At 39.9% G+C, this 144,179-nt stretch overlaps 1 protein-coding gene across 1 annotated transcript; it reads left to right on the top strand.

Annotated features, from left to right (window-relative positions):
- Positions 1-55,719: 55,719 nt before the first annotated feature.
- Positions 55,720-123,671, top strand: LOC122789824 (trace amine-associated receptor 4-like). Its single transcript, XM_044057263.1, has 3 exons — positions 55,720-55,723; positions 120,782-120,819; positions 122,670-123,671. The coding sequence occupies exons 1-3, from the start codon at positions 55,720-55,722 to the stop codon at positions 123,669-123,671; spliced, it is 1,044 nt and encodes a 347-aa protein (XP_043913198.1).
- The last annotated feature ends 20,508 nt before the right edge of the window (positions 123,672-144,179 follow it).

Genomic DNA, 144,179 nt, shown 5'->3' with positions numbered 1-144,179 from the left:
GTGCGTGTGTGCGTGTGTGTGTGTGTGTGTGTATGTGTGTGTGTGTTTGTGTGTTTGTGTACAACAAATGGGAAAAATATCACTAAGGTGGAGTACAGCTAATACTACAGCAACAACATTCACTGAGATGGACATAAAGAAATTTGCAAAAGGAGCTGAGCAATAAAGCATGTCACAAAAGCAGAACTGATGGGGTGTTACGACAATATGTGACTGTAGAATAATGTGAATTCTAGACAAGACAGGTGGGATATAATAAGGTAACAATGTACCAACTTGCATCAGTCCCGATGACCTGTACTATAATGATACTGTCGTTATAAATAGAAAATATATCCACCGAGAAGTCCTACTATAAATTCAATCCACTAGGCAGTATCTCCATAATTACTTAGCAAAGGGAGCCACTGCAGCAGTCAGAAGTAAATATGCGCATAACACACATCTCATGAAAATGTGCCATGTGTGCAGAATGTTTATAGATGCCCATCAAAACTGCTGTCTGCTATCTATTGCGCAATGTGCAACAGTAGATATATAATTTCTTATTTTTGTAAGTCATTTGCTGACATGTTTGCCTTTTATGACTATATTATGCATTGGAAATGGCAATACAGAACAGGGAATGCAAAGGGAAGTAAGCAGAGGACAAAACACATGGTGAGCTAGTAAGGAGTGATCAGGATGGAGAAGGGATAGGAATGCATATTTCTCAACTTCTTAGCTCAACAACTGTAGGTGAATCCATAACAAAATTTTGATTAGAAAGTTGACAAGTTTCCTGAGATAATTTACAATATGATGGTAAGAAAGCTTCACTTTAAAACTTCAGCTTGGCAAGCTAAGAACTTGGTTATATTCAACTGGACGTATAAGAGAATTTAAGTACCTTTTTATGCACTTTTTTTTTTAAAAATACAGTATTTAAATTGATTTAAACTGTGTATGAAGGAGTGTTGAAGGAATTTTAACTGGTTATTCTGCTCTTCAGTAACTTGAACTAAAAGCTAGTGTTGGCTGAATTTTGTTATTTGCTAGTAATTACAGGTGTGGGGGTAGCCACATTCATTGATTTCCTGTCCTTGCATATTTAAACTGGTGCATGTGAAATAATTCCTGCTTTAAAACTTCAGCTTGGCAAGCTAAGAACTTGGTTATATTCAACTGGACGTATAAGAGAATTTAAGTACCTTTTTATGCACTTTTTTTTAAAAAAAAATACAGTATTTAAATTGATTTAAACTGTGTATGAAGGAGTGTTGAAGGAATTTTTAACTGGTTATTCTGCTCTTCAGTAACTTGAACTAAAAGCTAGTGTTGGCTGAATTTTGTTATTTGCTAGTAATTACAGGTGTGGGGTAGCCACATTCATTGATTTCCTGTCCTTGCATATTTAAACTGGTGCATGTGAAATAATTCCTGCTTTAAAACTTCAGCTTGGCAAGCTAAGAACTTGGTTATATTCAACTGGACGTATAAGAGAATTTAAGTACCTTTTATGCACTTTTTTTAAAAATACAGTATTTAAATTGATTTAAACTGTGTATGAAGGAGTGTTGAAGGAATTTTTAACTGGTTATTCTGCTCTTCAGTAACTTGAACTAAAAGCTAGTGTTGGCTGAATTTTGTTATTTGCTAGTAATTACAGGTGTGGGGGTAGCCACATTCATTGATTTCCTGTCCTTGCATATTTAAACTGGTGCATGTGAAATAATTCCTGCTTTAAAACTTCAGCTTGGCAAGCTAAGAACTTGGTTATATTCAACTGGACGTATAAGAGAATTTAAGTACCTTTTATGCACTTTTTTTTAAAAAATACAGTATTTAAATTGATTTAAACTGTGTATGAAGGAGTGTTGAAGGAATTTTTAACTGGTTATTCTGCTCTTCAGTAACTTGAACTAAAAGCTAGTGTTGGCTGAATTTTGTTATTTGCTAGTAATTACAGGTGTGGGGTAGCCACATTCATTGATTTCCTGTCCTTGCATATTTAAACTGGTGCATGTGAAATAATTCCTGCTTTAAAACTTCAGCTTGGCAAGCTAAGAACTTGGTTATATTCAACTGGACGTATAAGAGAATTTAAGTACCTTTTTATGCACTTTTTTTAAAAAATACAGTATTTAAATTGATTTAAACTGTGTATGAAGGAGTGTTGAAGGAATTTTAACTGGTTATTCTGCTCTTCAGTAACTTGAACTAAAAGCTAGTGTTGGCTGAATTTTGTTATTTGCTAGTAATTACAGGTGTGGGGGTAGCCACATTCATTGATTTCCTGTCCTTGCATATTTAAACTGGTGCATGTGAAATAATTCCTGCTTTAAAACTTCAGCTTGGCAAGCTAAGAACTTGGTTATATTCAACTGGACGTATAAGAGAATTTAAGTACCTTTTATGCACTTTTTTTTTAAAAATACAGTATTTAAATTGATTTAAACTGTGTATGAAGGAGTGTTGAAGGAATTTTAACTGGTTATTCTGCTCTTCAGTAACTTGAACTAAAAGCTAGTGTTGGCTGAATTTTGTTATTTGCTAGTAATTACAGGTGTGGGGTAGCCACATTCATTGATTTCCTGTCCTTGCATATTTAAACTGGTGCATGTGAAATAATTCCTGCTTTAAAACTTCAGCTTGGCAAGCTAAGAACTTGGTTATATTCAACTGGACGCATAAGAGAATTTAAGTACCTTTTATGCACTTTTTTAAAAAATACAGTATTTAAATTGATTTAAACTGTGTATGAAGGAGTGTTGAAGGAATTTTTAACTGGTTATTCTGCTCTTCAGTAACTTGAACTAAAAGCTAGTGTTGGCTGAATTTTGTTATTTGCTAGTAATTACAGGTGTGGGGTAGCCACATTCATTGATTTCCTGTCCTTGCATATTTAAACTGGTGCATGTGAAATAATTCCTGCTTTAAAACTTCAGCTTGGCAAGCTAAGAACTTGGTTATATTCAACTGGACGTATAAGAGAATTTAAGTACCTTTTATGCACTTTTTTTAAAAATACAGTATTTAAATTGATTTAAACTGTGTATGAAGGAGTGTTGAAGGAATTTTTAACTGGTTATTCTGCTCTTCAGTAACTTGAACTAAAAGCTAGTGTTGGCTGAATTTTGTTATTTGCTAGTAATTACAGGTGTGGGGTAGCCACATTCATTGATTTCCTGTCCTTGCATATTTAAACTGGTGCATGTGAAATAATTCCTGCTTTAAAACTTCAGCTTGGCAAGCTAAGAACTTGGTTATATTCAACTGGACGTATAAGAGAATTTAAGTACCTTTTATGCACTTTTTTTTTAAAAATACAGTATTTAAATTGATTTAAACTGTGTATGAAGGAGTGTTGAAGGAATTTTTAACTGGTTATTCTGCTCTTCAGTAACTTGAACTAAAAGCTAGTGTTGGCTGAATTTTGTTATTTGCTAGTAATTACAGGTGTGGGGTAGCCACATTCATTGATTTCCTGTCCTTGCATATTTAAACTGGTGCATGTGAAATAATTCCTGCTTTAAAACTTCAGCTTGGCAAGCTAAGAACTTGGTTATATTCAACTGGACGTATAAGAGAATTTAAGTACCTTTTATGCACTTTTTTTTAAAAATACAGTATTTAAATTGATTTAAACTGTGTATGAAGGAGTGTTGAAGGAATTTTTAACTGGTTATTCTGCTCTTCAGTTATTCCCACCCACCCGCCCTGTTTTTGTTTTGGTGTTAATCTTAGTGGCATTGAAACTGCCCGCCTCAGCCTGCCTCTGGGCCCATCTCATTTGCTCACTCAACTGAGTGCAGTGAGATCATATTCTGATTTCAGGCACTCCTACTGTGTACAAAGAGAGCATCTGGGAAATAGAAAAAAAAAAAAATTAAGCTTATTTCCTGCCTTTCTTGTTAAGTGGTACAGACTATTTGTAGGCTTCTGAGCCCGCAAGCCCTTCTGTGTTTGAGGGAAGCCTTCTAGCTTGTTTTTTTTTTTTCTTGTAACTAGCCAGTTTTCTAGTTTCAGCACTCAAATCTGTTTCTTTGATCTCAGCACTTGTTCAGAAAAAAAAAAAAAAAAAATTTCATCTGCTTTTACTGTACTTGTGTTTTACCTACTTCTTTTTACTTTTGCATCATCTTAAAATACTCAATTGTATTTATTACTGCTTGGTGTAACTCATTCTAAGCCTTTTGGTTTAAACACTTGGGCTTCAGACCAGTTAGTTGTTTTGCACTGAGAGGTTTGTGGTCTGCACTGTTGTGGCAGAACAGGTAGCTTACATCCTTCTAGGTTGAGAACTGCTGATTGAGGGCTCAGTGTCTGTTATTCTAAAAGTGTATTAATTCTGGTTTAAGCACTTGGGCTTTCAAGCCAGTTATTTTACATTAAGAGGGTTCGTGGTCTGCACTCTTGTGGGAGGAGAGGCTGGACTCTGCCCTTCTGAGCTGGGAATTTCTGGTTAAAGGCTTATAGTGCATGCATATCTGAACTGTTTCTTACTGAAGTTGGTGCGCCTTGTTTGCTGTGGCATACACTGGATTCGGGCCTGCTGGATCTAGCTTTGTTTGTGTAACTTGAGCACTAATCCAGACATTCTCTAAAGTATTCAATGGTATTTATTACTGCTTGGTTGTAACTTGATTAAAGTGTAGCTATCATTCAAGTCTTTTGGATTAAGCACTTGGGCTTCAGACCAGTTGTTTTACATTAGGAAGGTTTGTGGCAAGCACTGTGGTGGCAGGACAGGTAGCTTTCATCCTTCTAAGTTGGGAACTGCTGATTGAGAGCCCAGTGTCCAAGTGTATTAGTTCTGGTTTAGGCACTTGGGCTTCAGGCCAGTTATTTTACATTAAGAAGGTTCGTGGTCTGCACTCTTGTGGGAGAAGAGGCTGGACTCTGCCCTTCTGAGCTGGGAATTTTCTGGTTAAAGGTTTATAGTGCCTGAATATTTGAACTGTATCTTACTGAAATTGGTTCACCTTGTTTGCTCTAGCATAGACTAGATCCAGGCCTACTGAATCTAGCTTTGTTTATATACTTGTTGTTTGTTTGCTTGTTATTTCCTGGAAGCTAATTCACCTAATACGCAACTTCTCAGCTTCTGTGGATCACTAGTGATATCTGCATTGCTTACTGTACTTATTTCCTTGTTTCACTTGAAAGAAAGTTACTGTTTGTCGTTTTTGCATTTAGTTACTTGTATCACATTGCACTCAAGTTACCTGGCACTTGCTAACTAAAGCAATTATATAAGTCAGCACTAAAAATTAAAAGCACTACACCCTCACTCCCCACTGGCCCTTGTTTTCAATTAAGGATTTCCCAATATTATTCTAGCATGTCCAAAGGTCAGTTGTCAATCTCCTCTCCGGTCCAGCTGGTGAATCTGGGAATCTTGAGGCAATGTTATAACTGCCTCATGTACACAGACAACCCTCTCCTCCTCCCACATAACACAAATACTTGAGAGATGCAGCTATTTAGCCAAACTGGAGGCTGAGCTCTCTCAACTCAGGACTGGCAAGACCAGACAGGAGGAGAAGGCAACTACACACACCACAAAACCAGCCTCACATAATGCTACCACTCCACTGAATCAAACACATAAACACACAAAGACATACTCGGAGGCTCTGAGTAAAATTTACCTAAACAGCAGAGGCCTCCAAAGCAGACACCCAAACAACTGCTACCTCAAGACACCCCACAAGCAACACATAAACCACAAAAGCAGTGTGCAAAGCAGTCACAGCCCTTAAGGCCAAATACAACACCAAACATACTTGTCATAGGTGACTCCATAGTCAGACACACTGACGTCCCACTCACCAGGCTGAACAAGGAGAGGGTCACAGTAAGCTGCCTATCGGGCGCTAGAATCTGCCACATAACACAAGCACTGGTCACTCCACAGCAAGTACAAATATGACACAGTCATTGTCCATGCTGGTGTGAACGACCTGAGACGTACCTGGACTGCATGAAAAGAGACATAGAGGAGCTCTCTGATTATGTAGCCCAGGCAGGTATGACCCTAACCCTGAGCAGTATCCTTCCTTCACCAAGAATGATGCCACAATATAGAGACAAGATGATCAGCTTTAACAATTGGCTTAATGTCTGGTGTCATTCAAAGGGGATCCAGTGTCTGTCTGCCTGGGATGACATGCTTGACAAGCCACGCTGCTTCGCAAGGGACGGCTTGCACCTGTCACCTGGGATTCCGGATATTGGCTAAGGCTCTTGCCACCCCATAGTGCCTTTTAGGCAAGGCTCAAATTCTAAACCTACCACCCTAGAAAACAAAATGGGAAGAAATTGAGGGTAATGCTGCTCAATGCCAGAAGTCTAAATCTCAAAATGCACGCACTCGAGGCCCTTCTCAGTATGGAGAACATCGATGTCTGTGCTGTAACTGAAACCTGGTTCAAGGCTCCTGAGAGCACCCGGCACTATTAGGTTTTACCTCATATCATGCGTTCCGGCCCCAAAACCCGGACCACTCCACAAAAGGAGGTGTATCCATATTCATAAAGGATACTCACACCTCCAGGTTGGTGGCAATGCATGAAGCTCGAAACCATCCAGGTGCAACTAACAACAGGCAAAACTGCTCTACAAATTGTAGCATGCTACAGGCCACCCTCTCAAACTCAGGAACCCCACACAGCCTTCCTGAAGACACTGGAGGGTATAAATGTATCTCCAAACACCATCATATTGGGTGACTTCAACTACCCGAATATAGACTGGGAACATTACTCAAGCCCTAACTTTCTAGCCCAACGGTTCCTGGAGTTCATAAATTCAAATGCCATGGAACAGCTAGTCACTGTTCCCACGAGAGGAGAAAATATACTAGATCTCATTGTCACAAACATGGGGACAAAATGCTCCACACGGAAGTATATCCCTCATTGGTGAGATCTGATCATAAACTAATCTCACTGGAAATCCACATCCCGCCCCCACCCCAAACAAAAAGACCATAGTGAAGAACTTCTCTAAAGCAAACTTCACACTACTCAAGACTGGTGTGGTATCCTTCAAGGCCCCTGAGTCAGAGGAAACCACAACCCAAGCTGGAAGCCCTTACAAATGCCTTCTATGAACACCTCCAGGACTGCATGGATCAGGCAATCCCAAATAAAACCAAGACTCTTTCCACAAAGGGCAAACGTCCAGTCTGGTGGACCCCAGCCATTAACAAACTTTACAATAAGAGGAGAAAGCTATTACATGATAGAACAAAATCCATAAAGGGAAGTCACCCCTGATCATTATTAGTAAAAAATACGAGCACTCATAAAATCAACTAAGGCCAATTTTGAGAGAAAAATTGCCATGGATTCAAAGGACAATCATAAGGCCTTTTTCAGCTATGTTAGGAACCTGGGTGGAAACTCACAGATATGCTCAGAATTAGTCCAAAATGATACAAAAATCACTGAACCCACAGACATTGCCAACATACTGGCAGACAGGTTCAGTGCAAACTTCACCCCCTAAAGGAGAGATAACTATCCCAGCCGAGTGTAGCCTCCCGGACATCTCAAATGCGCAGGTGAAAGCTGCTCTCTCTAAAGCTAAAAACACAGCATCAATGGGACCGGATGGTGTCCCCGGCTGTGTGCTACACGAGCTAAATGAGGAATTAAACCCGCACATAAGGCAGCTGTTTAATCTCAGCCTTACCACAGGATACGTGCCCAAGGAGTGGCGTCGGCAACTGTGGTCCCACTCCACAAAGGTGGCGCCTCACGGACCCTGGTAATTACCGCCCATAAGCTTAACAAGTCTAGTCTGCAAAGCTATGGAGAGGATCATAATGGAGCTCATAAACAAAGATATAGGGGACTTGCAGACATTGGACCCGACCCAGTTTGGCTTTGTCAAGGGAAGATCATGCCTTTTGAACTTGGTCGACTTCTTGAAATAGTCACCAAGGCCATTGATGAGGGAAAGGCAGTCCATACAGCCTACCTTGACCTTGCAAGGCTTTCGACACAATACCCCACTCGGTATTGTAGAAAAACTTACCAGCTTAAATGTAAACCCATATGTCACAAGATGGGTTGCAAACTGGCTTAAGGACAGAACCCACAGGGTTAGAGTTGCTGGCGCTGTGTCAGACTCCAAGCCGGTCACAAGTGGTGTCCCACAGGGCTCGGTCCTTGGCCCCTATTGTTTGGCATCTACTTCTCAGAAGTACAGGCCAACATGGGAGGACTTTGGCTGACAAAGTTTGCAGATGACTGCAAACTGGGCCATAGTGGAAAGTGCATCGGACACGGATATCCTTCAGAAGGGACTCACGGAAACAGATAGCTGGTGCCAGAGCCATGGCCTGAAGTTAAACGCCAAAAATGTATAGTCATACCCTTCGGGAAAAACAAGGTAACCCCAAGCTACCATATAGGTGGCAATCCACTAAGCACAGAAGAGGTTATCAGGGACCTGGGGACCCAGGTTGACAGTGGCCTTTCTTTTGACACTCACATTGCTAAAGTGGTTAGAAAGACCTTCTACATTGCCCACCTGATCATGAAGGGATTCACATCCAGATCTAGTGAGGTCATTGTTCCCCTGTACTCTTCACTTATCAGACCAATGATCGAGTACAATGCCCCATTCGGGATGTATCTCACCCGACATCTGCAGCAATTGGAGAGACCCCAAAGTTCCTCACCAAAAGGATAAAGGGACTCCAAAATCTGTCATATGCTGCCAGATTTAAGAAACTCCAGCTCTATTCAGTCGCATACCGTCTGCTCAGAGGTGACATGTGCCTGACATACAAGGCCATGTCCAACCCGGAATTAATGGACATGCTCCACCTCAAAAAATCCAAATCCACCAAAACTACTAGAGCAAGCGACTTAAACCTTAGCACGGATATAAATAGGACGTGCTGGAGGGATAGATTTATCACTCAGAGACTCCCTATGCTGTGGAATAAAATCCCGGTCCATGTGAGGCAGAGCACCTCGCTGACTCTGTTCAAGAGAAATCTAGACCTGTGGATGGGAGATCGTAGGTTTACCCCGGGAATCATCTCTGGGTCACTGCTGGACAGAGGCACAACAAACTAATGGGCACAGTATTTTTTCATATAAGGGGTGGCGTAAGCCACAATAATTTGGGCTAGGCTTATAAATGCCTTAGGGCAGATAGCCTAGTATAAACCTATGAACCTATGAACCTATGAACCTATTCCAGGGAATCAGAACACAGGAAAACACGAAAATGGAACTAAATCTGAATATATTTGAACTCATGCCTTTGTAGCTTATAATCACTGTGTCAGAGCATTAACCAGTCTTGTCACAAAGATTGCTTGTCATATTGAGAACCTTCTCCCCTCTGTTCTGTCTCAGAAAGTGGAGAATATGCAGAGGTGCAGCTCAAAGAGACAGTGGAGCATGGTCTACATGTGGGCATCCAACATCCTGCCTGTTATTTCTCTGAAAACCCGAATCATCTCCTGACAGGTGACAAAATGTCACCTTCATTTGCACTGTTAGCAGCGGGTATCATTGTTCCACCCTCCAGCACAGGGTTACCTGACATAAGGGGTACAGGTAGGGTAAAAAGTATGGAGGCAACTGTGTCATGCTGGGATCCAGATGTGTTGGGTGCCTCTGGCGGGGTTGATGGTGTTACTGCTGCCACCTATGGAAAAGACAGGCCTTGCCAGTGGGTGAGGTGCAGGTCGCTGTGCTGTGTGCTGTGGTGTAGAATAGTAACAAAAATGGAGAGAAACCAAAAAAATAAACATAAACATATAAACAAACAAAAAAATAAATAAATAAATAAAAGAGAAATGTTAACAACGCAGAGGGTGGAGAAGGGAAATATAAAAACAATAACTATTGCATCCTTAACTGTGTTGATACTGATACACTATAGCATAACGGCATTACCATCAGAACTTACACAGAGATGTCTTCAGACTATTTGATCGATTGTAACATATGCAGTCTGACATAAGAGAATAGTAAATTCAGAAACTGTTTATAAAGCCATGTGCTTCTGGGCATTGATGATACATTAGTGTTAACAATAACAAAGCTACATGTTTTTATATTTAAAAAGTTGATCATATAATAAATAAGCCCAGATGAGGGGACAGGCAAGTGACAGATACTTTTACTATATACTGTAAAATAAGCAGCTAAGTACTATGCCCCTTTCACCAGGCTAAGTAAGGAGAAAGTTACGGTCAGTTGCTTATCAGGGACTACAATCTGCCACATTACACATGCACTCAGGTCATTGGACCACAAATACCAGTATGACTCAGTCATAGTCCATGTGGGAGTAAATGATCTGGGACGTACCTCCCTAGACTATATGAAGAGAGACATCATAGAGCTTTCAGAATATGTGTCTCAGGCTGGTATGAGCCTAGCATTGAGCAGCATTTTACCTTCTCCAATGACGATGCCAAAATACGAACAAAAGATGATTGACTTTAATAACTGGCTTAGTTTCTGGGCTCTAAGGGGGTGCAATATTTGTCAGCATGGAAGGAGATTGCCAACAGACCACGCGGCTTTGCCAAGGATGGTCTGCACCTCTCCCCCTAGGCTTTCAAATATTAGCTAAAACATTATCTTCCCCATAGTGCCTTTTTTAGCCAATGCCAAACTGAATATGTCCGACAAAGCAAATCAAAACCAAGGAAATCTAAGGGTATTACTACTCAATGCTAGGAGCCTAAACAAAAAAAAATCCACTCCCTGGAAGCTCTCTTTACCCTAGAGAATGCTGATGTCTGTGCAGTCTCAGAGACGTGGTTTAAAGCCACAGACAGCACACCAACAGTGCAGGGTTATAATGCCTTCCACACATTTAGACCAGCTACTTCACAGGCCGGGACTAAAGGTGGAGGTGCCTCTATTTACATCAAAAATAAATATACTTTAAGGCTGGTCAAACAGGACAATGCACTTGAGCTGCTCCATGTTCAAATCAGCATAGGTAAAATCCAATACCACTTCCTTGCAAGCTATAGGTCTCCCTCTATGACCCAGGAAACCCATACCATGTATTTACACTTATTAGAAACACTAACCATCCAACCTAATACCATATTCATGGGTGACTTTAATTACCCCACTATTAAACAGAAATCCTATACAACATTAAACTTACATGCATAGAGATTCCTGGATTTTGTAAACTCAAACTTCCTGGACCAGATAGTCAATACACCAACCAGGGGTGCAACCATACTGGATCTAGTCCTCACTAATATGGGAGACTGCTGCTCATCCCCTCTTGTAATGCCTTCCATGGTAAGGTCAGACCACAAAATGGTCTCCTTTGAAGTAAAAATAAAACCTGGACCCCCAGTTAAATGGGAAATATTCAGGAACTATTCTAAGGCTAACCACCTGCTAATAAGTGAGAACTTGGCAAAATGTCAAGCTCCTATAAACCCTGAGAACAGTTCTGCATAGGCAGAACTGTTCACAGAAACTCTGTACAAGCATGTTAATAGCTGCATAGAGACAGCTGTACCCACCAGGAAGAAGTACAAAACTAACTCAAAAAATAAGCCACCCTTGTGGAATCACAATATCAGTTGGATGTATAACAGGAGGAAGAAAATCATGGCAAAAATTAGGAGATGCAGCACCCAGCAGGATAAAAGCACTCTCATTAAACTAAACAAACAACTCAGAGAACAAATAAAGTCTACCAATGCCAAATTTGAGGTAAGTTTGTCCTCCCAGGCAAGGACATAACACAAAGTATTTTTAGCTATGTCCACACCCTCAAAGGCAATACACAATTGTGCGCAGAGCTCATTGTAAATTGAGCCACCTATACTGAGCCAAAAAATATAGCAAACCTCCTGGCTGATAAATTTAGCTCCAACTTTACTCCTCTCTCCTCCTCAACCTTCCCTCAACAAATATCAACAAATATAACTTCCCCTACTTTCACTAGGGAACAGGTCCTTAATGGTCTCTCTATTACCAAGAACACTGTATCAATGGGCCCAGACAATATCCCAGAATGCCTTCTAAATAGCATGAAACATGACCTACCAGGGTTTCTGGAATTACTATTTAACTGTAGCCTCCAAACAGGCTTTGTGCCTCACGAATGGAGAAAGGCAACAGTCATCCCTTGGACAAAGGTGGGCTGTCTACAGACCCTGGAAACTACAGACCCATAAGTCTCTCTAGTCTTATATGTAAAGCCATGGAATGAATTATCATGGAGATGATCACTAGAGATATAGTAAACCTCCAGACACTGGATCCAATCCAGTTTGGTTTTGTAAAGGGCAGATGATGCCTACTCAACCTGGTGGACATCTTTGAGAAGGTTACCAAAGCAATGTATGAGGGCAAAATCATTCACACTGCTTACCTTGACCTGGCAAATGCATTTGACACAATATCCCACTCAGGTATTGTTGACAAACTCAAGAGGTTAGGTACAAATCCATATGTCACCAGGTGGATATCCAACTGGCTCACAGAAAGAACCCAGGAAGTTAGAATTAAGGAGTCCACCTCTACAAAGAGGACAGTCACAAGTGGAGTCCCTCAGGGATCAGTCCTTGGACTGCTGCTTTGTGCATTTTCTTCTCAGAAGTCAAGGCCAATGTCAGTTTTCTCTGGCTGACTAAATTTGCAGATGATTGCAAATTAAGAGCTGTCATTGAATCTCACACTGACACAAATGTTCTCCAGGAGGGGCTGGCACAGACAAAGAAAGCGATGAGCATGATTATCCGGATTTTCCAGCAGCTAAACAACTGGAGGAACATGAATACTGTTTTTGGAAGGAAGGGGACAATGATAGAGAGCAATTTAATCAGAAAAGAAGCCATAATGGCTTTTACACCAATGGAAATGGTTTTGGACAACATACAACACCAGCATCATGGCATTTTAACTACAAAAGAGACAGGTGGCAATGACTTTGTTAGTGTTAATTGTAATATGGTTGTGAATCTTTTTGGATGTATGTTGTCAGACGAACAATATGCTGTTATGAATTTGGGACTAAAATATGTCCCTACAGTGCTACCTAAGAAACATGTTTTAAGCCAGGAAGTTTTCTGTTTTGTCCATAATTGCACCTTAAGGTTTTTTATGCCAATTGTGATGTTAACTCATCATGTACTGATGTTTCCATGGAAGGAAGTTTTCATTCTTGTTTTTCAGATTTCAATGTGTCTACAAAACATGTGGGGAATAATGCTTATTGTTCCATTGATACTTCTGTTGTGCCTATGAAAAGTAGATTTATTCCTCCCCTCCTGCTGGCTCCTCCTCTGACTCCTTGACAGTCTTAGCCTCCACTGCCTGTGTTGCTCTGCACTGTTGTCCTTGCAAGAGGCCATCTTGCTGTAACTATTTCCTAAGTGTACTATTATGCAATAGAGCACATAGAGCAAATACTTTGGCACATGTGGCAGGTTCATACTGCAGGTTGCAGGGCAACAGCAGGTTATCCAAACAGTAAAAATGTGAATTCAGCAGCACAAACAGATACCCTATAATATTTCTAGTTTGTGATATGGCAAAGTTGTAACAATGGTCAATCTGATTATGTGGCTTTCCAATTGGTGTCATAAGCCAGGGTTCCTTGGCATTCCAGCATCATGCACAAGATGCACCTGTGATATGTCACCCTCCATAATGGTTGGCAAGGATCCCTTTTGTGCCATATGTGCGAATTGTGAAAACTACCTGGGTGGCATGCACAGACATTGTAGATGATACCTGACAGTTAATGGAGTAATACCATATGTAGTTCATATGCCTCTTTCCCATTCACCAGGTGGGGCCTTCATTTCAATATGAGTACAGTGTATGGCTTCCAGTAGTTCAGTGTAACAGGGTATAGCACAGAAGTCACACACGGTGTTGGTTCACCCACTTGGATACATGGGAAACACATGTACAGTTCCCCACTGAAATGTCAACACTCAAAATGCTGAGTTCCTAAACTCAAAAAAAAAAAAAACAGAAAATGCAGGAATAGATCAAATCATGAACATTGCTCTTCTCCATTAACCTTCTTTTTTGCAGGGGGTCAAGCCGGCCACCCTGAACTTATATACACTAACTCTGAGATTGCTATACCTTAGGAAAAAGGAAATATCCAGATAAATGGCCACCTCAGACTTAATATATATATATATATATATATATATATATATATATGTATATATATATATATATATATATATATATATATATATATACATATTAGCCTGTTTTTTCTGCCATTCAGCCTACATTATTTGAGACTTGTTCTAGCGGGTCCCAACATTTCAAATGGTAGCTCACATATACTTCTCCACATGCTGAAAATTGGCATTAAGAAACTCATGGAATATTTTTTAAGCCAGGTGTCTCAGATGCCTCCACTTTGTACTCAGTAGGTCACTGAATGGCCCCTGTAGCTAATATACATAAAGCCATACATATCTTCATATCCACTTGGATAGGTACTCCACATCTTCCATGGGGCTGCAGACAGGTAGCACATGTCAACAGTTATGGTGTCCTTGTGTAAAATGGTCTACTATGCCATTGTCATGGAGGTTATAAAATGTTAAGTGAAGTTGGATGACTCAGCACCTCTGAGTATGGTGACACTGCACTGTCAAGCAAAACAGTTGCAGTAAAAGCCTTTTGCAGATATACCTTCACAGTAACTGCAGCAACCCCTAACTCTACCTGAACACCACCACAATGCCATGTACAAATCTAAAGCTGGCACAGCATCACTGTGCAACACCTAAAAATCTATGAATTGCTCTGCTATGTTTAACCTCATTACAATAAGCGATTGTCATTATGCTGTGTTTAGCATTTTTGTATTGCAGAACATATTACTTCAGCTGTCTGTGTCATGGTGCTTGGTTTTCTGACTCACACACACCCTGCGCTTTGCCACTCATCATGCAAATTGACATCACTCTGAGGCAAAGTTTTCTGAAGCCATGTGATTACATACTCAACAAGGTACAGAATTGGCTGAGAAAGTATCTTATTTAAACAGCATGAAAAATGATTAGAGTACTTAGACAGTATGTTTAATGAGGGGTTAAACACCTCTTGAGGGGCATGCTAAGTAATATATGCTACCCCAATAAAAATGGGGTGTGTTATCCAGAACATACAGAATGGTCCATGCTAAACATGATGTGTGAGTTAAACTGAAGTGACTTGTAGGTGCCACGCATTCAGTCTTCAACACTTCCCCATACATTTTAGATTTGTGCTCTTCTGTGACCATTAAGAACTTTGACTTATATCTTTCAGTACCTGAAATTGAGAAACCCTGGAGGAAATGGAAATTACTTAGGAATCCATGAAATACTGCTTTACTGCATAAATTATGGAACATTCTTATTAGTTACCATTAACATCTTTGAAATAAAGTTTGTTATTTGGTGAATAAGGATCTAGTGATAATAGCTAAAAAGGAATATTCTGTGTTACTGCTAATTATATGCATGACTGGACTTACACCTAGGTGAGCTGGAAGGTCAATGTGGATATAGCAGGAATGCATAAAGATAGTTATTGTGTGTACACTCTTTGGGTAGACAATTCACTTTGCTTACATACAAATCTGATGCATTAGAGAGGGAGACATCTGAGCTTCCAACGGTTCATTAGAAAAAGTAGGGCTACACTAAGTTGCCTTTTTGACCATTTTTTTATTCTCTCTTTTTATGTGTAAATGATTGCTAAGCCAAGCTTAGTCTTAGAAAACACCTCAAGAGCTTTCTCTTTAATGATCTTGGTTACATTTTACTGAAAATACACATGCTGAATATTTGAAATAACTATATTTGAGTTGTTTTAGTATTGATCTGAATACTGATGAGTCTTCTTTGTTGATGTTTTTATTGTGAAAGGTGTCTATAAATAAATGCTGATTGTCTGACCGATATGATATCTGTGTTATGTACCAGAGGCTCTCATCAAGAAATTATAGGCATTCTCACATTTTGTAAGATAGTAAGGTGTCCACAAGTGGTAGAAGCTTTCATCAGTCACCAACCCCAGATAGATCATAAGTGAAGTATAGCTGTTTGCATATGGTAGACATAATGAGTAAAGACTCATCCATGACTCACACTTGAGAGACTGTCAAATTCTGGAGATTTATAGGTGTGAAAACTGCCAGGACCATCATCTCCTGGTCCATCATATCCTGCAACATGTACTGGACTTGCCCTGAGTGCAGGAGGAACAGCTTGAGATAAATATCTCTCCTGGTGGCTAAGATATTCGGCATACCCAGCATGTCCCTATGATGTCTGCAAAATGTAGTTTGGCTGATGCTCCTCCTGGAGGGCAGAAGTTGTAATATTTCCTTGTGTGTTGTGTTCATACAACTCTGTATGCCTATGAATGGGGTTGGGGTCCAAAGATTGACTGTTCTCTTCCCCTGAGTGGTATCTCACACTATGTTACACCTTAAGCATGGTGTCCACATCCTTGTATTACACTGCTACAACAACTGTCTGCTGACTTCCTCATGCATCACTAGTATATTTTTCCTGCAGCTCTCTTCTTTTTATTATACAGATAATCATCTATACTGAAGCAAGTCTTGCTCTTTTGGGATGGTGTATAGTATAAAATCTGTCCAGGTTACCCAGTGCCTTTACCTCCTTGCTGCTGTCACTTGGACAGCCACCCAACATTACTGTTGTTCTGCATACACTGAGGGTGAATAACCATCTTTTGTAATCCATGGATGTGCAAAACAACTGCTGTATGCTGCCCCTCCTAATCACCCTCTTCACCTTAAAAGGGTTATGAACTGTGTTCTCTTCCCATATCTCCAGCATGCCTCCCTATGTGCACTTCCCATTCTGTATGACCATATTTGCCCAATCAGCTGTGGCATTCTTTCATTCAATCCTGTTCTTCATCTCCCTGGTCATGGTAACATCATGTCATTTTTTATATGACTTGGCCTTTTGGATGTCCTGCGTTCACCAAGAATGCTCAAACTAGTTAAGCGGAGCTAAGCACTGCTAAGCATTGCTCAATTTTCATTTTAGAAAATATTTCAGAATTGCAAATTAATCATTACTGACATATTATTAAGTGTATATAGTTTACTTTACATGAAGTCCCCTATGTGTTTTCATTACATTACCTTGGGGTGTGACTATATACTGCGGTGGTGGTGCTGCGGTAGCATTATCACCTCACAGTAAGACGTTGTCTTGTTCGGTTCTCAGCTAAAAGTGTCTTCTGTGTGGAGACATGCATGAATGGGTGTACTTTTGTTGAAGGGTGTGCATCAGAGCTGACAACTCTGCACGTAAAAATCTACTGCCAAACATTAGCGGACCGGAGTTCCGCTGTGGTGACCCCTAACCGGGAAAAGCCGAAAGACACAACAACAACAACATCCTTGGGGTGTGACTATACTGTATGGGACACTTGTGTTTACATGGGTGATTTCATATGTTATATCCACTGATACTTCAATTTTGAACCAGCTACACCACCTTGGTTAAGAAATATCAATTACTACATCTTTTAAAAAAAAAATTAACAATGCTTTCCCATGTAAAAATGAAGAGCCTGTCTTGGTACTCAAGCCGTGAGCTGCTGCATGCAAATCTGGAACTCTAACCACTACGCTATCGCACCATTGAAGATTTTAGCTATACATTTGTATTTAGCTCCTATAAGATGTTAAAGCAATGCTGAGAAGTGCCATGATGTGCAAGCCTGCTCAGCTACGCATAAACTTCACTTATAATGGAAACAAAAATAATTTAATACAACCACTTTAATTACATATATTAATACTAATACTGATTCATATTTGGTAATACTCTAATGTCATTCTATCAACTTTCTAAGTCTGTATGATCAATATTTTTTAAATTTGCCCTATTTTTGGGACCTTTGTCCCATGTTTATTTCATGGCTTTATCCAGATTTCTTGGTGAAAGAGGTTGAGGTTTGTGCATACCTCTCAACTGTCCAGATTTTCACAGACTGTCCAGATGTTTGGCTCATATTTTTCTTTTCCTCACAAAATTCATGGTTTTCTGCAAATCATTAAGATGATCTCAGGATTGAAGTCACTAAATAATGGCATACATTTGAGTTTCAGACTTCTAATCCTTCAGAAAATGTATGTTAAAACAAACCCTGTTACTCTATCAACTTTTTAAGTTTATAAGAGCACTTAAAGTATGTCCCTATTTTTGGACCTTTTCCCCATTTTATTGGCCTTTGTCCAGATTTTTGGCACTAAGAGGTTGACAGGTATGGCTGTGTGTCTGAAGACACAATTGTACTGTAAAGTGCCATACTGCACTTTGATAATGCAGGGGGTATATCACTGTACCTGTCACTCCCCCGCATTACATTCATTGTAATTCATTGATTTCAGTGTCCACGTACACTGTTTTCATTCGTAAAGTGCTGTACGGCACTTTCATAATGCAGGGTGTGTGTGACAGTACCTGTCACACATGCCCTGCATTTATTTCTTCTCATATTACCTAATTCAGTGTCCGCGGACACTGTTTTTATTTGTAAAGTGCCATACGGCACTTTCACAATGTAGGGGGTGTGTGACAGTACCTGTCACACACCCCCACCCTACATTTACTTCAAGTCCTAATACCTATTTTAGTGTCCGCAGACACTTTTTTACTATTATCAGTTGCTTTCAATGTCCGTGGACACTGAAAGCATTTAAAAATTGCCGTATGGCACTTTGACAGTGCAGGTGTCATGTTGGATCTGCGAGTACTACTGCAACACACCCCTGCACTCATTCAGTGTTCATGTCCACAGATCCGCCTCAAGTAGCATGTCTTCATTAATATGAAAAGCTCGCTGCTGAGAAGGGGATGCGGACACGATCACCATTCACTCCGTGTAGGGATAACATTATTCCTACACAGAGTTTATTGAATCCTGGGGACTGTTTTTCACATGTGCATAGAGAGAAGTCTGCCTTGTTTGGTTTGCATATTAGGCAACTACTGTCTCCTCAAAATACCTGGACAAATCCGATGTTGTGTGCTAATAGACTGCTGGCTTTATACTAACTCTTTTGTTGCTGGTCTGTGCTAAATTTATTTTTAAAACTGTGCTTAAATCTGTGTTTAGATCCAGCTACAATCTCCATATAATATCATACCTGAAACCTTCTTTAGTAATTCATGTTCATGTGTGAAGTACCTGTAGTTTGGTGAATAATAAGCATCTCACCTTTTACCACTTGTGTTATACAAGCATTCCTTTCAGCTCTGGTTATGATTTTTGTGTTTCTTTTTTTTTTTAAACAAGACAGGCTGCAGAAACAAAGGGAAAAGAATTTGAAATGATGCTTCTCTAACTGTATTCTCAATGCAGGTTGGTTGCACATCCTAGCTGTGCTGTTGCCATGAAACAACATTTCTATGCATGCCTTTTGCTGATGAGTAAAAGTAACCTAGTCTGAGCCTTTCAATTAGTATTTTAAACATAAATACAGAAATATATGCACTCTTTATTTTTTTTGTGTGTAAGATATGTGGATGTATTGTGTGTATGTGTATTTATATGGATTCCCTTCAAAATTTCGAAATTCCGAAACATCAAATTTCATATAATCGAGACCATATGATCGATGTTTCAAAATTCTGAAACAAATCAAAAAAAAAAACAACAATTTAAATGTTTCTGCAGGCCTGCACCCCCCACACCCCCGCTGCTTAAATATTCCAACTCCGAGATCGCACTACAGGGAGGAAAAGGGAAGTCTCTCATTCCGCACTGTATGCAGATCTCCGTTCACAATGTCAGGATTCCGAAAGTTCAGTCATATGGTCTCGGCCATATGAAATTGGATCTGTCAAGATTTTGGCATTGTGAAATGTTCCCATATATTCACATAGTAACTTTGCTTTACTATAGTCTGCATATATAGTTGGGCTATAAAAACATTAACCTCAATAAATATCCTGCTAAATTTAACCTTACTATTGTAGAGTTACTAAGAAAATTGCCACAGTTACATATTTCCATTGTGTATATGCAGCCTCTTAATATTCTTCTCAGTACAGGTGAAGGTTTTAAAAATGGACACATCTATGTAAACCTACTCTACATTCTCTATATACTTATTCAGAAATGTACATATCTTTTTTCTACTCTTCAAACAACAACAACAACAGTCTATCATCTATGGTGGTTGCTTTTAGGATAGCAGTCATTTTGTTAGGCTGAACTTGTACAAAGTATACTATAGTTCATTTTTCTTCTGACATTTTTTGACTCTGTATAATTTATTTAGTTATTTACCTCTTCATTTATTCATTCATTTATTCATTCATTCATTCAGCTCATTAACCAAGATAGTCTGACTGGGCCACACAAGACCCTTTTAAGCAGTTTCCAGAGGAGAAACATTCCAATGAATTTAACATTAGTTAATTACAATGAATACAATAATTTTAACAGAATTGTCCTGTGTGTTAAACACTTTACTGACAATACATATGTAAGCATTAAAAATAGTTAGTCATAATTAAGTGAGAAAGGAATTAATAAGAATGGAGTTTTCAAGAGGTAGAAGAATATGGATACCGAAAGGAAGGAATAAAGATAATAGAGAAGGGAAGGTTAACACTAGTTAGATAAAAGAAAGATATAAGAGTTGGGGAAAGAAGTATGAGGGAGTATTTAGTTATGGAGAAAGAAGAATTGTTGGGTGGAATGGTTATGGTGTTAATGGTATCGAAAAGAAGCAACAAGGAAGAGAAAGTAAGGATGGAGAGGTAGAGAGAAAGAAATAACTGTGTAGTAAACCTTAGACAGGTAACCAGAGGCAAGAGCAGATAAACATTTGTGTGCAGGGAGACTTTTACAATGTTCATAGATAGACAAAAGGATGTTATTTATCTTAGATTAGGAGGAAGGGAACTCGATTTTTTTGTGATGAAAGTAGAATAAAGGGAGTCACTAAAACAAACATTTGTTAACAATAAGTTGCAATATGTTTCAGGATCAGAGGGGTTTAGTAGTAGAGCATCATTTAAGGGAAGGACATTTGTCTGGTGGAGTTTATTTTATTTTACATTTGTTGACCGGTATAGTCCGACTGGATGCATGTCCATTTTCAGTGGAGGCCTGGGGAGAAAACCTCCAAGTTAAACAGAAAAAATAAAACGTTACAAATATAATATTGACAAAGATTACATAAGCAAACAAGAATAAACATGTTCCACAGGTTAGAGTTAATCCCTGGTGAAAGTCAGATTTTACACATTCTAGAAGAGAGTTAGTCAGGCTTGATACAATGACATAGCCAGTTTAGTGCCAGATGTTGTTTGAGTCTAGTTTTAAATTGACCTAGGGAGGAGAGTAAAGCAATATCAGCTGGAAGTGAGTTCCAGGATCTGCCTACAGACTTTGCAAAGAGAGAGTCACCAGCTGCGTTGTTAATTTTGCTTGTATGAATTAGTAGTCTGTTAGAGGATCGAAGCAGTCGTAGATTGTTATAGGGAGTGATAAGAGTTTTAAGTGCAGGAGCATTATCCATATTATAAAGGATTTTATAAGCCATGATCAGTTGGTTATACTGGATTAGACTGGGTAGTTCAAGCCACCCAAGCTGGTTAAGATTAATGCAATGGTGTATCCTAAAAGGCAGCCCAGTGGCAAACCTGACAATGTGGTTGTAGCAGGTTGAGAGTTTGTAAAGTACAGTCTTGTTTAGATTAGAGAGTAGAGGGGATGCATACAGAAGTGTTGAAAGAAGGTGAGTGAGCTATGGCAATTTTGGCTGAAGGGGTTAGGAAGGCTTTTATTCTGTAAAGTGACCCTATTTTTTTATTGATGGTTTTGATCAACTGGTTTACATGTAGGTCAAATTTTAGATTGTTATCTATAATGACACCTAATAGTTTTGTAGAGGGGTCAGGGGAGATTATTGTGCCATCATTTGCATTTATGGTAAAGGTAAAAGCAGTAGACCTTTGTATTGGTGAGAATAACAGCATTTTCGTTTTTTTGGGATTTAGTATCAAACAAAGTTCAGAAAGCCAGTTTTCTATAGTGTTAAAGGTGGACTGGGTAGCAGACCATAAGTCTGTTGGAGATGTGGCCGAGCAGATCAGGGTAGAGTCATCAGCGTATTGCATACAGCTGACGTTTGGGATGGCAGTATATAGGTCGTTAATGAAGATGGAAAACAGCAGGAGCCCTAGTATAGAGCCTTGTGGTACTCCAAGGGTGTTAGGTAGTAAGTTAGAGAGTTTGTTCTGCCAAAGAACAGCCTGCTGTCTCCCATTCCGGTAGGATTTAAACCATTGAAGGGCTTTAGTATCTAGAAAGAATGTTTGCAGGGTGTGTATTAAATTTTGGTGATCAACCATGTCGAATGCCTTGGAAAGATCCAAGAAGAGGGAGGAGGATATGTGATTGTTGTTGCGATTATGGTTTATGGTATTGGTAAAAGCTAGTAGGGATGAAGTAGTGTTGTGGTGTGGACAGAAGCCATGTTGGGTATCTGCCATGATGTGATTCTGGATTAGGTGGTGCATGAGTTGTCTGTGAATACATTTTTCCATAATTTTTGCAAGTGGAGAGAGTATAGCTATTGGTCTATAATTGGAGAATTCAGTAGAGCTGTCTCCTTTATGAAGTGGGATTATGTAGGATATTTTCCAGATGGTGGGAATTCTAGCTTCTGCTATGGTTCAGTTAATTAGTATTGATACTGGGTAGGCAATAGCATCAGCTGATTTTTGAAGGTACTTGGCGGGGAGTTGATCAGCAGAGAGTGTGGTGGGTTTTAATTTTTTGATCAAGGTACGGATAACTGACGTGAACACTGATTGGAAGCTGAATGAGAGTAGGTTTCTAGGGGTGGTACTTTCAGGGCCAGGGGAGCTAGGAGGTAAATGGCTAGCTAGGGCTTGAATTGTCTCAGTAAAGAATCATTTAAAACTATCTAAAACATTCTCGGGGGGGTTATAAATAGTAGCAGCGGGGATAGGGGTAGACGTTTGTCCAGAATGAAGTAGATTATTCAAACCTGCCCAAAACTTCTGGGGGTTGTTTTGATTTACTGTCTGTAAATTACAGTAGTATTGTTTTTTGCCTTGTTTTGTTTCATTCCTAGATTGCATGTATTTAATTTTATCTTGGGGGTCTTTAGTAGAATGCCATAAAGCCCATAATTTGCTTCTACGGGTAATTTTGAGTTTAGACTCTAGAAAGCTATGGTACAGTTTTTGCTTTTGCTCTCTTTGAACAAGCAGGTGCATACAAATCAAGGATCTCAAGAAATTTGTTATTAAAATATACAACTGCCTCCTCTAAGGGGGGGTGTTTTAGAATAGACCGGTTACGAGTTAAGTTCCTGTCAGAATTTGGCAGGGTCAAAGTCTTTTTTGTTTCTAACTTTTCTGAGTAAGGGTTGTTGGGGATTAATGGCTTTGTGTTTAATTATATAAGTGAGAAGGTATTCGCTTAGGTCATCAGTGAGAGTACCAGCGGTGTATAGTTGGGGGGTGACTATTTATGAGTACCCAGTTTAGTATGCTTTCTTTTTGGTTGGGTTTACCTAACCTGGTAGGGGTGGATATAATTTGTGTAAATGCACTCAGGTTAATATGGGTAGATGGGGATTCTGAGGAAAAGGTGCCCCAGTCTATGTTAAAATCTCTGAGTAGTAGGGTTTCTTGGGAGTAATGACATAATAGACAGTGCAGGGTGTCTTCAAGGGTACCTATATTGTTACCTGGGGGAGATATGCATGCAGATGATGTCAATGCATTTACTTTTGTTAAGTTGCAATCTAGTGGCAAGAATTTCAGAGTTATTAATCTGAGGTGGTTGTTACATCCATGGTCACATTCAACTCAGATTTGTAGAGTATAGCTACCCCACCCCCTTCCTGGAAACATGATCCAGCCTGTGTATGTTATACCCAGGTGGTAACACTTCATTGTTTGTAGTGTTAGGTTTTAACCAGGTTTCAGATAGACAGAGCATCTCAGGGGAGTGGACAGCCAGGAGTGCATGCAGTTCATGTACCTTGTTATTAATGCTTCTAATATTAAGATGACAGGCTAAGAGAGAATTAGTTGATCTACTGATTGTAGGTTTTTAGCTTAGGTTACAATTAGAGGGGGTGGATATATCAGAAGTGGATGGGCCAGGGTTGGGGTGAATATCACCACCAAGTATTAGGCTAGGTCTATACTTAGTGATAAACTTCAGGAATTTATTTATAAGTTTGTAGTAGTGTCTGGATCTAGGGTTAATGTGCCAGGGGATGGTGTGTTGATAGAGTGAATAAGATGTTGAGCAGGACCCAGTATTATAAGTATGGTTGAAGTTGGGATGATTTACAGCTGGGGTGATAGCATGGCCCTTTGAATTCCCATGAGAAACTGGTTTTCATACAAGGTAAAGAGGTATGGGACCAGCAGGAGTGGTAGTAGAGGGGAGTATATCATTGTTATGGATACAGCTAGTGCATTAAGGAAATGTTTTTCCTGGTGATACAACACCAGAAGAAAGGGTGGAGGTAACTGTGCTGGAAGGGGGTGGGAGAATGCCATATAAAAGTTGATAGGTGCTAGGAAACTGTAGACAGAGGAATAGGGGTGGGATGAAATAACCCAGATGAATGCTAATATGATCTAGTAAGTGACGGAGTGGCTATTTCATTATAAATGTAGAGGTATTGGGGGTGGATGGGAATTGGGGGCAGGGAGGGGAGTGAATGGAGCAGGGTTATTGCAGTTAACAAGGTTTCCTAGGGCTTCCTAGAGCTGTAAGATAAGTATTTTAGCTCTTAAATTACACCAGTTTTTAGCACTTCATTTTGCTAGCTATAGATTTGCTATTTTTAATACAATTTTTAGTGAATAGGTTTGCTGTTTTGTAATACAATTTTTAGTAAATGTGCTATAGTTGATGTAAATCTAGGGTTATTTTAAGGTTAGGAATACAATAGTTGGAGGCAGCAGGGGTAAACTACACTTTAGTTAGATTTGGGAGTTAGCCAATTTGTAATAGGGACAAACTTATAGGTGCTTTAGACCCCAGTCTCCAGCTTACAGTTTAAAATGGTGAACGGTAATAAGTTTCCACCTCTGCACTTTGCAGTGGGCTGACTTCAGAGTACTGCATTCAGCAGGGTAGCATCCTTATTGGGCAGACAGCACTGTTTTGGGAGTTTATATCAGGGGAGCTATCTGTAAATTAGAGCAGAGCAGGTTAATTAAATAGTTAGGTCAGAGGCAATTCAGCATTATAATTACAGTCCAAGGAAGAATAATAATCAAGCTTATTGGATGTCAGGGACAGGGGACTGCTAGTGAAACATAAGCAGACATTAGTGTATTCAGCACTCGGTTAGTAGTGAAGTATATTATATGCAGTTTTAGCTGTGAGAAATAAAGTTTGTTAGGGAGTTCCATCCAATTTAACCTTTAGTGCAACAGTGAGAAGAACTGGGCATTTTGGTAAAAAAGTGGCAATTTTTATTATAGCATTGTTTTCATTACTTCATCAAGTTGCAGGTTTATACTTCAAAATTCATATCTCCAAGTAATTTATTTTATATCTTACAAGTATTCCAATATAATTCCATTTATATTGTATTAAAAGACCAGACAGTGTGTTCTATGCCTACATGCTGTTAAACTGTTTTTACTATCAACTCAAACCTGATACTTCTGTGACAAAGTACTTTTTAAAATAGCAGTAAAGATGCCATTTATTTTGCACCTTCTTGGTAAACTCAAATGTATAGCATACCATCTTTTCAGTGAGTGACAAAGTGAGGTAGCATCTCAGTGCAACAAGAAGAAGTTGTTTGATATCTCTGTAGATTTTTGTTTAGTGTTGATGCATTATGTGAGTTCAGTTTCCATTTATTCATTAAAGCAATGGGTGTAAGGATGACCCAGTGTGACAGCTGAGCTCTTGTTAGCTATACCAGTAATAGTTTTGTAATACAAAAACAAATAAACTTGTAGTGTTTTCATGAAGAAGGCATTAACACATTTTATTGCATATTAAACAGCATCTAACATATCAAGCTAGATTTATATTAATTTAGGATTTGCAGGGCTAATGTGATTTTTCTATTGCACGTCTGAATATTTCAGTGTGACTACATTTTATGAGAAACAAAGGATGCAATATATCTATTATGTGGCCATTTTTTATTTTAGTCAGATGTCTGAGATGTATATAGTCAGCAAAGTGGCTATAACTTCTTGATGTGAGTGGGAGATGTCTGACCATGAAAGTGTTTTAATTATTGTCATCTACTTATTGGGTTTGCAGAACTAATAAGCATGTGTGTGAAATTAGACTGGAACACTTAAATGTAGCTATACTGTGAGACAGTTTGAAATAAACTTGAAGTTCAATGCTGTGACCATTCTTTTTATCACATTCATACATCTAATGTGTGATCTGTTAACAAAATGCTACAAATGATGGGTGGGTGTGGGGACTGTCTGTAGATGAAAGTAACTTAGCTTGTGGTCATCCGCTCATTTTAAACAGTCTTTATTCTGGCCTTTCAGGACTAGTGTGCATTTCTGGGATATAAGGGATATAAGTTGGAATACTTTACTGTGGCTATTGTATGTTTGTGTCAAACAAACTTGAAATGCATTAATGCTGCATTTTTTTCATCAGAGTCTGTTGACTGGGGTGCACACAGTTAACAAAGGGCCTATAATGGCTGTGTGGGGGTGGGAGTTATCTGTGGAAAAAGTTAACTTTCCTTTTTGTCATCTGCTAATTTTAATAGTCATCAAACTGGCTTTGCAAGATAAGTTTTCATTTGTGTACAGTATTATGTAAAATTTAACTGTCGTTGCTATATGTTAGTATGAATCATACATGAAATATGTTACTGTGCCCATTATTATTTTTTCCATTTTCAGACATCTAAGATACACACAGTCAACAATGTGACAATATCTGTAGGGTATGGTAGCTGTCAGTAGAAGAAAATGACTGACCCTATTGGCATGATCAAGATAAACACTTAGTAGTCTGGTTTCATAGAACTTGTGCTCACTTATAGTAAAGCAGATTGGAATACTTTACTGTGATTATTTTTATTACAATCAGACATGTGATGTGCACATAGCCAAAGCAGTTGTAAATGCACATTTGTAATAAAGCCATTTGGAATACTTTACTTTGGCCATTTTTTTATCACAATCAAATATGTTAGGTGCACATTGTCAAAGTGGCTGTAATTGATGAGTACAAACATTGGTATATTAAAATGAAAGCAGCTTGTGTGGTCTTTTATGGTAGAAATATTCCAAAAAGGTATGGTTATTTTGTAGTTATTAGTAAGTACATTGTTTTACTTCTTGCTGGAAAATGTTTTAAATTACAAATTTAAAAACAGGAACAAACTTTGCTTTTTAAAATGAATTGTTTATTAAACAATAAATAATATAGTGGGTAGGTAAGTTTACAAAAATCAGGTAAATACAAAAGAATATGTGCAGTTATGCATCTTCCTACTAATAAATAAAAAAGTGTGTAAGGCCCATGGTTTGAAATCTGCTAATGCATGAAGTTTTCACATTTTGTTGTCCTTTATGTTTATACCACTTTTGTGTGTGAATAGTGTCTAAAAGGCATACCTTTTACATCAACCTTTTTTGAGGGTTATAAAACCAATAAATAATAATTATATACATTGTGCAATTTTAATTAGTGATTTAATAACCAACCAACATGGTCATGTTTAACTATTACATCCCATTCCTTCTATGTAACTTCCAAAACTTTTCCTACAATCTGCATTTTGAACTTTAGATTAGCAAACTGTATTAAACTACACCATTTTTTCTTCTTATGCTTTAACTGCTATCATGCATTTGTTTATAGTATTGTATAACTTGGCAACTACTGAATGAGATTTGTAACTCACTGAATGTCTCTATAGCAATTTTGTATGTTTTGGAACTTTTCTCCATGGGCCTTCGCTGAAAAAAGGCTTTGGCTCAGTCAGACACTCCCGGTCAACAAATGTAAAATACATAAATAAATAAAATAATAAATAATTACTTCTGCAGATATGAAAATGTTCATTACTGAACAGCTTATATTTTATTGACATTAAAGGTAAGCACATTCTTCTGCACCTGGTTTTAATTTCTGTCAGTCAGTGGCAAAAATCAGCTCCTTGTAATACTACCGTTTTGTGGTCTATACACACAAAATTGTTTTAATGAATATGAATACACTCATAGGCTAGTTTTCCTAGATTTGAGCCTTAATTTGCACAGATTTGATTTTGGTGATTAACAGGGTGTGGATAATTCTGAGAAAGATGTAGCACAACTAGCCAAAGGTCAAAATAGTATGGTTTGTAGTATATGCTAATGAGTACATAATGACATACAAACAAAGAACTCCATACAAATAAGCCAGATGCACAATGGAACTGAATGCCCTCCCAAATGGTGGACTGATGCTGAAACATATCAAGTGGCAGTGGTGCACAATGGCACAAACATGTTGTCAATTCCTAGATTTATGCTGTACCATGGCAGCCATGCTAGGACGACAGCGATAGTACAACAGTATGTGTTTGGAGCTGGTATCATAGCCAGTGCCTACAGTTTTGTATACTATGGCAATCTGCACCACTTGAGAAGGTACAAACAGTTCCTAATACAGTATCAACTCACAGACTGTAGACCATTTTAATTTGGCAGTGTGCTATAATGGACCTAGGCAAACTTTGCCCACCTCAAAATTAATCAGGGGTGCTGTTTGTTATGCCTATTCCTGTAGACACAAAGGTATATGTAGTCTTAGCTGGTTTAGCTACAGGAACCGTCTACTGATCTACATGGGACAAAGCAGGAATATCGCAGATGTCAGTTCTCCTAAATCAGCTCCTTGATGTTATACCTCAGCATGTGGAGAAGCAAATCTGCCTACACAGGACAGCAGAGGAGGGAAGCCATCAGCATGAGCCATTTTGTGACATAGCCGATTTCTCTGAGATCCTGGGAGCTGTACACATCTTACTTTGAAGGCTCCACCTGTTTCAGATGGGCAGTGATAAATTAATAGGATAGGCTTCTACTCACTGAACTGATAGGTCTGTAATAATACCTTGAGCAATATTTATAATGTTTATGTGTGCCATCTATGCAGTTTATAGACATACCTTCTTGAACTACATGAAGAGAGACATGATGGAGCTCTCAAACTATGTGTCAGATGGTAGTATGAGCATAGCATTGAGCAGCTCCAAGGATGATGTCAAAATATGAACAGAAAGTGGCCTAGAGTATGGTCTCATTTGAATGGGATACCATATTTGTCAACCTGGGAGTATATTGTCGACAGTCCATGCTGCTTTGCCAGGTATGGTCTGTACCTGTTCTGCTCAGATTTTGAAAACTGGCTAATACCTTGTTCATCGTATACTGCTTGTATTAGGCATTGCCTACCAGATAAACGTACTGACAAAGTTAAACCAGTCCAAGAAAATCTGAAGTTGTTACTGCTGAATGCCAGGAGTCTAAACAACAAACTTCAGTCCTTGTAATCTCTTCTTTTTCTGGAGAATGTAGATGCCTGTGCAGTTACTGAGTTATGGTTAAAATCCATGGAGAGCACCACAAAAGTGCAGGCCTAGAATGTCTTCCAAACATTTAGACCAACTACTGCACAGGAAGGGGCAAAAGGTGGAGATGTTTCTATTTACATTAAAAACAAACATACTTCAAGGGTGGTCCATCAGTATGATGTGCAAGTGGCCACATCTGAATTGTCTTAGACAAAGCCCCATGCCATATCCTTGCAAGCTATACATCCCCTTCTATGAACAAGGAAAACCATAATACATTTTAAAATGTACTGGAGATGCTCACCATTCAACCTAACCCCATAGTAATGGACTACATTAACTACCCTAATATAAATCTGGGTCTCATACATGAACCCCTAATATCTAGGTCCAATAGATTCCCGGACTTCATAAATGCAAACACCTTGGATCAGTTAGTCTGTACACCCATTAGGGGGACCAAGCATCCTTGACCTGGTGAACCATTGCAGCCTCCCTAATTTAATGTATTTTCTAGTCAGGTCAGACATTTACAAGTAAACACAGAACAAGGGGCACCAGCTAACCCTGGAACTAGGCATTATTCTAGGGCCAACTTCCTAGTCCCAAGTGACACCATATCAACATTTTAAGCCCCCTGATACTTTGAGAACACCACTGCTTATGCATAGTCATTAAAACAAACCCTGTATAATTGTATTAACAGCAGTATAGAGACAGCTGTACCTACCCTGATTAAGAATAGCATCAACTCAGAAAAAATGCTGCCTGGTGGAATCCCAGCATCAATAGGGTGTATAACAAAAGGAAGAATTTCCTGGCAAAAAATAGGAGGTGCTATGTCAAGTATGGTAAAAAAAAATCCCTAATTAAATTAAGCAAGCAACCAAGGGGTTAATAAAATCCATCAAAGCTACATTTGAGGTAAAATTAGTCTTCCAGGGCAGGAACAGTCACAAAGCTTTCTTCAGGTATGTCAGCAACTCAGAGACAATACACAGCACTGTACCAAATTAATTGTAAATGTTCCCACCTTTATGAAGCCAGAAAATATAGCAAATCTCCTAGTTGACAAACTTAAATCCTGTTTTACCCCATTATCCAAGTCTGGTGCCCCTCAGAAAATACTCAGATCCATAACTCCTCCAAATATCAATAGAGATCAGGTTCATAGGTACATAGGTGTGTACTAGGCTAAATGCCCTGGGGCCTTTACAAGCCTAGCCATAGGATTACCCTGGCATAGTGCCACCCAACCTTAATTCCCAGTTGCTCTGTCAAGTAGAGACACTGGAATTATCCCCGGGGGGAATTTTCTGTTTCCCATCCACTCATCAAGATTTCTCTTGAAGAGGGTCAGTGAGGTGTTCTGCTTGACATGTATGGAAACTCTGTTCCATAGCATGGGAAGTCTCTGGGTTATGAACCTGTTTCTCCAGCATGTTTTGTTAATTGTGGTAATGAGGTTGAGATCTCTGGAGCATGTGGTGTGGAACGATTGGGATTTCCTTAGATGTAGCAGTAACAGAGCAGATGAAGATGCAACAGAGCTGGGTCAGACATGGCTTTGTAAGTCAAGCAGAGTTCACCTCTAAGTAGGCGATATGATACAGAGAATAGTTGGAGTTTTTTGAGTCTGTCCATATAGGACAAGTGTTTAAGGACTAGGATCCTCTTTGTGAGGTTCTTTTGTGGCCTCTCCAGTTGTTGCAGGTGTCTTCTAGTGAGGTACATGCCAAATGGAGCATTGTACTTGATGACTGGCCTAATGAGGGAAGAGTAGAGGGAGACAATGACCTCTTTTTTCCTGGATGAAAAACCCTTAGTAATGAGATGTGTCACATAGAAGGACTTTCTGACCACAGTGGAAATGTGGTGATCAAAAGAACGGTTGCAGTCAACCTGTGTTCCCAGATCTCTTATAACGCCTTCTGTGTTCAGTGGACTACCATCAATGTGGTAATTCATGGAAACTGGGTTTTTCCCAAAGGGGATGACAGCACATTTTTTGTCATTGAGCTTAATGCCATGGTTCTGACACCAGTCGTTGGTGTCAGTGAGGCCTTTCTGTGGGATGTCAACATCACGTGGGGAGTTAATAATAGCTCCCAACTTGCAATTGTCTATGAACTTTGTCAGCCAGAGTCCCTTTGTGTTGGCCTGGACTTCAGAGAAGTAGATACCAAACAGGAGAGGACTCAGGATTGAACCCTGTGGGACTCCATTCGTAACTAGTCAGAAGTCTGACTTGGAGTCAGCTACTTTCACACTGTGGGTTCTATCTGTGAGCCAGTTTGCAACCCACCTATTGATATAGGGGTTGATGCCAAGCTTAGTGAGTTTTTCTATGATTCCTGAGTGGAGAATGGTATCAAAAGCCTTGGTCAGATCAAGGCAGGCTATATGAACCACCTTGCCTTCATCCACAGCTCTGGTGACTGACTCAAAGAAGTCGACCAAGTTGAGCAGGCATGATCTACCCTTCACAAAACCAAACTGTGCAGGATCCAGAGTTTGGAGATTCCCTATATCCTTGTTTCTTAGGTTCTTGATGATGAATTCCATAGCTTTGCATATCAGACTCTTCAGGCTAATAGGGCGATAGTTCACAAGGTCTGTAGTCACTCCTCCTTTGTGGAGAGGGATGATTGTAGCAGTGCGCCATTCAGTAGGGACAAAGCCTGAGGTGAGGCTGTGATTGAACAGGGCACACAGGTGAGGTGCCAATTCACTCTGTAGTACATGTAGAACACAACCAGGAATATTGTCAGGTCCCATAGAAGCTGTATTCTTGGCCATGGATAGTGCTGTTTTTAACCTGTGCAATAACCTGTGCAATAATACTGGGTGCCTAGCAATCTACTAGTATTGTGATTGGTCCTTTGGGGGGGTAAAGTATGCACTGAATCTGTCGGCCAGTATACTGGCAATATCTGTTGGCTTGGTATAGGAGATATCATTGTGCAGTAGCTCAAAGCATATCTGGGTATTGCCATGGAGATTCTTTACATAACCGTCATAACTATAGAAGGCCTTGTAGTTTAGTATCTGCTGCAATTCTGTTTTCATAGCTATCTTTAGACGATTTGATGAGGGATCTCAACTTTTTGTTGAGGCTGATAAGGGAGTTTTTCCAGTCATGGAACTTCACCTTATTACTCATCAGTTTCCTCCTTCTGTTGTAGAGTTTGTTTATGGCAGGGGACCACCAGATTGGCTTCCTTTTTTTGGAGGAGAGTGTCTTAATTCTATTGGGTATGGTGAGATATATGCATTTGTGTACGTGTTCATACAGTGCATTGGTGTATGATTCTGCAGTCACACAACTATTCTCCATTTGCATCAGTGCCGTGAAGTTAGCCACCTCTGTTTTTAAGAGCCCAACGTTAGCTTTGGGGAAGTTTTTCATGGTGGTTACCTTTGCAGGGGGGGTGAGATTTCCAAGGTGATTAGATTAGGTTGTGGTCAGATCTAACCAGGGAGGAGATGAGTATTGGTGTAGAGCAACGGTTGCCCATGTTAGTAATGACCAGGTCAAGGATGTTACTACCTCTATTGGGGGTAAGAATGAGCTTGTCCAGGGCATTGGAGTTAATGAAATCCAGGCAACGTTGGGCAAGTGTATTGGTACATGAGTAGTTTACCCAGTTAATGGAGAGGTAGTTGAAGTCGCCTAGTAAGAGAGTTTTAGGTTGGACCCTACTATTCTCCAGGGTGTTTAGGAATGTGGAGTGTGAGTCTTGGGACATGGTTAGGGACCTATAGCAGGCTATGACCTGAATCGCTGTCTTACCCAATATTAGCTGCACTTGAAGTATCTCTGATGCATTATGTTGGGCTGCCAGTCTGGAGGTGTGCTCATCCTTTATGAATATGGAAACACCACTGCCTTTGGAGCTTTGGCCCAAGTTCTGGGACCAAAAGGTGTGGAATGAGTTATAGCTTGGTAGTGCAGGGGTCCTTTCAGTTGCCTTGAACCAGGTTTCTGTTACAGCACAAATGTCAATGTTCTCCATTTTATGGAGTGCTTCGAGCGAATGCATTTTGAGATTAGACTTCTAGCATTGAGCAACATGACCCTCAGATTGCATTTGTTTGTAGCTGTTACAGTGGTAATTTGGTCTTTGGAACACCGCCTAAAACAGTCACTATAGAGGTGGCAAGAGCCTTGGCCAGTATCTGGAAGCCCAGGGGTGACAGATGCAGGCCATCTCCGGCAAAGCATCGAGGTCTGTCAATCATGTCTTCCAAGACAGACAGATACTTGGTCTCCTTAGAATGACACCAGAAACTTAGCCAGTTGTTGAAATCAAAATATTTCTGTTTGTACTGTGGTATCATTCTGGGTGATGGTAGGATGCTGTTCAGGGCTAGGGTCATACCCACCTGGGCTACATAATCCACAAGCTCCTCCATGTCTCTTTTCATGTAGTCCAGGGAGGTATGTTTCAGGTCATTCACACCCACATGTACAACGACAGAGCCACAAACAGTATCTAGCAATGAAAAATACAGTTAAAACAGTATAAAACAGTGCAAAAATGCAGTGAAACAGTAAAAAAGCTTTATAACAGTGCAAAATGTAGTAGATTAACTGTATAGCACAATTATAAGCATTATAGAAGTGCAATTCAATGAAATAAGTGTGAGAAATACTTATTCTGCTCTTGGAATATTAGGGAATTTCTGCTTAGTTCCAGTAATGAATCGACATCCACATCGTAGTAAATACATACACAGCCCTTTGCAGACACAGGGTTTATATAACAGAAAGGATGAAAGAATCAATAAGCTCGAATTACTACTCTGTCCTACAAGCCCCTGCTGTTACACAACCACTTGTGTTACAGAAGGTCAGAAAACCCTGTTACTCTCAATAATAATGAAGACAACACTCTATCAGCAGAAAATGGCTGCCAGAAACACAAGAAACTCAACAAACAAAACTACCAGGCCTGGACAACAGCAGACCGTTATCAAGATTATGCTGATTAGAACACAGAAACCTCATGATAAATGCACAGAAAGAGCACTCACAAACAGAAAATACAAGTCTTAGTATGAAAAAGCAGTTTACAGTTTAGTAATTCAATAAAAATGCAATTATAATAATGCACACTATTACAGCTATTAGCTGTGGCCACTAAATGAAAGTTTTAAACAGATAAAGGAGCAAGGAGACTCTAGAGAATGTTTTTAACTGCAAACAAATCAGTTATATGATACCTGACTACAACACAGAAACGTCAAAAAAATGCACAACAAAGCATGGAAAGAGCACTCACAATGAGAAAATACAACTGTCAGTATGAAAAAGCAGTTTACAGTTAAGCAATTCAGTAAACATGCAATTAAACAGTATCTAGCAATGAAAAATACAGTTAAAATAGTATAAAACAGTACATAAATGCAATGAAACAGTTAAAAAAAGCTTTATAACAGTGCAAAATGTAGTAGATTAACTGTATAGCACAATTGTAAGCATTACAAAAGTGTAATTCAATGAAATAAGTGTGAGAAATACTTATTCTGCTCTTGGAATCTTAGGGAATTTCTGCTTAGTCCCAGTAATGAATCAACATCCACAGCTTCAAGATGCTCCCCAAGGCTAGTAACACTGCATTGATGGGTCACAATAATTATCCCAGGATGCATTTTTAATAGCATGAAATATGAACAATCAGGACCATTAAAAACACTGCTTGAATGGAGGACTGCAACAGCTATCCCACAGCACAAGGGCAGGCCATCCACAGACCTGGAGTGTTAACTTATCATAAGCCTGACTAACCTGATATGTAAAGCTATGGAGAGAATCATCATAGATATAGTAAATGACCTACAAACATTGGACCCAAATCAGTTCTGGTTTGTCAAGGGAAATTCTTACCTACTCAACCTGGTGGACTTCTTCAAGTAGGTCACCAAAGTGATGGATGAAGGCAGAATAGTGCATATTGCCTAACTCAACCTGGCTAAGGTATCTGACAACACCTCACTCAAACATTGTAGAAAACTTCACTAAACTAGGTATAACCCCCCTAGACTACCAGATGGATAGTCAGCTGGCTTACAGACAGGACCCAGACAGGACCTAGGAAGTTAGACTAAGGGAGTCTTCCTCCAAAAAAGACCAATTACTAGTGGGGTGCCTCAGGGCTCAATGCTGGGTCTGGTCCTATTTAGTAACTACTTCTCAGAGGTCAGGGCTAATGTCAAGGGCATCTGGCTGACCAAGTTGCAGATGAAACAATTATCCACCAAGAATGTCTCAAACAGACTAATAACTGGTGCTAGAATTACAGTCTAAAACTCAATGCCAAAAAATGCATCATAGTATTTTTTGAAAAGATGGACACCTGAGCAAATGATTACATTGACAAAACAACCCTAAGAGTAGACTCTGTAGTCAGGGATTCAGGAACTCAGATAGATAGTATTTGAGATTTGACCATCATGTGTTTAGTAAAGTTAGGAAATCATTCTATGTTGCACAATCTATAAGCAGGTGTACAGCATATAGATCCAAACACGTTCATTGTTCCATTGTACTCTGCTTTCATAAGACCAATCATTCAGTTTGGTGTCTCCTTCCATATATACCTGGCCAGTCATATGTAACAACTGAAGCATTCTCAGAGACTCCTCAGAAAATAATGCATTGCATGGGAAACAAGTCCTCTGTGGACCTCCTCAAAGCATTGTCCTTATATTCGGTCTCCTACAAACTGCTGAGAGGCAGTGTATGACTGGCCAACAAAGCATCCTCTGATCCAGGTTTAATGGACATATTGCACATCCATAAAACAAATATTTATTTATTTACTTAGTTATTTAGTTATTGGCATTTGTTTACTGGGAAAGTCCACTGGGCCAAAAAGAGCCCATTTTCAGTGGAGGCACAGGGAGAAAAACTCCAAAAAAGTAGTTAGTATGAATGTGCATAGTATTCAGAACAGTTAGTGAAACAAAATGTCTTGTTCAAAAACACAAGGCATTATAAAAAAAAAAATAGTACAGAGACATGCAGTACGTGGATTGGACACTTTAAATTGGCCCTAGGTGTGAGTGTGTGCATGTGTGTGCCTTCTGTGGAAGGTTGGGCAACTCAACACCGTAAAACTCCACTGCCAATCATAAGCGGACAGATGATCCGCTGTGGTGACCCCTAACCGGGAAAAACCGAAAGAAAAAGAAGTACAGAGAAATACAATACAAGACACAGATAATTTCATCCAGTCCAATTACAATACAATTCAAGGCACACTTAGAAGTATGAGCCAGTGCATTCACATGACAAATACAAAGAAAACACATATAGTAACACATATAGCAAATATAGTACTACAAGACACGTATACTGATCATATATGTTAGCAAGTGAAGTTGGATACAGGTAAGGTAAGTTAGCAGAAGAAGAAAAGGGTCTACAAAATATAGAGTAAAGGAGAGAATAATAGGTTAATAGATGAGGAGGGTGAAGTGCTGCTATATTAAAATAGCAGTACTGGGGTTATAGAATAGGTAAGGAAATATAATAGAGGGGTTGGGATAGAGCTTATTAGTTGTATTAGGTAAGGAGAGCGAGGGGAGTTTAGCAGTAAATCAGTCCATTTGAGATGAAGTGTGTACAAGTTTGTAGAGAAGTATGTGTTAAAGAGAAATTAAGAATGGATAGGCACACTCTTGGAATTGGATAATAGCTAGCAGAAGTATGGGAGAGTTATATATCAGTAAAACAACATGGTGAATACCCAATCCAGGGAGTTAAACCTTACTTGCAACATAAATAGTACATGCTGGAGGGACAGGTATATGTCGTAGAGGCTTCCCTTTTCTGAAACAGGCATCCCATCCATGTGAAGCAGAGTTTATCCTTGCAGTTATTTAGGCAAAATCTGGATCAGTGAATGGGGAGCTGAAAATATACCACTGGTTTGGTTGGTCTGGCACCTATGTCTCTATTAGAGAGAAGAAGCTTGTAAATGCTCAGCCACCCATGCCCAAATGTATATAACCCCTACAAAACCCTAGGGAACCAATACATATCAAATTTTATTGGAGAGCATGGTTATGCTTAAGGAGGCCCCATTGGCCGATAGCCTAATATTCTACTATGATACATAATTCTCATATATGATGCACTTCTGAGCTATATAAATGCTTCCTGAAAGCTGACTTCACATTAGGTAAACTGAATAGTAGGTACACACATGTGCTAGTTGAACAGACCTCTGAAGACAAGTGCTATGCCTGCAGGTAACAGACAGGCTACATTTAATATGCCATTTGCATTGCATTAAAGGTGATCCTGCATATGCCTTATAGTCATACCTCTCAACCTCTTAGTGCAAGAAATCTGGACAAAGTCTAAAACAATTGGGAGGAGGCCCAAAATAGGCACAACTTTTAAATATTGCTTTTATAAACTTAGAAAGTTGTTAGAATAACAAATTTTGTGTTAGCAAGCATTTTCTGAAACTCAAATGTGTGTCATTATTTAGTGGCTTCGATCATCGGTGATTTACCAGAAAATAACAAATGTTATGAGCAGCATGGCAAAAATGAGACAAAAGCCTGGACATTCTGCAAAAATCTGGACAGTTAAGAAATATAGAGTCATTCCTGATGATTGTAATAAGCAACCCCTGACTATGCCGGAAATGCTGTATAACACAAACCATGCAAAAAATGTGAAACCTAGTACAGACGATATTCAGGTACTGATGGGATGCTTTTGATGTCTAGACACCTTAAAGTGGCAGTGCAATAATGTTCAGACATATGCAGTAAGATATTTATTGTATGTGTCATGCCCCACAATGTGCCATTATAGAAATGAAGGAGCAGGTGAATGTCATAGCTGGGTATTCCATACTTGTCAGGGTAGCAGCAGTAGGACAAAGTAAAGAGTCAGCACTTACAATGTGCTAAGTAGATCACATTTCATCAAAATATAGGCAATCAATTAGCTCACCTTGCAGATATTGTTGTCCCCCCATTGTTCTGAAATATTCCCATGGTGTAAATATGGTGAAAGATATAGTTACTAGGAACTGGCATATTTTGCAGACTGACAGCAAATGTTCCGATATATTAGCAGATGGCTCTAGATCTGTATACAAGAACCATAGTAATCTAAGGCAACAGTTATGTTTTCCAAGACATGTTATGTCTAGATCTCAGTTTTTGATGGGTACATCTAAATGCCATAAATGTCATTTTTGTCAGTTATAGATGAGTCCAGGTTCTTCAGGCACCCTGTCATGGGCTACCTGTGGAAGTTGAGGGCATCTGCTGATTGTTTAACTAGAAATGTGGTCTACTTAGCACATTGTGAGTGCTGTTATAAGTTCTACATCGGTAAGATGAACAGGAGCTTAAAAGAAAGAATTAGGGACCACGTGTATTGCATTAAGAAGCAATATGATTTTAGTGCCTTAGTGAAACATGTTTTATCTACTGGCCCTGAACACAACTTTGTTTTCTAGGTATTATGTGTGATTAGTCCAGGTCGGCGAGGTGGTGATATAGTGACTCGTACTGGGGTAGTTGAGTTAGAGTGGATCTTGAGGTTGGGGGCACACCTGGTCATGGGGTTGAATGATCATTTCCCCATTAAGCCTGTATTAAGGAATAAATGGCTATAGGGTGCTTTGTTTATTCTGCTTACTTATTTATGAATATTCTTTATGTTTTATTTATTTGTGTTTATGTTTTTACTAGATTTAATTTTAGTAAATATTGTCTACATCACATGCTTTTATGCTGAGAGTGTAGTTATATGCATGTTTGTTTTATTGGCTGATGAACTGTTTGAGATGATGTCATATGCATATAAGTTACTCTGTCACTATTCATGTTTATCTGAAGAAGTGGTATGGCATTACCGTGAAGGTGCTAACTTTCTTTCTCTGCAATAAAGTTTGATGGTATGATTATTTGCTGGTTTAACAAGTTTTTGGATACAACTGCATATTGAGCTGTTTTCTGCCTGTTTGGGGAATTTTACAGTTTTGTTTGGTTGCCGCTGTTGGGTTTGCTTTTATTTTTGTAGGAATGTTGCCGATTTAGTTTTTAGCCATTTTTTCCAATTTTCGTCTCTTTCTTTCATGAGAGATAGGGTGTTTTTGGTGACCCATGATGAGTAGTTGGCTTTGATTCTCACATTTCTAACAGGAGCTAAAGAGTCAAGTATATCAAGAAAAATGCGATTAAAGTTTAGAACGGCTTCATTAAGAGGGAGTTACTTAAGGAAGCCCCAGTTTATGGAAGTGAGCCTGTTATTGAAGGTTTCAGAATTGAAAGAAGAAAGCTTGCAACATTCTCTAAAATGGTGGAATTTAGGTATTTGGGAAGACTAACACTGGACTTGGGTACGGAGGAGGTCACTTAGGGAGTTGGGCAGGGTTCTGGGGTCATGATATAGGGTGGGGTCAGAGGTAAGAATCCAGTCTAAGGTGGTATCTTGGGTATTGATGTTGAAGTGGGTAGGAGTTGTGATAAGTTGATGGAAGCTGTGTAGGTTGATTTGAATAGAGGGAGAGGATAGTTTTTGCCTGTCGATATTTATGTCACCAATAGTAAGGTCTCATAAGGGATATTAATAGAAATCCATGCTAGAACAGATTCAAAGTTGGGAATGTTGTTTCTAGGTGGGTTATAGATAGAGGCAATGGCAAATTTCTTATTTATTTATTTTTATTTACTTATTTTACATTTGTTAACCGGGCTAGTCCAGCTGGATGTATGTCCATTTTCAGTGGAGGCCCGGGGAGATAAGCTCCATTTGTGAACACAGAAACACAGTAAAGACATCATAATATCATACAAAAATTTTTTTTTCATCTGATCATATCACACATATATATCCTGCAACAATAATACAAGGAAAGGATGTTATAATGCTAAGTATCAGCTAATTCTTGAGGAAAGAATATATTTCTTTCCAATGATTATACAGAAATAGGAAAGGTCATTTTACAGAATGTTATTTGAGAAAAAATATACAGAATGATTGAAACATAACATTCATGACAAGACTTATGAAAATTACTTGAGATATTCACTACTTAAAAGGGCTATAGCATAATAGTTTAGTGAGAGAATGCAGTATAGTGGTAGAGTAGAGGAAATCAGAGGATTAGTCAGGGTTGGAACAGAGGCATAACCAGTGTGTCTTAAGGTGTTTCTTGAGCCTTTGTTTAAAAAGCATCAGCGAGGGAAGTATAGTTAGCTCTTGTGGCAGCATATTCTTCCAGTTTTTCCAGCGGTATTGTTGAATAACAAGTTGCCTGCCAGGTTATTAGACTTGCTTGTGTTAGCAAAACGTTTCCTGGAAGATCATAAGGAGTTGAGATTTCTGTAAAGGATAATGAGGTTGGAAAGTATAGGGGTGTTGTTTGGTTGGTAAAATATTTTATGAACTATGGTAAGTTGTGAAAATATCAAAATGTTTTTTTAGTTCTAACCATTCAAGTTGCTGTAAGTTCAGACAATGGTGAGTTCTATAATGGTTCCCAGTGGAAAATCTGGCTATATTGTTATAGGAGTTGGCTAGTTTGACAAGATTAGTTTTTTTTTAGGTTAGTGTATATGGGTGAAGCATACAGAAGAGATGAGATTAAATGGGAGTGGATGTTGGGGTTAAGAAAGGCTTTATTCTATATAAGGAGCCTAATTTTCTGTTTACTGATTTAATGGTATTGTTAATATGGTTATCAAAGGTGAGATTGTTATCAATTGTGATGCCTAGCAGTTTGGTAGAGGATTCTGGGGATATAAGGGTGCCATTATGGATTTTATTGAGAAATTAATGGGGGGGGCTTAGTGTTAGGTGAAAAGAGCAACAGCTTGGTCTTTTTTAGCATTCAACAGGAGGCAGCATTTCAAGAACCAAGCTTCTACTGTGTTGAAGACTTTCTGGGTTAGGGTTTGAAGTTCAGATGAAGTATTGGCAGTATATATGAGCGTAGAATCGTCCGCATATTTTATAGTGGTTGCTTGAGTGATTACAGTATGGAGGTCATTGATGAACAAGGAGAAAAGGAGAGGATCTAGAATGGAGCCCTGAGGGACTCGAAGGGAGATGGGCAGGTGGGAGGATAGCTTATTCTCACAGAGAACTGCCTGTTGCCTATTATTAAGGTGGGATTTAAACCAGAGGATAGCCTTGTTGTCTAGAGAAAGGGATTCAAGGATCTTTATAAGCAGGGAGTGGTTAACCATATCAAAAGCTTTAGATATGTCAATAAAAACTGCTGAGGAAAGGCTATTGCTATTATGGTTATGGTTGATGGAGTCGGTGAAAGAAAGGAGAGCTGTAGTGGTGCTGTGGTAGGGTCTGAAGCCATGTTGGCAGTTTACTAAGATATTGTGTTGGGTTAAGTGGTTTATTAGCTGGTGATAAATGCATTTTTCCATAACCTTAGCTAGGGGTGATAAGAGAGCTATAGGCCTATAATTGGAATAATCATTAGAGTTACCACCTTTATGTAAAGGGATTATATGGGAGATTTTCCAAATGTCTTGGATGTTTCCTTCATTGATGGTTCTATTTATAAGGATAGATATAGGGTAGGCTACTGATTTAGCAGCTCTTTGCAGATATTCTGATGGTAACAGTAGGAGAGCCAAAAACGGACAAAAAGACCAATAAATGTAGTTCCAACTCGACCAAGCACAAATAAATCTCAGCTCCAAAGATAAAAAATGCTTTAATGTGCACAGTTGCGACCACTCCACCACAAGCCAGAAACTGTGAAATACAAACAAGAACACTAAATACAATAACGTATCCAATGAAACGTTTTCGTCGCCAACTTCCTCAGTTGTATCAGCCATGTTTTGAATTTAGTGTTTTTATATGCCATTTGAATTTCATCACAATTCCATTGACCAATCATTTTGTCCACATTATTATACATAATTATAAAACAAAATATAAAACCTTTTCAGTTTTAAAATTGAACTTTCCCATTGAAATAAAATAAACCATTCAATGTTTCCCACCATATGTTATATAAGATCTTTAAAACTTTTTTTTAAAAACTTTATAAGAACTTTAAAAACATTTTAATGCAGCTCATAAAATTCTCTGCTTTTACCCTAAATGATTACTTGTAGGTCTAAGATTTGATCACAGCACCATCTTGTGGTCCTAATGTAAATTACAAAACACAAACTCAATATAATAAAAGTGCAGGTTTTATATTGTTATATGAAATAAACTGAAATAAATAAACACCATTAAAAACCACTTAAAATTAAAGCTTTGCAGCTCTCATCTTCAATACTGGAGCCAATGATATCATATCATTGAGTCCATAGTTACGATTCGCATCTAAAAAGTTGCCAGTATAATTCTTTGTATTCTATGAGTGTTTCCCACATCCCACCTCTGGGGTTAGTGGGAACAACTTCCAAAATGAAAAATGAGTATCCTGTAATGTCACATTTTATAGAGTGCTTGCTAAGTGCATTTTTCTCATTTTTTACTCTGACATCATATAAGTGCTCGTATATTCTTTGTCTAAACTTTCTTTCACTCTTTCCAACATAGAAAGAGGGACATTTCTTACAAACAGCTATATATATGATGCCTTTAGTATCACAATTGGCAAATGTGTTCAAACCCAATGTCATATTTCTTGCTTTTAAAAACAAGGTCTCCCCACAATTCAGATGTGAACAATAATTACATCTCCCACATCTATGCAAGCCTTTCTTGGGTTTGTTGGTGTTATTGCACATGTTGGCATTCTTCCCTCCCTCAAGGTAATTTTTAATGCTTTTACCTTTACGGTAAACATGAGTAAGTTCTTTGTCAAAGATGTGTTCAAGGTCCAAAAACTTTGAAAAACTATACCATTCTCTTGAAAAAATGTTCCTAATATATGCGGATTGTTCACTAAAAGTAGTGATTAACCCTGTCTCTTTATCTTTAAACTTGTGTACTTGTTCTTGGTTGTGAATCAAGTTTTCTTCTTTGCCAAGAATAGGTGCAAAAGTATCTGCTCTTTTGATATTAACTTCTTCAAGCACTCTATTAAACAAATCCAAGGGGTACCCTCTCTGAACAAAAAGATTCCTTAAAAAATTGGTTTCTTCCAAACAGACATTGTTGTCGGAAGTCATCCTACTGGACCTGACCAATTGTCCTTTCACTACCCCCTTCTTTTGGTGGGGTGGCAACTGGTATAATGCAAATAAGAATTAGAGAAGGTTTCTTTCCTGAAGATTCTTGATGTAAAATTCCCTTCTTTTTTCTCTATATGGACATCAAGATATCTCAATTCTTGCTCATCAAAGTAACTGGTAAATTTTAAAAAAGTAGAGGTACTATTTAAGTAAGCCAGGAGATTGTTAAAATTTTCCTTGCTACCCTTCCAAAAGAAACACAAATCATCTAAAAACCTAGTATACAGGGAACAATCTTTTAACAAGGGAGAATTTAATAAAAACTTTTCTTCCCAAAAGGCCATGATAATGTTAGCATATGCTGGTGCGCAATGTGCCCCCATTGCAACGCCTTTTTCTTGTTTAAAGTATTCCCCTTGGAAATAGATAAAATTGTTTTTTAGTATTATTTCCATCAGGGTTAAATTATTTCTAAAATCAATGTGTGTCAATTTTTTACTTAAAATAAGTTTTTCTTCGAACCAAGATAGGCCTAAATCATGTGGTATACAACCAAAGAGATCTATGACATCCATGGTCCCAAAAGTAGTGTTTTCAGTGTATAAAGAGGGTTTGATTCTTCTCAACAAATCCCAGGAATCTTGTAGAATATTGTCACACCCATCAAGAACATGTTTGATCTTGTGATCAACAAATTTTGCTAAGGGGGCTGTTATTGACCCTTCTGCTGACACAATTGGTCTGAGGGGGATCACAGGATTCTTATGAACTTTAGGTATCCCAAAATGCAAGGAATTTTGGTTTATCAACTATCAAAACTTATAGGTATTTTGATCAATAGACCCTTGCATTAACATATCATAAAGTAAAACCTGAATCTTTCTATATGCAATATTGACCTCATTAATGGACACTCTGGTATATTTGTCAGAGTCATTTAATAGGTCTAACATTTTGCCTTCATATTGAATTGTTTCCATAACAACAACCCCACCCCCCTTATCCGGTTTCATAACTCTCAAATTGTGATTGTCACTTATAGCTCTTAGGGTATTCTTTTCTTCCTGTGTTAAATTGGAATGAAAAGACCTTGTTGTCAGGTGGGTTCTGATTTCATTTTCCACCTTTAATTCAAAATTCTTGAGCTGGGGGTGTGGTGGATTAAATATACTTTTCGCTTAAGAAATTGTGCATCCTTCCCAGGTGTTTTATCTTTGAAAAAAAGTTCCAAATTCTTTTTACGAATAAACAACTTAATGTCTATCAGAAGTTTAAAGATGTCAGTTTGTTGTGTAGGAACAAAAGTAAAACCTTTTGAAAACAAATCAAACCAACTTTTATCTATACTAACACTGGAGTAATTGTATATATTGAACCCATTGAAAGTCCAGGTATTTAAATTGTTTGTAATACCATCAGCTAGTTCCAACCCTGACGTGTATTCTGAAGAGACCTCCCCCCCTCCCCCTGTAATTTTTTGAATTATAATACACTTTTTCTTGTTGCATCAATCTCTCTGATCTCCTAAGGGGGGGGGGGTATTCTTCTATTTCTTGGGGTAATTCTTGTTGTTCTTCCATTTCAGTTTCTCCCCATTCACTTCCATAAGTTTCTTGTCTCCCAATTCCCATAACCATTCCTATAAGTAGTTTTGGGTCTTGGATAATGCGTTTTATTTTTGTATTCTTCCTGGTCTCTTTTGATTTTCCCTATTTTCCTAGTTTGTACCTCTTTACATTTAACATCAACTTTTTGAAAAACATTCTGATATTTTAATTTATTGGCTTCAACAGTGTACAATAAATCATTTAAAATAGCTTTGTTAGTTTTTTCAATATCAACCTGCAATTTTTCCATCAACCTCTCATTATTTGTAATTATAGCTTTCATAATGTTAATTCCACAATTATCAAAAATCGAGGTAAGCTCAGACCAAAATTCAGACCCTTCCACAACATTGTTAGGGTATTTGCAAACCCTTAAACCTTTGGGAACAATGTTTAAGGAAATACAATATTTAAGATAGTCATTATCAATTTCAAGGGTTTTGTATTTAATTAAAAAATTCCAAATCATTCAATAAGGTAACAAAATTGGTAGTACTGTATTTGTTTGGACTGTACTGTAGATCAAAATTGTATTTTGCCTTTAAACAGTCTGAGAAAAGTTTCTGTGTACCTGAAGGAATATTTGGCTTGTCCATGCACCCATGGTGCTGCCTTCTTTGGCTTTTCGGTCTCATAGAAATTTCTTCTTTTCTGGTGTTAATAGTGTTCTCTTGATCCACTGTAATGTGCGGAAACCCATCCAAGCTGTTTTCACAGCTTTCAGCTTCTTCACAAGGGAAAATGTTGTTCACATTATCGCAAACACGTTCATCCGTACCCGCCTGCTTGCGATTCACTTCCTGGTTCCCTGGCGGTTGTGTGAAAGAAGCAAAAGAAACAATTGACTGGCTCAGTGGTGTCAGAAGGGCAACCAATTGCGTAAGTTGTCCGATTAACTTCCGCAGTTCCCCTGTCTCTGAGCTCCGTGGAGCTAGATCTGCACTCGGTAGTGGCTCCATAAACACAAACTTGGAAACAGTAGGAGAGCCAAAAATGGACAAAAAGACCAATAAATGTAGTTCCAACTCGACCAAGCACAAATAAATCTCAGCTCCAAAGATAAAAAATGCTTTAATGTGCACAGTTGCGACCACTCCACCACAAGCCAGAAACTGTGAAATACAAACAAGAACACTAAATACAATAACGTATCCAATGAAACGTTTTCGTCGCCAACTTCCTCAGTTGTATCAGCCATGTTTTGAATTTAGTGTTTTTATATGCCATTTGAATTTCATCACAATTCCATTGACCAATCATTTTGTCCACATTATTACACATAATTATAAAATAAAATATAAAACCTTTTCAGTTTTAAAATTGAACTTTCCCATTGAAATAAAATAAACCATTCAATGTTTCCCACCATATGTTATATAAGATCTTTAAAACTTTTTTTTAAAAACTTTATAAGAACTTTAAAACATTTTAATGCAGCTCATAAAATTCTCTGCTTTTACCCTAAATGATTACTTGTAGGTCTAAGATTTGATCACACCACCATCTTGTGGTCCTAATGTAAATTACAAAACACAAACTCAATATAATAAAAGTGCAGGTTTTATATTGTTATATGAAATAAACTGAAATAAATAAACACCATTAAAAACCACTTAAAATTAAAGCTTTGCAGCTCTCATCTTCAATACTGGAGCCAATGATATCATATCATTGAGTCCATAGTTACGATTCGCATCTAAAAAAAGTTGCCAGTATAATTCTTTGTATTCTATGAGTGTTTCCCACATCCCACCTCTGGGGTTAGTGGGAACAACTTCCAAAATGAAAAATGAGTATCCTGTAATGTCACATTTTATAGAGTGCTTGCTAAGTGCATTTTTCTCATTTTTTACTCTGACATCATATAAGTGCTCGTATATTCTTTGTCTAAACTTTCTTTCACTCTTTCCAACATAGAAAGAGGGACATTTCTTACAAACAGCTATATATATGATGCCTTCAGTATCACAATTGGCAAATGTGTTCAAACCCAATGTCATATTTCTTGCTTTTAAAAACAAGGTCTCCCCACAATTCAGATGTGAACAATAATTACATCTCCCACATCTATGCAAGCCTTTCTTGGGTTTGTTGGTGTTATTGCACATGTTGGCATTCTTCCCTCCCTCAAGGTAATTTTTAATGCTTTTACCTTTACGGTAAACATGAGTAAGTTCTTTGTCAAAGATGTGTTCAAGGTCCAAAAACTTTGAAAAACTATACCATTCTCTTGAAAAAATGTTCCTAATATATGCGGATTGTTCACTAAAAGTAGTGATTAACCCTGTCTCTTTATCTTTAAACTTGTGTACTTGTTCTTGGTTGTGAATCAAGTTTTCTTCTTTGCCAAGAATAGGTGCAAAAGTATCTGCTCTTTTGATATTAACTTCTTCAAGCACTCTATTAAACAAATCCAAGGGGTACCCTCTCTGAACAAAAAGATTCCTTAAAAAATTGGTTTCTTCCAAAAAGACATTGTTGTCGGAAGTCATCCTACTGGACCTGACCAATTGTCCTTTCACTACCCCCTTCTTTTGGTGGGGGGGTGGCAACTGGTATAATGCAAATAAGAATTAGAGAAGGTTTCTTTCCTGAAGATTCTTGATGTAAAATTCCCTTCTTTTTTCTCTATATGGACATCAAGATATCTCAATTCTTGCTCATCAAAGTAACTGGTAAATTTTAAAAAAGTAGAGGTACTATTTAAGTAAGCCAGGAGATTGTTAAAATTTTCCTTGCTACCCTTCCAAAAGAAACACAAATCATCTAAAAACCTAGTATACAGGGAACAATCTTTTAACAAGGGAGAATTTAATAAAAACTTTTCTTCCCAAAAGGCCATGATAATGTTAGCATATGCTGGTGCGCAATGTGCCCCCATTGCAACGCCTTTTTCTTGTTTAAAGTATTCCCCTTGGAAATAGATAAAATTGTTTTTTAGTATTATTTCCATCAGGGTTAAATTATTTCTAAAATCAATGTGTGTCAATTTTTTACTTAAAATAAGTTTTTCTTCGAACCAAGATAGGCCTAAATCATGTGGTATACAACCAAAGAGATCTATGACATCCATGGTCCCAAAAGTAGTGTTTTCAGTGTATAAAGAGGGTTTGATTCTTCTCAACAAATCCCAGGAATCTTGTAGAATATTGTCACACCCATCAAGAACATGTTTGATCTTGTGATCAACAAATTTTGCTAAGGGGGCTGTTATTGACCCTTCTGCTGACACAATTGGTCTGAGGGGGGGATCACAGGGATTCTTATGAACTTTAGGTATCCCAAAAATGCAAGGAATTTTTGGTTTATCAACTATCAAAAACTTATAGGTATTTTGATCAATAGACCCTTGCATTAACATATCATAAAGTAAAACCTGAATCTTTCTATATGCAATATTGACCTCATTAATGGACACTCTGGTATATTTGTCAGAGTCATTTAATAGGTCTAACATTTTGCCTTCATATTGAATTGTTTCCATAACAACAACCCCACCCCCCTTATCCGGTTTCATAACTCTCAAATTGTGATTGTCACTTATAGCTCTTAGGGTATTCTTTTCTTCCTGTGTTAAATTGGAATGAAAAGACCTTGTTGTCAGGTGGGTTCTGATTTCATTTTCCACCTTTAATTCAAAATTCTTGAGCTGGGGGTGTGTGGGTGGATTAAATATACTTTTTCGCTTAAGAAATTGTGCATCATTCCCAGGTGTTTTATCTTTGAAAAAAAGTTCCAAATTCTTTTTACGAATAAACAACTTAATGTCTATCAGAAGTTTAAAGATGTCAGTTTGTTGTGTAGGAACAAAAGTAAAACCTTTTGAAAACAAATCAAACCAACTTTTATCTATACTAACACTGGAGTAATTGTATATATTGAACCCATTGAAAGTCCAGGTATTTAAATTGTTTGTAATACCATCAGCTAGTTCCAACCCTGACGTGTATTCTGAAGAGACCTCCCCCCCTCCCCCTGTAATTTTTTGAATTATAATACACTTTTTCTTGTTGCATCAATCTCTCTGATCTCCTAAGGGGGGGGGGGGTATCTTCTATTTCTTGGGGTAATTCTTGTTGTTCTTCCATTTCAGTTTCTCCCCATTCACTTCCATAAGTTTCTTGTCTCCCCAATTCCCATAACCATTCCTATAAGTAGTTTTGGGTCTTGGATAATGCGTTTTATTTTTGTATTCTTCCTGGTCTCTTTTGATTTTCCCTATTTTCCTAGTTTGTACCTCTTTACATTTAACATCAACTTTTGAAAAACATTCTGATATTTTAATTTATTGGCTTCAACAGTGTACAATAAATCATTTAAAATAGCTTTGTTAGTTTTTCAATATCAACCTGCAATTTTCCATCAACCTCTCATTATTTGTAATTATAGCTTTCATAATGTTAATTCCACAATTATCAAAAATCGAGGTAAGCTCAGACCAAAATTCAGACCCTTCCACAACATTGTTAGGGTATTTGCAAACCCTTAAACCTTTGGGAACAATGTTTAAGGAAATACAATATTTAAGATAGTCATTATCAATTTCAAGGGTTTTGTATTTAATTAAAAAATTCCAAATCATTCAATAAGGTAACAAAATTGGTAGTACTGTATTTGTTTGGACTGTACTGTAGATCAAAATTGTATTTTGCCTTTAAACAGTCTGAGAAAAGTTTCTGTGTACCTGAAGGAATATTTGGCTTGTCCATGCACCCATGGTGCTGCCTTCTTTGGCTTTTCGGTCTCATAGAAATTTCTTCTTTTCTGGTGTTAATAGTGTTCTCTTGATCCACTGTAATGTGCGGAAACCCATCCAAGCTGTTTTCACAGCTTTCAGCTTCTTCACAAGGGAAAATGTTGTTCACATTATCGCAAACACGTTCATCCGTACCCGCCTGCTTGCGATTCACTTCCTGGTTCCCTGGCGGTTGTGTGAAAGAAGCAAAAGAAACAATTGACTGGCTCAGTGGTGTCAGAAGGCAACCAATTGCGTAGTTGTCCGATTAACTTCCGCAGTTCCCCTGTCTCTGAGCTCCGTGGAGCTAGATCTGCACTCGGTAGTGGCTCCATAAACACAAACTTGGAAACAGTAGGAGAGCCAAAAATGGACAAAAGACCAATAAATGTAGTTCCAACTCGACCAAGCACAAATAAATCTCAGCTCCAAAGATAAAAAATGCTTTAATGTGCACAGTTGCGACCACTCCACCACAAGCCAGAAACTGTGAAATACAAACAAGAACACTAAATACAATAACGTATCCAATGAAACGTTTTCGTCGCCAACTTCCTCAGTTGTATCAGCCATGTTTTGAATTTAGTGTTTTTATATGCCATTTGAATTTCATCACAATTCCATTGACCAATCATTTTGTCCACATTATTACACATAATTATAAAATAAAATATAAAACCTTTTCAGTTTTAAAATTGAACTTTCCCATTGAAATAAAATAAACCATTCAATGTTTCCCACCATATGTTATATAAGATCTTTAAAACTTTTTTTTAAAAACTTTATAAGAACTTTAAAAACATTTTAATGCAGCTCATAAAATTCTCTGCTTTTACCCTAAATGATTACTTGTAGGTCTAAGATTTGATCACAGCACCATCTTGTGGTCCTAATGTAAATTACAAAACACAAACTCAATATAATAAAAGTGCAGGTTTTATATTGTTATATGAAATAAACTGAAATAAATAAACACCATTAAAAACCACTTAAAATTAAAGCTTTGCAGCTCTCATCTTCAATACTGGAGCCAATGATATCATATCATTGAGTCCATAGTTACGATTCGCATCTAAAAAAAGTTGCCAGTATAATTCTTTGTATTCTATGAGTGTTTCCCACATCCCACCTCTGGGGTTAGTGGGAACAACTTCCAAAATGAAAATGAGTATCCTGTAATGTCACATTTTATAGAGTGCTTGCTAAGTGCATTTTTCTCATTTTTACTCTGACATCATATAAGTGCTCAGATATTCTTTGTCTAAACTTTCTTTCACTCTTTCCAACATAGAAAGAGGGACATTTCTTACAAACAGCTATATATATGATGCCTTCAGTATCACAATTGGCAAATGTGTTCAAACCCAATGTCATATTTCTTGCTTTTAAAAACAAGGTCTCCCACAATTCAGATGTGAACAATAATTACATCTCCCACATCTATGCAAGCCTTTCTTGGGTTTGTTGGTGTTATTGCACATGTTGGCATTCTTCCCTCCCTCAAGGTAATTTTTAATGCTTTTACCTTTACGGTAAACATGAGTAAGTTCTTTGTCAAAGATGTGTTCAAGGTCCAAAACTTTGAAAAACTATACCATTCTCTTGAAAAAATGTTCCTAATATATGCGGATTGTTCACTAAAAGTAGTGATTAACCCTGTCTCTTTATCTTTAAACTTGTGTACTTGTTCTTGGTTGTGAATCAAGTTTTCTTCTTTGCCAAGAATAGGTGCAAAAGTATCTGCTCTTTTGATATTAACTTCTTCAAGCACTCTATTAAACAAATCCAAGGGGTACCCTCTCTGAACAAAAAGATTCCTTAAAAAATTGGTTTCTTCCAAAAGACATTGTTGTCGGAAGTCATCCTACTGGACCTGACCAATTGTCCTTTCACTACCCCCTTCTTTTGGTGGGGGGTGGCAACTGGTATAATGCAAATAAGAATTAGAGAAGGTTTCTTTCCTGAAGATTCTTGATGTAAAATTCCCTTCTTTTTTCTCTATATGGACATCAAGATATCTCAATTCTTGCTCATCAAAGTAACTGGTAAATTTTAAAAAAGTAGAGGTACTATTTAAGTAAGCCAGGAGATTGTTAAAATTTTCCTTGCTACCCTTCCAAAAGAAACACAAATCATCTAAAAACCTAGTATACAGGGAACAATCTTTTAACAAGGGAGAATTTAATAAAAACTTTTCTTCCCAAAAGGCCATGATAATGTTAGCATATGCTGGTGCGCAATGTGCCCCCATTGCAACGCCTTTTTCTTGTTTAAAGTATTCCCCTTGGAAATAGATAAAATTGTTTTTTAGTATTATTTCCATCAGGGTTAAATTATTTCTAAAATCAATGTGTGTCAATTTTTTACTTAAAATAAGTTTTTCTTCAACCAAGATAGGCCTAAATCATGTGGTATACAACCAAAGAGATCTATGACATCCATGGTCCCAAAAGTAGTGTTTTCAGTGTATAAAGAGGGTTTGATTCTTCTCAACAAATCCCAGGAATCTTGTAGAATATTGTCACACCCATCAAGAACATGTTTGATCTTGTGATCAACAAATTTTGCTAAGGGGGCTGTTATTGACCCTTCTGCTGACACAATTGGTCTGAGGGGGGGATCACAGGGATTCTTATGAACTTTAGGTATCCCAAAAATGCAAGGAATTTTTGGTTTATCAACTATCAAAACTTATAGGTATTTTGATCAATAGACCCTTGCATTAACATATCATAAAGTAAAACCTGAATCTTTCTATATGCAATATTGACCTCATTAATGGACACTCTGGTATATTTGTCAGAGTCATTTAATAGGTCTAACATTTTGCCTTCATATTGAATTGTTTCCATAACAACAACCCCACCCCCCTTATCCGGTTTCATAACTCTCAAATTGTGATTGTCACTTATAGCTCTTAGGGTATTCTTTTCTTCCTGTGTTAAATTGGAATGAAAAGACCTTGTTGTCAGGTGGGTTCTGATTTCATTTTCCACCTTTAATTCAAAATTCTTGAGCTGGGGGTGTGTGGGTGGATTAAATATACTTTTTCGCTTAAGAAATTGTGCATCATTCCCAGGTGTTTTATCTTTGAAAAAGTTCCAAATTCTTTTTACTTAATAAACAACTTAATGTCTATCAGAAGTTTAAAGATGTCAGTTTGTTGTGTAGGAACAAAAGTAAAACCTTTTGAAAACAAATCAAACCAACTTTTATCTATACTAACACTGGAGTAATTGTATATATTGAACCCATTGAAAGTCCAGGTATTTAAATTGTTTGTAATACCATCAGCTAGTTCCAACCCTGACGTGTATTCTGAAGAGACCTCCCCCCCTCCCCCTGTAATTTTTTGAATTATAATACACTTTTTCTTGTTGCATCAATCTCTCTGATCTCCTAAGGGGGGGGGGGTATTCTTCTATTTCTTGGGGTAATTCTTGTTGTTCTTCCATTTCAGTTTCTCCCCATTCACTTCCATAAGTTTCTTGTCTCCCCCAATTCCCATAACCATTCCTATAAGTAGTTTTGGGTCTTGGATAATGCGTTTTATTTTTGTATTCTTCCTGGTCTCTTTTGATTTTCCCTATTTTCCTAGTTTGTACCTCTTTACATTTAACATCAACTTTTTGAAAAACATTCTGATATTTTAATTTATTGGCTTCAACAGTGTACAATAAATCATTTAAAATAGCTTTGTTAGTTTTTTCAATATCAACCTGCAATTTTTCCATCAACCTCTCATTATTTGTAATTATAGCTTTCATAATGTTAATTCCACAATTATCAAAAATCGAGGTAAGCTCAGACCAAAATTCAGACCCTTCCACAACATTGTTAGGGTATTTGCAAACCCTTAAACCTTTGGGAACAATGTTTAAGGAAATACAATATTTAAGATAGTCATTATCAATTTCAAGGGTTTTGTATTTAATTAAAAAAAATTCCAAATCATTCAATAAGGTAACAAAATTGGTAGTACTGTATTTGTTTGGACTGTACTGTAGATCAAAATTGTATTTTGCCTTTAAACAGTCTGAGAAAAGTTTCTGTGTACCTGAAGGAATATTTGGCTTGTCCATGCACCCATGGTGCTGCCTTCTTTGGCTTTTCGGTCTCATAGAAATTTCTTCTTTTCTGGTGTTAATAGTGTTCTCTTGATCCACTGTAATGTGCGGAAACCCATCCAAGCTGTTTTCACAGCTTTCAGCTTCTTCACAAGGGAAAATGTTGTTCACATTATCGCAAACACGTTCATCCGTACCCGCCTGCTTGCGATTCACTTCCTGGTTCCCTGGCGGTTGTGTGAAAGAAGCAAAAGAAACAATTGACTGGCTCAGTGGTGTCAGAAGGGCAACCAATTGCGTAAGTTGTCCGATTAACTTCCGCAGTTCCCCTGTCTCTGAGCTCCGTGGAGCTAGATCTGCACTCGGTAGTGGCTCCATAAACACAAACTTGGAAACAGTAGGAGAGCCAAAAATGGACAAAAAGACCAATAAATGTAGTTCCAACTCGACCAAGCACAAATAAATCTCAGCTCCAAAGATAAAAAATGCTTTAATGTGCACAGTTGCGACCACTCCACCACAAGCCAGAAACTGTGAAATACAAACAAGAACACTAAATACAATAACGTATCCAATGAAACGCTTTTCCGCCAACTTCCTCAGTTGTATCAGCCATGTTTTGAATTTAGTGTTTTTATATGCCATTTGAATTTCATCACAATTCCATTGACCAATCATTTTGTCCACATTATTACACATAATTATAAAATAAAATATAAAACCTTTTCAGTTTTAAAATTGAACTTTCCCATTGAAATAAAATAAACCATTCAATGTTTCCCACCATATGTTATATAAGATCTTTAAAACTTTTTTAAAAACTTTATAAGAACTTTAAAACATTTTAATGCAGCTCATAAAATTCTCTGCTTTTACCCTAAATGATTACTTGTAGGTCTAAGATTTGATCACAGCACCATCTTGTGGTCATAATATAAATTACTAAACACAAACTCAATTTAATAAAAATGCAGGTTTTATATTGTTTTGTGAAATAAGCTAAAAAAGATAACCACCATTAACAGCTATTTAAAATTAAGCTTTGCAGCTCTCATCTTCAATACTGGGGCCAATTATATCATATCATTTAGTCCATAGTTACAATTCGCGTCCAAATAAAGTTGCCAGTATAATTCTTTATATTCTATGAGTGTTTCCCACATCCCGCCTCTGGGGTTAGTGGGAACAACTTCCAAAATGAAAATGAGTATCCTGTAATGTCACATTTTATAGAGTGCTTGCTAAGTGCATTTTTCTCATTTTTTACTCTGACATCATATAAGTGCTCGTATATTCTTTGTCTAAACTTTCTTTCACTCTTTCCAACATAGAAAGAGGGACATTTCTTACAAACAGCTATATATATGATGCCTTCAGTATCACAATTGGCAAATGTGTTCAAACCCAATGTCATATTTCTTGCTTTTAAAAACAAGGTCTCCCCACAATTCAGATGTGAACAATAATTACATCTCCCACATCTATGCAAGCCTTTCTTGGGTTTGTTGGTGTTATTGCACATGTTGGCATTCTTCCCTCCCTCAAGGTAATTTTTAATGCTTTTACCTTTACGGTAAACATGAGTAAGTTCTTTGTCAAAGATGTGTTCAAGGTCCAAAACTTTGAAAACTATACCATTCTCTTGAAAAAATGTTCCTAATATATGCGGATTGTTCACTAAAAGTAGTGATTAACCCTGTCTCTTTATCTTTAAACTTGTGTACTTGTTCTTGGTTGTGAATCAAGTTTTCTTCTTTGCCAAGAATAGGTGCAAAAGTATCTGCTCTTTGATATTAACTTCTTCAAGCACTCTATTAAACAAATCCAAGGGGTACCCTCTCTGAACAAAAAGATTCCTTAAAAAATTGGTTTCTTCCAAAAAGACATTGTTGTCGGAAGTCATCCTACTGGACCTGACCAATTGTCCTTTCACTACCCCCTTCTTTTGGTGGGGGGGTGGCAACTGGTATAATGCAAATAAGAATTAGAGAAGGTTTCTTTCCTGAAGATTCTTGATGTAAAATTCCCTTCTTTTTTCTCTATATGGACATCAAGATATCTCAATTCTTGCTCATCAAAGTAACTGGTAAATTTTAAAAAAGTAGAGGTACTATTTAAGTAAGCCAGGAGATTGTTAAAATTTTCCTTGCTACCCTTCCAAAAGAAACACAAATCATCTAAAACCTAGTATACAGGGAACAATCTTTTAACAAGGAGAATTTAATAAAAACTTTTCTTCCCAAAAGGCCATGATAATGTTAGCATATGCTGGTGCGCAATGTGCCCCCCTTGCAACGCCTTTTTCTTGTTTAAAGTATTCCCTTGGAAATAGATAAAATTGTTTTTAGTATTATTTCCATCAGGGTTAAATTATTTCTAAAATCAATGTGTGTCAATTTTTACTTAAAATAAGTTTTTCTTCGAACCAAGATAGGCCTAAATCATGTGGTATACAACCAAAGAGATCTATGACATCCATGGTCCCAAAAGTAGTGTTTTCAGTGTATAAAGAGGGTTTGATTCTTCTCAACAAATCCCAGGAATCTTTTAGAATATTGTCACACCCATCAAGAACATGTTTGATCTTGTGATCAACAAATTTTGCTAAGGGGGCTGTTATTGACCCTTCTGCTGACACAATTGGTCTGAGGGGGGGATCACAGGGATTCTTATGAACTTTAGGTATCCCAAAAATGCAAGGAATTTTTGGTTTATCAACTATCAAAAACTTGTAGGTATTTTGATCAATAGACCCTTGCATTAACATATCATAAAGTAAAACCTGAATCTTTCTATATGCAATATTGACCTCATTAATGGACACTCTGGTATATTTGTCAGAGTCATTTAATAGGTCTAACATTTTGCCTTCATATTGAATTGTTTCCATAACAACAACCCCACCCCCCTTATCCGGTTTCATAACTCTCAAATTGTGATTGTCACTTATAGCTCTTAGGGTATTCTTTTCTTCCTGTGTTAAATTGGAATGAAAAGACCTTGTTGTCAGGTGGGTTCTGATTTCATTTTCCACCTTTAATTCAAAATTCTTGAGCTGGGGGTGTGTGGGTGGATTAAATATACTTTTTCGCTTAAGAAATTGTGCATCATTCCCAGGTGTTTTATCTTTGAAAAAAAGTTCCAAATTCTTTTTACGAATAAACAACTTAATGTCTATCAGAAGTTTAAAGATGTCAGTTTGTTGTGTAGGAACAAAAGTAAAACCTTTTGAAAACAAATCAAACCAACTTTTATCTATACTAACACTGGAGTAATTGTATATATTGAACCCATTGAAAGTCCAGGTATTTAAATTGTTTGTAATACCATCAGCTAGTTCCAACCCTGACGTGTATTCTGAAGAGACCCCCCCCCTCCCCCTGTAGTTTTTTGAATTATAATACACTTTTTCTTGTTGCATCAATCTCTCTGATCTCCTAAGGGGGGGGGTATTCTTCTATTTCTTGGGGTAATTCTTGTTGTTCTTCCATTTCAGTTTCTCCCCATTCACTTCCATAAGTTTCTTGTCTCCCCCAATTCCCATAATGGATGGTTGATGGAGTCGGTGAAAGAAAGGAGAGCTGTAGTGGTGCTGTGGTAGGGCCTGAAGCCATGTTGGCAGTTTACTAAGATATTGTGTTGGGTTAAGTGGTTTATTAGCTGGTGATAAATGCATTTTTCCATAACCTTAGCTAGGGGTGATAAGAGAGCTATAGGCCTATAATTGGAATAATCATTAGAGTTACCACCTTTATGTAAAGGGATTATATGGGAGATTTTCCAAATGTCTTGGATGTTTCCTTCATTGATGGTTCTATTTATAAGGATAGATATAGGGTAGGCTACTGATTTAGCAGCTCTTTGCAGATATTCTGATGGTAACTGGCCTGCAGTGGGGGTGTAAGGCTTACGTTTTTGGATGATTTCTTGAATGTAGGTAGTAGAGATGGGTTGAAGTTGGAAGGTAGGTAGAGTGTCAGGTAAAGGGATAGGGAGAATAGTGATGTCTATGGATAGTTGACAGGCTAAGGATTGTATAGTGTCTGTAGAAAAGGTGTTGAAGGCATTGGCAATTTGCTGGGGCTATTATTATCAGCTCCTAGTGGGGATGGTGTGCTAGAGTGACTAGGATGAAGGCATCTATTTAAGCTTGACCAGAACTTTTGTGGATTATTATGGTTAGTTTGCTGTAGTTCTTTTTATCAGTGAGAATAGCTCTTTTTGTGATATTTCTCAATTGTCTAAAGGTTTGATTATCAGAAATGGATTTAGTAGCTCTCCATTTAGTAATATAATTTGTCTAGTATCTTTTGACAGCCAAGGGCCAGTCTTGGACTTCATTCTAATAGTTCATTTTGGTGCATGTTCATCTAGGATTATGGGGGTTGATATGACAGTTTAGAAGTAGTAATTCAGCTGGTTGAGAGTTAGGCAAAGATATTGGCACGGGGGATAGGTCAAAGTGTCCAGAATACATAATTGCAACACCTCTACCTTTTGTGGTGGTTCTATCTTGGTGATAGATGTTGTAGTGGGGAGGTAGTATTTCAGTGTTAGAATTATGTAGTTTTAGCCGAGTTTCATAAAGGGCCAGGATGTGTGGTGATTGGTGGGTAATCCAGGAGTGTAGTTCTATGACTTTATTAGGTAGAGTTTGTATGCTAATAGCAAAGATAGAGAGATGTTTAGTGAGACAGGTGTTTGTTGTGATTGGAGTAGATGAGCCTGGGTTGGGGTGGATGTCGCTTGATGATAGTAAATTGTTAGAAACTAGGGAAGGTTTGTTTGCATAAAGGTAAAAGCCAGTGGGCTTGTATTTAGATTTGAAGAATGTGATAGAGACAGAGAAAAGTTTTATTTTGATGAGGTGTGAAGGAAGAGTTAAAGAGAGAGGGGCAAATTAGGAAGGGCAGGGTGGGTTCCTTGTGGAGTATAGAAGAAGTGTAGGCTGGGGATGAATGTGAAAAATGAAGATGTGTATGATAGGTGGTAAGAAAAGAGAGGTACATAAGCAGGACTTGATGTGAGGCAGAGGGGGGGCATGGTTTTAAATGAGATAATGATAGAAGAAAGATGACAGAGAGGTAGGTAAACGTGTGTGGGGAAGAGGTTATTTACTAGGGAAGAGAGCGGTGAGAAATACAATGAAAACAATGAATAGGGAGTATTAAGGAGAGATTGATTTACAAGGCAGAGAGGAAGGAGCATTAGTACATTAAGGGAAGGTAGAGTCAAAGGCTGAGTATGTTTCATTTTCCATTCTTTATTGGGTGTCCAGTACTCTCCATCAACAATTGCTCATCCCATCTGTCTGTGTTCCCATCCACCATCCTTCTCACCATTCATGTGCATGCAGTCCCTGTCTATTTGTGTCTGTGTAATATGCTTGTCTGACTACCTCCGTTACCTGTTCTTTTCCATCTATCCCATCAGCAGCCATCCCTCAGTACCTGCCTCAGATACTCTTCTTTTGTAAGTATTATTTAAGTTGGTCTTCCCCATACTAGATAAATTACTCTTTCTTCCCACTACTCACATTTCAAACCATACAGTTAGCCTTCTGTGTTTATCTGTACTTGCAGTATTCCTTTATTTTCTCTCCTATCTGCCTAATTTCCTCTCTAATTACATGCTGAACAGAGCTGATACTGTGCCATGTACACCTGCACCTGTCTTTGTCTTGACTGCTATATATGCTGCTCTTCTTGTACAGACTGACTTGGCCATGTTAGCTTGATTTAGGTGCAGCGGCTGTCGTATTGGCCAAATGACACACTGTAGTGTTCCTTAAGCTACACAAAATGCTACCACTGCTTATCCTGTTACCACTGAAACCTTCTTTTTATACGTGGTTCTTTGTTTAGTATGCAGGCACTATCTACTGCCTAACACATCAGATTAGCTCTGCAGTTCTTTCTTCAGTGACCTCCTAGAGTGTTAGCAGGTATGTAGCTCTCATCTATAAATTCCAGCTTCTAGCTACAGTAATCTGCAAGAGACACATGCCATATATTGTTAGTAAAAAAACAGTTTGCAAATTGTACTAACCCCATGATTAACTTTTTTTGTGAGTATGCTCCTATGTGTGTATACAGATGTGTATGTGTATTACCTTCATGGTTATTAAGTGATGAAAGACAGAAATTGAATTGTGACAACAAATCAAGTGAAAAGTTTGTCAACTATCCATATGTGATGTTTTGCAACTTATATGATTAGAATTTTATTACAGGTTAGAGGCTTGCCTTGCCAAGTTTACAATGTGCATGAGTCCCTCAATACTGACTGATGCAATGCTATTGGGATTAACCTGCAAAATAATACAGATATAACTGGAGATCATTACTTCATGGTATTTATAAGCTTGTTGAGTGGATATTTCTGCAAAGAGCATACAGGTCATAGAAATGAAACAGATGCTGGCAACGGTGGTAACACATCAATATTTTTTTATAATTTCTTAATCCCTAAGATAAAATTTATTAGCATAGAAAATCAGAATATTGTGTAGATAAACAGAAAATTATGTTAATTGTGTGATCTGCTTAAAGCAATGAATTACATAGCAGCTTTCTGCTTTATTTGATCAGTCTGAAAGAATCGGATTCTGAAATACATTTTAGCTAAGAGCCCATAGCCTAGGAATATATTTTTCAGTACCCTGATAGCACAGTGCATTGTTATGCACTGAAACTTTTAAATCATTCTTATTGAAACAAAAAATGTGCTAAATTTGGAATGTATCAATAATATATTTGTTAATAACTTATACTATAAGCAGCATTTGAAGGTAAACTATTAAAAATATTCACAGCACCTTAGACTTCACAATGTATTTTGGTGACAAACGTTTATCTGGGAAAACTATAAAATACCAAAACTAGTTTATATAATTAAAAAGCTTATAGTAACCAAAACTGAAACACCATTAGAAAGAATTCATCAGCTAGAGAAATCTACTTGAAGGTATAGCAAACAATTGTGTTTCATCTATTCTTTCAAGTTTATAGCTTCCAAATAACCTGAGATAAAAGAAGCATGGAGCATAGAGGAGTATGTTTGGGTCTCCTATTGTAACATATATATTATATGTTTGATACATGGGTGCCAAGAAATTCAACTTGAGAGCGAACCTGAAGAGGTGAATGTTGGCATCCATGTTGGTGACACATAATATGTACTTGTGATCAGAGAAACAATCATAGTTCTTTGTATTATATGAAGACTGACCTGCTCCATGTTAGTGAAAAGTAAGATTAAAAAAAAATAAATAAAAACAAAAAAAAATGCAATGTGCTGTGATGGATGAGAAAGCCGATAAAGCAGTGGGAGAGTGGTTGATTGCCTTTTGAAAGGAAACAGTTTAATTCAAAATGCTGTGTGTTCATTAGCAGACAGGAGACAGAAACAGGTGTGGAAACAAAGCCATTTCATGTCCTGCTGCTAATGTTTAATCGATAGCACTGTCTGTTTTAATGCAGACTTGATATAAACAGTACATAAGGGGTGCTTATCAATTGTTAAGCATCCTCTTAAGCTTTATTTGTGTCTGGTCTTGTAGAGTAGCACTGAACCAGGGCGTAATTAAGCCACTTTTTTAAGTGCAGTCATGGTGCTCCATGATTACTGGTTATTAAATTGTTTACAGCCTTTTTAATGTTGAGGCAAATTGTGTTCAGTGTCATCTTCTAGTCTGATATTACTGATACTGCAAACATTGTTTGACATATATACACTCTGATAATAGAGACAAAACGTTAGAAATAACTACTTCAGAAACAAAGTGAAAGAATGCTTTACTTTTATATTTCAGGTTATTTCAGAAAAGAGCATAAACTGATTTATCAGTTTTACTGCATGCTTCCTATTTGTACTTTACATTCATATCCAGGATTTTTTTAGCATCCACTCTAAGATAAACTGTGTTTTTTTCCTATACAAGGTGAATATAGGACTACAAACTGATTAAAAAACACCAAAGCAAAGAAGTTAAATAATCTTTCAGGTGTGAAATTGAAGCATTTGTAAATGTTTATGTACATTTTTAAGTAAAGATAACATTGATTTGGTTGTGTATTTCTTTTTCTTTTTTTTTTTGTAGTCTCCAGGTCGGTGCACTTTCTAAGAGATGAAGCACTTGCATGCATGACTTGAGAGAGTAGAAAGCAGACGCTGCTGCATAGAGCTTAAGGGCATGTCGAATAGACAATATACTGTTTTCAGAATCATTTAGAACATTCATTTTACATACCAGAGAAATTTATGGAAAGATTAAGAGAAGCCTATCAGTAAGAGAGAATAACAGCCATCACATTAACATTAGAGGTAGAATTTAAAACAACAAAAGTAACAGGAAATTCAGAGCTCTTGGCACATTATCTTCAGGGTCAGGGACAAAATCCCTTAACCAAAAACAAAGGCTACAATTCAGGAGCACTTTGAGATCAGAAAAACAGTTCAGTCAGAACAGTGATAGACTAAAATGATTCACACTGATATTTTCTGAAGGTAAAAAAATGCCATTCTATAAAGGCTGGTACTATTCAAGTAATATAATCAAGAATGGTCTGTTACAGAATTAGACATTTTAGAAAGGACTGAAAAACTTTATTCCAGGAATTAAGGACATCCCTGAAAAACAAAGGTTAGTTGTGAGTTTCACCAATACAGAAGGAAATCTACATGAAACCTCCTAGCATTTGTCAAAAACAGGAAAAAGAACACATTGCAAGGAGTCAGGAGTCTATATCTGAAATGATAAACGCTTATTACAGAGGAAATTTGTTACAAGAATCAAAAAATATGGTTCATCATCATTAATGCACACATGTATAAGCAGAGAATTTATTCAATGGTGTGGGCATTATTGAACTGTGCAGTCTGATTTCCCATGTGTCTATACCATACCAGTCTTAGAACAAAAGTGCAAACTGAAGGGTTATTATCCAATCAGTAGAAAATAAATCTATAGGCATAAGTGTGTGCATGTGTGCATGTGCGTATATATATTTATATATGGTTTATTATCAGAAGATCAAAGTTCCACAGCGATGAATGACATATGTCTGGGATCATATGATTGAATTGCCAGAATGTCAAAGCTTATGTATGGAGATCACAATACAGTGTGGAGTGCGTAATTTACCCTTTTCCCCACTGTAATCCAGTCTCGGAGTTGGTATATATAATATGCATGGACTGTGGGAGATGTAGGTGGGCCTGTCCCCTGCAAATACATATATTTTTGTTGCTTAATGTTCTTCAACATTCTGTCAATTCGATCATATGGTCTTGACCATATGAAGTTTGATGTTATGGTATTTCGGTGTTATCACTCACACACACACACACACACACACACACACACACACACACACACACACACACACACACACACACACACACACACACACACACACACACACACACACACACACACACACATTACTCATAATCAGTGATCACTAGCTAACTTTACAATTGCTTTAAACACATGTAGTTACTATCATTGGAAGGCTGTGAGGTGGTTAGCTAGAAAATATGTTTAGGATATGTCATATAGACAGTAAGTGTTTTTATGTATAGATTTGTTTATTAAGAATGTTGTATGATGCTAGGGAACATACTTTTTTTTGACAGGCTGCTTTAAATGAACTGCAGAAGAGAAGCAAACTACAAGTACTTTCCCAGAAGTTTTGTCTGAGATGATTAAAGGAATGAGTTTATAACAAGCTTTACCACATAGTACTGATTTTGACATTGTAAATCTCAGTTTGATAATGTAAAAATAGCAGTGCAGTCTGGGCGATATACTTGGGCAACATGTTAATAGCATATATCATCAGTGAAAAGCTGTTTATATTTTAAGAAAAAATTAAACCAGTGAAGCCCCATCTGAATGCAGCCTGCAAAACATTCATGAGGACTTGGGGATTACACTGCTACCTCAGGTCACAGTAAGGCCATATAATATGACATCATCATCCAGCACAATCAGTCTGCAGAGTTACTGGCATCTGATGCCAGCTTGCTGCATGTATTATGTACTATACATGTGTTCCAGGAACAGCATGTGCAGAAATATGTTACACACAATTGTCCTACACAGAATCACATGCCATAGCTTTTTTCTTTTATTCTAATAGTTCTTGTATTAAGTGAACTTTTCTATCATCAGGAGTGTGTGCTTTAACAGTGCACAATGGGAGGGTAACCTAAAGTGACAGTGTGGATTGGAATTACCTTCTGAATGCATAACTTGATATTTTCTCAACACAGTAGAAAGAAAAACTTTACACTAACAATTTGTTTAAAATGGAATCCTTATCATACTGTGCAAACAAACATTCACAATTTTATTTCTGACACAAGAAATATAGAAAACCAAGGAGATAGCATTAAGAAAATCATTAAACACTTTCTCCTGCTGCCTTTTTTGGTTACCTGGCTCAAGGCTGCTGGATACCCCATGTGGACACACTCGCGAGCGCACACACACACACACACACTCACACACACACACACACACACACACACACGCACACGCACACGCACACGCACACGCACACGCACACACGCACACACACACACACACACACACTGAAGCCTATTCATTCTGCATTCCGCAGTTAGAAAGATTCCATTTAATATGGTGGAATGTGATCCCCATCAACTGAGAAACAATTTAGTACGTCTCAGTGATGAAGGTATATATACAATACCCGACTGCTTGTGCCCTTTTAAGTTATAATTTCTAATGATATTGAACATTTTCAGTATAACCTAACATCTGTATGTACTTCTATATGCTATATTCCCTCCAGTATAGCGCTCAGTTCTCCTGGCCTATGCTAGCCAGATCCATAATGCTAACCTCTATCAAGAGCTAGTCTTTCCTTCCAGGAAGCAATAGTTTTGTGTTAAAGGAAATTAACATGCTTTCCTAGTGAAGAAAGCCGGCCACTGTAATCTCCCCACCAACACCACCACTACCTAGCAGACCCTATAGTTATTTTGTCCTAATAATGCACTGGTTCATACCAAGAGATGTTGTTTTAAGGGAAAGTCCTCTGTCACTTAATGAAATGAAATGCTATAAAATATCCCATGCAGCAGTGTAAGTTTATATGACAGGATATTCATTTTAATATATCATTTCCTTATGAAATATTTTTCCTGAAAAATTTTGTCATTGCTATTTTGATGATTTATGTACCTTCCACCTCTAGGAATGGAAATCCACGTGGTAGCGCCTTTTGTGTAACATTCATTGATGGTGTACATACTAGTTTTACAGGGATGAAATACATACATTTGTAAACCCCCCCAAACCCCCATTCCAGTTAAACAGACAGCTATGTGTTTGAAGCTGACTCACAGTAGTTCAAGATAAAATGAGTCATACGCATCTCCTATTGATAGGCCAAATGATGCGACAATTGATTTGCAGGAAAGGCTACCATGAGAACTTTAAGGTGAGTTGGTCTGATGTCATGTCATACTTGATACAGGTGAGCCTGCTCTCACTGACCCTTCTGCTTGACCACGATTGTGACCTTAAATGTGAGGTTCTGGTAGCTGTAGATGAACGTTGACATTGCTTGTGTGAACTGTGTTGTACTTGTACACTTTGGCTACTGACATTACTATTCTTAGAAGCAATGGTAGTATCAAGTGATCCTCCCATGTGTCCTGACAGTACCCTACCCTCTTCCCCTCACAAGACTAACTCCAGCTTGACTCTGGTATGTGCTAACTGGAGTACAAATGGAGATGGCCACTGATGTCTGGAATGCCATCATATTATGCATCACTGTGACCATGGCATTATCCCTCCTCTCTGCCATTTCAAAGTAGTGCTGGGAATAATCATGGATATCCTGGAGGACTCAGACCTTTTCCAGTTGTCACTTTCTATGGTAGTACTCTGGGCACTAACAATGTCATGGCACATTTCTTGTTGGGCAGCTAATGTTTTAAGTGTTTCTTGGAGTAGCTGAAAGAAATTCCTGCACCTGGCTCCCCTTTATAAAGGTGTCACTGTAGACTCTGTTGCCTCTAAATGCCTGCCATCAACCTCAAAGTGTTACTCAGGGTTTGGAGATACTGGTGTAGAGGTGCAGGGGTGGTCCTGCTGTACAAGCATGAGTAGCATGTTAACTTGTGCTTGACTTTGTGTTGCTTTGCCACTTTCTGCGGTTACTAACATTCTATGGGGTGAGAAAACCTGCCTTTAAATTTGGGGACAGCTTTCCACTTCATAAATACAACTATGTCCTCATCAACAGCAGCAGCAACACCCATTCTACTTTTGACATCATCAAAATGTATTGATATAGTTTAACTGGTTATTTCTGATGCAAACCCTGTAAAAAATGATATGAAAACATTAACAATAATAATGCAACAACACATAGCAAACTATGCTTACAAGGGGATGAGTGGGACACTTACTGTACACACTGCCTTTATTTCCATTCTTTGCTGATGTACAAAGTTCACCTAATAATAATTAATTGCAATGTCTTTAATTAAATCTTTCTTTGTAAGCATTCTATAAATGTGTTCTCTGGATCTGTAAACCAACTTTCATGAGCAGATAAGTGTTGCTGCTGTTGCAGACATTGGTAAGATGGAGCAGAGTCCACACCACCTCTAATTATTTATGTTCCACCATCTTCTGTGTCATAGTCATCCCCACAGATGGACAGAATGTATTCCTCATCTGGATTTAATTGAATAAGATTTGAAGGCCTCCTGTACTGGAACAGGACATTGCATTCTGCCTGGCCTTGTTTCTAGTATGTGCTACTACCTGATTTGCCGTTTTCTTGCACTGCATCAGTGCTCAGTTTCTGCCTCTCACTGCATTAATTTCAACAAGTACTTAACTCTAGGCCTTGTTCCTCTTGGCTTGTCTGGGCACCCTTCACCAAAAATAAATTTCCCATATGTCCTAAGTGCTGCCATGTGGACATGAGTTTCCTCATAGCTGAAGTCATCCTTTCTCTGTTTTGACCCCTTACTTTACATCAGTACTACATGTAAAAAAACAAACAAAAGATAAAAAGGGCACAGTTACAGTGACAGCAATCATTGGATGTAATCATGATTTACAGAAAACACTGTCCGAGTCATCCTGCAACCATAGTAACTGTTAATTAATAGAAATCTCAATATAGCCATCTAAAATTGTAATATGTTACCTACAGTTCATTTAGGTCATGAATGCAATCACTTTTGTCACAAAAAAGCATCCTTATCCTATCCCCTGCCATGGTTATGTACTGATAATACTGCCATATTTTATTCTTCACTGTCATACATGCCTGCTGATACCCTTAGCACAGCAAAACCTGTGTAGTAAATTACTGCATTTATACACATGAATACACAATTAGTAGATTATACCAGAGTAATGATAATATTCTGTCATCAGTAATAATTTGCACTGCTGCTGTCATGAAACCCAACGTCAAAATGAAAAAAAATCTACCAAAAACTACTAATGAGTCAGTGCTGTCATAACATGCATATCATACATGTGAGTTCATTGCAAATGGCCCTTATATGAATAATGAAATAATATTTTATGTGTTTCTTATTAAATAATAATACTTTTTAAAAATGTTTCCTTACTATAGCAAGTCTGCTGTATCGTAATGCATTAGCTGCCTATCTCAGCTATTGGCGAATTAATATGGTGACGCATGACTTAATGCCAAACCTTTAGGGCCATTTACACATGCTATATGCAAATTAGGTGAATTTATATTAATTTCTATTAATCAGACTAGTATGCCAATATGTCTTGCGGTATATCTGCAAATTTCGGCATTTTGCTGATTATGAATGCATTTTAGAGTGACATGGTTGCTGTGCAGATGGTTGCAAAGTCCACAGCCCTCCACAATCATCCAAAACTTTCCATGGGAATGAGTAAATGGCCCTAGACAAGTAAAAATCAGAATGTAGTTAAAAAAACAAAATAAAAAAAGTCATCTGTCAAGTTTGCAGCAATTCGAATTGTAATTCTTGGTCATCCAACATTGTGTGTCAAACCCTTGCACCTCAAGCAAATTATAAGTTTCTCAATGTTAAAGGTAACACACACATAGTGACATTTATTTCTCCTCCACCAAAAATAATAATACATTAAAAAAAAATCTGCCATACTACATAATACATACTGGTATTAGTGTACAAGAAAATATCCTTTGTCAATAAGCATTATCAATAAAAATTATTAATCATGTTTTTCTATTTTAATGAAGCATAGATGGGAAAGATAATTGGTTTGCTTTTAAAAATGTGGCAAAGAAGTTTTGGTTAAACCAAACCTGCCAATAACTTCAATAGATGTTGTAATGACCATGAAAGCTGAAAGGGTTTAGCTAAGATGATATGACACTCCACAGGGAGTAGTTCTAAACCTGTTTAATACATCCCAGACAATATTCTTGTTCTGGCTCATCAAAAGATGACAGTTCCTGTGAAGGCACAAGGCAGCACTCCTAGCTGGTCTGATAAGGAGTGCATGATCATGCTCTTCCCTCTGCATGACTTGTATTAGAATAAGAACAAGGTGTGCACAAGACACACTGCTTGGACAAATTATTGATATCTAGTAGGAGTTGGGTGACCACCTGTCAACCCTGACAGGCATAATCTGCTCTAACCAGCAGTGCCATCACCATTATGCTGATGATTTGCAGAAGCATAGTGTTAACCTCCTGACCGAGTGAGCAGACCAGGTTGAGACGAGAAGTTCAGAGTTCTACACTAAGTAAAACAATAATTGCGCTTCTCAAAAAAAGATAAGTGCACTTGAAAATATTACTTGTAATGGTATTATGAAATGCATAGGAAATCATGAGCATGTTTGCAATCATGCAGGCACCTTTTTAAAAATAATGCATAATAACCTATACATGTAACTCAGTAAATCATGTACTGGGTTATAGGTAGAAGTAGTTGTGACTGGACTGATAAATAATGAATTTAAAATTAGAATTATACATTTATAATTTATTACTATTGCAAAATGTACTTGCAACAGTAACATTACATGAAGCCAGTTCTGTGTAGGGCATACAAATATAACTAAAGCGGTTGCTTAACACAGTTGTTTGCTCAAAAGTACTTCTAACTGCACATACTACATGGCTGACATCTCCCACAACACATACTAATAAGATTGCAGGCTGTGGGTGGGGAGTGTGGCCAGTGAATAACCAGCACAAACTTTACTTAGAAATGTTATTTTACTTCAAAATTACCTATCAAATCTGAGACATTTATAGAGAAAAGGAAATGCAACCATCCATGAATTATTACATTTCTGTGTTTGTGAATTTGTTATACCTAAACACAGTTGCTACATTTATTTTGAAAACAATATTCCACATATATTTCATACTTTTTTTCTGTTTGAATGATAGGGTATATTGGCAGAGCATTGTACTAATTCATACAGCTAAGCATGTGTAAGAGAAAGTAAAACAGAAAAAAAAAGAAGTTATAGCTTAGACAGGAATAGACACAGACACAGACACAGACAAACACACATACCCCACACACACACACAAACACACACATATATATATGTGTATATATATATATATATATATATATATATATATATATATATATATATATATATATATATATATATATATATATATATATATAAAGTCGAAGACCATATGGCCGAGACCATATCATTAACTTTCAAAATGTCGATCATGTTAAAAAAAAAAAAAAAAAAAAAAAAGTGCTAGCAGGGGGCAAGCCCCCCCTGCACCCCCCATTGGACCCCCCCCACTCCCCAGAACTTAAGTATACCAACTCCAAGATCGCACTATAGTGAGGAAAATGGATATCTTTCCATTCCACACTGTATGGAGATGCCCATGGTTGACATTTCAAAAGTCGATCATATGCCCCGAGATTCATGAAGCTTGCGCCAGGCGCCAGAGTAGCATTAGCGATCTAGTGCCAAATATGGCCGCCGAGCGATTCAGGTACGAGCTGTTTCCACGTGCACTACCGGCGTACACCACAGCTGCGCAGCTCCCAGCGCATGTATGCTAAATACCCCATGCGCAGCAGTGTAGCATGCAAATGAAGGTATATAGCAATTCATGAAGTGGTGCAGGAGTAGCATAAGCATGAAGAAATGTAAACCAAAAAAATGGTTTACATTTTTTCAGACACAAAATCGTAGCCATGAAAGCAGACCAGACTTATGTATTATAATGTTAATATATGCCAATGGCTAAATATATAGCCAATGGCATAAAAACATGCAGAACACATAAAAAATAACATTTAATGTCATGGCCACACTAACACAAAGTAAAACCGCAGTGCATCGGTGTGCAAACGGGATCACAATGAAAATATATTTAGGTGTCATAAAAGTGCAATGTAACACAATTCATGAATTCCCCATAATAGTCAATGGCACACATGCTACTCCAGAACCATGGTGCAAGGGTTGCTAAGGGTCTGTGACAGTGTTCTGTGCGGTAACTAGGAATTAGTAGTCAATGCCATGCAAATGAGTCAAGTAATACTGAATTGCAAATGCCCTGTCAGCGTAAGGATGTACCACACAGCGTAGCGGTACAACACCAAGGAGTGGCCTGGAGGTAAACATGACATCAAGAGAGGGGTACGCCATCGTAGCTGTAAGCACATTGGAGTATTGCTAATCCTGGTTGCCTGTTGCTAAGCAAAGCCACAGGATAGGGGTGTGGAAGTAGCCATAGCTTTGCTTAGCTGAGAGCACACAAGGTAACCGAAAGCGCATGTGAACGTGGATGAAAACGCGCTCAAAACCCGGTAAACGGCTGTACGCGGTGCACACCACAACAGAAACAGAAAGGATATGGGAAGACAATAAGGAAATGCCGCAGCATGGTAATTAGAGTACAAATGAGTAATTAACACCTAGGAACTCAAGGGCCATTGACAACAGCTAACAAAGCTGCTAGCAGCTACCTGCAGAACAGGAAAGGGGAAGTGCCGTACTGCAAAGAAAATAGAACTGTCAGAGGAGAACAAAGGAAATTTTGCAGTAGATCAGCTACATAACACATTTCACAACACAATCCTGGGTTGTGAAAGTACATAACAAGAAAGCAGGCAGCTGGATGCATGTCTGAAAATGGGAGGGGAATTGGGTTGAAAAGTGAAGTAAAGGGCAATAGATGAATCACGGCAATCAAGCATAAGTCAACACCAAAGGCCCCACAATAGCAGTACCTGCTGTAAAACCCATAATTAAGATACCCTACAGCTGGAATTGCACATCTACACCCAATTACACCAGCATCATCCATTGCACAATAGTATAAGGTGTGAAAGCCCCACACACACACTTGTGTATTCCCAGACACTCTGCACCATTGGTGTATACAGACGGGGAACTTTTAATATGTACATGTTAGGGGCTGCTATAGCTCTGATTGATCAGCATGTGTTGGAAACTGATGGTGGTGTGGAGGATGATGCTGACAACCACCTCAGGCACCGGAGGAGGAGAAGATTGTTCAGACCCAGGATATCCTACCAGGGGCTAAATGATCTGGAGATAGTAGAGCATTACAGGGTGGACAGGGACACCATACAGCAACTTGTTGAGCTGTGCCAGCCACACCTCAGAGCCAGAAGTAACAGAGGGGAACCCATCCCAGTGGACACAAAGGTATTTGTAAGCTTGAGAATACTAGCCACAGGTACCTTCCAAAGGCCAGCTGGGGATATCATGGGGATCTCACAGGCATCAGCATCCAGGGTACTCCACCAATTCCTGGATGCTATGTTACCACATGCCAATGAGCACATATACTTCCCACGAATGCAGGAGAAGTTGGCCGGCAATATGCATCTCTTCCAATGTGTGACAGACTACCCAAAGGTACTGGGTGCAAAAGACTGCACGCACATACACATCAAGACACCACCCGATGAGCAGGGTAGGTGCTATATAAACCGCAAGGGATACCCCTCAATCAACTGCCAGGTTGTGTGCAATGCCCAGGGCATTATCATAGATGTGTGTGCTGGCAGCCCTGGAAGCTATCACAACTCCCATATCTGGCATGCCTCACAGCTGTATCAAGTATTTGCCAGGGGGGACATCCAATATGGCCACCTGGATGGGGATGCTGGCTATGCACTGGAACCGTGGATGATGACTCCCATCAGAAATGCACACACAGCCATGCAAGAACGCCATAATGAGGCACTCGCAGAAACCAGAATCATCATAGAGCGCATTTTTGGGATGCTGAAATCATGGTTCCATTGCTAGGACATATCTGGTGGATCCTTGCAGTACTCTCCAGGTACGTGTGCCCACAGCTTCATAGTATGTGCAATGCTACACAATATGATACTGCGGAAACAGCTGCAGCAGGGACAGAATGGTGAAGGCCCTCACAGCCCACCACCATTGCCAAGGGCCCCACAGGCACAGAGGGATTCAGACCATGAGCACCTTGTGCCAGCCCTAGTAGGCAGACGGAGGCATGCCCAGTATGCCCATGCCTTGGAAAAGAGGGAACATATAGCACACACACTGACAGTGTAAACACTTATGGACTGACACCCTTCTCCACCTGCACACACAGCAAACATGGATGGCACACACACAACCACCTGTAAATTGTCATGTATAGGTGGTCTACTGTGTGCATCCTACATAGGTAGCCCTCATCTATTGTACGCACAACTGCCATTGGCACAAGGTAAGTCAATACCCAAACAGTAAATTAAGCTATCAGCATGTGTCCATACTGTATGTATATGTTCATAAATACATAGGTAGGTACATGCCTAACTGCCCGAGGCCACTCATAAGCATAGCCAAAAAGTGTCTGCTGTCACCACCCTATTGATTAACTAACTGTCCTTCTGTGGAGCAGAGCCAATTGCGGGATCACTGGGGTGTATCCACTGTTCCCCACCTACTCTGCAAGGATTCCCTGGAGTGTTAGTGAGGGGTTTTGTATAATGTAATCAGGGATGTAGTTCCAAATAATAGGGAGCACCCGTGACAGGAATCTTCTCAGATGATTTAAATGTTACATAGTATACCTTAACCACAGCTTGCATATATAGGTAGTATTCCACAGAATAATAAACATTTGGAACACACAACCGCTGAAATGTGTGTTAATCACCCTTGCACTACCAGTGCCTGCTCTGAGAGGTAAAATTACCACTGCTAAGATTAGAACACGCAACCATGTGCACAATCTTCATAATAACCTACCACTAAGCTACTTGAGATGTACCAATGGCAGTTGTGTATACTGACAGGTTAAAACACAAAAGGTAGGAATGTGTGGAAATAGGACAAACCGGTATGTACTGAATGAAAGGTGTATGCTATATATATACATATATATATATATATATATATATATATATATATATATATATATATATATATATATATATATATATATATATATATATATATATATATATATATATATAAATATATATATATATATATATATATATATATATATATATATATATATATATATATATATATATAGAGAGAGAGGGAGAGAGAGAGAGATATGTCGATATATGGGGATATACACATATATGTAGATATATAGATAGGTTAGCAACATTTACATAACCATGGAGGTACATATAAATGGGATACCTACCACATACTGACTGCTTGACATACCGATGCACGTAATCACGAGGCTTAAAGTCCGAAAGACCACAGTACTGAAACACCAGAAGTGCGAGGTTTAAAATCCCGATGTTAAGGGACATTTAGTCAGTGCTTCTGGTGTTGCGGTTCAGGTAGGTTACTGTGTGTAAGTGTGTTTCTGAGGGCTGTAGTGTGTGTAAGAGTGTGTTCTGAGTGTGGTGTGTGTTCCTGGAGGACTGAAATGTGTGGGTGTGGGTTTGCTTTGTGCGTCTGTTTGTGCGACCTAGGACGTAGAATATTAAAGTAGGGGGGCTTGGGGGGTGTAGGGGGGTTTGCCACCTGCTCATACGTAGTGTAGGATGGTTTGTTTGGATGTGGTGGGTAGCAGTGTGTCTGTGTGTGTGTGTGTGTGTGTGTGTGTATGTGTTTTCCATGTTTGTGTTACTTTTGCGAGTTGCTGTCACTGTCGGTAATGTGGGGTATGGGAGTCTGGGCCCAGTACTGTGGGCATCGGAATTGTGTTGTTTTGGGATTCCATCGGTATCCCATATACAGTGGTTTAAGTGTTCATATATGGGTATAACATGGACCATAGCAATCACACATTCCGCCACAACCACACTTTATGAACAAAGGATATGGAGAGTATATGCCTATACACTATTACAAATATGTGCTATGGACATGAGCCAATGATAGGGTTAACACCTGTCCCACTTTGCGAGGGACAGTCCCTCTTAGGGCGGTTGTGTCCTGACAAAAAATATTAAACATGGCAAATGTCCTGAGATTGTAGGACATAATTATGTCCCATATGTAATGTAATAGTTGCATACAATAGTTCTTTCTGTATCTAAAATACCTACATGTTACAAGAAACAGGATAAGCAACTAAACTGATACAAGAATAAGCTTATATTTAGGCAAAAAAGGAAAGTTCTATCCCTTGTACTGACTGTGGGTTTGTGTCGACCTGTAAAATCTGATGTGTGTCCCGAAAATGTCCCACTATGGCCATATAAAAAGGTGGCAACCCTAGCCAAAGAGGGTCATTCACCAACACAACTCCAGTGACTGCAAATACCTATGACAGAAATACACAGCTTTCATGTAGCAACACTTTATTACATTCCAATCTATTGCCAAAAGGATTCAAGGACTAACATCACCTGCATGCTATACAGGAACCAATTAACAGTGCCTTAATGAATCAGCTTGCAATTACCATAGTATTAGTCCACTACAGGATAGAGGTTCAAATAGGGAAGGAACTCTCACGCGCATATCGATTATGTATAAAAGCAGTTCCTACACACCAACATCTGCTATGTACACCCACCATCACCCCCACACCCAAACAAATTACAATAAAAAATGTAATAACATCACAAATCATTCACTCACTGTACGACATCTGCAGAAGCCTTAACATACCTACTCAGAGACACACTAACATGGCCCTATGTGAAATAGTTGCTGTTATACAATGGAACCGCTGCTGATGTTAAAGGGTTTGTTTGCACCAATCCCATTTCAAAGGGCTGTGTGTACACCGGGAAGTGTTACCAATTACTGATTAACAGCACAGTATGATACATATGTACACCAAACCAAGGATGTCTGGTGAGCACACTGTAAACCACCTAACAGTTCATGCATAGCCATAAAGCCTTGAGCTGCCCAAACATCCTTGCCAGACTGAAACATCTGCAGAAGTATCAGGTATAAACAAATCCTGCATAAGTAGCAATGTTCTGAAATATAACAGCTGTACTCACATGTAGAACAACATCTTCTAGCCATCACACACAATCCACGGGAGTCATGAAGCTAATATATCTCTGTTTGTCTCCATATAGCTGTTGAAATACAAACCAAACAACACATCCAGGCCATCTTCCTCAAAAATAAGGCAAACGGACAACGTCCAAGTGGAGTACTCCATTATACACCACTGTTGCCATGGTATTGGCTAATGGAGTAGCTGCACAGCTGATGGGTATCTAATTAATTTCTTTGGAACACCAATTGGTGGTCAGGATAGCACATGTTACTGATATTTAACTAGAAAAGGATGGCTTATCACACATTCAAACCATCTGTATATACCAGCAGAATGTCACAAAGAAGATTGAAACACAAACTGAAAAGGATTGAATTAACAGTCAACGACACCTCGGGTTCCTAATAAGGTATGTAGAACATTCAGTATGTCTGTGTATGTAGTACCTGTTCTGTAATATTTAAAGTGCATGCAATCTATATAGTGGAAACTGTTATCTTGTAGCGATGTATTGTTGAGCATAGTCATGCTTGTAGTATTTATGTGTGTACTGCTGTAGGTCACAAGGCAAACAACACATACACCACAAGGGATGCTATATAAGGGCTTTGAACACAAATATTCCTCAGCAGCCACTGTCAGTGGCAGGGCTGGTTCAACAAGTATGTGCTATAACAGGGGATAGTATATGTTAATATATTTTAACAGTAGGCATATGTATGGGTGTATTACTGAGAATAACCTGTCAAAGGTTGGCCCACTGTGCAATTATGATTTGCATTGTGGGATATTGTGCCAATAACTGTGGAATGTACAGTATTGTAGGCAGATATGTATTACAAGTTACATAGCATTACTGTTATGTTAGACAAACATTAGTTATGTCTATTGGCATTTACAATACACAATAACAGGATGCATATGACTTGTATTCACCCGACAGTTTATCAGCATGATAGCAAATTAAAATGGAAGAGCTAGTTAACTATCCATGCACATAAGACATGTAATAAGTGAAAAGGTAGGTACTAGGCTGTCTGCCCAAGGGTATTTATAAGCCTAGCTTTTGCCACCCTTTTAGGTTAGTTCCCTGTGCCTCTGAATGGCAGAGTCATTAGTTCCCTGTGCGTCTGTTCAGCAGAACCACTGCAGTGATCCCCAGGGTACATGTCTGTCTCCCATCCACCCATCAAGGTTTCCCTTGAAGAGTGCTAGTGAGGGGCCTTGCCTGATGTACATTGGAATCATGTTCCAAAGCATGGGGAGTCTCCAGATCAGGAATCTATCCGTCCAGCGCGTCCTAGTCATCATTGTACTTAGGTGTATATCCCTAGAGCATGTGGTGCTCAGGGGCTTCTGTTTAGGTGGAGCATATGCAGCAATACTGGGTTGGACATGGGCCTTGTATGTCAAGCAGAGATCACCTGTGAGTATGCGGTATGCAACCGAGTACAGCTGGAGTTTCTTAGGTTGGGCTGCATAGGTCATCTGTTTGAGGTCAGTAATCCTCTTGGTGTGGTACTGTTGTGGTCTTCCAAGCTGTTGCAGTTGTCTTGTAAGGTACATCCCAAATGGGGTGTTGTATCCTTTAATGGGTCTAATAAGTCATGGGTAGGGAGGCACAATGGCCTCCTTTGTTCTGGATGTGAACCCATTAGAGATTAGGGGGGCCATGTAGAAGGATATTCTAACCGCCTTGTCATTACGGGTATCGAATGGGTGATTGCTATCTACTGGGGTTCTCAGATCCCTTATTACCTTTTCTGTATGTAGGGGACTAGCACCTATGTGGTAGTACGCAGGTAATTAGTTATATCCAAAGGGGGTGACTATGCACTGTTTGGCAATCAGCTTGAGGCCATGATATTGACACCAGGTATCTGTCATAGTGAAACCCTTCCGGAGGGTGTCTGTATCAGTTGGGGAAACAATTATGGTCCCTAGTTTGCAGTCGTCTGCATACTTTTTTAGCCAAAGCCCTTCTGTGTTTGCCTGTACATCAGAGAATTATATACCGAACATGAGGGGTCCTAGGACTGAGCCCTGGGGGATGCCACTTGTAACTGGTATACAGTCGGACCTAGGGTATGCAACTTCCACTGTGTGGGTTCTGTCTGTGAGCCACTTTGCCAACCATCACATGACATAGGAGTTAATGTTCAGGCAGATGGGTATGTCAATAATACTAGAATGGGGAATGGTGTTGAAAGCCTTTGAGAAATCTAGGTAGGCTGTGTGGACCTCCTTACCCGCATCTAATGCCTTGGTAACTGTCTCTAAGAAGTCCACCAGGTTTAGGAAGCATGGTCTGCCCTTACCAAAGCCAAACTGGGAGGGGTGAAAGGTTTGGAGGTACCCAATGTCTCTGTGACTGAGGTCCATGATGATGTGCTCCATAGCCTTGCAGACCAGGCTAGTCAGGCCTCTAGGGAAATAGGTCCTGTGGTCCATTGTGGCGCCACCTTTGTGGAGTGGGATAACTGTTGCTGTGTGCCATTCAGGGGGTAAAAAGCCCAATGCAAGGCTATTATTGAACATGGTGCATAGGTGGGGATCCAGTACATTCTGATGTTCGTGTAAAATGCAGCCTGGGATGTTGTCCGGTCCCGTGGATGCTGTGATATTGGCTTTAGAGTGTGCAGCTTTTACCTGTGTAGTTGTGATTACAGGGACTCTGCACTCTTCCTGTATAGATATGAGCCCTTTAGGGGGTGAGAGGGGGGAAAGATAGCACTGAACCTATCTGCCAGGATGTTGCCAATATCAGTTGGTTCTGTAATGTTCACGCCTTTCTGCTGTAACTCAGAGCAGATCTGGGTGTTGACATCAAGATATTTGACATAGCTATAGAATGCTTTGTGGTTGCCTTTCGAATTAGTGGAGGTTTTGTTTCAGTAGCTAGCTTTGGAGGACCTTATAAGGGATCTCACCTTCTTACTGAGGCTGACCAGGGAGCTCCTCCATGCATGGGATTTTACTCTCTTTTGCAACAGTGTCTTCCTCCTGTTGTACAGATTGTTTATGGCAGGGGACCACCAGATTGGCTTCCTTAATTAGGAGTATAGCATCTTGTTTCTGTTTGGGATAGCATGATCCATGCACTCGTGTAAGTGCTTATAGAGTACACTTGTGTAGAATTCAGCAGTTGTAACAGTATTTTCCATCTGCATGGGTGTCATGAAGTTCACCGTGTCTGTCATAAGAAGCATGAAGTTGGCTTTGTAGACATATTATACTATGGTTCCCTTAATGGGGGGTGGGGGGCGGGATGTGGATATCAAGGGTGTTCAGCTTATGGTCGGATCGGACCAACGAGGAGTTGACTTCAGGTGTGGAACACAGGTCACTCATGTTGGTAATGCCTAGGTCTAGGATATTGTTGCCCCTGGTGGGTGTGTGGATATGTTGATCCAGGGCATTGGTGTTTATGAATTCCAGAAAGCGTTGAGCTAATGAGTTGGTACATGAGTAGTTTTCTCAGTTAATGGTGGGGTAGATTCAGTGAGACTATGTGATGAGTGTGGTGTGGTGCGAATGTTTACCTTCTCCACATGACTGTCAGGGTCAGGCTTGGTTGGAGAGAGCTTTACCTCCAGTTTGGCTAAATAAGTGCATCTCTGACAGGTTGTAGTGTTGGGTGGTAGGTGGAGAGGGTTGTCTGTGTACATGAGGCAATGTCTACATTGCCTCAAGATGTCCAGATTCATCAGATAGACAGGCGAGAACACTGGCAGCTGACCCTTGGACATGGCTGAATATACAACTAGTTTCCCCTAGATAAGTGAAGAAAGTGAGTACAAGAGCTATTTTACTCTAAGCAAGTGAGAAAAGTATGTACAAAACCTGTGTACCTCTAGGTAATGAGGAAGATTGGGTGCTATAGTAATTAGTAGCTTACGTAGGGCTTACAAGTTCTGAACAAGTGCTGAGCATGAATAAGCAATCCAGATAGGGTCTTGGATAACATAAACACACTGTCCACCCCCCCCCAACAGGTACACAATCATATTTCCATGTACACCACAGAGTCCCTGTAACCACAGCTATGCAGGTACAAGTTGCACTCAGGCTGCATGTAACCTGTCCACATCCCAGGTTTTATCATACACATATGGCACAACAAGTTGCTCTCCACATACACATCATGTAAAACATAGCTTCATGTCAGGCTGGGTACACACTGAATGGTGAACACCAACAGGTATCACAACCCACAAAGGGGGAGACACTTCTGATAATGGGAAGTACTGCACTACTACCCTGCTGAGTCTGGTCTGAAAGGCCATGAACCTTGATCAAATTATTTGATGTCAGCAGTACAGATGTAGATGACAGTAAGGTTGATTTCACACTGCATATCATAACCTTGCCAGGTCATAGGACATAATCACCCATACTGTGTTCCACCTACACTCGGTATACTAGATGTACATTCCTATGTCACAGGAGTGTTTGGCAATGGGACTGCTGGCAGAACCAACACTACAGAAGGTGTCTGAATAATACATGCACATTACACCAGTGGCAGCTACATTTAGACAGGGTTAATTAATTGTATACCCCCTCATTGTAGTCCATACCACACAGACTAACAGAAGGCATCTGCCTATTGAAGTATGCAAATGACTATGACCTAGGAGCAATAGGCAACTCAGAGTGTTGTGGACAACATACAGAAGGGGCTTTGTGGGTGAGGTGTGTGTGACACATGACCACAATGTGGCAGCTACATATTGCATTGTCACCCCTATGTTAATAACCCTGTACCCATGAACTACCACCTAGGCAGCAGGCAACATAATGGACACTGTGTGTAAGGGATGCAGCTGGGCAGTTGTCTTTCCTGTGATAACTACGTCACCACACCTGTCAGGTAGTCATATGTGGCAACCCTAATCATGACAGGGTGCCATCCATGAATTTAGAGATCATTTTCCAACAATACACAACACTCAAGTGACCCATATCAGATCACATATTTCCTTTAAGGAGTATTGGCCATGTTCAGATGGCCTACACCAGCCTTCCCATTCCCATCTACAGTATGTAGCATGATGCATACCCTGAATAAATCCATGTCCAACCCAGTGATGTTGGACATGCTACACGTACACATCCTGATCATGGACATCCACCTTCCTAGTACTAGGATCACCACATGCTAGACAGATCCTTGTCCCATACACTTTACATAGTCCTGCCATACTATGCATTCCTGTCCAGCAAAGCTGCGCATTGCCCCCCTCTCAGACATGGTGTGATGACCGCATGGTAAATGTATCATTAACCCTGTGGATCAGTTATGTGGCATTGCTCCACCTGGTGCCAGAGACCCGCCTCTCGGCTAAACCAGGTAACCTTTCATCCTAGATTCATACATGGCCCAGGGCATTTAGCCTACCAGTTGACTTTGACTTTACATGCTATAGTTGATATCCATCCCTGCAAATATCATCTGGCTAGCCAGTGTCCCATGTGTATCACATGTGCAACAAAGGTGATACATGGCAGGATGTTGAATTGCTGTACAGTGGCATGTAGATGTATATGGCAGAACACATGCATGTAAAACCTTCTGTGAGCACATCTGCAGGGTCACAGGTCATTTCCATTAAGGCAGTGTAAGTCTTTATATGTGACATATACACAGCATCAAGGTTGACTGCATTAATGTGGACACATCCAGCCATGTGCTGATAGGTAGGAACACCAGCACAGGCAAACAGACATGCCCACATCATGACAGCATCCACATGGAGTATGAGCAATGTAATCAGGTGACACACACACACACACACATATGGTAATAATATCCACCCACCATTGAGTGTCACATGTGTGTGACACAAACATGTCAGTGGTGTCAGTGTCATGCAGATTTGCAAAGACAACTATTTAATGGTAATAAATGAGATACACATGTATGTTCAGCTGTAGCTCTGTATGTCTCTGTGAGCTATTGTGACCTGTCTCCATCAGTATGTCTTCCAGGTATGTAATTTGCAAGGCTACCCCCTTATACGCATTTGGAGGATGAGGCCCTCATCCCATACCTACATGACAATTATGATATCCTGTTCAGCCATGTGCCACAGGATGCACAGCAGTGGGATGCTCTGTGGATGGAACTGCGCAGGAGGATCAATGATGTGGGTGGCTACAAAGGCACATACCAGCAGGTGCACAGACACTGTACAGACCTCATTAGGTGGGCAAAACAGAGTGAAAATGCAGTCACCAGGGAACAAGGTGCAACAGGTGGTGGACCACCAACCCAGCCCCCACTCACACGTGCCAAGTAGCTACCAGCCAACCTGGGGACACCTGCAGAACACCAACCACAAGCCTTCACCGATATTGTGTAGGTGGGTGTCTCTCAACCACTGAGCCTGGAGTTGCCTGGTAAGTCACTACTGGACCTATAACAACTATATTCCATATAGTCGCATGTGTCACTGTACACTATGTAATGTAACCTCACATGCAAGGCATGTATACACACATGCCGCATACTATAGTATGCTACTCTATGTACTCACACATGTGCATACACCATTGTATAGTCTAATGTACTGGTGTATGTGTTAACATGCACGTTACACCCTGTAGCTATCATAAAGGTGTGGATAATGCTCATACTGCTGTGTTACTCCTATTTAGGTACCTCTGGCGTTCCACTGCGACAGCAGTCCATTGGAGGTGAGACTGTTATTATTTATCAGGCATCGTAATGCACAGATCTATCTGCCATGTGGCCATTTATCACATGCACACATAATGTATGGTCCTGACACAATATACAGGTCGGACCTGCAATGCATCACAATGGCCACTCATGTGCAACATTTGCAAACTATGTGAATCACCAACATGAATCCTCACAAACTGTCATTGCCAGATGTGTGGACAGCTGTGCCTACAATGGTGGAGGTGTTGTTCACTGTAGGGACATGTACTACAGATCAGAACTACACATGTGGGGAATACAAACAGTACTACACAGTGAGCTGGAGTATGGCCAGCCCACAGGATTCACTGGTGTGGATCATAGCTATGCTATGAATGTCACACAATGTGATGTGCTATCTTGAAATGTCCACAATATCTAGTGGCCTGGCTGCAACACTGACTAACTATCCTGATTAACATATCACACATACCAAACATACCACCCTTTGTCTGCATAACCCTGTCGTCAATGGAGCATATGGCATCTATGGGTGTATGTTATATGGGACAACACAGACATGTGAAATAGATGCCCATCACAATAATTTGGCTAATACATGTACACACATGGCCATGGAGGATGGTCAGAGACATGAAGCAACACACACAGTAGACGTGATGTGCTTGTGTGTACACCCTGTCGTATAATGGCTACACGGGGTCCAACTATGGCCTTTGTGTAATGGTTATATTGCAGATGTGGAACACTAGACATCCTACAGGCCTGTGCACATATTGAGAAGGCGTGACATCAATCCACCAAATAGGATGTGTTGAACATCTTGAGTGTGTCACGGCATGAGAGCAGTCACCTGTACAGTATCCACATCAGCCCACAGATACAGTACATTCCCCTTGCTGGTATCAGACATCAATGTCATACTTGCTCCTTGTGTGTGTGTGTGTGTGTGTGTGTGTGTGTGTGTGTGTGTGTGTGTGTGTGTGTGTGTGTGTGTGTGTGTGTGTGTATGTGTGTGGTACAGAGATGTCATGTGGGACATGGTGTACCGACGTGTTCGTCAAGTCTGGCCATAGTTGCCAGGCAGCAGCAATATGGTTGCAGATGTGCAAGGGTGTCATACCCTTCAATGACCTGTGTCACACATTCCACATCATGGTTTAGTGTGTATACACCTCAGTGACGTGGGTCACATTCCACAGTATATATGTATTGTATCTGAACACAGTCATGCCTATAAACTGTGTCTGTAACTCACATTGCATAGCAATAGAGACACCTCATGATTCCCTGCAATGGCCATGCATATCAGCTAAATGGGCAGTATATCTGTAGGGCGGACAGACAACACTGCATTGGGACACCATTACCCCACTGTATATTTGACAGGACACCATTGTGTTAAACATGTATGTATGTCATTGCACATGTCAGCAGATCACATGTTATACTACATGTGATTGTCAAGGTCATATACCACACATCAGGCAGGTGTACTGTTAACCTGTGCTGGTCTACATGGTGTAACACAGGGATGTATGCTTACTACTATGATTGTGTAATTTGCATGCCTTCTGCTATGACACATACATACTGTTGTGTGCAACCCAGGGATGTATGATAACTACCGCTATTATTGTCTGCGCTGCATGCTGTCTGCCATATCACATGCATGTTGCATGCCTTCTGTCATATCGCATGCATGTTGGGTGCCATAGCATATGTGTCTGTGTGTGTGCCTGTGTCCATTGTATAGATTTTAATGTACAGTTCTTGTCTACCCCTCACAAATGATGGAGGTGCGTTGCCCTCCTGCAGTCCATCTGATGTTAGTGTCCCCAAAGACTCTAGCAGTGATGATGAATGTATGATTGAGGCACAGGCAGGGTTGTCAGGGGCTGAATCTGTGTCATTGGTTGCCATTCCACCTATATCCCCTCATCCCCACACACAGATCCCATGCCTATACATACCCCATCACCAGTGGCCATAGAGGAAGGACAGTTGGCATGCAGTAGCTTGGAACAGGAAAGTGTGGGGGCTATGGAAGGTGTGTCTGCACACCATGGTGTCAGCCAACTGACTCATGATGCCCCACACAGGCATGTGGCCAGTGCTGCTCGTAGGAGGACCTCTGGCCAACATGCCCCTGCAAGACAGAGTCTTGGTGTCACCAGACACATGTTTCAGGCTGTAATGGAGGCACAGGCACATGCTGAATGGCACAACAGAGAAGTTCAGAGGCTTCAGAGTGCTGCTGTCTGTTCTGTAAACAACTAGGCCTCTGGCAAACATTATCACCCAGTGCATATAATGATGCCTCTGCCGCATCCCTGACATCCACACCATCGGTGCAGGGACATGCTCATATGGTCTGATGCACAGGGTTAACAGACTAGGAAGATAAGTGTAGTTTACAATTGCTGAGTACTGTTAACAGACAGCAGACATACCATTTACTACAGATGTACAATGCATTTTGTACTGTTAAAAGGATGTGTCTTGTGTAACAACAGTTACTGCATGTTGATCATGATGTTCTGCTTTCCTCCTTCAGGTCTAATTGCACGTGCCAGTGGATGACAGTGTTTTCATTTAGTGTCCCATATGTCAATGTGGACTACTCACAGGTATGTATGAATATACCAGCATGCACCATGTAGCTGCCACATAACAGTGAGCATGTCTCATGTTCCAAACATGTCTACAGATCCAAGAGCATGATAGCTGTGTATTAAGCTATTATGGCTGCAGACGTGACATCCATACTGGGTGGCATCACAGGTACAGTTACATGGAGTGGTGAGGTAAGAGAGCAGTCTAGCTGATTACAAGGGGAGAGGCCAGTGGGAAGTGCGATGCCTCATTGGGAAGCCGTAATACACGTTCCCATGACAGGATGCCAACACACAACTACACCCACACACTCAGGTATTGACACACATGTATTCAATGACAGAGTAACACACCCACACACTCACAGATTCACTGACACAGTAACACACACTCACACACAGGTGCTACTGTTGAGGTGAGGACCCCTGCCTATGTGAAAATCATCATTACAGTACTGTGCACCTACATGATGTGCCGCAGAAAATACACATGTACAGGTAGTCAGTATGGCCTAAGATCAGGGACATCAACATGGATAGTAGATTGCATCACCTGGATGGGGTGAGGGGTCTTATCAGTTCAGTATGGAAACATGCATCCTCACTCCAGGGACCAGACTACATACACACACACACACACACACACACACACACACACACACACACACACACACATACACACACTGTGGCATTCACTATTGAATACACCTATGTCACGCACATACAGATACCTCACATGTGTGAGATACATGCTCCTGCCTATGTCCTGCTTTCTACATTGCAGTCTGTACAGATGTCTACACTAGTGTACAGGAGAGTGAGTAACAGTTAAGATGTATTCCCCACCATACGTGACATATATGGACACACATGCAACCACACATGCCAGTACTGTGAATCAAACACCTGCCTAGCTCATGATATGTATGACAGACTTACAGCAGTATTGCACATGTTACAAAATGTTCTGATGCTTCCTTTGGCAACAGTGCTGATATACGCACACGGGACATCTTAACTGTTAACAGGTGTCAAGTGATTTACCTTCGGTGTCACCCTGACCGCTGTCAAAGTTGTGTGTTATGTTCTTCAATTAATGAAACCATTGCTTACCGGTTACACAGGTTATTGTAGGACCGCTTGTGATACACCTGTGAGCTGTCCTCAGCAAACATCCATCTGCAAAGATGCCCCACCACTTAGTTATTTCCATACATCTGTCCATACCTGAGGTACATCTTTCTGTACATTCAGCATATCATCATATACAGTTGGCAGTGATGAGGCTGCATTGCAACTGCATGATGCACTAAGATACGTGTCACCTGCATACATCAGTAACTGCACAAGCATGGTATCTGAACACACGCCACTACATGTACATGTGTGTAGGATCTACACTCCTGTCATTTGGGCATGTTTGTAGGCATTGCAATTGGTGGACACGTGTAATGACATACATGACACATGGACTGTTGTATGATATGATAGGTGTAATGGGTGACCGGTACAGAGGGAATGTAACCCCTGTCAACAATGATATCACTCCTTATGTACTGTTAGCATTCAGCAGCCATGGACCTACATTCCATGTGCATGTGTGTAATGGCTGTAGCCACCTGTCTGCCCAAAGGACAACAACAGCTATGCTATTTACATGTATGTTGTGTGTGTATGGAATGTACATATCCAGAGCAGGTACATGTATGTCATATCCAAACATGAGGATGTGTACTGGTGTACAGCAACAGTCATCTGCTAATGCTGTAAATAACCGAGGGCCCCTGGTATGTGTACAGCTGACCTGGTTACAGACAGTGGTATCATTGCATTGCATAACACATGATGTAACTGTGTCAGTACATGGGTACTCTCTACAGCTGATGTAGAGCTTGGTACAGTTCACTGGTCAAGGGTCACATGGTGGTGTACTCTTATATGTCCTACAACATGTATGGATGTGTGTTGGTGGTTTGAGGGAATGGTGGTGTCTGAGGTTTACATCCTAGAATGCAGCATTTGACACTGTGTCCTGCACCTGACTTATCTGTGATGCCTTCCATGGGGGTACCGGTCAGTACATGTAAGTGGCCTCTATGCATGTGGGGACATCACCACCTGTAGCGGTCCGTACCTGTGTTATGGCCCACATGACTGGTTCTGAGGTATATGGTGGTAGTGCTATCGTGCACTACAGAGCCTTCAGACAGGTGTTCCTCACAGCACAGATGTCAGTACTCCCCACTGTTGGATCTACAGTGAGCTGCTGTGATTATGGATGCTACACATCTAGCACTGGTTAGCATAAGCATGCAATGCAGTTGTCCTCTAGGTGTCAGAGTGTTATCCTGTGTTTAGGACATTTACCTGGGAATGGCACTGTATAGTCAGATGCAAATTGGGCATTATCCCCACTCCCTTGAATCATGGATGCATATGATATGTGTCAAAGGCCTTTCTACTGTCAGTCATGTCATCCCAGAATGACAAACACGGGACAACCTCATACTTACAACAGGACATTTGCTCATTGTGTTGGTCAAGCAGTTGCCACTCCTAGCAAGGCTTATTGTGTTGGTCAAGCAGTTTCCACTCCTAGCAAGACATCACTGTGAGTGGTGGTATTGTGCTTGGTATAGAATGGTACATCTAAGGTGATAGACAGCAGCAGACATTGTGTAAAGACTGGTGTCAGATATATGTAGAGCAGCATTCCTGCTAACAATAACAACTTCTAACACCAGAGCCCATTACAATGTGTTCTTTATGTTTAACTGTAATAGTATGGCCACAGTGGCCTTCCGTGTTTAGAATCAGAGTGCATCCCAGACAGCCTTGTGCTACTTAAGTGTATGAGCATGCCCAGTATAACTTTGTGTAGATGGACACATAGTGCATTCCGAACAGCCCAGTGCTAGTAAGTGTGTGAGCATGCCCAGTGATACCTTGTGTCGGTTATGTGCCTCTGTGTATGGACATGGCCATTGTAACCCTGTATAGTGATAGTAGTCGTCCATTCCACAGATGAGCATACTCCAGGTCAGGACAGATTCCTACTTTAAACACACAGGTTCACAGGTATATACATCTTAACTGCCAGCATCCCTGTTGATAACTGCATTCCTAGAAGGTCATAATGACAGCCTTAAAATGTGTAGTCTGTGTGGTGTGACTCGTAACTATGTAGTATTGTAATAGTGATCTGTAGATAGGCAGGTGTTCCATTCCCACCAATGGCCCGTGTGTGTGTGTGTGTGTGTGTGTGTGTGGTGGTGTGCGTGTGTGTGTGTGTGTGTGTGTGTGTGTGTGTGTGTGTGGTGGTGTGCGTGTGTGTGTGTGTGTTTGTCCCTGTCTGCCTGGGACTGAATAATGCTTTTAGACTGCTCACACTCCATACCCACCTTTGACAAGCCTGATGATGTCACCCACCTAGAAATACACCTCTGGGAGTACTGTAACCCAGTATTCTGTGTAGCGTGTTCTGTAACTGTGTACTGCTGTAGTGTGCTAAAGTAGTTAGGTTGGTGTTCTAATCACAGACATGCCAAATGTGTGTGTGTGTGTGTGTGTGTGTGCCTGTGTGAGACATGCACAGTGCTTTGTAGAGTATGCACTTTCTGTACAAATCACATGACCACCTTTGTCATTCCTGCTGTTGTCACCCACCTAGGTATACACCTGTAGGCATGCTGCAACCCAGTAGTCACTGAAGCGCATGCCGTAAAACTGTATTGCTGCAGTGTGATATGGTAGATAGGGGTTTATATACAGGACATGGCAAGTGTGTGTTTGTCTGTCAGAGCCTGTGTAGAGGTGGCTGTGAGTGTCTTACCATTGGACATGTTTGGGAGCGGATTTTGTAGTTTTCTTATATGGTGTCCATCTTATGACACATTGGCCACCTCACGGTGCGTACAGCTGTCATTCAGCCACGGGACTGTGCTGGCAAGCCATACCCCTACATCTGGCAAAAGGCCTAGTGAACCAAGTATGCAGCCCTACTAGTACCCAGTATATGTCCCGCACCCATGTGCCATGCACAAAAAAACTTGCCTAGGATATCCTGCTATGTTGCTAGTACCATGCACATTGATGACAGATAGTAAGCATGGTGTGAATGCAGTGTCCTGCAGAGGACATGGCACCCTGTACAGCAGTATAATAGGCACATATATGCGGACATTGTGCCTTCACTATGTTCCACACTGGATGACTGCAACATATGTGGTGCCATCAAATGTGATCCACAGGGGCGATACAATGCTGTACACATGCGCCCTGTATGGACCCATGCCACTGACACCACTGAATACCTGTATCATGCTATCAATGCAGGTGCAGGGTCGACCTGCTCACTATAAGCAGGTTTCGCCACACCAGGCCAGTATTGGCATATTGGGGGATAACAGGCTGTGTACACAACATGTGCCTGCCAAACCAGGTACACCAATACATATCACTGTACAGTATTGTGGGACATGCACATCCCAGGCAATGTCCATGTGAAGGACTGTCAAACACAGACATGGCATGCATTGCAAAGCTATGGCCATACACATTGGTAACCATGATGTCAGGCCAGATCATGCAGTACCATCTGTGTGGGACATTGCAGACACTAGACCCCTGCACTGCACACCATTGTCAGGTGATGCGATGCCAAGGATTACCCCTCTCCCAGCCTTGTACAGCCATCTTGCACAGCCAACCACTACACACCCATGAAGCAATGCATACACGCATGCCAATACTGGCACCTTGTGTCCGCATGTGGGTTGTGATGCTCCCATCCACAGTCATTCCCAGTATAAACCCCTGACTGACTACAGTATAAAGCAATTATATAAGTCAGCACTAAAAAATTAAAAGCAGTACACCCTCACAAACTCCCCTTGAGTCCTTGAGTACCTGGTTCCCCATTGGCCCTTTTTTCAATTATATAGGAATTCCCAATACTATTCTAGCATGTCCAAAGGTCAGTTGTCAATCTCCTCTCCAGTCCAGCTGGTGAATCTGGGAATCTTGAGGCAATGTTACATCTGCCTCATGTACACAGACAACCCTCTCCTCCTCCCAACAAATTCCAACACATGTGAGAGATGCAACCATATAGCCAAACTGGAGGCTAAGCTCTCTAAACTCAGTACTGACGTAACCAGTCAGGAGGAGAAGGAAACCACACTCACTACAATTCCAGTCTCACATAGACCTACCACGACAGCAAACCAAACACATAAACACACAAAAACATACTCGGAGGCTCTAAATAAAAATCTGCCTAAGCAGCAGAGACCCCAAGCAACTGCTACCCCAAAACAAAACACGTGCAACACATAGCTCACAAAGCCAGTGTGCTGAGCAGTCACAGCCCTTAAGGCTAAACAACACACCTGATACACTTGTAATAGGTGACTCTATCGTCAGGCACACTGATGTCCTGCTCACCAGGCTGAACAAGGAGAAGGTCACGGTGAGCTGCCTGTCGGGCGCTAGGATCCACCACATAACACAAGCACTCAGGTCACTCCAAGGCAAGGACAAATATGACTCAGTCATTGCCCATACTGGTGTGAATAACCTGGGACGTACCTCCCTGGACTACATGAAGAGACATAGAGGAGCTCTCTGAGCATATAGCCCAGGCCGGTATGACCCTTACCTTGAGTAGCATCTTACCCTCACCAAGAATGATGCCACAATATGAAGACAAGATGATCAATTTCAACAATTGGCTTAAATATTGGTGTCATTTAAAGGGGATCCAATGCCTGTCAGCCTGGGATGACATGTTCGACAAGCCTTGATGCTTCATTAGGGATGGCTTGCACTTGTCACCCCTGAGCTTTTGGATACTGGCAAAGGCTCTTGCCACCCCCATAGTGCCTTTTTTAGGCAAGGCTCAAAAGACAAACCCACCTCCATAGGTATCACAATGGATAAGAAACTAAGAGTAATGCTACTTAACGCCAGAAGTCTAAACCTCAAGATACATGCACTCAAAACTCTCCTTAGCATAGAGAACATTGATATCTGTGCAGTAACAGAAACCTGGTTCAAGGCTCCCGAGAGCACCCCAGCACCACCAGGTTATGCCATGCTTTTCGGCCCCAAAACTTGGACCGAACCACAAAAGGAGGGGGAGTATCAATATTCGTCAAAGATACCCACACCTCCAGGTTGGTGGCACAGCACAAAGCATCAGAGACTATCCATGTGCAACTAACAGTGGGTAAAACTGCCATCCAGTTTATTGTCTGCTACAGACCACCCTCCCAAACCCAGGAACCCCACTCAGCCTTCCTGAGAACACTGGAAAATATGAAGGTCTCTCCAAACACCATTATATTGGGCGACTTCAACTACCCAAACATAGACTGGGAGCATTACTCTAGCTCCAACACCCTAGCCCAAAGGTTCCTAGAATTTATAAACTCAAATGCTATGGAACAACTTGTTACCAATCCCACAAGAGGGGAAACATACTTTTCTTTGAAGTGATATATTTATATGTGATGATTGACTATGTATTCCATGAAGGCGTAAGGCCGAGGTACCAGAATCCAGTAAAAAAAAAGGAAAACATACTGGACCTGATCATCACCAACATGGGGCTCTATGCTCCAGACCAGAAGTGTATCCCTCACTGGTAAGATCAGAACATAAACTAATCTCACTGGATATTCACATCCTGACCCCATCCCCTGCCCAGAAAACCACAGTGAAAAACTTCTAAAGCAAATTTCACACTCTTCAAACCAAGGTGGAATCCTTCAAAGCCCCGGCCTGTGGAAAATACAGCCCAGACCGCAGAATCCTTTATAAACGCATTTTATGAACACTTTCAGAAATGCATGGATCATGCAATCCCAAATAAAACCAAGACCCAATCCTCCAAAGGCAGGCCTCCTGTCTGGTGGACCCCAGCCATAAACAAATTATACAACAGAAGGAGGAAGCTACTACATGATAGAGCAAAATCCCAAAAAGGGAAGGCATCTCTGATCAGTATTAGCATAAAACTAGGGGCACTCATAAAATCGTCTAAGGCCAGCTTCGAGGGAAAAATTGCACAGGACACTAAAGATAATCGCAAGGCTTTCTTTAGTTATGTTAGGAACCTGGGTGGGAATTCCCAGATATGCTCAGAATTAGTCTAAAATGACAAAAAATACACCGAACCCACAGACATTGCCAACATCCTAGCTGACAGGTTCAGCGCAAACTCCCCAACCCTCCCCACCAAAAGGGCAAATATCTATTCCAGCAGAGTGCTTCCCCCCTGACATCTCAGATGCTCAGGTAAGAGCAGCCCTCTCCAAAGCAAAAAACACAGCATCAATGGGACCAGATGGTGTCCCGGGCTGCATCCTACATGAACTCCAAGAAGAGCTAACCCCAAACATAAAACTACTGTTCAGTCTCAGACTTACTACAGGATATGTACCCAAAGAATGGCATACAGCAACAGTGGTTCCTCTCCACAAAGGTGGTGCCTCAACGGATCCTGGAAACTATCGCCCCATAAGCCTGACTAGCTTGGTCTGCAAAGCTATGCAAAGGATCATCATGGACCTCATAAATAAAGATATTGGGGACCTACAGACACTGGATCCTACCTAGTTTGGCTTTGTTAAGGGCAGATCCTGCCTCTTAAACCTGGTCGATTTCTTTGAAACAGTCACCAAGGCCATTGACGAGGGGAAGGTGGTCCACACAGCCTACCTGGACCTCGCAAAAGCCTTCGATACAATACTCCATTCAGGCATTATAGATAAGCTCACCAGCTTAAATATAAACCCCTATGTCACTAGATGGGTTGCAAACTGGCTCAAGGACAGAACCCACATGGTTAGAATTGCTGGAGCCATGTCAGACTCCAAACCAGTTACAAGTGGCATCCCACAAGGCTCAGTCCTGGGACCTCTCTCATTCGGTATATATTTCTCGGAGGTACAAGCCAACATGGAAGGACTGTGGCTGACCAAGTTCACAGATGACTGCAAACTAGGCACCATAATCGACTCTCCAACTGACACAAGCATCCTACAAAAGGGCCTCATAGAAACAGACAACTGGTGCCAGAGCCATGGCCTCAAGCTAAATGCCAAAAAGTGTATAGTCATCCCCTTTGGCAAAAATAAAGTGCCCACAAATTACCACATAGGTAGTAATTCATTAAGTATGGAAGAAGTAACTGGGGACCCAAGTTGATAGCAATCTCTCATTTGAAAACCACGTGGCCAAAGTGGTTAGAAAAATATTTTATATAGCCCACCTAATCATGAAGGGATTCACATCTAGATCAGGGGAGGTCATCATGCCTCTTTACTCATCCCTCATCAGGCCTATAATTATCTAAGTCCAGCTTCGAGAGAAAATTGCACAGGACACTAAGGATAATCACAAGGCTTTCTTTAGTTATGTTAGGAACCTGGGTGATAATTCCCAGATATACTCAGAATTAGTCCAAAATGACAAAAAATACACTGAATCCACAGACATTGCCAACATCCTAGCTGACAGGTTCAGTGCAAACTTCTCCCCCCCTCCCCACCAAAAGGGCAAATATCTATTCCAGCAGAGTGCTGCCCCCCTGACATCTCAGCTGCTCAGGTAAGAGCCACCCTCTCCAAAGCAAAAAACACAGCATCAATGGGACCAGACGGTGTCCCGGGCTGTGTCCTATATGAACTCCAAGAAGAGCTAAACCCAAACATAAAACTACTGTTCAATCTCAGCCTTACTACAGGATATGTGCCCAAAGAGTGGCGTACAGCAACAGTGGTCCCTCTCCATAAAGGTGGTGCCTCAAGGGTCCTGGAAACTATCGCCCATAAGCCTGACTAGCTTGGTCTGCAAAGCTATGGAAAGGATCATCATGGACCTCATAAATAAAGATATTGGGGACCTACAGACACTGGATCCTACCCAGTTCAGCTTTGTTAAGGGCAGATCCTGCCTCTTAAACCTGGTTGATTTCTTTGAAACAGTCACCAAGGCCATTGACGAGGGAAGGTGGTCCACACAGCCTACCTGGACCTCGCAAAGCCTTTGATACAATACCCCACTCGAGCATTATAGATAAGCTCACCAGCTTAAATATAAACCCTATGTCACTAGATGGATTGCAAACTGGCTCAAGGACAGAACCCACATGGTTAGAATTGCTGGAGCCATGTCAGACTCCAAACCAGTTACAAGTGGTGTCCCACAAGGCTCAGTCCTGGGACCTCTCTTGTTTGGTATATATTTCTTGGAGGTACAGGCCAACACGGAAGGACTGTGGCTGACCAAGTTGCAGATGACTGCAAACTGGGCACCATAATCGACTCTCCAGCCGACACAAGCATCCTCTAAAAGGGCCTCATAGAAACAGACAACTGGTGCCAGAGCCATGGCCTCAAGCTAAATGCCAAAAAGTCTATAGTCATCCCCTTTGGCAAAAACAAAGTGACCACAAGTTACCACATAGGTGGTAATCCATTAAGTACAGAAGAAGTAATTAGGGACCTGGGGGCCCAAGTTGATAGCAATCTCTCATTTGACAACCACGTAGCAAAAGTGGTTAGAAAAACATTTTATATAGCCCACCTAATCATAAAGGGATTCACATCTAGATCAGGGGAGGTCATCGTGCCTCTTTACTCATCCCTCATCAGGCCCATAATTGAGTACAATGCCCTTTTGGGATGTACCTTACCAGACACCTGCAGCAACTGGAAAGACCCCAAAAGTACCTCACCAAGAGGATCAAAGGGCTCAAACAGATGCCATATGCTGCCCGGTTAAAGAAACTCCAGCTCTACTCAGTGGCATACCACCTGTTCAGAGGCGATCTGTGCCTGACGTATAAAGCCATGTCCAACCCGGAATTAATGGACATGCTGCACCTCAGAAAATCCAAATCCCATCGAGCTCTGTGCTCGAGAGACTTGAACCTCAGCGCTGAAATAAATAGGACATGCTGGAGGGACAGATTCATAACCCAGAGGCTCCCTTCACTCTGGAATAAAATCCCAGTCCAGGTTAGGCAGAGTCCCTCATTGACTCTCTTCAAGAGGAATCTTGATGAGTGGATGGGAGATCATAGGTTTACCCCGGGTATCACTTCTGTGTCACTGTTAGACAGAGGCACAGTATACTAACCTCGAAAAAGGGCATATCAAAATAAATTTAAAATGGGTGGCGAAAGCCAAACACATTCTGGCTAGGCTTATAAATGCCCTAGGGCAGATAGCCTAGTATGAACCTATGAACCTATGCGTACAATGCCCCTTTTGGGATGTACATTACCAGACACCTGCAGCAACTGGCAAGACCCCAAAAGTACCTCGCCAAGAGGATCAAATGGCTCAAACAGATGCCCTATGCTGCCCGGTTAAAGAAACTCCAGCTCTACTCAGAGGCATACCGCCTGCTCAGAGGCGATCTGTGCCTGACATATAAAGCCATGTCCAACCCGGATTTAATGGACATGCTGCACCTCAGAAAATCCAAATCCCATCGAGCTACGCGCTCGAGAGACTTGAACCTCAGCACTGAAATAAATAGGACATGCTGGAGGGACAGATTCATAATCCAGAGGCTCCCTTCACTCTGGAATAAAATCCCAGTCCAGGTTAGGCAGACGCCCTCATTGACTCTCTTCAAGAGGAATCTTGATGAGTGGATGGGAAATCATAGGTTTACCCCGGGTATCAGTTCTGTGTCACTGTTAGACAGAGGCATAGTATACTAACCTCGAAAAAGGGCATAGCAAAATTCATTTAAAATTTCTGGTGAAAGCCAAACACACTCTGGCTAGGCTTATAAATGCCCTAGGGCAGATAGCCTAATATGAACCTATGAACCTATAACCCTCATTGGCATACTAACAGATGTCAAGCACTTTCACATGCCCTAGCCCATAGAACCTCCATATATCCCCTATGGTGCATGTAGTCCTGTGCATTACTGCAGTGTGACAAACTAAGTAGTTACATTGTGTATTTGTGGCCCTGGCAAAGAGTATCAATGCATGTCCATTAGAAAGTGTGGTTGTGGTGACAATGGCATCCGTTCACATGGGCAGCCATGCGTGCCACACCTAATGTATGTCTTCTATATCTCTGTTGCAGATGTCACTCATCTACACACATATATGTTCTTACAGCACAGCAACATGTTGTCTTTGTGGCACATGTAGTAACATCATGCACGTGTAATAGTAATGAGTAGTCAGTCAGGGGTTTGACCCCTGTACTGTTAGGCATGTGGCAGACGATGCTTAGGGTTAAGTCTCCAAGCCCTTCCCTGGTGTACTTTGCCTGTCCCACCCACACACTCTCTAGTGGATGTGAAGGAGTACACCTGCACAGCAGGTGCATGTGTATTGTAAGTGATGGGCATGGTCAGGTGATGGCCTCTGCACATATTGCAGTCCTCCTCTAGCTGATTGCATGTGGTACAGCTGTGATGGTGTTCCCATAGCCATCCACATGATAAACACTGTACACTATCTAGGGAAAACATGTTATTTGGCTATGACAGTCACTCTATATGTGGTGTTCTGACATGGCATCACAGATGATATCTGGATGTACCTCAAACATTTTACACAGTGGGAAATAGCCTAAAGACAGGATGGTGATGTGCCACACATGACTACAGCATGTAAGTGTAGCTATGCTGTATTGAGACTACTGCCTGTTTAACATGTGTGTGGCAATGGCTATTCTGCATGTTGTAATACAGACATGACAGTACTCTGTTCATGAGGGACCCCCATCTGTAGGGCCATCTGTGAACTGGTCAGTGTGTGCAAACATTTGTTTCCTGTGTTACACACTGAACACACATCTCTGCACAGCAGATGCATAGTGTGAGGATTGCAGACAGTACATGATGATAGGGATGTGTTACTGCCATCACATCCCTGACTGGACATCTGTCATATAAGACAGCGGTATGACAGACACTGTCTGGGGTTCCCAGTGACAAGCCAATAATTGGCAACTGTTCATAACTGCAGTCACATGTCTACTACACATTGTATAGATGGCGTGCAGTATATATGCATGTGTTTTGCTCCCTTTGCAAATGTATACCATCTGTTGTGTTGGGTTGATGGTGATATCTATGCATACTGTTGTAGGTAATCCTGTATGCTGTTGTGTTGGGTTGATGGTGTTATCTATGCATACTGTCATAGGTAATCCTGTATGCTGTTGTCTATCACTAAGCCATATGTGGGTTTAAACTGCAACACCATAGGCTGAATTGGTCGGAAGATCCCGGCAGAACCTCCTGTCCCACTTCAGCTGACCATGGCACTGGTACTAACACATCTGAGGCCCAGCCTTGGACATCAACCTCTGTTGGCTCTGCACCACCTTCTGGTGGTACCACCACTGAAGAAGGAGCATGTCCACCCCTGGGAGCAGGGCCAGACAGGTACATGTCTGCTGTCGTCTGGTCCCGGAAGTGTTGCGTTGGTGGCTCACTAATGGGTTCCGAAGCCAGATACACCAGCTCAAGGGCGGAGTGTCACATTTACAGAGTGATGCTGCCCCTCCTGGACAGCCCCCAGCACTACCTCCTTTGCAGCTGTTTAGGTGTAGTGGCAATTGCCCATGGCTGGGGACCTCCATCCCACTGTTCCCATGGACTTGTGAATGCCAAACACCCATCCCGATCTGGGGTGTATCCCCCCCACATGTGTCATATACCAACCCTGTATGCTGTCTTTTCTGTGATCCTACCATGCCTATCCTACATGGCCAAACCTACACTCCTTCCCCTACATCCGACCCTCACCTATGGAAACATAAGGCCAATCAGCTCCTAGGACAACATCTGCCCTATACATAGCTGTCCATTTCACTCACGTGCCCACTGGACACATGTAACCCTTGTAATATGCATCACAACATACACCTGTTATCCTCACCCCTATCCATCAGGTGCACAATCCTGGTATGCACATCAATCCTACATGGTCCAGGTACACGTGATGAGGATGAACCCATTGTACACACAACACTACCGGTCCCTCTATGGTTACCCCATTTACCTTTGTCATGATGATGATGTTGCACACAGCACCTTGCAAGAGTACTGTTCACATATAATGATTGGACAGGCAATGTTGTGTTAATGTACATTACATGCACAGAGTGATGTATACAGCCAATGTACAAATATTTGCATGTATGAATGACACATGTCTGTCTGAGGGAGTCTTGAGATCACATAGAACAACACCACTACATAATACAGGCAATGCTGGTGTTTCCCATTTCATTCATTTGTAATGGTTTGTTGCCACATGGTATGTTCCTGAAATATCTCTATATATGTATGTACCTATATGCTGGACATAAACACTCACATATACATCTACATGATGGGATACATTCCTATACTGTTGAATGACTGCGCTGTATGATATGTTTGTGGTACTGTCCATTGTCTGTATATCTGCCATGGCATATTGATAATTTTCATTAGCTGTGTGCACAGGGTCCTGGTTCTAACCCATGCAGAGGATGATTATTTGGTCACAGGGCAGAACAAGGCCATTGAATATGGAGGGAGTAAGGCACATTAAAGCAGTTGGGAGTGGGTGTGCATGGGTTTGTGTGGTGTTAAGCACTGCTGACCTCTGGTTACAGCTTCTTACACTCGGTTAGCCTCTACATTGCTTTACCAGTGCAATACTCGCATACTGGAAGCCAAACATGCTTACACCCACTCGCTCCGGCACTTGCAAAATCACCAACATTGGTGCTTGTATCTGTCACTCACACCCATGGGTGGGAGCGAGGACCACAATATTACCTTGTGATACCTCTTACATCGGACTACATGACTACAGTATCGGGAATGGCTGCCCATTAGGTGACGCCATGGCGTTCGACTGTACGGAATCAGCGGCCTGTCCAGTGAATTAATCATATTATTTGTGTGTTCCTCATACAATCTGCTCCCGTCTGACTGATACATGGGAACTGAGACTCTTCAATACAGACAAGTAATTGGGTTTTGGGAGCCATATCCATCGGCCGAGTCATGCTACCGCATACCTATTATAGGTTTGCCACCTTTTCAATTGGCCAAGGTGGGACTTTAGGGTTAACACCTGTCCCACTTTGCGAGGGACAGTCCCTCTTTAGGCAGTTGTGTCCTGTGAAAATAATCAAGACATAGCAAATGTCCTGATTACAGGACAATATTATATTCTATGTTTCTTTAATAGCTGCATAAAACAGTTATTTTATATATGAAACTTCTATATGTTATGTGAAGTAGCATAAGCAATTCAAATGTTACTAGAATAAGCTTTTATTTGTGCAAATAAGTATAATTCTGTACTATGTACGGCTGTAGGTATGTTTTGTCCTGAAAAGTCTGACATTTCTACAGAACATGTCCCACTTTGGGCATTTGAAAAGGTGGCAACCCTATAGGACCTTTATGTAGAGACTTCAGATTTTGCAGGGCAACACATACCCACAGCCAGTAGAAAGGAGAGTACTTCACTGTTTTGCCTAAATAAAAGGTTATTCTTGTAGCATTATAGTTGCTTATACTGTTTCTTATAACATTTAGGTGTTTCAGATACAAAATAATTGTTTATGCAACTACTACAGACAATATAGGAAATCTTTGTCCTAAATCACAGGACACTTGCCATAATTACAATTATTTTGCAGGACACAACTGCCCAAAGGGGAGTGTCCATTGCAAAGGTGGACAGGTGGTAAGCCCGACCCTATTATTCTATCATCTTTCTAAGGTAGCTGGCAGAACATGCGCTTTCTCTCACTAGCAGACCTCTCATATGAATGGGGAAGAATGAACACTGAATCAGGGACACTGCATAACAACCGCAGGGACACATTTAGAAGTTTGGTGCTATTAACCTGACACATTGACGGACCCAGAGCATATATGTATTCATACACATTGTCTGAGGTACATGCTGTTTATGACTCTTACATGTTGTCATTATTCATTATGTGTATTCCACCACCTTTCCTCCTAATATCACTAGTTCTAGGAGGGTTTAGTTGGGACTGTGTTAGATTCTGATTCGTAATCACAGACGTCCCTGGTAATCGGGGACAGTTCAATGATATGGTCCCTATGTGTTCCCCCAATGGTTTACAGACTATCCAGTAGATGTGCTCGTAAGGTGTGGGAGGTATGGGCGTCTGCTATACCCACATCGGAATATTACTTACATCCACGGGGCGGTCCTAATTTGTCTCTGCCAGCCAACACCTGCACGCCTAGGCCCATAATCGCATACTCATAGTTCCCCTACCTGACACTCCTCTACAGCACTCATCCTTACTGTGAGCACAGGTGGGATACAAACACATCCCTATACACTGCTCACTCTCCCCGTGTTGGGACACATGTGGTACATTGTGTCAACCCATGTGTTATCAGGCGTGCACAACCTACTGGTCCATGTACAGCTACATCCTGGTGGCAACAATCTTTACAGGGCTTTGGCTACAAGAACAAAATTTTTGGTGTCCCACAAGGGACATCGCTGTCCATGTTTAAAGTGTAGACCTTGTAGATCTCTCCCACTGTTAGTTTCCTTCCGGTGGTCTGGGAAGCAGTGGTGTATTTACCTTTATTGCATGTCTGTATGTCTCACCGGCCTAGCTGGGGGGGTGGGAGGTAGACATTTCTTTATTGGACCTCCCACCAACATATGCCCGGACTGAACATATGCTACCCGTAACTGCTGTAACATAACCTAGGTATATACATGTGTATATTTACTGTAACATACATATATATATATATATATATATATATATATATATATATATATATATATATTTACATTAATATATACAGATATATCTGCATATATATGCATACATGTATATTCATATCTTGCTGTGTATATATATATATATATATATATATATATATATATATATATATATATACATATATATATATATATATATATATATATATATATATATATAAAGTCTAACAACATATGGGTCTGTGGTTGTCTGCATATATATAGAGTCATATGTGGGTATGTATCTGTATTCTTTCTCTGTATGTATACATTATACTATGTGAGGGAGAAGCATATCTCTATCTCGCTATGGGTACTTATACACACACATAGCTCTACTTATATACATCTACATCTGGTTATTCCATTCCATGCCATATAGATTTGCTTTAGTGGATCTCGCAGCAGGTGTGGCTGCTCATTGGGCGACGCCTTTGCCCAATGAACACATTCGCTTGCATCCCTAGGGCTGTCCATATTGCCCAACATCAGCCAACACCTGCACACCTAGTCCCATAAGTAGCTACCCATAATTCCCCCACCCTCGCCTTCTCGACAGCACCTATCCTTACTCTGGGACCTGGTGGTATCTGGACACACCACTACACGCTGCCCACTCTCCACTTCATGGGAACCATTTCATACAATTGTCTCGGCCCATGGGTAAGCTGGGTTACCCACCCTTTTATTCCGAGTCTGTATACACTGCGGGCAAAATAGATGATCTATCCAATTCCATGGTTTGGCCAATTTTTAGGGTGTCCCGCAAGGGACGCTCCAATATGTGTTCAATGGTTAGGATCCACGGGTTTACTGTGTCACCTCCCCAGGTGTATCCTGCTTGTGGTCTGGGGAGCAGTGGACACTTTACATTGCTTGCATGTATAGTTCCCATGTCCAGCTGTAGGGGGGGGTGGAAGGGCATGCTGCGTGTGTCATGTGTCTTGCCTGGGCTCCTCACTTCCATTGTCATAGCCTGTGAACAAATGTCATTCCTGTGTGCTTTTTCCTATCATAGCTGTATATCTCTATATATCTACACACACACACACACACACACACACACACACACACACACACACACATATATATATATATATATATATATATATATATATATATATATATATATATATATATATATATATATATATATATATGTGTGTGTGTGTGTATGTATAAATATATATATATATATATATATATATATATATATATATATATATATATATATACATATAAATATATATACATCTGTGTGTTTGTAAACCAATACATTCCCCGCTCATATGCACTTACACATGCGTAATGGTGTTTATATATGCTTCACCAGCATACTAGTGCCTTATTCATTATGACATCGACACTTCACTCCAGTTATCTTGTAATCGGTATTTAGCACATTATACAGTGGACAGATGTCGCAATATGTTCATGTACGGATTACCAATGGTAATTGGAATGTGATACAGTGTGATTCGACCTCTCTGTTCTGCACAGCCTATTATTCCATCTACTGTCGATGTTTGTATGTGCACATTCCTATTATTTATGTCAACAAATGGAATGCATGTGTTACAGAGAATGTACTTCAACATATTGTTGTCTGCATGTGTATATGCATATATACCTATTACGAACTAGCTGACCTCCACCGGGCGGTCCATTAGAACTGGGCCATCCAATCCTGGCATGCCTGGATCCATAATTGCATACCCATAGTTCCTCCACCCCACCCGTGTTAAATTTACATGCGTAACATCCATTATCCACTTGTTATCGCAGTCATGACACACCTTTACACATTGCCCTTTCCAGAGCGTTTGGGGCCCTACACATATTTTGTCTCACCTCATGTATTCACAGGGTCTCCCGCCATGTATATTTTCACATACGTGCCTTTTCTGTGGTTATGGATTATGGAGATTTGTGCTTTACAATTTTTGGTGGTCCCAGCATGGACTATCTGTCTGTGTGTAAAGTAGACTTAGCAATTCAACGATGTTACTCCCACTGGTAAAACCCTGCCTGTGGTGTGAGTAGCGGTGTTCTTCTCACTCCTGGGCAGCTTTTTATGACATACGCTGACAGCACTATAGAATACCATATTTGCTCTTGATTCCCTTCACATCCCCTGTGTATGCTTTATTGTTACAACATTCATTCTTTATATATATATATATGTATATATATATATATATTTCATGTATGTAGATATATATCTATACACACATATATATGTGTGTGTGTGTGTGTGTGTGTGTGTGTGTGTGTGTATATATATATATATATATATATATATATATATATATATAGATATGTATATATTACATATGTACATACAAACATACATTTCCCATGCTGGGAGCTGCTTACACCCGCGCAGGTGCACTCGCCTATGCTTACTGTGCATTACATATGTTTACTGCCGCTTATTTGTGCTTACTTGTTCCTTACTCATTATGACAGTACCACTTTGATTGAAGGGATCTGGTTAATAGTCCCATGCAATACACACGTTCACTTTTACATGTTTAAATGTCGACTTTACAGCACAGTGACATTCACTCCACAAGGAAAATGATATGTGTTATAGTAGAACTTGAACCATGAATGCCTGTTCATTAGGCGGATGCTCTAACCACTACACTATTTGTGTTCTGCTTCATTTATATGTATACCCATGGTTCATAGTTACCCAAACACATGCCTCAACACTTCACTTACACAGCAGGCATCCATTTTCCTGTTGGGAAAACCGCACTACTACACATGCGCCATTCCCTACTGCTCTGGACCCGTGCTGCATGTGGACTAACTCCGAATATATTCAGACCTTCAAAGCCTATAGTCCTGGCACATATGTGTGTTTGATTGCCAGGGTGTTCATGTGGTCATATGGATTTAGGCTTGTCTGACTGGGGACAGGGACAGCCCTGCACCCATTTGAAAGTCAGATTTAGCATGTATACAAGGTAACTCCCACTGTTAGCATCCTACCTGTGGTTAGAGATGCAGGGATTTTAGCCACTTCTGGTCAGCTATATGCCTTTGCATTCATTATGAATGATTTCTTGTTCCCATGTTCATTCTGTGTGTGCGTGTGTGTGTGTATATATGTATATATATATATATGTATACATGTATGTATGTATATATATATAAATATATATATATATATATATATATATATATGTATACATGTATGTATATATATATATATATATATATATATATATATATATATATATATATATATATATATATATATATATATATAGTTGCCACCCTTTCAAATGGCCAAAGTGGAACATATTTGGTACAAACATCAAGATTTTGCAGGCCGGCACATACCTACAGCCAGTACAAAGGACAGAACCTCACTTTTATGCCTAATTGACAGCTTATTCTTGCAGCATTTTTGTTGCTTATTCAGTTTCTTATGACATTTAGGTGTTTCAGTTACAGAATAACTTTTTTATGCAACTATTGCATTAATATAGGACATATTTTTGTCATTAAATCTCAGGACATCTGCCATTTGACACTAAGTGCACAGGACACAACTTGCCCAAAGAGGGACTGTCCCTCACAAATTGGGACAGGTGGTTACCCTATATGTGTATATATATATATATATATATATATATATATATATATATATATATATATATACATATATATATATATATATATATATATATATGTACGTACGCATGCATGCACATCTATATGATTTAAAAACTTTGATCATACTGTTGAATGACTGTGCTGTCTGCTATGTTTGTGATAACATCGACGTTAGGTATAACTGCCGTGGCTTAGTGGTAAATCACATTGATTGTGATGTGTAGGGTCCTGGCGTTGGGCCTGGCCGATGCAGTATATTTTGTTGCTTGGCGGAACAAGGGCTGTTGGACAAAGGGTGAGTACAACAATTTTCAGCTGTGGTTTTCCGTTTAACTGCCGATTCACATCATGCAAAATCCTTCTACAGTCTTACTGTGATACGTCACCCCAGTTCACATTTAATTGTTATTATATCATTACACAGCATACAATTAGCAAGATATACTCATATACGGATTACACATCATAAATGGTGTGTGCTGAAGTCGAACCAGCAACGTCTGCTCGATAGTCGGCTACTCTAACTACTACACTATTGGTGTTCTGCTTCATTTATATGTATACCCATGGTTCATAGTTACCTGAACACATGCCTCAACACTTCATTAACACAGCAGGCATCCATTTTCCTGTTGGGAAAACCACACTACTACACATGCACCATTCCCTACTGCTCTGGACCCATGCCGCATGTTGACTTATTCAAAGTATATTCAGACCTCCAAAGCTTATAGTCCTGGCACATACGTGTATTTGATTGTCAGGGTGTTCATGTGGTCATCTGGGTTTAGGCCTGTCCGTGTGAGGACCAGAACTGCCCTCTACCTAGTTGAAAGTCAGACTTAGCATGGGGACATCGTCAGTTCCACTTTTAGTGTCCTACCTGTAGTTGGGGATGCAGAGGTGTGCTCACCTCTGGCCAACCTGATATAACAGCACTAAATATTATGGGAAGAGTTTCTGCTGCTGTTTCCCTTCACATTCGTTGACTGCTATATTGTGACCATGTTCATTCTTCATATATTTATATATATATATATATATATATATATATATATATATATATATATATATATAAATATATCGGTCTGTACATGCACATGCATTGAATCACCGCCACTTACCGTCGCGCATACACGCTTGAATACCTGCTTACGTCTAGGGTTGCCAACTTTTCAAATGGCCAAAGTGGGGCATTTTCAGGACACACATCAGATTTTACAGGCCAACACATACCCACGGTCAGTACAAAGGTTAGAACTTTACTTTTTTGCCTAAATGAAAGCTTATTCTTGTAGCAGTTTTGCTGCTTATTCTGTTTCTTGTAACATTTAAGTATTTTACATACAGAAATAACTATTTTATGCAACTGTTACATGAAATATGGGACATAATTATTTCCTACAATCTCAGGACATTTCCCCTTGTATTATTTTTGGTCAGGACACAACTGCCCAAAAAGGGACTGTCCCTCGCAAAGTGGGACAGGTGGTAACCCTACTTACATCTTCTTTAAAGTGCCTTAATCACCCTATATCTGACTGCCAGTATGCAAATGTGTAAGGTATATATTCCCAATAATGCACGTGGGGAGACTTGCATCACAGTCAGGTGTTTAATCCCAGGTCATAGGTTCTGCAGGACCGGCTGGAGGCTGAGCAGGGTTGTGGACAACTACTGCTCATACAACTTGTGTCCAGATGTCTACAGGACTGGACATTGTGTCGTGACACCAAGTCTAATGTTTAGAAAAGATACTTATCCCATGAGGGATATCCAAAAATTGTGGGGACCAATGACCTTGATTCTTTTGGCTTTACAAAAATGTGTTAGGGTTATACATGCAAGGGAGAAATAGTTTGCAATCCTGAGACTGCCTAGGGTGAGACTGCCTACTAGATATGAGTAGGGGTCACTATGTACAGATATGGCTGCGCCAAGCTAGCAGCCCAAGTATGGGTAGTTTTGGTGGACGTTCAGGAAGGGGGGGTGCTGTGCTGTGGAGGGGATGATGGCTATTCAGTTATGTATCCAGGTGTGTTGGGGTTGGATGGCTCAGTTCAGGCCAGACCATTATGTGGGTATGTGCCGGTACCGTTTCTGTACATGTGTATCGCACATTTTAATGTTCATATGTTTGTGGGATTGTGTTCTACAGTACGGTCTGTCAGGTTGTATTGCGAATGTGAATGTTTGTTCTTTGTTTTTTTTTCTGATTCACTCACTGCTCCATCGTACACCTCCAGTTCACCTATTGTGCATCCAACCCAGTCTCCCCTTGGCGAATTATTACATTACCTGTCACCCCCCCACCCCCATATTCCACACACACCATCCATCCCTTCTCTGGTTGATGGCCCATGGCACAGTCAACAGAACACATTGCGTACATTACATATCTGTGGTACCAATATGGTTGTGAGGGCTACCCTAGCATTTGTGATCTTCCACATGCTGTACTTCACGCACATAGGTACACGCAAATACCACCTTTTCATATGGCCAAAATGGGACATTTTCGGGACACACATCAGATTTTATAGGCCAACACATACCCATGGTCAGTACAAAGGATAGTACTTTAGTTTTATGCCTAAATGTAAGCTTATTGTTGTAGCAGTTTAGTTGCTTATTCTGTTTTGTTTAGTTGCTTATTCTGTTTCCTGTAACATTTACGTATTTTACATATGGAAATAAGTATTGTTTGGGACTAGTACATAAAATATGGGACATAAGTGCTGCGGTAGCATTGTTGCCTCACAGTAAGACGTTGTCCTGTTTGATTCTTAGCTAAAGCGTCTTCTGTGTGGAGACATGCGTGAATGGGCGTACCTTCGTTGAAGGTTGTGCATCAGGGCTGGCAACTCGGTAAAAATCTACTGCCAATCATTAGCAGACCAGAGTTCTGCTGTGGTGACCCCTAATCGGGAAAAGCAGAATGATGCAACAACATAACATATGGGACATAATTATGTCCTACAATCGCAGGACATTTAACATTTATAATGGTTTTGGTATGGACACAACTGCCCAGAGGGGAACTGTCCCTCCCAATGTGGGACAGGTGCTAACCCTAACCATTGGGCTAGGTTTAGCAAATGGTGGTGGCACGCTAACACACTGCGTTTCAATTCTACTTGGTATAACTATCAACACTACAATGGAATACGGGCACGGGGTATTAAATGTCATTTTTTCAAGGGATGGGGACTCAATATTCAGCTACGTGCCTTTTTGTTAACTTTTTATTTTGATGTTCACAAAACTGTCTTGTATGCTTTGCATACATTTCAGTATACACAGACACTGACAGGAGTGATTATTATTAGAGGCAGGCTGTACTAGTCAGCATTTTAGGTTGCGCCTATGCAGCCGACATGTTCATGCCTCTGTGCAGTGCTTAGACACGCCCCCTGCACTCGCGCACGTTTCCTATGCATGTGGACATTGCAGCAGTGCACCTTCATTAATATGCATGTGGTGCTGCTGCGCCATCTCTACGTCGCACAGTTGGCGCAAGGCTAACGCCGTCCTTGCGCCAAGCTTCATGAATCCCGGGGATGGTCTCGGCCATAAAAAGATTATTCACAGGAACTGGGGTATTTTCCATATGGAAAAAGATTTTGTGTCACATTTTGAAAAGAAACCCATGTTTGTTTATAGAAAGGATTTAGCATTTAAGGACATTTTTGAAAGTAATTTATTGGTTAGGGGGCCTTCCACTAATAGAAGCATTGGTAATTTTAAATGCGGAAGATGCTCCATTTGTTCCCACATTTTGCCAACAGGTAGTAGGCTAATGATTAATAATTATTTTATTTCTGTCTTAGGTCATTTTGATTGTTATACTAAAAACATGGTTTACCTTGCCAAATGTCAGGATCGTAACGCATTTTATGTAGGCAAGACGTGTAGGAATTTTAGGGAAAGGGTTAAGGAGCACTTATTAGATATTAAACATGCTAAAACTACTAATGCCCTAACAAGACACTTGGTGGGAAATGCCAATCACACTTTTAAATTTTGTATCTGACAACAAGTGATAGTTGATGAACAGGGTAGGATTATGGATTTACATTTGGATGTATGTGAATTAAAATGGCAGCTTAGGTTAAATGCACACAACTACCCTGGACTCAACAACTACAGTTCCATTAACCCTTTACTTAAGTTGAAACACATTATAGGACAGACTTAAAAATCTAGAATTATAATTTAATGCAGGTATATATATACACTTTTTTATATATTCATACATATATGTTATGTTTTATTTTATATATATTCCTATTTATATATATACTTTTTTGTAATTTGTTTTTGGTATCATCGTACTCCAATGCATTACTTTTACTTGTAATTTTAGTTATATTTTTACTTTTATATTATAGTTGTTATATTAAATCGTTTTTTATGATAGGGTTTGACAGGCAACATTGGTTAGGTTTTATTTTTATAGCAAAGGTTATGTAGGTGTTTTTATTATTAATAACAATTGATTGTCTAATTGATATTTTATTTAATTGGTTAATTGGAATGCATTGCATATTTAAGTGTGTTCAGAGTTGGTTTAATCATTCTGAAGAAGTCCGAGTTTTGGGACAAAACCTAGGTCAATGGTGAATGGTGAAGTTTATCTGTTGTCAAAAAATTCTTGTCGGCTTGGACTTTGTCTTCATTGATTTTTTGGTTCTTGGTTTGTTTCTTGGCCATATGGTCTTTGACTATATGAAATGCTGACCATGTAAAGGGGATCCATATATATATATATATATATATATATATATATATATATATATATATATATATATATATATATATATATATAGTGAAAATGTATATATAAAGATGGATAGTGAAAATGCAAGTAAACAAGAATCGACTTCTCTCTTTTAATTATAGCTGAAGAAAAAATTAACTACAATCACCAGCAATGACATTGACTCTCCTGGTAAGTATAACTGAAGCCTGAGAGAATATTTTTCTTACTTTTTTGTAATATGTATAAGAAGCATACTAAAAGGATTTAAAATCATTATAGTACTGTAAAAATGAAAATTATGCGTGTGTGTGTGTGTGTGTGTGTGTGTGTGTGTGTGTGTGTGTGTGTGTGTGTGTGTGTGTGTGTGTGTGTGTGTGTCTGTCTGTCTATAGAAAATTGCTGTGCTCTGTTTCAACTGTTTTCTTTATTGGAAATAACGGAATTATTTTTATAGCTTTGCAGATAAAAGAAATGTAACTGAACCCATTACTGTTCAAGCTAATATGATTAATTGTAGAGTATTTTGGTACTGTATTGAATGCATTGCAATGTACATAATTTGAGAGACACACACATAAATATGCATAAAGCACTACTCATATCATTCTTCCCAAGTACAAAAGCACATCCCAAATCACTACTCTCAGTACATGCATAAGCACTTCCCATACACAAGTTTTACTTCAATAAATATGTCACTGCTGTATTTGAATAGTGTATGTATGGCATGTAAACTTTATAGTCTGGATTTAGTGTACTTTTTCAGTTTTATCTCTCCCCAACCCCACCCCGATTTTCTTATTTTGATTATGTATTTCTTTCTTCTGTATTGTTTTGTTTCTCTCCCATTTATTTTCCTTTTTTGCAGGTTCAAATCCCTCAGGAGCAAGCCAAGGATTTACCTTCCAGGCTAGGGACAGTTCACTCTCTGCCCATCAGATGTCCTCACAGGTGAGACTGGAGGCACCAATCCTGCAGGCACTCCTGCATATAGCAGCCTGGCAATCCTCAAAGAAACGGAGCTTTGGAGCTTGATAGAGGATGTACTGCTGGAGGTAGTGGACAAGAGAATTCAACCATGCTCTTCCAGTTGGTGCCAGCCAGCTCACCAACACAGGCTCCTACCTCCTCAACATTGAGGTCCTCCACTATGACCCCATCTGGCAGTGGATGTGTTTGAGGTTGTGTAGATTGGCCATCAGCTGGCACTTCCTTGGCCCTTCTTCACTTATTCTTTCTTTTATACCCTTTTACCTTTTCCCTACCTATACTACCCAATCATTAAAAAAATGAAAAAAAATAGGGACTCAATTCGCAGCAAAAACATTGCACTCATCCTCTCTCACCTCCTCCAGGACAAACCTTCTTGATGTTTCCCTTGTGTGTTCCACTATTTCTTTTGTCTCCTCTTTATCATTCTTTCCTATCTGTCCCTTTCTATATTTTAATAAAACCATCAGAATGTCCACAAAAGGATACTGTTACATAAAAACTTATAAATCCTTCTTCTTTGTCAAAATTCCATCTTAAGCACTGTGCAGTCTGTTGTTTTCATCAGACATTTTCAGCATGACTGTGCTCAGCAGCGCTCACCCAAGATATGTGAAAAAAATTATACAAACCCTCACAATTTTCAAAAATAATTTGTTACTTTGTAATTTTGAACTTTATACAGCTTAGGAATAGAAAAGGGTCCCATGAAGTCACAAGACAAAACATGCTGAACTGTTGAATTTTTGAGCGCTTTTGTTTCTTTATTATTTAGAACTTTATCAGAAAATAATAAGTGCTGCTTAGCAGTTCTGACCAATCAGGTTTAAGAAAAAACAGAAAAATGGATTAGGTAAAAAACTGGAAAGAAACTGAACTAACAATTGAAGATACAGAAACTGAATTAAAGATAGGTGGTCCTTTAATCATTTAGAGGTTCATTCTAGTACATTTCTGAAAAATAGGTAGCACTGTCAGATGGATTAAGACAATTAAAAAATATGTTGATTCAACAACTGATAAACAAGTGGCACTGTCGCATAGAACAAAACAATTGACAACTTATTAAATACTAAGGATCAAAGTTAGGCAGCGCTGTACATGTTTAGAAGTTTGTATGAGTACTAGACTGAAAAACAGGTTGTGATACTGCTGAAACAAGTAAAGGTAGACAGTGCTTAAAGTTTCAGAAGAGTTTTGCTGTTGACAAACTGATGGTGCTGTGGCACAGTCTTAACTTGTATGTACACTGATCATAGTTGTTAATGTCTTAGATAAAAACTAGATGGGTTAGATGAACATTTCAGAGCACATTTTATGTTTAAGTGTTCGCTGAGGCCTGGGGGGATGTCAGCCTCCAGGATTAGCTGGTATGTGAGTTGTCACACATTTAAGAAGGTTTCCATGTCCCTAATGAAGTGGGGAATATTTTCTAGTGTAACAAACTTTTATCCTATGAAACCAATGCAAACACTATTGTGTTTGGCTATGGCACTTTTGTTGTCTGAGTGTCAGATGGATGCTAAATGTTCCTTGATTCTATTAGATAACTTTCTGACCATTTTACCCATGTAAAAGCTATTACAGGTGGAGCAAATACTGGCATAAATAATATTGCAGGAGTTACAGTCCAGATGTTCCCAGTCCTTTTGCGATAACTGGACTTGTTTCATTAAAATACTTCACTTTTCCATATTCATCACAAATGCCTTTCAGTAACCATATTTTATTATCTGTTTGCAGATAATTGTAAGTCATTTGCAAAGCCCAAGTCTATGAATACCAACCTAAGTCTGGTCAATTTTTTTTCATTATTTTAAAACTTAGTAGTGACCTTTGACATTTTGAACTGTGTTTAACTGCTACTTGATGCTGGATTTCAACTAATCGGCCTGTTTTTGTAACAAAGAAGTGAAGACAGCTGCTACTTTCACACTTTGGTCAGCTATTCTCCTTGTAGAAATATGAACTGTGTTACAAATGTAATAAGCATGTAAATGTAATAAAAAGCAGCCATTAACAATTCTTGACAATTGTCAAAAATTTGACTAAGACTCATGCAGGGAATGAGAATAAAACATTAAGAAAGGTAAAAACATTTTTTTTTTCGATTTGTTTCTATTCTTATGAAAAACAATTATTTGTACAGCACTTAGCTCTTTGGACAAATTATTATATTTTAGTTTGCTTTCTTAATTTGAGCTGCTACATGGTAAACTAGGATGTAAAATAACAGAGCAGTGGCAAAGGAAGCAGAATGCATTGAAAAAAAAAATAAGAAAACATGTAGATCTACAAGTGCATCAGCAAACATCACTGTGAAGTCAGAAATGCTTAATGGAGCAATTATAATATTTGATAATAATAATAATCTTCTTATTTAAAATTTTAATTGCCCAGCAGTTTTTTACATTATTCTATAAAACACTCTTTATTTCAGGATCGTAATTTAGGGAAGACAGTTGAAAATCATGGTGTATTTATATGTTTGTGTCTGTGTGTGTGTAGGAGGAACCCATGAAAAAAATGGTGACTTGCTCCTTGCATTTACTATAATAACTGTTTTGTCAATTCTGTAACTTGTTGATTTGGTTCTGCATATTCACATCTATAAGTTAATTTGCTTGTATTTGTCTGTTTTACATTTTAATTATCTTAGATTTTGCACTGTGCAATCTATTCTGAAATGTTGTTTTATATGTTACCAATACTTCCATTTAAAATGTATCTTCATAATTCTTCTAAGCTGCCTTTCCTTGGAATTTCTGACTGCACTTAATATTGTCTTCAGAATAAGAAGTTTTGTAAAATCTGTGCTATCTTGAGTTCTTCTAACTTCTTAAAGTATATATATAATAGTTGTTATGTTTTGTTTGCACTGGTTACCTTTTCTTCAACTCTTCAAGGATTTTCAATACATTTGTAGAAACATTTCTCAAGCAGTAAAAGTCTTCTGATTAGATTAAAATTAATAGTTTTATATATATATATATATATATATATATATATATATATATATATATATATATTGTGATGCCCCAGCACTGGCCCAGTAATCAAGGAGCCTCAATCCTCACCACTGGCAACATTGGGGGACATACACATGGAGGATGACACACACACACCAGTGAGTGCAATTTCCAGACTTAAGAACACAGAGACCACAGTCAGTTTGGGCCTGGTTTCTCCTCCTCTAGGTCCCCAATAAAACTCCCCATGGTACAGCTATAGAGCTGAGATCTCAGCTGAGCAGCCAAGCTAAGCCCTCCAACACCCTTTCTGTCCACCCAGTGCTTTGTGTCTCTGCCACCCACACACACACACACACTTAAAGGTTTGATTTATATACAAACACACACACCACACTGGGAAAAGGCTGGCACAGGCTTTTTAGTATGCTGCCCCTTCTGCATGCCCAGACTAGTTCTGGCTGCCACCAGCCACCAGGGTTCCATCATATATATTAAGGCCCGCCTTAGCAGGTGGGCAATCCTACTGTTTAATTAATCCTAATCGTCCAAATGTAGTTTGTTTGCCCAAGCCAGGCTATTGGGAGTGGCCTGTACACTGTCACCGAATACATATGCAAGTACCCTAAGATATCTAAATATAATAAAGACACAATTGACAAAATTAAATATTTTATAATATTAAATAATAAATAAAAAATAATAACACAATAATCAGTTAATCAGTTACATCATCACAAAAAATTCAAAAATATTAATTGCAATATTGCTATTGATAAAGAAAAAAAAGAAAAAGAAAATACTATATTATATTCTATTATATTCTATCTAGAGTTACTAAAGTTACAAATATAAAGCAAAAATACAACAGGAAAGGCAGGTGGATGGTTCTAGGTGATGGGAGTTAGAGACAAAGGCAAAGACAAATCAAAACCTCTCTCTCTCTCCTCTCTCTCTCTCTCTCTCTCAAATATTGCTTCTGGGATACTTGCAGCATGACATCACTTTTTGTCCCCTGACTTTAGTTCCCCCAGCTAAACCCAGCATTCTTCAGCTCCCTGTAAAAAAAATACAATGTAAAAAATACATTTAGCCTCAGGCGATTTATATGTAAAAAAGTTGTGAAATTATTCACACTTGGACCAAAATAAAATGCAAAATTCTCTACATCTAGTCATATGTATTGAAACTGAGAAATGACATCACTTTTATTACATCACTTAGAAACAAAACGATTTCAAAACATTTTTCTCACTATTATAAACAAAAATAGAACAAAAAATGAATAAATGACTCCTGTAAATGAAGATATGAATCAAAAGTAAGATAAAACAGATGATAGAACAGATAAAACAGCTGGCAATCAACTGTCCCTTTGTAAAAATACTCTTGTAATAAATACTCTGGAATAAACTGCAGCGTTAAAATCAGCGATGTTTTAATAAATGAAAGAAACGAGAATTTAGCGCTTTTCATAACAGAGGCTTAGATAGACTCAGAAAATCAAAAAATACAAAAAATCTGACGTTTAAATAGTCAAAAAGAGCAGAAAATTCAAATCAAAAAATGTAAATAACATGACATTAATAAAATAAAAAAACACCAACACTCTTAAAGAAAAACATAAAAAGTTGTAACAACATAATTAATTAGACTCTAATAATAACTGCATATACATATAACCATAAATTTGAAAAAAGCGTATTATTGCTAAACTTTTCCTTTCAGCATTTTCAAAAAGGTTTAACAGAGGCGTAGTATTGGCCCTGGTGAAGCGCCTGTCCTGCCATATCCAAATGTTTCTCTCACTTGCTGTGTGATTCTGCTGTCCCCTCCCTATTCGATGTCATGACTTGCTCAATAATCTTAAACTTGAATGTTGTGGTTAATACCACTCCATGACTTATGTCTGGCTAGGGCATTGGTCTGGCTAGGTAACTAACAAATAAAGGTGCTCATGTATCGTAAAGGTAAGCGTAACTTGATGTATAGCGTCTAACATGGACCAGAGCATGAAAAAGCCGTAGACCACTGAAGCGAGACCAAATGAGTCACCATTCACTTTTCAGTCACTGTACAAAGGTAAATGATATATGTAAATGAAGTATGAATCAGTAAAATGAAAAAAGTTACATGAAAAACAGGGATGACAAACCACAGGGCAAAATGCCAATTGGTGAAGTCTGTGAAACATCACGGTGCTCCTTTAAATTCTTGTTGTTTTGAGTCTAAAACATTTTGTATCATCTAAAATCTGTAGTAACGGATCTACCATTAAATAAAATCTCCTTAATGTGTATTTGAGTGACCCTACATCGCTTGGGTATAAAAGAGTTGACCTGCCTGGTATGGGTAGTTCGTATATAAAAAAATGTTCTATATTACAATAAACCTCTGAACGTTAATAAAGGGCTGCTCCATATCTCCAATATTCCTAAACCTAAGAAAAGTATGGAATATGTGGATGCATACTGCAACGGTGCAATAATGTGTTTCTATGGCATGATTTCCTAAAAAGTCCTGTATTAATAAGTCCACTAGGCAATTTTTCAACAAAAATGTCTAAAAAAGAAATTTTAGTATCAGAGACCTCATGACTAAACTTAAGATATGGCGTAGCCATATTGATCTCATTAATAAATGCATGTAAACAATTAATAGTACCTTTCCATAAAAAGAAAAGGTCGTCTACAAAACGTCTGTAGAACAATACATGTTCTTTAAAAGCTGGTAATTGGTACATGTGATCAAATTCCCATTGAGCCATGAATAGATTGGCGTAGCTGTTGGCACAGGAAGTCTTAAAGATATGGCAGATATTAGTGATGTTATATTTGTAACCATGGACATACAATCCTTGTTTACAGTTATTCCAAATCAGGCTGGCATAGATATGATACATCGTTACCTCTTTAGAGAATCTGACATGTCTGATGTTAAAGTCAATCTTCTCATTTCCCTTTTACAATTAGTCTTATACAATAATCTTTTTTATTTCCAAGGGAAATGTTTTTTACAAATAGATGGCGTAGCTATGGGCGCAATATGTTTTCCACAACATAGTTAAAGGTAAATCCATGAGGGTGTCAAGGTATAATCCTAGCCTAACAGGGTATGAACATGACCTATGTGATCTTAGTGAAAGGTTACTAGAACGGGGATATAGTAATTCAGATATAGCCATAGGCACAGTACATCTTTTTGAATCCAGGGAGAGTATAGCAGCCCCTTATTTTTCTGTTCAGAGGGATATTGTAACCCAGAACACATTTGATAATACGAACTTTAATAGAACAGCATTCTCCATATTTTATACCCATGATGTAGGGTTCACCAGGGAAGTTGTCAACTCTCACTGGAATGTTTTAATGGTAGATCCACACATTAAGGAGATTTTAGGTGATACACCATGTTTTAGATATAAAAACAAAAAGAATTTGAAAAGGATACTCTGTGATAAAGGGCAGACTGAACCAATTCCTAATGTTTCACATCATGGCACCCATCCCTGTGACTCATGTAACTTTTGTCATTTTATTGATTCCACCAACAATTTCACACATCTAGTTACCAGATACAATTACCATTTTAAAGTGAATGGTGACTGTTTTACTTGTAATGTGGTCTATTTGGCCATTTGTCAACGTTGTGGGTCATTCTATGTTGGCAAGACCAATAGACGCTTGAAGGACCGGATACGTGAGCACCTTTACGGTATTAGGATGTTACAGAAGACCAATGCCCTAGCCAGACATGTCATGGAGTGTGGTATTAACCACACATTCAAGTTTAAGATTATTGAGCAAGTCCATGTCAATGCTAGGGGAGGGGACATCAGGAATCACACAGCAAGCAGGGAGAACATTTGGATATTAAGGTTTAGATCTGACATTCCACCAGGCCTTAATACTACGCTCTCTGTTAAACCTTTTTTGAAAATGAAGAAACTGAAAGTTTATGTATAAATATAGCTTTCAAATACAGTTTTTATGTGTATATGCAGTTATTATTAGAGTCTAATTAATTATGCAGTTAGTTGCTACCATGTTTTTTCTTTAAGAGAGTGATTGTGTTGTTTCATTTTATTACATCTAATTATTGCTGCTGATTATTTGATTATTTGAATTTCCCGCTCTTTTGACTATTTAAACTGTCAGGGTTTTTGTATTTTTGTATTCTGAGTCTGAAGAAGCCATCTAAGGTGAAAGAGCTAACTCGTTCTGTCATTTAATAAATCATTTCTGATTTTAACGCTGCAGTTTATTCCAGAGGATTTATATGCACAGAGTATTTTTACAAAGGGACAGTTGATTGCCTCAGCCGTGTTTTGACTCCTATCATCTGTTTTATCTTAATTTTCTCTGAATGTTTCAAGTTAACCTCCTGTGTTCAAGTTTCCATAAACATGTACATCTAAACAGCCACAATAGTGTGGGTATATTCCTGTTCTATTCCAACTGGGCATGCTGTGGTTACATTTTAGCTAAGTACTTTACACACACTTCTGTAGAAATCATATCAATATTCACAAATGACATAGAATTATTTACAAAATTCCAGCTAGCTGTGCTGGCAGTATCTCCTTCTGTTACATTTCTATATAAATCATATTAATGTTTACAAATGGCATATAATTATTTACAAAATTCCAGCTAGCTGGGCTAGCAGTATTTCTCTTTGTCAACCCCCCCCGAAAACTCAAGCTAGTTTTTCAAGTGACCCTTGAGAAATGTCGCTTGAGAGGATTGGGCTTATCTGGGAGTACCTTACCCCTTTCCTTGTCTTGAGATTCCAGCTGCCCCAGTACAGTGCTGCACTGTCCTTTCACATGCTTGTAACCCTAGGCTCAACCATAGTAATTTGGGATTTGGCTGGCTGGTGCCCTGTAGCCATAGATCCCCCTCAGACTCCTGCTGCCTCCTACTTGCTAATACTTAGCACAAGGGCCTCCCTGTCATGGTAAGGTTTCATCATGTTAACATGGTACAGTTTGTGTCCCTGCCTCCTGTCTAGCAGTTCTACCATGTAGTTAACATCATTGGCCTTCCTTACCATCTTGAAGGGTCCCTCTCAAGCTCCTTGCAGCTTGTTGTGTCTGACAGAAATGAGAACCATAATCTTCTGCCCCACAGCATACTCATGGGCTTGAGCATTCCTGTTATACTAGACCTTTTTCGCTGTTGGGCTTCTGCCAGGTTCTTCTGAGCCAAGCCCGTGAGTTCCCTGAGCCTTGTCCTGAGGTTTAGGATATATGCCCCAACAGACTCCTTTTGGGATTCACACTCGCACTCCAACTCATCTCAAATCAAATCTAGAGGTCCCCTAACCCTACGCCCTTACTGTAACTCAAAGGGTGAAAAACCTTTGCATTCCTGGGGCACCTTTCTGTAAGCAAACAACAGATGGGGAAAATATTTGTCTCAGTCTCTCTTAAACTAGTCTGCAAATGCCCATAGCATGGTCTTGAGTGTAGAGTTTAACCTCTCAACAAGACCATTAGTCTGGGGATGGTACGGGGTGGTCTTTAGGTGCTTCACCCCAAAGTGCTTCCACAGACAAGCCAGCAGGTCTGACATGAAATTGGCACCTCTGTCAGTCAGTATATTTTTGGGAAACCTACCCAGCTGAAAATCTCTAACAAAGCATCTGCTACCTTGTTTGTCTCAATGGAGGACATAGCCACTGCCTCAGAGTATCTTGCATCATAATCTACTACCAATAGGATATACTATTTCCCTGTGGAACTTGGGGTACTCAGAGGCCCCACAATATCCATAGCTAGCCTCTGAAATGGCTCCTCAATCACAGGCAAAGGCAACAAAGGAGGTTTCACCTTGTCTCCTGCCTTGTCTACCTTTTGGCACTGCTTACAGGTCCTGCAGTACCTTGTTACATCTCTGGAAACCCCAGACCAATAAAAATTCTGCATAATATGTCTCTTTGTATGTTTTATGCTCATATGTCCTACATAGGGAATATCATGGGCTGTGGCTAGAAGTGACAGGTGGTAGGCTCTAGGCACTACCAACTGCTTTATTCTCTCACCCTCTAGCCCTCCCTCAGGGGTCCACCTTCTATACAGTAACCTTTTGTCCCAGTATACAGATTCATCCTTCCCTTGAGAATCAGGTGCCTCACTTGTTACCTTGCTAAGGCCTTGTAATGTAGGGTGTGAGAGCTGAGCATGTCTCAACTCTCTCTTGGTAACCCTTCCCAGCTCCCCTTTGACAGGAAGTCTGGCATTCTTTGACAGTGGTGCCTCACTGTCAGTCTGGGTACTACTACTCATCTCAGCCCTTGCAGTCACTCTGTGCAAGGGAACATCAGTACCCACAAGCTGCTGTGGCTCACCTTCAGTCTCACTGCTACAGGATAGCTCAATCCCTAAACTAACCACCTCACCAGTCCTGGCTGTAAGTGTGCTGTCTGTCTAAGACTCCCTCAGGCTACAAGACCCACATGCTTGTCTCCCAGCCTGACTGCATGTGACTGTATGCACACAAGGTACTGCTTTATCAAAATCATTCCCTATCAGGACATCTGCAGGGATATCCTCAAACACACCTAATTTCTTGCTTCCTTTTCCACCCTCCCAGTTAAGGTAAACCCTAGACAATGATATTTGGAATGGGGTCTCCCCTAAATGTCTGATTAGAGTAGACTGCCCATACAAGTAGTGTTCCTGTTTAACCATTGTAGGCTTCATAATGGTTAGGGAAAAGGCTGTGTCACTCTTAGAAATGGCCTCTTTCCCATTTACTAAGATAGGCTATAACTTCTTGTGGTAGTTTGGTACCCTTGCTGTCTCGAGACAACTTACTGCTGGCATTCTGTCATTCCAACTTACTGTCTTTCCCACCTTTTGTCACCCACCTTGCCTCCGTGGTCATTTATATGCTACATGGCCTGATCTGTTGCATTTAAAATATTTAACCCTTGGCCCTGCACATGTACCTGAACTACTGGCTTCTCCTTCTACTAGCAGACTCTGTTTGGGCCATTTGGGCTGCCCACCACTGGTTCCCTTAGACTCATGATGGTGTCCCTTTCCTGTGCAGTGATGCCCTGCCTGCTAGGTATAGGTCTCCCTTCTTCCCCAACTTATCTGCAGTACTGCATTGTCTATCTGCTAACCAGAGTCACATGTCCTCAGGCAAAGTGCTAAGGGCTTGTTACCTCACCAAAAGGTCTGCCAGCCCTTCAAAAGTGGTGACCTGACATCCACTCACCCACCTTTGAAAATAAGTGCATAGTTCAGCAATATATTCACACACACACTTTCATCTGCCTTGCATCTATGCTTATGAAAAATTTTCCTATCAGCTTCAGATGTTAACTAAAAGACAGTTTTTTTTCAGTATTATAATTTAAGTAAGTAGTATCAGACAATTTAGAAATAGCAGTTACAGCTTTACCATGGAGTAAGGGGGTCAAAAACCATACCTGAGCCTTTGGTCAACATTATACTGTTTACATACCCTTTTAAACATATGAATGAAACTATCAAAACTATCCCCCTCTGTAGATTGTGGAAGAAATTTACTGACCTTTGTTACTTCTGGGGTTCTGTTACTCCCTTCTCCATTACCTCCATATCCCTGGTGAAGAGTAAGTATCTCCTTTTCATGTTGCCTCTGCCTCTCATTCTCCTCAGTTTTCAGACACCCCAGTTTCTCATTTTTCTCAGCCTCCAGATGACACAGTCTCTCTGCTGCTTCTAATTCCAAATGTGTGGTCTCCAGTTCATCTCTTTAACTCCAGATGGATTTTTAAGTCCTCTGTGGAAAGGTTGAACTGTCAATTTTCTGAGCGTTGTACATTCCCAAGGCCAGTCTGATTGCCCACCTGCTTGCTGGTCTGTGATGCAGCTGTGCTCAAGGCTACAATCTATTCTGCTTTAGTCAGTTTGGCATGCACCAGTCCTTTAGCCTGGCACATCTCAGCCAACTGGCTCCTTGTCAGCTTGCCATACTCCTCTGCTGACATGATTGCCTGCTCTCCCTGACTAACTAAGCTAACAAAAAAAATAAATAAATAAAACAATTGTGATATGAAACTTTGAATGTTCACTGTGTGGCTGATTGAGACTACAAACACCTTCCCTAGTGACCACTGTTTACAGGCTACAGGAATTCATTATCCACACCACTCCAAGTCAATTAATATATGATGTGGATATCCCACCACTGCCAACCAATTAATATGTGATGCCCCAGCACTGGCCCAGTAATCAAGGAGCCTCAGTCCTCATAAGTGGCAACAGTGAGGGAAGTACACACTGGGAGGATGACAAGAACACACACAGTAAAGTGCAATTTCCCTTAAGAGCGCAGAGATCGCAGTCAGTCGGGGCTGGTTTCTCCCTCCTTCTCCAGATCTCCAATAATACTCCCCACTGGCACAGCTATAGAGTTGGGATCTCAGCTGAGTGGCCAGGTTAAGACCTCTAGCACCCCCTCTGTCCAACCAGTGATTTGTGTCCCTGCCCAAGTAGCTGAAACACACACACTTAGAGGTTTGATTTTTATACAAGCACACACCTGGGGAAGGCTGGCACAGGTTTACTAGCTATGCCCCCTTCTGCCCAGACTATAAGGTAGTTCCAACTGCCACCAGCCACTCTTCATCAAAATGGTAGTTTGACCAAGCCAGGTTATTAAGAGTGGCCTGTATAGTGTCACTAAATACCTAGGCAAGTACTCTAGGAGCTTAAATTTCTCTAAACAGACCAGCTACAACTGAAAGGTTTAAATAGATTTAATAATAAATAATAAAAGAACAAGACAATACTCAGTAAGTAATCGGTTAAATCAGAGTTCAAATCACAGGAAATATTTAAAACAACATTGCAGGACAGTCTCAAATAAATAAAGATAACATCTAAGCTATACTTTGCTATATTCCTCTCTGAGTCTAAAAGAGTTACTATGCCCTAAAAACTTACTTACAGCAAGAAAGTGCAAAAGGTGGTGAGTGGATGTTTTCAGCTGATGTTGTTACATCAAAGACAAAATACAAAATGCCCCCTCCCCCCAACTCTCTCTCAGAGAGTTCTTAAATTAATATCTCAAATATTGCTGCTGGGATACTTTCAGCATGACATCACTTTTTGTCACCTGACTTTAGCTCCCAAGCTAAACCCCCTTTGTCAGAAGCTACCAGCATTTATCATCTCCCTGAGAAAAATACATAGCCGTCAGATCTTTTAGCAAATGATGGAAATCCTTAGTTTACATTTCTCCACACTTCTGTTACATTTCTATAGAAATCATATTAGTATTCACAAATGACATATAATTATTTACAAAATTCAAGCTAGATGGGCTGGCAGCATTTCCCTTTATCACAGGTATATTCAGGATAATGCTTAAAAGAAAATTGTTGCACTCAACTTTTTTATTAGTTGCTAAACTAGACACATCACATACAGTGCAATAATGCTCAAATAGTCTGATGTTACCTAATGTTAATTTTGCATTCTGTTTTATTTTAGACTCCATAAAATAACAGAAAAGTTCCAGGGATATCTTTCGTCAACCAGTTAAGCTCTTTGAGGAACAATGTTGTAGAACAATGTTTTCTGACAATGAGCCTGAGTACTGTTATCCGGCTATAAATAATTCCTGCATCAAAAGTTTAAGGTTACCAGTGGTTCATATTGCTCTGTACATGACTGTCATTTGCTTTATTGTAATAACAATGTGTGGAAATTTACTAGTAATTATATCTGTAATGCATTTCAAGCAACTCCATCGCCCTACAAATATTTTAATTTGCTCTTTGGCAGTTGTTGATTTTCTTGTAGGCTTCATTATTATGCCATACAGCATGGTAAGAACTATTGAGTCCTGCTGGTATTATGGAGAAAGATTATGTAAAATCCATACAAGTTTTGATTTAATGTTCTGCACATGTTCCATTTTTCACCTTAGTTTTATAGCAGCTGACCGTCACTATGCGGTGTGTGACCCTTTACACTATTATGCAAAAATAACTTTTTCCACAGTGATAATATTTATAATAGTAAGCTGGACAATGTCATTCATGTCTGCTTTTGGAATTGTTATGTCAGAAGTAACTTTAGATGGAATCAGGGATTATGCTGCATCAGTCACTTGTACTGGTATGTGTATATTTTTGTTCAACAAACTGTGGGCTGTATTAGTTTCTGTTGCTACAGTCATTCTTCCAGCTACAGTAATGGTTTGTGTTTACAGTAAGATTTTTGTTGTAGCAAGGAGACATGCTCGGGAGATTGGCAGCAGAAGTGAAGGCTCTAAGAAAAACAAAGCATATATCTCCAGCAAAAGTGAAAGAAAAGCAGCTAAAACATTGGGTGTAGTATTGGGTGTATTTATAGTATGCTGGTTCCCCTGTATGTCTGCAGTCATGTTTGATTCTTTTCTAAATTATGCTATCCCAGCAGTTCTATATGAAGCTTTCACATGGATTGCATATTTTAATTCTGGTTTTAATCCTATAATTTATAGTTTCTTTTATCCTTGGTTTAGGAAAGCAGTGTATATCATTCTAAGTGGCAAAATATTCAACCCTGGCTCTTCCGGTTTAAAATTATTTCTAGAAAATCATTGAGTGTTTTGTGATCATCTTTTGCTATATATATATGTGTGTGTGTGTGTGTGTGTGTGTGTGTGTGTGTGTGTGTGTGTGTGTGTGTGTGTGTGTGTGCATATATATATATATATATATATGTGTGTGTGTGTGTGTGTCTGTGTGTGTGTGTGTGTGTGTGTGTGTGTATATGTGTATATATATATATATATATATATATATATATATATATATATATATATATATATATATATATATACACACATATAGATAGACATAGGTATAGATATGTATGTATTGTCAGTTATCACGACACTCTTCCATTGTACTGCGGTGGTGATGCTGCGGTAGTATTGTCGCCTCACAGCAAGATGTTGTCCCGTTCGATTCTCAGCCAGAACGTCTTCTGTGTGGAGACATGCATGAATGGGCGTACCTTTGTTGAAGGTTGTGCATCAGGGCCGGCAACTCGGCAAGTAAAAATCAACTGCCAATCAATTGTGGACCAGAGTTCCGCTGTGGCGACCCCTAACCGGGAAAAGCCAAAAGACGCAACGACTTCCATTGAACTGCATATATATATATATATATATATATATATATAAAATATTATAAGAAAATAATAACCATAATCCTATATTACGATTATAATGATTTATTTGAATTAAAATCAATGCTTCTCAGGATCAATGAGCATGTATATATGGATATTTTACAATAGTTATTTAAGCAGTCTGCCATACAACAATACATTTGAAAACCATGTGCATAAAAAGTTACATAAAACAGAAGATGTAGATACCTATTTATCATGAATATGGCATAACAGAAATTAAATAAGTTACAGGGATCTGGAGCTTCAGCTTTCAAAAACTATTAAGGTCTATCTAACTAGAGTAAATCTGACTTTTAACATAGTTTGTTAATATGCTAATTTATACTAACTCAGAAGAATTTAGTTTTTGAATTTTGGACAAAGACTTTGTCACTTTTCTTTTAAAGGTGCCTTTGTCTCACCAAGGCCATTCTGATCATCAGCTAACAATGTGGATTCCTCCTTTCTCCTGTCCATTGCAGGGTCAGTCTCAGTTTATTCCCCAGTCTAAGTGCTCCCCTGGATAGATTAATAGTTGGGGGATAGCAGTTAACTGTCACTGGAATAGGCATTTACTCTACTCAGCTGCAATGGTGACATTGTCAACAATTACCTTTTTTGTTTTTCTTGCCCTGACTCACATTTTAGCAGAAGTCTGATCAACCAAGACTCTCAGAATGGTAACCACTGACCTTGTATGTTTCTGAAAATCTGACAAAATGGTCTTCACCTACATGTGCCTTGCTTGATGAATGCCTGTCCCTCACCCTCTTGCCTATCTTGTCACCAGTGTTGGTTTTACAGTGTACCAGCTGCATTCTTCCCCTAAGACTGGTAAGATGGCTTTGGGGGTTATCTCTATTCTGCTCTTCTGGTTGCTTCAGCGCTTGGGCTACTATTCAAAGCCAGAATGTCTCAAGTATAGTATGAGCTTTATACCTCTATTCCACAGAGATAGTGTAGCTTGGTCAGATAATTCTATTTATAGTGTCTGTAATAATTAGTGTAATCTCATAGGCCTTTATCTTTTAATTCATAAACTTCTGGATTTGCACTCTAACATTCACTATAAGCATTTACAGAATGATGCAATCCAGATAAGTGCATTCAACTGGTTCATTTTGTATTGCATGGAGTTTTGTGAACAAAAATAATCTATACCAAGAAGATGATTAAAATTATTGTAAATGGCTTTTTCCATGGGAAAAGAAAATGTTTGTGTTGATATTTTTGTTCATGTTCCAGTCTGATAACATTGATAGCTTTCCAATACTGTTTTAATAAAGTAAAACCTATAAGCTTTGTACATGCTTTTGACTGTCCTTACATTATCTACTCTGAACATTTGAAAAAGATTAAAAGTGCTGCTTATGTAGTTATTTTTAAATCAATGCATTTCTTAGAAAATCAGAATTAATGACCCTTAAAGACTGCACAGTTTTTCCTTTGTTTAACATATACAATGCTTCATTTGTCTTCATCTGCATGTACCATTTTCAAATGTGACATTTTAGTAATGAATATTCAAACTCCTTACAAAACAAAATGACAAAATCTCCTCAGTGGAAGTCTAAGAGACATTTACTTCCATTATAAATTTTTTGGATCTTTCTATGCTTCTGACTCTCTAACTCGAGTTATACAGTGATACCAGTAAGAGATTAAACAGTCTGTCTCTTTTCAATAGACATCCAGTATCGCTTACAACATAGTGTATAACAGCAATTGAAAGTCAGTTACTTGTCATAAAAATAATGCGTTGGTTTAGTCCATTTTCAAACATAGAAAGCCAGGTATAAGTTATGGAAACAAGCTCACTGTTTCAAGGCTAAAGTACAAGACAATTTAGTTAAGCTGTTTAATCTACTAACCATTACAAATCAAATTCTCTAGATTAGCTCTAACTGCTTCCATCTTCTGGAGCTTAAGGCAGTTCTTTATAACCATAGCTGAGCCGTTAATATTGTCTCCTTATAGTTCTTTTTCTGGGAACCTTTACTTTTTGCAATTCAGACTGCTCATTGGTTTCATATTATTTGCTGGGTTGGCTCTTGGCTGTTACTTTGCTTTCAGTGTTGCCAGGAACATGCAGAAAAGAGGATATTCACCAAGGGTAACTCCATAATGCTAAACATTGCTGTACATCTGGACCTATTAAACCTATGGAGCTAACGTCTAATTCAGAGGCCTGCAACAGCCACATAGAACAAAAGCTCATTAGTGACCCATTTCCATGTTTCTGGTTTGTATACCTAGCACAGATGAAACAACAATGCTAGTGTTCCACATATTAACCCGCATGATGTTTTTAATCAGGCACTTACAGATGCTCCCATACTCGCACACACACACACACACACACACACACACACACACACACACACACACACACACACACACACACACACACACACATGCATAATGCACAAACATACACTTTGATACCTTTCCCAGTCAGCCTTAATACCCCAACCCCCCAAACATCCACCTCCACAGACACACACATAAAGCAAACAGACTTATATGTCTTACCTCCTACATCACAAGCTTCCCCACTACTTCTTGAGATAACACTGGGTGAATGCATGACTCATTGACACAGTTGCCACAGTGATTAACATCCTTGCCTACCATGCACAAAGTGTTAGGTTTGATCTAGACCGCCATCCAATGCCTGTGGGGAATTTGTATGTTCTGGTTGTGGGGTTCCTCTCATCACCTAAAAACATGCTGTGTACTTCTACCTCAAACACACCCAAAAAAAATGAATGAATTTGTCAGGAGAAGAGTTGTATAGATCAACCATTTTAGACATGAACTGTGGGGTCCTAGTCTGAACATAGAAAGTACATTTAAGCAAAATATACTTGAGAGAATTCACTTCTGCAAAAGTGCATTTTATCGAAAATGCACTTTTGCAAAAAAGAAAAATGAAAAAAAAACAAACAGTTTGCATGTAGATTTAGTTGTACATCAACATGTAGTGTTGATTGTACAGCTAAACAAACTGTTGCTTAGATCGCGGTACAGCAGGTATTAGGGAATATTCCCTTTTCCCCACTGTAGTGCAATCTCAGAGTGAGAAAATTAAAGTAGGGGGGTGTGGGGTGCATAAACATCAGTAGTGTTTTATTTGTGTACGTTTTTTGGCATGTCGTTTTTTTTTTGTGAAAGTGCATTTTCGATAAAATGCACTTTCGCTAAAGTGAGTTTGCATATGTATGTTTTGCTGAAATGTAATTTCGATTTAACAACATAGATCTGATCTGTGTTGTGCTATATCCTCTATGAAGATGAAACAGATCACAGACTTAGTGTCATGGTAGTGTTACCCACTCAATGGAGTAAAAATTTGCTGATGGTTTGATCACAGTGAATAATGTCACCAAAAATTGCCCCCCTGCATAAACATCAGTAGTGTTTTATTTGTGTAGGTTTTTTGGCATATTGTTTTTTTTTTTTTTTTTTTTTTTTGCGAAAGTGCATTTTTGATAAAATGCACTTTCGCTAAAGTGAGTTCTCTCATGCATGTTTCGCTGAAATGTAATTTCGATCTAACAGCATAGATCTGATCTGTGTTGTGCTATATCCTCTATGAAGAAGAAACAGATCACAGACTTAGTGCGTTATTAGTGTTACCCACTCAATGGAGTAAAAATTTGCTGATGATTTGATCACAGTGAATAATGTCACCAAAAAATTGGCATGGGTATTTGCCAGTGATAAGATGGTTGAGGATCCAGCTTATGCCAGGGGACCCATATTATTAATTGTAGGGATCTATGTAGCTATTTTATTGAATGCGTGTCTCTGCCTTCCATAAAGCCAAGCAGTTGTGGGTTAATAAGCTACTATCTACTGGGCTAATGAACTACTGATCAGCTGGTGTCCAGTTGCTCAGCTTGGTTTACTTGGGATAGCTCTGTTAAGAGAAAGCAAGACATAAAATCAGTGAACCTGCTAAATATGAACTAAGGATTGCTACACTCAATACAGGACTCAGCTTGGAAATGGATAAGATAAGGAGTTGGCTAGACATTCTGTGGATCCAGGAGCTTGCAATCCACAGTTTGCTGTTTAACACAAACTGTGGTGAAGCAGAGTTCTCTATAGATGGTGAGAGATATAGGAGATAATGACAGACTCATGGCAGACAGAATCCACTGTAAAGCTACAGCAGTATTTATAATCTCTGCCTATTCGCCACAGTGGAGTTGTGATATGGCAGTATTTATAATCTCTGTCTACTCCCCAGAGTGGGGTTGTGATATGGCAGTATTTATAATTGGTGCTTATTATCCACAGTGAGGTTGTGATACAGCAGTATTTATCATCTCTGCCTATTCCCCAGAGTGGGGTTGTGATAATAAGGAAAAGCATCCAGCAGCAGTTACAGGATCTTGTAAATAAAGCAGAGCAATATGAGTTTGTATTGATAATGGGGGTCCTGAATGTTCATATCAGGACAGCTAGAACAGGTTATGAGGACTGCCTAGGTACACACGGGAGGGCACATGGGTGGGGCAACAGGAATAAAGCAGGAGAAGCAATTCTAGCCATCTGTCCTGAAAATGGCTTGATGATGGCCATGGTTCAGCAGGAGAAACTGTCAGAAGATCAAATACAAGAATGGCCAATATGCAACTTGTGTAAACTTCCTCCTAGTAAGGAAAGGGCAGTGGGGTATAATCAAAGACTGAAAAATAATCTCCATTGAAAATCAACCCACAGCATAAACCACTGGACAACACATTCAACAATGGTTAGAGAAGACTAATGTCAACAGAGAATAGGCTGAAGACATGGAAGTTAACTGAAACAAAAGGCCAAGAGTTCAAGGAAATACTCTGGGGTCTAGCCCCTGAGGAAAAGGAGGAATTAGCTGGAATTACCTATGAACCAATGACTGGAAGAAGAATGGCAGCACCTCAAAATAACTTTGTGAAGACTATATAAAATATATATGACTGAGTCAGGTATGGAAAAAAAGGTACAATGTAAGGCTGGTGTTGGAAAGCAGAAGTCCAGGAAGTTATCAGAAAAAAAGAAAGTGCAGGAAAAAAGTTGGAGATAGAAACGATTGACCAGGCTAAGAAGGAATACAGATTAGCTAACAAAGAGGCTAAGGGGGAATTTCCAATAGCAATGAACAAGGCATCAGAGGCACTATACCAGCTTCTGGAAAGAGACTCGGCAGATGGCACAACAAAGCTCTATCAGGTTGCAAGTCAAAGACACAAACATAAAGAAGATAGCCATCAGGCATCCTTCATAAAGAATTCCAGTAATAACCTATTCATTAGTGCAGAGTACATCAAAGGCAGAAAGAAGGAATACTCCAAGCTTCTGAATGAAGTAAACCCCACAGAAGCTGTACTGCCCAGATACAGCCAACAATGAAAGAGGATGAAAGAGGAAGAAAACCCCACCCTAGAACAAGTAAGAACAACACTAAGGAAAATGAAGTAGGGAAAGCAGCCAACTCAGATGAGTTCATGGCAAATATGATCACTTTGTTGGGTGAGTTAGAGGAGAAATGTCTCCAGAGGGTACTCACAGTAGCATGAAGAGAAAGGCATATCCCAGGTGAGTGGAGAATAAGCATTCTATTGACAATGTACAAGAGCAAAGGAGACGTTCCCAACAGTGGGCAGTATAGAGACAGCAAACTCCTGTCACACTACAAGACAGTGCTGGAAAGGGTGACTAATAAATTAATATGTAGAGTAGTAGGAAAGTAAGATGAGAAATCACTAATCTGGATTAAGCCCAGGATGCAGCACAACTGATCTGATGTTTGCAGTGTAGCAGACAGTTGAAAGGAAGTGAGAGATGAGGTAAGAGTGCAATTAAACATTCCCAGACTTGGAAAAAGCATAGGACAATGTCCAAAAAAAGCTGATTTGGGCAGTCTAGTGATGGCTTAACATCCTAGAAGCACTGATAGAATTAGTGCAGGCTGTGCATAAGGATCCAATTACACAAGTATGAACAGTGTTCTAACTCACTGACGGGCTCTCAGTGGGAGTGCCGTGCATCAGGGTTCAGCTCTGAGTATGCCATTGTTCATACCACATCAGCAAACAGGTCAGAGGGGAGCATATCAATAGAGATGAAGTTCCTGAGACAGATGGTAGGAGGCACATTGATTTTTAGACAAAGAAGTGAGGAGATCAGAACAGAAGCCAAGGTAGCTCAAATTGCAGTGAAGGTTAAAATCAAACCAACTATGGTAGTCCAGGTACATGTGCAGGAAAGCAGGAGATATTTTGGTGAAAAAGATTCTGGAGAGACTGGAAGAAGGCAGAAGAAAACAGGATGTCTGGCAAAAGAGAGGGATGGATTTTGTGAAGGAAGATCTACAACAGTTAGACATGACTGTTGAAGAATGTCGGAGAGTGGCACTATGTCAAGGGAGATGGCAACAGCTGACATGACAACATAACTCCATGCAGAGTATTGGAAAAAACAAATTGATGATGATGATGATGATGATGAATGGGTGAAAGCCATAAAGGTACCTCTTCACGTATTCCCTGTTTTTTGGTTTCTTGATTTCTTTTTTCTTGCATTTTCTTCAAGATTGTTTAATGGCATGATAAACTGGTTAGTTCATTAGCTGTGTTGTCCCAATGAATGTTACTTGATTTTAAACATTTGTTTGTGTGAGTGAGAATACATGTGTGACTGAAAATAATTGAATTATTAGTACACTCCTAATAGTTGACAAGTATGTATGCTGTTAATAATATCATGTTTATTAGTGAACATTAAGTCAAAGATATTATGGTCACATCTAAGAAAGTTAACTATCTGTATTTATACAATGACTCCCCATTAATATTCCAAAACGTGCATGCTGATTGGCCAGCGTCCACATTGTAAATCTGACAATATACCAAAGGAAAAGGTCCGGTCGCCCAGACTTTTTTTCCGTTGGTATATTGTCCAAGTTTTAATTTTTTTATTAAAAAAAAAAAAAAAAAAATAAGCTGTACTCCCGACTCCACAGATACGAGAATGATAGCTTGAAGAAAATGCAAGGGGAATCAGGTACGTGTTAAGGTACCTGATTCCCCTTGTATTTTCTTCAAGCTGTCTTTCTCATGCCTGAAGAGTCGGGATTGCAGCTCTCCTACCCCTAAATTGCCTCAAACTATTTTTTTTTATTTAAAAAAAGGAATAGAAACAAAACAGAGCAACAGAGATCTTCTTTTCTCTGTTGCTTATTTTTTGAAGCACTGATGTACTGGGTATGCATGGGGATGCAAGTCCCATACGCATGCCCAGTATATCAGAAATAGGAAGAGGATCTCTACAAGCTGCAGAAGGACAGCAATAAGGCATTATACAATGCCATTATTTAAAAAAAAGTAAATATATTTTTCATAAATTATGTCATTGTACAATAGCAATAACCCACTTCTGGGTGTGGATTTACCCACGGTTGTCTTTCCCCCAGATTCACGAATCTGCCGTGTAAGACTAAATAAGTCTTACTCAGAGGCTGCAGTTGAACAGTATGACATCAGTGTGCCATGAATATTCATGAGGGCATTCTGACTCAACCGCAAGTCTAACACGGACCGTGTAGGAAAGCAGGGGGCGTGTTCGACTGCCGAGCAGTCTAAATGTCCACGCCCCTGCAAGGGTTCGAAAAGAAAAATGTAAACACAGAAGAGCAAGTCCGCTCAAATGTCCATGCACCCAACACCACACTCCCTGACATTATAAACCCCCATCACAGTTATAAAAAGTAAAACATTAAATTTATTTTTTTTATTCCCGAAATAGCTGCCCATATCTGCGTGTGTGTGCGCGGGTGTGCCCATTGCTTAGCTGCAGTTAGCAATCCAGACATGGTAGAGCATAACAAAGAATGTTTATGCAAATCACACCAAATAGCAATAGCATAATGGTAGAGCGTTTGCACAAAGAGGAGGCAGTCACGTTCAAGTCCCAACATTCCCCTTCCTATTTATGTTTTAAATCAGTATATGAAATAATACCTGACATATATGATTAAAATATTACTAAAAAGCAGTGAAATAGCCTATGTATCAGTGAACAAAATATATATTTTTAAAGGATCCTGATATATAATTGCCCGCAGTTAAGCAGCACTTTACCCAGCGCAATATAGGTGCCTGTAGTTCAGCAGCGCTTTACCCAGTGCAATAAAGTTGCCCATAGTTAAATAGGGCTTTACCCAGCGCACTCGGTTTGCGTAGACGTGTGCGCTGCGCCAACCAGTGCACCGTAGGGCAACGTGGAGCAATGTAGAGCAAAGTTGCTTAAACACAGCTACACCCCCTAGCCTGTCTGGACAGTATTAAAATAAAATGAATGACAAGGTTCGAACCCAAGATCCTGTGCACCATAATCAAAGTACTGAACCACTAAGCCATGACAGCTTAGAAAAAACAGCCACTGTTAACATACATATACTTAGAAATGGTAGATTAACCATTACTAAGCAGGTCTGCAGTCAGCCGAGAATTTTCAAAAATGACCAATCACAAAAAAGTGCAGGAAATGCGGCATATTTAAGACCCATAGGTGGGAATACTCGCCATAACTGATTGTAGCTCACATCTGCAGTTAGAATGGCTGGTGCTGGAGAGGGTACATGTTTCCGAGCGCAATGTTGGGGCATTGAGGAGTCAAAATACATGGTTTGGCTCCTTGTCCACCGTCTTGAGTCAAGACTCCTGCAGAGCCAGTTCCACGGGATGGAGTACAAGGCAGAGGCTTGGAACCACTTAGCTCATGACCTCACCAGTGCCACAGGCGTTCCTCGGACTGGTGAGCAGGTCCATCACCATCATGCAGACCTGAAGAGATGGAAGCAGGACCTACTGAACCAATGGATACAGGAGGCCTGTGGGATGCAAGATGCCCCGCAGCTGAGTAGGTAGCCATGGAATGCAGTATGTAAGAATTGATAATTTATTCTGTATAATGGATAGGTATGTCTCAATATCCCTTCATTTACTTCACAGCTGCAGGTGACCGTGCTGCGAATCAGCAAGCCTATGCAGATAGGCTGCTAAGGCTGTGCCACCAGGCAGGTTAGTGATTATTCTGCATGTATTGTTATATAAAATAGGGGAGGGAGCATGAAAGAAAGTGTCGTAGTCCAATAATACAGCCATAAAATGCCCTGAATAAGTCCTCTGCGTATACTGTCATATAAAAAAGTCAGAGAGCCAGAAAAAGAGTGTAGTAATCCATTAAGAAAGGTAAAATATGTCTAGAATAATATCTCTGCAGGTACTGTCATATAAAATAAGTGAGCGAGCCTAAAAAAGAGTGTTCTAACCTATTAATAAAGGTATAATATGTTCTGAATATGTCTTCCATATGCACTGTAATATCAAATAAAGGAGAGAGCCTGTGGAAAAGTGTGTAATGTAATTAATAAAGGTATAAAACCTGGAGTGTGTCTTGTGTCACTTACTTTGAAATGTTGTTGTACCCTTGCATTATACAAATAGTACTGTTTTAATAATTGCTGGGAACCCACAGTTGGACAGTCCCATCTAAAGTGGGTGATGGAAGTGCTAGTATCTGTGAAGTATATATACAGTCCTCAACAGTCAGTGACTGGCTGGCATGCATAAGTAAATCTGGCACATGAGTAGCTTGTTAATTTGTTCCCCAGAAATGTGATTGTGCTACAAGAAATGCAGGGTTATGTACAAATTGAACTGAAAATGTCATGTGAACACATCCATATATGTAGATAAAGAAATATAAATAAAAGCAAGAAATATGTACCAGTAACATCTGCATCTTGGACAGTTAGTATGTCAGATAGAGGACAGGTATATAATGAACTAGCCAAACCTATTACACAACCTAAAGCATGTTGGTAAGTGTAATAATACATGTAGGGGATATACACATGCAGTCACTAGGAATGTAGTGTAGACTAAAAGTACTTATAAGATGTTAATTGAGGTTTCTTTCTACACCCTACTGTATGTGCATAAACCATGCAATTCCACACCTCAATTGGTATGTGTAATCTCAAACATTTGTTGGGACATATGTCCTAGTCTATAAATATCTGCATTCACTTTGATGCATGTGCCCTGTTCAAACACCACAATCATGGTGGCCTGTTGCTACCAATCATCCCTGCATGCTGTTGGAATGTCCACTGTCGTTCAATATATGCATGTGTTATACTTGCTGTTCAACTGTTGGAACCTTAGTGTGTTGGGTTAATGGGATTATTACTGCATGTTGTTACAACTAATCTTGAATGCTGTTGTTTATGTTGTAATTAAACACACCTAATCACAGAACATATGGGAAGGCCGGTCCCAGCGGACCCACCTGTCCCACCTCAGCTGGCGAGTGCACCTGGCACCAGCAGGTCCAGTGCCCAGCTCGGGCTCCCCTCCTCCGTTGGTCCTGTGCCACCTTCGGGTGGAAGCACTGCAGGGGATGGGGCTCGCCCCCCCCCCCGTGCAAGCGTGGGTGGAGAAGGGCCACCTGTCACCCTTCAAAGGGTCCGGGTTGTGGTACGTAGGGAGATCCAGCATTCAGTCGCTGATCCCCTACACCAGCTTGAGGCGAGAGTGGCACGTCTCACGGGTGAATCTGCCCATCCTATGCAGCCCCCAGCACAGCCACCCTCGGGGCTGTGAAGCTGTAGTGGTGACTGCCCATGGGTGGGGATCTCAGTTCCACTGTTACCATCTGTGGGCTCATGGGCTTGCGATTTCCAAACATCCTTCCCCATCAATTGTGTTCACCCACCCCATGTGTCATACACTGCCCCCGTATGCATCTTGTTTGTCTTGTCTGTTTACCTTCCCAACCTACCTCCCCAAACATAGCTACTTCCTCTACCTCACTTTCCACTCTCACCTGAAAAAAAAAGGGCAGTCTGTACCCACAAAAAAATTACACCCCATACATAGCTGCCCATTTCACACACATGTCCACTGGACATGTAAACTGATAATTATAATTGGCAGTACAACATACTTTGTTGTCCTCACCCCTCTCCCAGGGTTGGAAGGTTTCAAATTTCACTCCACATTTATTGCATATGCACAGCTGTTGCTGGTAAGGAAATGGGCAGCTATGGACCTTCCCTACACCTGTCCTGCACATCCCGAGCTTGTTTACCTACTGTCTGTCCCTCTTTGTGCCCCTTTCTTCACCACTTTCCTATCTCCCCATTTTCTTTACTTTCAAAGAAATTAGTGCGGGGGTTAGTGGGAGTAAGCACTTTTAAGCAGAAGTTAGTGGGTTTAAGTGATTGTGCGCATGTGTGCACTTAGCTGAGCGTCCCTAAGCATCACGCAAACCCGTGCAAACCCGCTTACAACTGCTTAAAAGTACTTTAGTCACTCTATGTCAGGGTTCTTGTTCTGCTCAGCAGCAAAAGAAAAAACCTCTGCCAGTCTCGAACCCCAGACCATTGACACAACCAACTGCATGAATTCCCACCAAGCCACAGCAAATATACAAATAACTTGGTGCTGAAATAAATATATCATGCATTACAATGAGGGAATGTAAATGGAAATTAGGAATGGCATAACACAAATCCTGTTCTGTGGGTCTTTACCAGCAGTTGTTGTGGAATTGCATGACATGACTGTGAAAAGAGAACCAGCCATTCTAGCAGGGAATAATGTTACAGTAGCACCTTACAAACGCCACACAGTATCAGACCAGGATAAACACTGGCAAAGTTGAATAGGGCAGAGGCCAAACTCCTCAACTGTGACTGCTTTACAGGGATGTCCCTGATTCGTAAACAAATGTTAGCTGTGCCCTTCTGAATCACTCTGAAAAATACTAACATTAGGCAGAAAAGTGGGGAATCACACTTAATGAATAATGTCAATAGGTGAGAGTAGACACTGCTTGCACATCAGAAAAGGTGCAGTAATACATATGCTCTGATTCCCAAGAAAGTCTCAACTGAAATATGTCTGTAATATATTACAGGTGTATCTCACTTATATGTACCTTTCACTGAGGCTGTTCAAATATATAACTGAGAGTATCTGAGGACTGGCAGAGGCAGAAACACACAGGCATATCAGCATTCCTGCTGTTACACACTCTGCAAATAGCTTTGGAAGGAGTTCCACAAGCATGCCCTTATGCAGGATTACAACACAGAAATATCACAGGATGTAGCCATGTACTGCTAGCAACCAACTGTGACAATGCCATTGTGCCAGTGCTGAAAAGACTGGTGTGGTGCACAGACAAAGGATAATAGGCTAACCTCTAGCTACCATCTGGATATGTCCACAGGTGTGAGCTACACAGACAGACTACTTGCCTTGATAGACTAACAGGTACACAGCAACCCTGTATTTTCAGCAAAATAAATCTCACACGATAATAAAAAATGCTCTTTGCAGTTCTGCACCCCTACCCAAAGGTACGACATACCTGTGTATTCAGGCAAAACCAAGGGTGTAGGTAGGCATACTCAGTACTGAAATATGTCCAGTTGTCTTGAGCAGCCTTTGCTAATGTCAACACAAACAAATCACAAACTGTTCAGAAGTGAGTAACTTAATAATTGCAGTATAGCAGTTCACAAACAGTGCATGTGCCACAGGAATACATTGCAATAACTACATTTGTATGGCAGTTAATTGTCTAATTCAGAAAGAAAGTACATACTCCCATGAATTTTGTGTTAGCATTTGGAGGGGTGAGTACATGTCTACACTGAGAAGTGTGTACTGGAAGCAGCAACATTCAGGTTTGAGTACAACATGCATATCATTGGCTACAACCCTAGCTTCAGATAAGACACATATACCAACCTTCTGACTGACACAACGGTGTCCAGAGCAAACAAGCATGGGCCCCACCTTGGAAAGCTGAAAGGGCTACGCCTACCTAACCTAGCATTTTATAGCAGTGGGCTGCAATAACAGTGAGTACTGCAATTACCACACAGCAGGCTGCATGCAATTACTTAATGGTGGGCATCAATTGGTTCAGAGGCTGTCACATGCACATGTGCAGATACCTAGAAAAGCAGGCTATACCTGCTGTCCACACATGCAATGATATCATTGCAGGAACAGAGAGATAGAGAGCGAGAGAGAGACAGAGACACAGACAGAGACAGAGACAGAGACACAGACAAAAGAGACAGAAACAGAAACAGACAAAGAAAACCCAAACAAAACAACCAAAACAAAACAAAAAAAAAAATAAACAACAAAACAGTAACAACATACGGAGCAGAGAAATACAAAGGTAAGGTATGTAACTCATATGTATGTATGTGCCGGCATGTAGTAGATGTTCCTGAGGAGTACTCTACACTCTGTAAATCATCCATATGTGGCAGCAGTATGTATCTATATGTATCTGCATATGTGCATAGGGCAAGGGACATACTGCAACTGTTAGTGAAGGGTGGACACATATATATTGTTGAAGGTTGTTATGTGCATATATCTATGTAGGTCATAGTGTGTGGCATAGAAAACAGCATGCAGTGCTGATATATGTCATGTGGTGGTTAAACGCTGTGGGAATGATTTGTCAGATCTGCTGTGTTACAGCCAGAGAGGCCTGCTAAAGCTACATGGGCTGAGGACACCAAAATGCATTCTGCACAACACTGTGCAATATAATCACATAACTGTACATCTCACAACTGTCACATAAGTGATATTCCCACCATGAAAGGTGGACTGTACATGTGCCTATATGTACATCTATATGTACAGCAATGGATGTGAACATGTATGTGTATAGATATGTATATATATATATATATATATATATATATATATATATATATATATATATATATATATATACATATATATATATATATATATGTATATATATATATATATATATATATATATATATATATATATATAGAGAGAGAGAGAGAGAGAGACACGGGGTCATATGTACCGCAACAGGTGTGTGGTGACCAAGACATGGACTGTAGACAAGTGTCAATACTGCTGTGCCATCCCTCCTTTCCAAAACACTGTACCCATTAACTACCACATAGGTAGAAATCTACCTAACACTGATGGTGTGATAAGGGAACATGAGACACAGGTGGACAGTAGCCTCCCCTTTGATAAAGGCAGTGCCATACTAGACTTGTAATCTGTCTATGTGGTACGTGTCATCACAACAGGTGTGTCATCTAGGGAAATATAGGTCAGTGTTCCCCTCTACTCATCACAATGCCCTGTGTGGTATGTACCTCACATGACAACTACAGCAAGTGAAAAGGCCACAGACATACCTCACAAAGGGTAATACTGGCCTCAAACAGATGCCCTATGCAGACTGACTCACAAAACCACAGCTAGACTGTATTGCATACCGCTCACACAAAGGTGACCTCTGCCGGACATACAGAGGTGTGTCACACCCATAGCTGAGTGACAACCACCATGGCAACATATCACAATCCCTCCGGGCTACACGCTCTAGGACCCTAAACCTCATCAGCTCACTAAACAGCACATGCTGGAGGGATAGGTTCCTATCTCAGAGATATGCCATACTTTGGAATAAACCACCAAGCAATAGCAAACAAGGCTCCTCATTAGCATTTGTCATAAATACCCCTGATGATTGTTTGGGAGATAGGTAATACACCCAGGGAATCACCTATGTGGTTCTGGTTGACAGGGACAAGTGAAATCAAAGTACATGTGTGGCAAAGGCCAGGGTAGCATATGGCTAGGCTGCTGTGGGCCCTTGGGATAATAGCATATTACCTACCTATGACACTATGTACTCACACATGTACTCAATGCAATACCTGCTATGTGAGGTTGAATAAGTGTAATGCTGAATGTGTGCAAGGTCTGTAAAGGTGTGATAGCTTAGTGTGAAGTTGTATCTGACATGGTAGTGTCTGTCCTAGCTGTGAGGCCAGAAAAAGATGTGTATGTTATTGCTAGGCAGACATAGTAGTATGGCATACGTTGTGATATACTTCCTTGTTAACGACTGCAGTGTCCCATTGTAGGCTAAAGCAATACATGTATGCTTAGTGACTAGTACTGCTGGTGAATCCAACTCCCATATGAACTGTAGTACTACCTGAAGCTGTAGGCCTAAACAGCACAGTATGGTGTATGTTCACATTGCTTGGAAACACTGTCTTGTGTGTTTCCTGCAGTCTGCACAGGGTACATACCTCAGGCATAAGGGTTTGTAAGTAGTGGCACACAGTACTGTATGGTACACAGGTAAAGCTCATCTGTGTTGGCATACAGTGGTGTGTTGTATGTTTGTCTGATGTGTGTGTAATTATGCCTGTACCATGCCCGCAGTCATATGTGTGTTACAGGGTATACGTGTGTATCTAGCAACATATATACTCTGTTACAGCAGTATGCCACCTATATTAACAACTGTGCACATATGTTAGGAAGGGGTATGGCATCAATGACTAGGATGGTTTACTGGTACTACTGTAACTGTACTTTACATTCATTACAATGGATGACATCTTTGTTTGTGCATTAGTGTGATATATACCCCTGTGGCGAGGTTGTGCATTGTGTCACAAACAGTGTGCCGGGTACTGTTGTATAGTGGTTTGATATATAGAGTGTGCCAGGCACTGTTAGTCAGTTGTGGCCTGAGAACCAATATGTGGTATTGAACGTGTGTATCCTCTGACAGACAAACGGATGGTATATATGGCAGTGAAGTAAGGGTGTAAAGGGTGCCACAGGACTCGTTCACACATATTGTTCATTTCTCTTTCAGGCTGATGGCCCACAAATGTAATCCTTGTTACACAGCAGCGGAGGAAGAGGTAATCCACCACAGCCTGGTGCAGCACTACTCACTGCTGTTTTCCAGAAGCAGCCAGCACCAGTATGAATGGACTGCACTGTGGCAAGATCTTGTTCGTTGGGTAAATGACATAGTCATGCATAACCAGACATATGAGCAGGCATGCCATCACTGCAGTGATTTAATTAGACATGTCCGGCGGCATGCATCTCATATCCATAGACAACAGCTTGCCACAGGTGGTGGGGTGGCCATTCACCTCCCCTCACCAGCGTGGAGGAGCTGCTCCTAAGTGTGGTGGCTCCTGGACAACAACAGCAACTGCCACAGACATGTGTTGTTATGGAGGCCGGAGCCACCCAGCATGTTGACATGGAGCATGCAGGTAACATGCCCTATCTGTAGATTACAGTTACCTGTATTGTTAGATTATGCATACGTGAGATGTGTACTGTGTGTTCAGCAGTTGTGCTGCTTAGTGTTGTGCAATACTGATATTTGGAATATTATCTGTACACCTGTGACTGTCAACTGTTGTTCTACTGTAGTTTAGCAAACCCAAAGTAGCAATGCCACAGTTGTGGCCACTGACGAACTCTCTCATATTCTTGTAGGTCCCTCTGGTGTGACAGCAGGGCAGACGATCCATGCTGGTGAGTGTGGTATAACTGCAATATTGGTAATGAAATGTGCATGTCATAGGTGAGGTGTAGAACATGTACACGTAACACACCTATGCATAATGCATGCTGTGCATGTTTGCTGTAAGACATTGCACAGCTCAGTAATGTCAGTAGCTGCCTCAATGACATGCAATACACAGAGCATCAGACACACTTGTGGCAACACCATACTGCACATTGTATAGGCATAGTCACACAGATAACACATGCAGCCATGGTATGTATACCTGTGAGTGATGGTGTACAGGACATTGCAGAGCTGATAATACTTGCACAGCAATGTTGTGTCCATGTACACATTGTGTTCCAGGGTGTAGCCAATCACTGAACAACTGCACACATGCATCAAAGCAATATATACTGTTATTAACTAGGGCCATCTACACTCGCACTGCATGGTCTTGAGCAACACATATTCTGCATGCTGACACATGTGAGGTGACTGTTTGCCTTGTGATATTGTCACCCACCTTCACCCACTATTGAGTATGTGTTGGATTGCTGGTGTGTGTGTGTGTATCTGCTGTAGTGAGGAGTGTATTTGTGTGCATGTGTTCATGTGTGCATGTGTTCATGTGTTCATGTGTTCATGTGTTCATGTGTGCATGTGTGCATGTGTGCATGTGTGCATGTGTTCATGTGTGCTAACACCATGTACAGATTGTAAAGTGTGTTTCCTGTCTTCCTCTCACAGGTGCTGAGGTTGGGTTGGCTGAATGCAGCAGGGAACCTGAAGTCACTGCCACAAATAGTGGAGATGATGAGACATGTATTGTGGCACAGGCAGGTTTGACAGGGTCTGTCATTGGTCTGCCAATCTTCAGTACATAGCTTTTCACCCCATCTATGCGCACACTCATACTGCCAATACATCCCTCATTACCAATGGCCTTAGCTGAGGGACAGCATACAGTTGGCATTGACCAGGATAGTGTGATATCCATGGCACTTGCATCCCCTTACAGCAGCCATAACTGGATTCCTGGAACAGTACCACATAGGCGGATGTCCAGCGGTTCTCGTGGGAGCACCGCTGGTCATAATGCCCCTGGCAGACATGCCCGCACACGTCTTACGACCTCAAGTATTTTCCGGGATGTAATGCAGGCACAGGCACGTATGGAACGGTACGCCAGACAGGGACTAAGGGTGCAGAGGGCCCATTACACTGCTATCAATGACAGTATCCATGGCATTGCTGGTGCCATCCAGAATTACACCAAGATCCTTGATAGACATTGGGGGGAGACATTAGATGCCCTCCACAATGTGTTTTCCATGAGCCAGGACCATGTAGGATGGTAGAGACGTCGACGCAGATGTATGCCAGCAACATCTACAGCTGGCAGTCATCGTGGATGGCCCACAGATCACAGCCACTCCCATAGTGGCAGTACCAGCCCCAGCAATGCTGGAGCTGGCCTGTCGATTGACCGTCCTAGTAGACCATGTGCACGTGGCTCTGGCCAGTCCCAGCAGGGACATGGGTCCACTCGACATACCTCTGCCTCTGATGATAGTACCCAGTCAGGGTTGGTACCCGATACTGTCTGTAGCACCCCTGCCAGGCACAGGTACCGTGTCCATGGCCAGAGACAATGATCTGTACAGCCTGGCAGGTACAGTCTGTGGCTGCCCCACAACCTCCCGTATATGGCAGCCACATGGTGGAGCTGTGTGCATGCAGACACACACACATTAACCAAACAACTAGGGCTCACCGCATGCACACACACACACACACACACATACACACACACACACACACATTACATTAACATTAGCCCATGCTGTACTGTTGTCCCTCACACACACACACACACACACACACACACACACACACACACACACACACACACACACACACACACATGTCGATTGGATGGTTCAATGTCGGGCTCTGGCAAACCAACAACACACCCTGTGCATATGATGACACCTGTGCCACCTCCTGTCATCTGTAACATTGATGCAGGAACAGGCTAACATAGTGCTGATGCACAGGGTGACATTCTAGCAGTATAGCAATATTAGCATGTTGTCAACAGGAAAGTGTAATGATATCCTTGTAGGTATATCTGAGCAGGCATGATGCATCAAATCTATGATTGTCAATGTAGCATTGTTTACACCAGTGTTAAGTCTGAGTATGTATTGTCCGCCCATGTGCCACTTGGCTGAAGTGTATAGTGTTGCTAGCATGTGTTAGTGAGTGGACAGTACGTGAGTGATGTGTGCAGTACAGATTAGCAGGTGTACATCTGTGAACATGGTGGGTGCGCACTGTCTGCATGTATGTGTATAGTGGACACATGGGATGTGTGACATACCCTATATTACACATTGTTAACATCTCATAGTATCTCTCGATGGCCAGTATGCATTCTACTACAGATATGTTCTAACATGGGTACACATGTGTGTATGACATGGTTTGACACTATGCTGTGGTGATACTGTTAATATCTGTCAATGTTTTGCATTCTGGTAGTATACACAACCTCAACAGCATGACCATAAGCAATCATTAGATGATGTCCTGACAACTGACACACAGATGGCGGGAACTCAGTAACAGTTGGATCCTTCCGGTACTATACTATAACAGTAACCAGTGGTATTGACCGCCACCTGTTCCTGGGACCACACCTGTTTGGCATATAGCCCTCTTAGGTACATGCAAACACACTAGGGATATGTCCATCCACATCTGTAAATGCATGCATTGGCCTACAATGCATTCTCTGGATGGGACACATATTCTACACAAGGGTATCATACAGACAGATACTTGTTGTCCAACACATGCTGTATAGCTGAAAGCCAACTATAGCATAGTCATCCACATTTACTATACATACTATCCCGACAGTACAACATAGGTGGTAGCCCCAACATGTATGTCGGTTACCAATGTGTACATACAGCCAAGTGTTATGTCATCTGTCCCTTGGTATCCACATATCCAGAGGTATTTTGGAGTCCCTCGGTGTATCACAAAAGACATTAGGGGTCTGTATGCATATCCACAAGGCTGTTGTATACCTATAATGACTGTCCATTATTGCCAGATGTTGTTGTATATGAACATGTCTGACATATACCCCAGGCATGTACCCTCACTCACACTACTCTATAGTAACTGTCATGGGTGTGTGTGGCACAGATGACCTTGACCACAGATCACTACAGTGGCCAGCCTTGTCACATGCATACATATGTGACCTATGATCGGAAATGCAGCAGCACAATCTGTCAAAGGAAACAAATGTATTCATGTAGTATGCAGGCTTCACACCTATGTACTAATTGAGGTCACATGTACATATATTTATTTGCCACACAGATACCTGATGTGTGCAATGCACATACTGTTTTAATCCTGATATGTCATACCATATTAAAAGCAAAACCCACACTGCATTGACCAACAGTGGCACACACACACACTCAGCAATT

Source organism: Protopterus annectens, chromosome 15.part0 (genome assembly GCF_019279795.1).
Source record: "Protopterus annectens isolate FY-2018-M chromosome 15.part0, PAN1.0, whole genome shotgun sequence".
In the NCBI taxonomy this organism is placed as follows: domain Eukaryota; kingdom Metazoa; phylum Chordata; order Ceratodontiformes; family Protopteridae; genus Protopterus; species Protopterus annectens.
This window is presented reverse-complemented; position numbering and strand designations above follow the sequence as displayed.

Bases quoted from the DNA above. Each gene is read 5' to 3' on its own strand.
- LOC122789824 (XM_044057263.1), top strand. The intron at 120,820-122,669 runs GTTCATCTCTTT...TCTGACAATGAG, and splicing joins TTCCAAATGTGTGGTCTCCA to CCTGAGTACTGTTATCCGGC.